At 34.9% G+C, this 144,179-nt stretch overlaps 1 protein-coding gene and 1 long non-coding RNA gene across 2 annotated transcripts; both read left to right on the forward strand.

The window, feature by feature from the left end:
* The first annotated feature begins 1,226 nt into the window (after positions 1–1,226).
* On the forward strand, positions 1,227–4,062 carry LOC140155788 (potassium voltage-gated channel subfamily A member 1-like). The gene is given in 2 exon segments (XM_072178755.1): positions 1,227–2,816; positions 2,819–4,062. Coding segments are annotated over 2 exon segments (1,650 nt in total). The 5' UTR covers positions 1,227–2,080; the 3' UTR covers positions 3,733–4,062.
* An 8,653-nt stretch (positions 4,063–12,715) lies between these two features.
* LOC140155792 (uncharacterized) lies at positions 12,716–82,105 on the forward strand. Its single transcript, XR_011859427.1, has 3 exons — positions 12,716–15,682; positions 72,234–73,445; positions 81,647–82,105. It is a non-coding gene; the product is annotated as an uncharacterized lncRNA (long non-coding RNA).
* Positions 82,106–144,179: the final 62,074 nt, after the last annotated feature.

Raw genomic sequence — 144,179 nt, forward strand, 5'->3', positions numbered from 1 at the left:
TATACGTGAATACGGTAATATTGTCATACGATGCATTTAGGGGGAGGGTTAAGTCAATTTTTTTACAACAAATCCAAATTCTACGCAAAAACTGGTCTGCATTTCCGGAAATTCAAACACCTGGATGCCATTAATTACTGCTGCACACCCAGTAAATTATTTCCCATAATTTGAGGGGCAAAAATAAATTAAATTGCCCACCCAGTAAATTATCCTTATTTACCTCCCTGTGCCTCGTGTAGGCTAACATGTAAGTTATAAAAACGTGGTGAAAATATGCGCAGTGGCGTAGCTAGGGGTTGTGGCGTCCGGGGCCAATGATACCCAAATTCTTAAAACAATTACCCGCGAAAAATTGCACAAATACCACTAAGCAATTTTGGTTATAATGAAGTTCAGTGAATTTCGGTATCAAATTGATCTTTTAAATGATTAAATGAGTACCAGTATTTGTGCTGAAATGATAGCGAAAGCCCGAGTAAAAATTGGGAAGCCAACAAACAGAGGGAAAACTGTGAAAAGATCAGATGAGAAAATCTATCAATTGCACACCGTACACTGAGTTTTATGCTTAATAAATGTATAGCCAGATTATGCAAAATGGGCAAGTGGACCACGGAGAAGTCTATTTGGTATTGAGTCCTCGCCTTACAAGAGGAGTATAATATAAGCAGAAGCAGAATCAGAGTGCTCCCCCCCCAGCGATCCTGCACCCGGGCGCGGCGCCATTCGGATCCATCACTGACCATCCCACCCAAAATATTAAACTTCAGTAGGATATGTACGAGACGCAATTTACGGCTTTTATTTAATGTATTTATATCTGCCAAAACGTCTAAACAAATAAATTACATCAAATATTATAATTCTTCTGAATAGCAACTTTCTCTTTGATTCACTGTCATGTGCAGTCGTGGTCGACGCACTACTTGATCAACGACCTTATCTTCATACGATAGCAGCCTTCGCTCGGAGATGGATAATCAATTATTCAAATTTCACAACAACGTCATAACTTCTTATTTCATCCGGGCACTCGCTTAGTGCTGCCAGATTTAGCATCGCCAGAGCGCCTGACAAGCTAATATATTTTCATATAACCAGAGCTCTATAACGTCCCCACACTGACAGCCCAATTGGGCTTAGAATTACCTCACTATTCTATTTTCCCGCATGCTGATGCATGGGTTGCGAGCTGTGCAGCTCAGCTCACGTCCAATCGTTAGCAGAACGAAGCGGTATTGGTGTTCAGTGAATTCACCTGCAATTTTTTTCTTCGGCTTGTTAACCAATATCGCCATGTTGTGAAGATAATTCCTTCGTCGTCTGTTTTTTGGTCAAGGAACCTCGGCGAAAAAAATCATGCCATCGGTCCTTGGACTTGGAGGGATACCTTGGTACCGTTATAAGAGTGTGGATGTGGTTTGTCTGCATTGGTTTGAGAGTGGAGCCGTCGCGTAAACTGGAGCTGGAGGAAGTGAGTACTTTTTCGGATGCTGAGATTTGTGCGGAGCAAGTAAATGATGTGATTTTACACTACAACAGGGAGAAGGATTTATGTATGTTGCCATACTCATTTACGTGTATGTGTTTTCTTATTTGGCAGTGGATAGGATCAAGGAAAACTACTAGCACAACAGAGCTGTTAGAATAATGTCAAAATGAAGGGGCCCTTGGTGATTAAGGGTCCATGGGTGTTGAAGTGAAAAAATAAAAATTTAAAAAAAACCCAGCAGCAGCGAGTGCGGCAAGCTAGTAGACAACTCACTGACTGAAATATCTGCTTTCTGTAATTGGACAACAGCAGCAGTACTGGATTTGTTAATCTGGGAAGAAGCTGATGTGTTGTTCTGAACTTGGCCATATTTGTTTGCAGTGCTGTCCACCAAATACACAGCATTGTGGATATTTAGACCAACGCCTTGGTGCGGGCGCTGGCAGAGCCACCACCAAAAAGGGTGGTGTATTTTTATTTTAATTTGGTGGCGGCCTTACCAGCACCGTGTCAGGCAAAATAGAGTTCATCGAGCGCTGGGGGTTAAACCCCTTGTGGTCTCGCCCAAGACCGTGGTGGAGAAAAATGGAGCCCTCGTCCCTAATTGGGATGGATGGGAACCCCCACTCATATGCGCCACGAAATTCAGCAGGGGCAGATTGTCGATCATTACCACGTCTACTAGACCACGGAGAGGAAGACAGTGGCGATGAAAGCGATGATGGCCCAGGAGATGAAATTGGAAGTGGACAAGCTTGGGAACGAATCACAATAAATGTTAGTGGGTTACGTTTTGAAACCCAAGCAAAAACCCTCCAACAGTTCCCAAATACACTCCTCGGAAACCCTGAAAAACGACTCCGTTATTTTGATCCCTTAAGAAATGAGTATTTCTTTGACAAGAATCGACCAAGCTTTGATGCCATCCTGTATTATTATCAAAGTGGTGGTCGATTACGGAGACCAGTCAATGTGCCTTTAGATATCTTTACAGAGGAAATCAAATTCTATGATCTAGGTGAAGATGCTATGTTGAAATATCGAGAGGATGAAGGGTTCATACAAGAAGAAGAGAGAATCCTACCTACAAATGCAACTTTTGAAAAAATATGGGTAACTTTTGAATACCCAGAAACTTCTAAAGCAGGCAGAGTAGTAGCCATTATTTCCATGGTAGTCATTCTAGTCTCGATCATAACCTTCTGTATGGAGACTATGCCAGAATTTAAACATGAGGGAGAAGAAGCCATGCCTAAATCTAAAAACCAACAACCCCCTCCTTGTGGAGGACCAACGCCTAGTCCATCACCGCAAGGAAATGGTACGGAGCAGCTGCCGAAAATTCCCTGGCAGAATACTTCCGCCAGCCATTCTTCATTATAGAGACCATATGTATAATCTGGTTCACATTTGAGTTTTCTGTCCGTTTTGTATCTAGTCCCAGCAAGTTTCAGTTTCTCAAGAACATTATGAATGTTATTGATCTTGTAGCTATACTTCCATATTTTATCCAAGTGGGTACCATGGTAGCGCAGTCCACAACAGATCGCAATAGTCAAGCCATGTCGTTAGCCATCCTTCGTGTTATCCGACTGGTACGCGTGTTTAGAATATTTAAATTATCACGACATTCAAAGGGGCTACAGATCTTAGGTCGAACTTTAAAGGCTAGTATGCGGGAACTAGGGCTGCTAATATTTTTCCTCTGTATTGGTGTAGTACTGTACTCCAGTGCAGTCTATTTTGCTGATGCAGATAGCAGAGATGAAAATGGCAATCCAATTTTCAAGAGCATCCCAGATGCTTTTTGGTGGGCTGTAGTCACTATGACAACTGTGGGGTATGGAGATATGAAACCTCAGAGCACTGGTGCTAAAATTGTGGGTTCACTTTGTGCCATAACAGGCGTGCTTACCATCGCTCTACCCGTGCCCGTGATTGTGTCTAACTTCAACTACTTTTATCACAGAGAAGCTGAAAGCGAAGATTCGGGACAGTACTCACATGTGCATAGTTGTCCATATCCTCCATCAGGAGAAAGGAGTGAGGATGACGAGGGCAGTCAAAGCGGGGGAGAGGAGGACCCCTTGAACCCTGATAACTACGTAGAGATGGAAGAAGGAATACTTCCGGGAGGCACAAAACCAAACCAGCATGATACGCTCAGGCCCAACAACGTGCAGGGTAATTGTATCGGTATCAATCTCAATGCTATGAGCATTGAAACAGATGTATGATGGTGGGCAATTGTGGGATATTATAGTTTAACCACTATGACAACAGCTTCATCTTTTGGGCACAAGTCTTGAGACTTGAAGTTTAAAATCTAACTGGATTAACACTAACTCATAAGTCCTTTACTAACACTTGTGATTCTAACTATTACATTGCTCAAGTTAATTCTTTATGTGAAAAGTTTATTTGTGCCAAAAAGATGGTCTGTTTCTTAGTGTGATAACCTCTGACCCTTTTCTTGCAGTCATACTTTTAGTATTATTATATATGCCATTATCTCTTGTCCTGGAACGTCATCAAAGATGATATGTCTGGAAATTTTAGCTACATCATTAATTAATGCATGATTTGTATAAATTGTGCAAAAAAATAATCTTATATTCATATTTATATTAGCATTTTCATGAAAAAAAGAAAATTCATCTTGCCTCTAAAGCAGTATTCCATATCGTAGGCAAAATATTTAAAAAATCAGATTTTTCGTGTTATATAATTACAATTGTATGGTCATTATGAATTATGTATTGCTATGATGATGCTCATTTACAAATATTTTGAATAAAATACCCGGTGTTCTGTAGACCAGACATCCAAAAAAATTAGAAAAAAATTACAAAAAAAAGAAAACCTATTTGACTTCCAACCCATACATGTTTGTTCACAAAATATTTGAATGTTTACAGTAGTATTTTACCCAACCTGTTGTACTTTTAATTAGCTGATATGATATTGATAATAATTAGTTATTTGATTAGATTTGAATTGCAGCTGACTATTCCACTTTTTGTATGGATTTAAAGATTGTTTTCAATGTTTGTTTGTGATGATCAACTGATTTAGTTCTATTTTAGTTAGCCTGTCCTTACCCAAGTCGTAACCCATGTGCATACAAATCAATTAGGCCCATTAGTTGCCTATTAGATCAATTCTGACAGATTTAGATTTTCCAATCATGTTCCCTCTGTGAACTATTTGGTTGCATGCACTAAATAAAGTGGTAGTTGTTTTTTTATCATGGAACATTTCTTGTTTCCTATTCTTATTCGTTTTTTAAAGAAAACTCATTATCTACAACTCGATGAAAATGTGTACTCATGAGATGGAACTTATATATTTGAATTTTACATGACATAAAATAAACATAAAATTATTGTAATAATCGTGAAAATGTATGTAAGTTTGTAAATCATTTGCTAGGTTTAATTAAGACACATGGCCTCTTGGACTAATTTATTGTAAATATACAGTGATCATAAAACACCCAAAGAAGAAAATTAGATAAACTTTGAATTGGTGTTAAAATAAAGAAAGGGAAATAAGATCAAATAATTAAATCTGAGATCTTTTAGAGGATATTAATAACTGTTTAGAAATGGATTCTGAAAGTGATGCGGAAATTGATGATTTGTTTGTCGTAAAGTATTGATATTTTCTGTACATGTAGTTCGGCTCTATGGCAATTCCAAATTTGAAGTCTTATAAAATTTATGCAGCATATTAGAGCCATTACGCTTCTTCAGCCCTCCAAGAGTCAAACTGATCAATATCAAAACTTAAGTGTGACAGCAAATCCAATGTCAACTCTTCTGAGAGTAAGTTTTCAAAATAACTAGTACTTATTATCTATCCATTATTGGAAGACCCATCTTCCGACAACGATCATTTTAGTATCAAATTTACCCTAGCCTATGCTCAATTGATATCAAATTAAAATCAAAGTATGCATAAATAAGAGATTAGTTTATAGCGGAGGAGGCCATAGAATTGTAAAAGAAAGATGAAGATATGCATCCACAGATAGTTGTTGCTATTCCCTACTGACTATTCACTCACACCTTTACAGCCGAGATAGAGATGCATTGTTTTTCCGCAGTATATGAGACAGAGCACAAGATTGCAATTGAAGATGGTAATTTAGATGAGCTACTTGTGCTAGAGTTGGGGCCGTGTGAGAGCTTCATTTGTGGTCTGTTATTTAGGCTGAAATGAATATCAGATTAAAAAATACAAAAATAAGACAACTGCAAGAGAGGTTTTAAATTACTGCAAACAGCAATTAAGAAATAATATATATAATTTTACCTACTAAGTAAAACAGGTTGGATTTTTGTAGGTTGAAATTTGGTAAAAATCAAAATTTGGTGACATAAATTGCAAGCATGTACTCCATGAAAGCAAAGTCAGTTTAGATGATGACTTGGTGCATAATTATGTTGGATTTGAGTGACTTGATTCCAACTTTACCAATATAATATAGACATTATGATGATTATGAAAGTACATGCCTGTACATGCCGATACCTGTGCCCTTCATGCCGGCATCTAATGTTTTATTTCCACCCCTCACATACCTGTCAGCTTTCATAATGTAAATTAATGAGATCAAGATTTTTAGGGAAAAAATGTTGTGGCAGATGAATCACTTTTGACATTTAGCTCATATTATACCAGTATAGCCTAGTGAACATTTTACTCTGACAGTGGTGTAATATCAAAAATCATAATAATAAGTCATTCCTACAATAAATTATATCCATAAAGATGTAAAAAAACATTGCCACTATTTGACAGCTAGTACGAATTGCAGCCTGAAGTAGAAAAAATTGACAGCAGTAAGTTGGTATACTACTATGGTATGGTAGCTATGGATATAATTTATTGATTACAGAGTTATCTGTACAGTAAGCAACATTAATTATACAAATTAGGTATTGGCAATATGTGAACAGTCAATATCAAGAGTGTGACTGACCAAATGCTGTATCAAACCAACCGGCCCAGTAAACATCTGAAAACTAGAGATGAATCCTGGGAAAATTGATGAATTATTATGGAAACAATAGGGACATGCATAATTGTTTAAATGGGATCACTAGTGGCAAAGGGTTGATTAGGTATGCATAGTGTGGTAGTCAGCAGCCTTACCACTTGAGTATTGCATAAATTATTAATTTTGATCTTCCACTTGAGTGCATGCAGCGGCCATCAAACACCAGGCATGCAATAAACCAATGATTTCATCCTCAGGGTACTTAATGCGAACAAATAGGCGGTTAGGATTCCGTGCTACTATTTTCTTTCATTAGTTAACTACGCACAATTTTCCTCGCACAATACCTGTTCGTTTAAGAGATTTGATGGCACGTTTGTGTCACATGACTGATTAACATTGTGAAAATAATTAAAATGTGAATTATTAATATTGAAATACAATAAACCAAATTATTAATATATTCAAAAGTTAAATTTTGTAAACAACTTTTGAGGAATATTCAATTTTTTAAATGTCAAGATATTCATTCACATTGAAAAAAAAAGCCATCTGCTGTGTAGAGAGGAGAAGAGATTGTATTCTAACGTTACAATTTAGAAACCTGTTTTATATTAACTAAAGCACTTAGTCCCTTGAAACCACATCCAGACATGGCAAATGTTGGGTTTAATAATTCAGTTCATGGTGTTTTGTTTCAATACAATCAGCCATGAAACCAGCCAACAAATGTGCGTTCTGTTCATTCCAGCTATAGTTCATTCTCCCTGCCTGCATAACGTCTAGCTGCCTGCCATCGCCATCTGGTCCTGCTATGGGTAGGCTTGCCGGGGTTTTTATATTTTAATACTTCGACGCTTAGCTAATAAAAATATGCTTTCCCCATATGGTTCCCCCACAAATTTGGGTAGTGAGAATTGCACATCCACACTACTTGTACGGATTCCCCTAAAGACCTGTGATATATTGTTGTTATAAAAGCTATCATGACATGACTTGCATTCAAATAAATCATGATGGCATGCGCTGTAGTAACAAATACTACTTTGCTCAAATTAAATAGGAAGAAAATCAAAAGGAAAAATAATGCAGTGAAGAGTGTATTATTTTACTAGAATTAAAGTAATAAAGTCTAAATGTGTTAGCTGGCTCAAATCAGATGGCAATTTTATGTTTTTTACAGCTCCGCTATTGTGAAATAAATATTGATCTTTGTTTCAAAAGTAAAGATAGACAAATAATTAGAGCAAAACACCCTAAAATGACTAATAATATGGCAGAGAAAAGATACTCACAGATCTGACCTCTGTGCCTGATCTTTGATTTAATGAACTACCATTTTTCAGGTATGTTAGCCATATAAATATTTTAAGCACTTCCTAGTGTGTTTGTATTTTCAATTCCACTTTAGTAGCAGTGATGCGTGTTAAGTCTAATGAGGAATAAATTGCATTCATACATGATTAGTTGCATTTAATTGATTTTGGACCATTTTGATGGTATTAATGCTTTTCTACCAAATTTGCATCAAATTTCAAAAGTGATGATTAAAATTTAATATGATTTTTTTTAAAAAAAAAAAAAAAAATAAGACACTCATTTATGACAGTGAGTTTAATTAGTATTTTAGTGTGCAATATTATGCTAGTGAAATCTACCAAAATGAATTCAATTGAAAGTTATTGAATGACCTTTCTTTCTATGCAAGTACTTCTTAGAATAAGACTAAAAATAACGACTATTGTCATGATAACAAACGAAAAGGAAATATTTGCCAATATAAGTATGTGACAAAACTTTTCAAAAAGCTATGCAATTCACTATATTTTGGATTAAAATATTACTGTAAGTACAATGCAGAGGAAAGAAAAGGGACATGTTCATTCATTTTAAAAATATTTTTATAGTACAATGAACGATGGAGTACAAGTATATGAAGAGTTAAGTTCAGATGTAAAAACTGATATATCAATTTTTCTCAATTTGAGACAAAGGCATGAAGTGATGAAATGTAAAAAGATAATAAGGAAAAATTTGCTACTTTTGATCATAGTTTCATAAATCTGCTAGAATTTTTAAAGTAAGTGTCAATTTAAAGCCATTGTATGTTGATGGCCTTAACTTAAAAAGTTTGAAAATTGCACTTATCTGCTTTTACATCCGAGCTCTTCATGTACATGTACAATTTTGAGGTATGAACATTATTATGAAGGACATTTTAAATGAAATGTGTGGACAATGAAAGCCAAGTATGAATTAAAATAGTTTCCAGCCATGTACATGTTTACTTCGGCATGCTCATAAACAAACACATGATAATATCCGTACACCTGTCATGTAAACATAATGTCATCAAATGTTAAGTTCCATCTCTAGTGTTCATATTACTAATCCAAGGACTAAAAATGCATTTTGTTAAACAGGGTAAGTCAGGTTGTTCTTGTTTTTTAAACTGTTTATGTTTAATGTTCTTTTAGTGTCTTAGACATACCATGAACTTGCTTATTATCTAACACCATGTGTGTATGTAGGTTTTTTTTAGCAAATAGGACACCCGAGGCTGATAACTCCTAGTATATAATATGCAATGTATGGGTAGCTTTCTTGCTGACCTAAGGCGAATGAATAGTTTATTTCCAAGTTTTTAAAATTCAATGTTTGCAATTTCATGGCTTGGTATACAGTATCTGTTTTAAAAGCATAAGCTCTTAATTTGGGTAGTATAAAAGTAGTAGTACTGCAAGTTTCTTTATTTCTTCTCTCTATGTTTGTCTTAGTTTTAGTTTTCATTATTTATTATCCCCATCCTTTCCTGTTTATATTATGTGTTTCACCCACCTTCCTCGATTCATACATCTAACAGCCCAAAAATATAATTATTTATTTTGTCCCAAATTTTAATTGCTAAACCAACAAAAGTTTTGCATATTTTGTGAGATACTCCTGCATGCTATTTGGCCGTGTGGCCTGTCGTCGGGAACTGGTCTTGATTCTGTGCCACCCATCTGTATAAAGGGGTTCACCTCTCTTCATTTCCCATGGGCATTGGTGAGAACGACGAATGAGCGCGACTGTTCGACCGTATCGTCATTTTTTTCGCAGAACTTGCAACACATTCAACAGAACCAAAGAGTCACTATCATCGGTAAATATGAAACTTTATGGAAACAAAAAACTCTTATCAAATGGATAATGTTACAATGTTGATTTGACTTTATAATGGCAGCCATCTTGTCAATCGTAGATACTGCAGATTTAAGTCTACCAAACTTTTTTCTGTGACTCTGGTTTCACCTGTTTAAGCGTTTGAATTTATCTCCTCATCACCTTGTGCTACTTGTGATATTTGACTTAATTTCTTCATTTTCTTCAGCATGGTGCTTTCAATTTCTTCCAAGATTCTTCAAGACTTAACATGTGTGGGATTTCTCAAAAGGATTCTTCGTCGTTTATCTCATCATGTGTCCATGCTATTGAAATTTGACAAGCAAAAATCAATAAAATTGCAAATATTTTTTGGACTTACACATCTTGGAACTTTTCACTTAGTTTCTAGACTTTTTATTTTTGGATTTCTTCAAATTTGCATGAAAAACAAATTAAATCTGAAAAAAGAGGGAAATGCGCTTTCTTCGTGGATGATGTACTTTGTAGCTCGTTCATTTTTATCAACGCCACATTTTGATTCGGAGAACTTCGCTTTCTCGATGATGCAACATCAATTTGGTATGTGAGTGGAGACACTTGTAATATTCCCTAATGGAAGATTGATATACGGATGGATACACAGAATATGTTATATGAACTGACCACAGACAGAACAATGAAACTGAACTAACAAATAGAGCAAGTCATCACTAAAATCCAGTTATTTCTAGTGAAAAAAACAACTCAAAACTTGCAGGATTGTACAATGTATGCCAGCAGCTATTGAATGAAAACAATGATAAATGAATTACAGGACACCAAACAAACTACAAGAAATCAAACTTGATCTAGTGTGTTGTGTGATGGAAGCTGAGCATGGAATGGAGCAGAATTTGTGCCTGCCTGGAATTAAGTCTGCTGTGGATTTGCTTACATTGGGGAGTGAAAACAACTTTGAATTGATCAAAAAACAGCCATAATAATCGCGCTAATATTGTGTTTGCCACTCTGCATTTTGGCAGTCCTAGTCTAAAATTCCAATTAAGCCTTTACATTTCTTCCTTTTTCGGCTTTTTCTTTTCATTTTTTTTTCTTTTTTTCCAAACTATAACCAAAAACGTAAGTCTCTTTAAAGAATATCGAATTTCGAGTACACTTAACTTTGTAAGGAGGAAGGGAGGTTTGCATAGGTAATTCAACTTCTATGCTTTTGTAGATTGTATCATAGAAAACATTGAAATCTTCAATTCTTTTTGCTTCAATCCATTTTAAAAGCACCAAATTCAAGGCAAGCATGATTGACGTGGTTGCTGTTTCAAACCCTAATCTGGAATGGGTTGCTGTGTTTATGCATGCTCTCATATAAGCTTGTGTACAAAAATTCACTTTAAAAGGGAAATATATACCATTAAGTTGAAATTATTTTCATAGCCATGTCTTATACGCATAATAATATGCTGCTTGAAATTAATCTTCATTAATGAAAATCTGAGTGGCTTATTTTATTCAGTCACAAGTTCAACTAAATTTTATAAGAATATTAAAAATCGATGTTGTATAATATACAGTAGCAAAAAAAAATCATCTAAGAAAGGTAAAAATGGAATTTATATATGAAAAAGAATAAGAATGTGTACACAACTTATAATGGGCTTGCAGTTTAGTGAACATTATAGAGTGAAAAGAAAGGAAATGCTGGGACAACATACAGGGTGATTCAAATTAGTTCCAAGTCTTGCAAACATACATGAATATCAATCATTTTAATATTTGATGAAATATTTATCAAAGAAAATTTAGAACATTTACAATGTTTTAAAATAACTATGAATTTTAACCAAGATATTGTAACTTTTGAGTCACCCTGTATGTGACACTTTATAATGGGCACACACAAGCGCACATATACACGTCAAATTCACTGCACCACAATCTACTGGTTGTTGTGTACCCTATTGCTTCATTATACTGGCTTGTAGTCATGGCTAAAACTGTAGAATTAGCTGGGTCGTAACTATGCACTATGTAGTGTGTATCGATAAAATAGCTGTAAAATTGCTTTTAGATAACATTTTTATAACAAGAAAAGATGATTAAATAGAGAAAAGGTTAAAAGGTTAAAAATTGCATCCATTACTATGTCCTATGCATTTCATAAATGTAGGCAGGAAAATTGCATGTTATATCCTGCATATTGAAATGATGGGATTAAAAAAATCATAAAAAAACAAGAAACATCCTAGTTGCTATGCATGGCACACAAAGGGTTGACATTGCCAATGAACTGATTAACTCATCATTTATATCTCCACTGGTGTTGAGAACATAAGAGAGGAGAAATTGGCAGGGTGCACCACATTGCTTGCATTCCATCACAAGGCTTTGCTATAATTGCTTTATTTGCAGTAAGCAATCATGTGTATTTTTGTATCTCTTATTTTTTTAATTTCATTGTAATTTCTTTTCTTGATCTGGTGTGATGATTTGAAGTGCTTGAATATTCGTTGTTTTATTTTATCACTCGATGCTGTAGATTGATCAGAATGCTGTGATATTTTTGTGCTTGATACTTTTTAAACCATTATAATTATTTATTAACATTATGATATGTTTATTATACTTAACACACCATTTTTTCACCCATTAAATTAACACTGGAATGCTATTTAATTGAGATGCACAAGGTTTTTTCTTGATACACCACACAATGGATAATCTATCCAGTCTTAAATTTATAATCACATTCTAAAACTACACTTGAATTTTAAACTTTCTTATTCATCACTATTTTTTCTTGGATAGATGATAGCAGTTCAGGGGCGGATTTAGGGGGGGGGCGCAGCCGGCGCACGCCCCCTCTATTTTTTGACTAGCAAAGGGCGCCGGTAACTTAAAAATACAAAATTTGTAAGAAATTTTAAAAAAAGGAACCAATTCGGCCATGAACAGCGAACAATGGGCCAACACCGTTGAGTTTTCGAGGGGGTAACCCCCTTGAACACATTTTTTTTGTCGTCGACCAAAAGGCGCCCCCTTTATCAAAAATTCCTGGATCCGACCCTGCAGTTGATTAAGTGTCTGTCTTGTTACACAGCAGATGTTTCTGATATTAGTGGCCCAGTTATTGATAATGAAAGTCTACAAATGGCTTTAAAAGATATTCATGGTAATATTGGATGAGAAATATTCCAAGCGTACTGGTTGGGTCTGTGAAAGTGATGCACACGATGAAGTAGCTTCAAGTACATGCCAAAAATCTACCAAGATTTGGTATGCAAATTATGAACTAAATTTATGCTAACAATCTATTTTGTGTCAAATTTGATACTTATCACCAAAAGTACTTCATTTATGGTGACACTGAGAAGTATTTCTAGCATTTTAGACATTTCAATGTTTATCTGTCAAAAGTCATAATTTTCCCTTCATGATGTGTGCCATGTTTGAAGCATATAGATCAGATCTACTAGAGCATGTTCAAAAAGCAACAATTCAAATTTGAAGCAGTTATTTCTACTACAATTAAACTGTAATGAATGCAATGACCATTATATTAAGAAAGGCCTTTTACTGATGATGTATGAGGTCAATTATTTTTCCCATTGTCATGTTACATATCAGTGTCTGGCACACATTTTTGTCAATCAATTAAATATATACCACATGTCTGTAATATTTAAGCATCACTTCAAATGCTTTGTCATGTTATTATAACGCTGTAAATTACACAAAAAGATCAGTCATTAATATTTTGTTCAATTTTATTGGCAAAATCAAAATGTTTGATAGACAGATAAAGCTGGGATTCCAGTTTGTATACAACAAATTATTATAATGATTTCAAAATTGTCTCTGTTGATCTTCAAAATTGTATCCATCTTATAAAATAGACAAATCAAGTTGTATATTACAGTGGTGTATAATAATGGAATCTTGACTCGTTAAATGTTATATCCATATTGACATTATATCATGTGTGTTTTTAACAATCCAATATAAAATTAACATGTATGATGTGATTTGTATAGCGTGTAGGAGCATCATGTAACATACTGCTTGCCAAAAAAAAATCATACATTTATGCCTGGCTAATTCATGAAATAACGCAGTACATACAAATATGCAATGTACGTTGAGTCTTTTTGAATCATTCCATCATGGTAATCAAAGTACCAGGGATAGTGGAGTAGAATTATATACAATTATCCCAGATGTATTGAAAATGTACTTAGTAGTTCCAGGCTACCTGTGCCAAAATTGAAATTTGCATTGTTGTACTTAACTTTTCATATTTTTCCTTTTCTTTTTTTTTTTTTTTTTTTTTTTTTGTTAGAATTTTTTTTAATGCTTCGCGTACCCGGAGAACACGAAGGATGGCCGGCTCAGTTTTGGCACAGGTACTTCTCATTTAGAAGACTGCCTCCCTTTCCTTCCTAACAATCTGGTTAATGTCTTTTAGTAACTTTCCAGTTAATATATATATATGAATGAATTATACATATATAAAAACCTTTAAAAAAAATCAACAATGCAATTCTAGCAGTTGTAGGGGCAATTGTGGTAGCCACAATGTCGTGATGATAATTTCTGCGTGTACCTAGTACCTGACGTACGTACATGTGCACGGTATTTTGCAAGTTGATCAAATTGGCACAGAGATATGAATCCATACAATGAGAGGTATAATTAGAAAAATGAGAAGACAAAGAGTTGGTCAATTTCAATAATTATAACATTTATTACTATTACGGAGTTGAACCAACGGTAAACTACTCACTTGATTATTGTCAAGTTTATTGCTAAGTTCAAGTTACTGTTTAACCCCAAACCCCTGTACTAATTAAGTTTCACATTTTACCATCAATAATTTTTTCTCTTTTTTTTCAATATTTTTGTTTATTATTATTTTTTTCATATACTTTTATTTTTTTGATCTGTTGTCGATGCTACTATGGCACTTACTTGGGACTCGTACTAACACTTTTTTACTTTAACAAATGTTGTTGATGAAACGCAAAAATTCATTGATTTACATGGATACAAGCGGACTAGTCTGTACCCCAAGCAACTAAACTTGGGTTCCCAGTATTTCTTGTAACAAATGTGAACCAGCATAAAAGTATAATTTCTAACAGTAAAGTTAACAGTAATTGAGTAATTTACGCAAAATGGTCTGGCCAAATGTTAGGCCAGACTTGTCTTAAGTTTTACTTTGTGTAATACATGTTTGGTGGATATTATAAGAATGGATGGCGGCGAATGTGAGTACCATCTTGAGATATATTACGAGTGTCTCGTAAGAAATGCTATTCTCGTGAGATTCGAAAACCGGTGGATTACTCTTCCAAGTACAAACCTTAGAAACTTTATTTTCACTTTCTTTTGGAATATGACCCCTGACCCCAAACCCTCCCTTGTCTCAAGTCTTCTAGTATGGACACTCATCCAAACTTGAGTTTAAGGAAAAATTATTTTAAATAAATAAATTAATAGGCCAATTGAAAAAAATAGGAGGCTTCTCGTCCGTCATTGACTGGATATTATAATGGGATCAAGTGAAATGATAAAATGAATGAAATTGTGAAAAACAAATACCATGTAACATGTGAACTCTGAAATTGTGTATATCTATGGCGCAGTCATCAAAATGTGAAATTACAACTTAACTTTGGCAAGTGAAGATAACATTTTCGTGCAAACCATTTAACAACAACTCTTTTCATCAACTACTGCGACAAATTGTTACGAACCGCTCTGGGCCATCATCAATCAAGAATTGTGAACTCTGTGAGAACTTCATCGAAAACAAGAAAACCCACCAAGCTCCACTCTCAGTGTTAGTTACTGCAAACATTTCAAACATTTTGCAAACCACCCACACACAGTTGTACCCATAATGCTTCAGCGACTAACTTTTGTCATCAAACATGGACCATTCTGTCAATCACTTCGTCAATTCAAAAAAACAACAAGATATTGACCAAAACAGACAATTTTCCATATCAACAAATGAAGAGGAAACCCATTCCTTCAAGGTAAGCAGTTATTTTCTTTGCCAATTGCTGTTTTCAGTGTCTTGTTCAACTTCTTGGTCAAGTGCTATAAGTACATGTTTATAACAATTTTATTCTCACAATGACATGGTTTATGTACATTTCCTGTGTTTTATTTTCAGGTGTTTAGAACCAAATGTTGCTTTATTATAAAGCAGGATATAGGAATTTTAAAGAAGGGCAATTTAGTTTCTAAACATAGTAGGATAAGTACAAGAAATATGGTGTCTATATGAAGATTTATTGTAAGCACCACTCAGTAGTGTATAAGCTAGTTTTTCAAGATTATGTGTGCGTTTGTAAATGCCGTCTAACAAGGACCTACATATGGATACACACCGTAAAACGAGGACACACCTCCAAACGAGGACGTCCTCGTTTTGAACCTATGCCCAGGATGACGTAAATGATGCAAATATGCATATAAGATAGCATATAAGATAGGTCCCCCATAGCGGGTATAGGACGGGTCTCAGTTGGATAGTAAGTTGCCTGGTGTGTTTGCGTGAGGTCCACGTGTGTCGATTAAAATGGGTGTGTAAGTCCTCGGTTAGATCCTTCTAAAGTCGAGGTCCTCGTTTGAACGTATTTACAAACAGGGGTGCGTGTGTGTGGGGGGGCATATTGCAAATTTACCAACGACCATTTTAACAACAAGATAATGATTTCATTGAGTGAAGTCTAGTGAAGCAAACTGAGCCATCTAAATAACTGAGTGGTTAATGAGCATCTAGGATGTACATAACATTATATACTGACAGTGACAAGTGATAAGGACGTATTTATCATATTAGGAGCCAAGGGGTATTTATGTTATGACTGTATTATCTTAAATCAGACACAAGTGAAAACAAGCAAAGGCCTAAGTTCATCCTCCGATGGCCATTATCAATGTTTGTAGAGCGTATGGAGACTTAGTCGTATGGTGTATAGGCAATAAAGCCTATCTTCTCCCTAGAGTATGATAGTCATGTTTAATGATGAGATTTTATTTTTAACCTTTTTGAGGTTGTCCGAAGAAGAGAACATATGAGTCGGGGTTTAGTGTGTGTCCTGGGGTGGGGTGGAACTTCGGAACTTTCGACCCAGGATGACTGTATAATCTGTATTTGCAAATATTGTCTCCAATAAAGGTGATAGTTTTGCCAACTTCAATTGCAAGTTGAAATATATTGTTTTATATACTGACTAGCCTGATATCCTAAGCCAGTCCTTTAGCTTCGTTTAGAATGATTGTTGTATACAGTAATAGTGCTTTTAATACTCGATTTAACACCTCGTTTTTATAAAAACAGACTATATAACTCAAAGACAAGTGTTCATTTTGTAGGAATGTCTGAGACATAGTGAAAATGGAGCCCCATTCTTGTCACTATGCATGCAGACGACATGCTTGCCTGCAACATGGATGGCCATTAAGATGGGTTTTAACTGTATTTGACTGAACGCTTCTTTAAATTTGACATTTTAATGGGTCTATATGTGAGATGTGTCGTCCCACATGTACCAACTGATGAGATAAAGGGCTGTCAACACAAATTCACCACACTTAGATTAATTTCTTGTAGAGAAAAGTATACTGAAAGCTAAAAGTAAAAACTGTTTTTGTAGCTTTCATGTCCCAGTTGAATTCTATGGGTGTCCAGAAAACAACATATTAAAGTTATGAAGCTGCTTTTATATAAACTGAGCTCAAAAAGAAACTTATAATTTTTACAACTTAGAATCACATAAGGTCATATCTTAAAATACTGTCAATCAAAATGAACCAAAATTACACACAGGATTACCTTAATACTCTACTCAAAACACATGTCAGTAAACAAGCAGTTGTCCAACTGACACAACAGCAAAATGCACTGTCATGGGACAGCTTCCTGGACTTCCTTCACTTTCACAGCCCAACATTTGGCACCCAGGACAAAAAAATCTGTGAGAATGCACATAAGATCCTTGCACAGATGATAAAACGGTGCTGGTTTCTGCTTTTCGTACACTTTTTTCATGAAACAGGGCTGGGCTGTGAATGTGGTCCAGGAAGCTGTCCCATGTCAATGCATTTTGCTGTTGTGTCAGTTGGATAACTGCTTGGTTACTGACATGTGTTAAGAGTAGAGTATTGAAGTAAATCTGTGTGTAATTTTGGTTCAATTTGATGGACAGGATTTCAAGATATGACCTTGTGAAAAATTATAAGTTTTTTTTGGAGCTCAGTTTATATGCCAGTTATGAGTAAAGTCAACTGGCCAGCACTTAAATATATTATTAAAAAAAGTTAATAATTCTCCTCATGTTATTTTCAAAAACAATGTTTAAATTTATGTAATCACATGTAAGTAAAATGCAATTTCAATATAAGCTTTTCATTATAAGACAAGAAACCCAAAGATGGAAATGTAGTACATATTTCTCAAAAAAATACTTGTTTACAAGTGCTATCTACTGAAGATAGTTTTTTTCAGTTATATACTTGCTCATACTAGACATGCCTATGTTAGCATGGTTCACAATAAGATAATAACTCCAGTATTAATCCTGACAAACACAAAGCATTTCACCTAAAACGTTTAGATGTTGGGTTACGTAAAAGATATCTAACGTTTTAATAATGAAAACATTTTTGAAAACTTTATGAAAAGCATTCTAATATAATGTTATTTAATGTTGACAAAATATTTTGCAAAAATGATTGCCAAAATATGATTTGCAGTAACATTTTGACAACATTGTAAAAATGTTATTTAAGTGTTTTTTCATATAAAACATTTAAAAAAAATGCTTTCATGACCTTTATATAATCCGACATTTAAATTTATAACATTTTGTCCGAGACAAAAATGTGTGTATAACATTTGTCAAACATTTTTGTTGTGTTTGCTTGGGTATTACCATGGAATTTATGATTCAAATTTTCTGTAAATTCTTACTTTAACATTATAGTGTAACAAACACACTTCCATTTTGTGGTAATATTCATAGGAGACAACCATCATACCAGCCACAGCAGTGAGTCAAATAACTTCCTTTTCCGCCTATAAATGACTATATTCTATGTTAAGAAACAATCCATTTTCTTCTAAGAAATTGCATTCTCAGTTAAAAACTGAATCATGCTTATATATAAAACAAGAATTTAACAGTGATAATAGTGAATTGATGGAGACAGGGAGGAGTGAATGTTACATAGCATTGTGTGGGGACTATAGCATGATACAAGGTTCTGCTGTAATTAATTCAATGCCAATGTTCGTCTTGGTGTTGCCAGCTCATATTTTAGTCTATAGGGAAGATATGCATTTGAAAAAAATCAATCAGTTAATCATCTATTTATAACAGAACTTGCATTTTTTAGTGTTTTTTACCCTATTGTGAAAATGAATGAAGGGTATTTTCTGATTTTGTTACAGTCAATATTGCCAACCAAAGTATTTAAACTTGAATTATGTTGTCTTATGTTTGCCACTGTACTGTAAAATGAATGTGTGCCCTGGCTGGTGCCTCTAATTTTATTTTCTATAACACCTCATTTGCATTTAATGGGATATGTTTTTTTTTTTTCATTAATGTTGTGCTGCTTACATTATTATGGTGGTATTGATGATGATAACTATGATGATGATGATGTCAGGTGATGCCGATCAAAATAATGAACAATTTGATTGATTAATTTACACTTGGTAAGAAATCCATACAAAGTGTAGTTTATCAGCCACACATGCCAGCCAACAAGGGATAAGGGATGTGTTACCCCCGGACCTGGTTGTACATGGTGGATCCAGGCCTGATTATTTCCAAAAATTAAATCGGGTTTTCTGATTTTTTCTACTAAAAAAAAAAAAAATTACATTTCGGAAGTGGATGATGATATTTCATCATAAAAAGAGCAAGAAAATTTTTGTTAGTGGGGAAATTAAGAAAGTGTTAATTATAAACTTTTTAGGGGTTGCATGCATTAAAAATGAAAAACAATTTTTGTGTTTGCTGGGCTCCCTCTGTTCGCCAACTTAAACCAAAACAGATTTTATTTTTTAGGACCACAGTCAGGCCTGGGTGGATCGAAAGAGAGAATAAGGTGTATGATTTACCTCCTCCTTATGCTACAAGCAAACATGATGGAAGCAGCCTTCTTCACACATTGATCTGCAGTCCATTATAATTTTGCCTAGATATAGCTGTATTACACCTCTAGTACTAGACACTGATAACAAATATGTGTATGTTTTTATAGCATAACCATCAATTAAATCAGCTAAATTATGCATTGCCAGCGACTGGTGTCTAACTACTTGTGGTATATTATATTGAGCTAAATTGCATCATGAATATTTAAGCACTAGTTTATGGATGCCATGGGATGCAGATATACTTTGAAAAAAATATTTGAAATGATATGTTGTAGTACTTTTTTACACATTATGTAATTATCAAATGAAATTGACTAGCAGTTGTTTAATAGGTTGGCCTAGTATTCTAATTATATGAATTGAATGGTGTATCTTTATCCAATTCATATTAGCATACATTTGCATTATTTCCAATATTAAAGTGCCCCCTCCCCACCTGGCATATAGGCTATGTCTTTTAGGTTCTTGTTGAGGCTGAGTTACAAGTACAAACAAGCAAACAAATAACACAAATAAGAAAACTCATAATAAGAATAATTAATTACTCCATGATGTTATACTGGATTTGAATCTATGGGCTTCAAAATTTGCCTTCGTCCACTGTGGAATGTAAAATTGAGACTGCAGGGGAGAACTTATGCAGAAATGAATGGAATAGCCCTACTATAGGACCTTTTGACTGTGGTTATCCCAAAACACCTCCATTATATCTAGAGAATGACTAAATTTAGTGACAACTGCTAAACCCAGTGACCGCTCCCCCAATTTGGGCTGGGGATTTGGGTGAGCGGTAACTGGGTTTTAGCGATTCTCAGAGTATAGCATGTTTAAAAAGCACTATGGTTGGGCTATGAATGGACGACTCAAGAGCTTTGGTCATACCAGGAAAGTTGGTCATAATTAGCAAGTAGCCTGCTGCCGAGAGTGTGAATCAAAATGTTTTCTGCAAGCTATTCGATCACCAAAATATCGCAACAATCATTTGATTCTTGTAAATTTACTGCTGTGTGAAAAAAATCTAGAGAATAAATTTGGATTCATGCTAACCCGTTTATAAGAATCTCTTGAAAGAATCAATTTGCTAATTTGATTAGTACCATTAAGTAATGCTGGATAATAGTGGCCATGTACATACTGGATCATCAACCTCATTTGACCTGAGACATGTGTGTTAACTAGATGTTAAGTAATGGATCAATTCAGTAGCACTGTAGGTCAATTAATTACAGTCATTAGATGAAGATGAATACGAAGAATGTCAATATGGACAGACATTCGTAACACACCATTATGTTTATATTATGCATGTACCACACATGTATAATGCATCCCCCATAAAATGCGTCAACACTGGCAACCGCTGATCAATAGCCAGGATTGTAGTGTGAGGGGCAAAGCCATTATGATACCCGTTCTATTAAGTATTTACTATCCAAGTGTGGACACATATGTTTGAGTTATTCACGTTAATGGATGTGCAAATTGACCCAATACCCGTCAACTGCAATCATTGCTGTAGCGGCTTACAATCTAGAAACACCATCCAGGAATTACAAATGTCCGCAGTTCATGTGTCTGCGCAGTTACGCTGTGATTTTTTGTGTGTCCTCGCTTGCCTTTGTTTACTAAAGCACACACACAAGGGCACCCCTACGGGTGTTTGCCTCCAAACATGGACAAAGTTTAGGACTATGCAAACACGGATGTCTGAACTGCATTTAATCGACATACCGAGGATGTTTTTCGCCATTTTTGTATGTGTGTATAAGAGACAATTTTACCTAGCAACCGCGGATGGTATATTTAATGCACGATAGAGGAATTATCTCGCAAATGTGTTATACCTGCAATTGTGGTTGTTTGCAGACCTCTGAAACTGAGGACAGTCCCCCTTTGCAGAGTGGTCCATGGTTTAAATGTGAAATGTCATGTGTGTGTGTCCTCATTTGTTGGTAAACACATACGCACCCCTACATGCTCACAACTGTATACACATGTAAAGGTATTCCCACATGTATACTGTTACGTAGTAATTAATCTTTATACATTGACTGAGTGAGTGTGAATGTATTAATATGCTACTATGAATTAAGTGGAGCTTAATTCTAGATCTGATTAATTTTCTTGCGACAGTCATAAATACACCGCCCATTATGCCTATCTCTATCATGTAAATTTGAGTCATATAAATCATGGAGTGTAAAATAGAAAATAAAGATAAAGGGGCGTGATCCAATCTTTTCATGTTCTTGTTTCTAACTAAACAATTAGGATTTAGATGTTTCATTTGGCAAAACAGGATAATATTTTTTTAATCCCAAAAAAGTGGTGCTGGGATAGTACACACACTTTCTGTGTGATAATAGGCCTAACACAAGTTTTTGTTTGCACTATATAAAACGAAACATCTTTGGCTAGATCATGTAGATAAGAAAATTATGAGCTTTCTTTCAATACCAAAATCTCAGTTTTGATGAAGAAAAATGGGGAATATGGCTGTCGATTGGGTCACTCCCCTTTAAACTGTAGCCTTGCATTTCAACCTCCAGACATAAAAAGCTTGCTGACTTTATATCATATAGTACTATAGCATTTAGGACTCCATGAGGTTACCAACGGGCATAATAATTTACATACACTAAACCTTCAATAGAATAGCTCCTGTGTTGTGTGTGCGTTTTAAATATTCATATTATTACCATATGTTATGTGATAGGAGGCAATCGTGAAACTGAGAAATTAGGGAGCAAAAAATAATCAAATACATGAAAATTTGGTGTAATAAAAGCGCAAGTACCAAGCTATGTCCGGGATGTAAGGACTTCAACTAGAGTACATGTGATGACTAGGAATGTTGATGATAATGATTGTTTTAACTTCTTTGGATTAGATTGTGCCATGAATGTACTAAGCTGTAAAATGTTTAAAGCATTTCAAAGCAAAATTAGGATAAGAATTTATTTTCATATAAGAGAGATAGGTCATAGTACAAACAAACACAATTAATCTATACTTATAACAAAACAACAGTGTTTCCTTTGGAACATATTGCGGCATATATTTGATTCATTTCAATTTCATACACATAACAAAAATATATACATGTATCAAGTTTTAAATTTCCTAACAAAAAATATATATAGGGGCCTATACACATTGGTAGAAACTGAAATAAATTATAATTGCAGTATCATATAAATAAGGTAAGAAATTTCATTCTTAAAGCACTGTGGGTACTGAATTATGAATATTCAATTTGAAGTTAAGTTGTGGTTTTTACCTGCAAGAAGGTGATATAAATTTCTTGATGATAAATCTACTAAATGTCAACTTGAAATGGGAAAATTATCATTTCATATAGCAAATGTTTAGTAATCTGTCTACAATGCTGCTAATATGACCATAATTTTACATTGTAGTACAACACAAAATATCTATATTGCAGCAATGACATTTAAAAGCATTTTCTGTAAGGTGTCCAATAGTCTAATAAAATTAGCATCTATCAAAATAATACAGACTTAAAGTAAGAATTCATTTTTCAAGTATCGGTAGAGAAGAAAGATAGGTCATATATGACCCAAGGCAGCAATTGAGTGGCAAGCCTCATGCATATGAAGATGCTACTCGGGTTCCAGGAATGCCAGCAATGCACTATGTTGTTACTGCCCAGCACAGGTATTTTGCAGAAAATATACATCCAGTTTAAATAGCTGCCAATTTTGCCTAATTCATTTTTTCCACCACTTTGTGATATTCAATACCTGCGCACACACGCCAGGCAAAGAGGTGAATATTGTTATCCAGTTCTCGCTCTGGAATCTCACCAGGAAGATCCAGGTTCCGTGAAAGATGATATATAGTGTCTGTTGTGATGTTGGTGGGAGAGTCTGTTGGGTACACTTGGAAAATGTCACAGGTCGATGTGGCCCAGGGGTCGTCAAACTTTGCTGTAAATATCGTGGAGTCTTTTCCCCTGAAAATAAAAGGTGTAAAACATAATTGAAAGTCTGATTTCATGAATATTTAAGGTCATCTGCATGCAAATTGACAAAAACATGTAAAGACAATAAATGTACTGCATAATATGGAGATATAAAATGTTTATGGTGCAAAAATGTAATAAATATACAAATAATTATAATTCCAAATATTACTGTTAAATGTCATAATGTTATCACAAATAGTATCTGGTTATTTTTTCATGGCCTCTCTTCTGCCTTCATGTTTAAGCAAATATTTTATTTGAATATGTAGCTTTTCTAATATATTTTCACATTTTACATGTTAATTTCATTTGGAAGATCTTTAATGTGCAGTTTTTATTTCCATGTATCGAAATGTAAACCATGCAATTAGAACTCATGAAAACCAGCCAGATGGGATGTATTATGGTATTTAAACATGTTCAAAATTGCATTAAACATGTTGTACGATATCATAATGATGTGATGCATGGCAACAGCCAGAAGTGCTGTAATTATCTAATAAACCTCTCTACATCTGTGCTCTTTTCCACATAGTGTTGCGTAGCATATTGTGTACTATTCGACTTGATTTTGTATGCGCGGCCGGCCGGCGTGCATGTGGTTGTTTTTTATTGTGTTATGTTATCTCAAGTTAACAGTTATGCAGATGAACATGACCTTGACTTTTTATGGAGTAATAAAAGCTCTATCACATGTGCGATGAATTGAATGCATATAATTTTTTGTTGTTAAAGATATTCGTGACAATTTAATAGTTGCAAATTTGATTTATCAATGCACTCTAAAGAAGTGAATTCCATGTAATATCTTATATCATATCCACATTCATTATTGTTTTTGTAGGAAGTGCTGTATTATTTTGGTCTGTGAAATAACATCTTGACAAATTTAATAACTGTTTGAATTGTGCATACCATAGTGAAAGGTTAACATGACATAGAAGGCTGTTGTATAGGTACATAGTACATGTATACTGTTGGGTGAATGGGTGATAAACAGGTGCATGATAATGGATACTGAATAAGTATTTTTAGTTATGGAAGAATTACATAATAGATAGATGATCAGCACATGTAAATGCATGCTGTCTACAGTAGATAGCAAGCATGCTGTCTACTGTAGATAGTAACATGGATGGTTGCAAGTAGTAACAAATAAATGTTAGGCCTATGACCATTTTCGTGTCATGCTTACATGGAACACAGAGACACACAGGCACAGAGACAAACAAAGACACAGATACTCTGGTACTCCCCCCCCCCCTGACACATCCACATACACATAGCTCCTTTGTAATATAGCTTAATGTGGCTTGCTTTCAAACTGTAGTCAGAAAGTCTAAAGTTAACAGCAATTTAATGTTCATTACTGTCTTAGTGTATTCAGTGATGTCCATTAAGTAATGTTAAGAATTTGAATGTACAGTACTGTCTTCAGTAGATATCAATTTGAATGTACAGTGCTGTTTTCAGTAGATAGCTAGTTGAATGTGCAGTGCTGTCTTCAGTAGATAGCAATTTGAATGTACAGTGCTGTATTCAGTAGATAGCAATTTGAATGTACAGTGATGTCTTCAGTAGATAGTAATTTGAACATACAGTGCTGTCTTCAGTAGATAGCAATATGAATGTGCAGTGCTGTCTTCAGTAGATAGCAGTTTGAATGTGCAGTGCTGTCTTCGGTAGATAACAATTTGAACGTGCAGTGCTGTCTTCAGTAGATATCAATTTGAATCTTCAGTAGATAGCATTTTGAATGTACAGTGCTGTCTTCAGTAGATAGCAATTTGAATGTGCAATGCTACCTTCAGTAGATAGCAATTTGAATGTACGGTGCTGTCTTCAGTAGACAGCAATTTGAATGTGCAGTGCTGTCTTCAGTAGATAGCAATTTGAACATACAGTGCTGTCTTCAGTAGATAGCAATATGGATGTGCAGTGCTGCCTTCAGTAGATAGCAATTTAAATGTGCAGTGCTGTCTTCAGTAGATAACAATTTGAATGTGCAGTGCTGTCTTCAGTAGATATCAATTTGAATGTGTTTGTCTTCAGTAGATAGCATTTTGAATGTACAGTGCTGTCTTCAGTAGATAGCAATTTGAATGTACAGTGCTGTCTTAAGTAGATAACAATTTGAATGCAGTGCTATCACCAGTAAACAACAATTTCAGTGTCAATTAAATTGCTGTATACCATAGATGGTAATGAACATTTAAATATTTATCTATTGAAGACGGCACTTGGACAACAATTAGCTGTTTATTGAATTGAAATATTAAATAAGCCATCTTTTTAGGAAATAGCAATTAAATGGTTTTATATAGTCTTCAGTAGACGGCAATTAAAATAATGTGTATTGCTGTCTGCAGTAGACAGCGGTATGAATGTACCACACTGTCTTCAGTAATGTCTAAATTTGACGTTGCATTCTGGCTTCAGTAGACAACATTCCCCCACCCCACATACCCACTCACCCCCACCCACATGCATATTCAGATTATGTTGCTTGCATAAATATAACTAGGGTCCATCTTAAATTGGTTGCTTGAATGAAGTATTCTAACTGATTTCATTTTTATTCACACAGCCATAATTTCATATTCCTTAAAATGCAATTAAAATAAATCAATGATACATTATAGAGGACCTTGACCCTTGTGTATTGATCTGTATAACCAGTAATCATTGATCATTTTCCAGTCATTGGGTATGCTGTGTTTTACGGTATTCAAGGTCATTGGTAGTCTCTGTCCCAGCTGGCTTGTCCTCCTTCATTTTTAAACAAACCGTCTGGTGACAACTTCTAAGTATGCCTTTGTAATGGGCCTAAACTTCAACCCTGTTCTTAATCGGGTTGATGCGCATGCATACTGTGCCTGATCAGACATTCAAAAGCTAACCAACGGAGTATCTGGATCACATGCGTAGTATTCATACTGAGATTTTGAATTGGGTATATGATTAAATTTTTGTGCACAAATAGTGGATTTGTTTCTGTGTCATCTAAAAAATTATCACAGATTTATGAAGCTTGCATTTTTTATGTTCAAGTTTGAAACTAAAGTGATCATCAGGAGTCTTTGGTACAAATTCCACTCTCAGGTTCTTATTTTGAGCAATTTAAAGCTTTTGTCACATTGTAATATTGTTATTGAATTGGTAATAGCTATTTCTTGCTTAGTGCTGAGAGAGTACAAGACGGCTGTGACGGAGACTAGGTACTGGGTTCCCATGGCATTTACAGTTCAAATTGATTGTATTTAAAAAACCATACTTTAGCCCTGAACACGTGTTTCAAATGCTGGATGCAAATAATGGTAGGACTATTTTTGCTCATGCAAATTGATTAAAAATTATCTGGGACCCCTCAATCAAACTCAGTGCCCCCTCAATCAGTTCTGGTGTCCCACATGGGACAATTCATGCTACATCACTGGTGCCTCTACCATGAATGATTAACCCAAAGCATTATTAAGAAACAACAAATAACTAACAAAAAGAAAACAGAAACATTTTCTCCAATATATAAATGTTTCATTAAATCATGGTGTTTGATCACAAATAAGTTGTTTTTGAGAAAGGAAATATAAATATGTGGAACTGATAATTCAGTCAGCAATTCATGGTATATAGGTATATAGTTAGGGAAATCCCCTTCTGTCCACTTCATAAAGATGCCGGCATTATAAAGTCTTATGTGATACGATCAAGGGACATTATAGTTTAATGTCAAAATGATTAAATTTCCGGTGTTTTTCCATCAGATACTAGCCTTTTCAACAACTCTGTTTTTGGCACCAAGCCACTGAAAATTACATTCTGGTTTGCCAAGTTATAGGTCATTTAAGAGTTGTTAAAAACAATAAGAAACAAAAGAATTTCAACACCTTTTGCCAATAACTCAAAATTAATATTAGTGACTCTAGACTCATTCGTTTTGATCATGTTACATATTCAGTATATTCAATTGAACAGGTTGGGGTACCATACTGCAAATCCACATTTTCCATTTTTGTATAATGAATTATAATTACTAGAGGCTCCGCTAGTTGAGTAGTAGCAAGCTACATGTTATAAGTTTTCAGGTTGAAATTCCTGTTACTCATTTTGCAACTTGCCATATTACTTGTTATTGTAGGCAGATACTGTAGAAGTTTTGGTTTAAAAACATTTTTCTTCCACAAATTTGAAAATCTTACTTTGGTGAGAATTAATTTTTGTAAATTGATTCTGTCCCCATATTTAGGTCTCAACTCTTAACTGCAAAATTGATATCAATTCAATTTTGGATACCAGTCTGAAATTGAAACGGAGTTTCACACATCTAAATGGAAAAATATGATCATACTATTGGGATATTGGGATAGTGGTAAATGATTTTATTATCTAGACCAAGAGAAGATGTATTATAGTGGTAGAGCATCTAGACAGGATGCTTGTGGGTCCAGGGACCAGCGGCCTAGATTGCACTGATGGTATCACACGATGAGCTGCTAAATTGGATTGAGTATTTCTGCCTTGTTAATTTGCATAAGCAGAAGGCAAAATCCATAATGCTAGATTCACTCTCCCTTGGTACCCAGTGTTACTAGGATGAATCTATATACATGGAATGATGAGAAAACATGGGAATAACATTTAATTTATATTTTCTGCATGGACTTGAATGTAAATTATTTGGTTCAAATATGTGAGTGTTTGGGTGCATTGTTAATTCAGAAATACAGTATTATAGAGTTAAGCAACATAAAATTACTTTTTTTTTATCACAACATGGACCCATGTCATAGAGTGTATTGTCAAAATCAGACCCATTTGGGTGGCACATGATATGACCACACATCCCTTTCTACTTCAATATTGAAGTACCCTGCTAAAGTTTGTTTGGCTTATAATAGGTGAAAATAATTTGGTTTTTGTTACTGTCCCAATGTACACTGGTGTAAATTCACATAAGTGTGCGCCAGTTATGCAATACGCAACATGCAACTAGTGTAAGTACTGCATGCATGCCATTCTATATAAATACACAATGTTATGAGTCCCAATTATTTCACCTATTATAAGCCGAACAAACTTTACACCAGGATTTGCTTAAACAAGAAATCTAAAGAAGTCATCAAAATTAGATACTTGTATTTTTATGAGAAGTAATATAGACCACTTGGCATGTGACGTCATTGCCCGGCAGTATGTGCGCGCATTATGACAATTTACATTGTTCTTTGCCCTGCAGTGTGCGTACGCATCGTGCGTACGCATCGTAGTCTGCTAAGGGCATTAAATCGCCCGCCACATTTCATACAATACAAGAAAGCCATTGAACAGGGTAGCGGCTCGTTCGAGCATATCGATAGACGAGTCCCTCGCCTTTGTTGATAAACAGTGATGTCAAGTGGTCTATAGTAACATAATTTCTTTCCTCCGTCAAAGTGGTCCAAAACAAAGTGACATGTCACCTTCTTTTGGACCACTTTGACGGAGGAAAGAAATTATGTCACCAGGTGCTACAAAATACTTCAGCAGGGCAGGGGCAGGCAACACATGGCACACCTATACAGCCAAACCACCTTCTGGCTATTAGGATTCATATTCATAGGCTTATATGGTGTGACCCACCAGGAATATTCACAGGGACAGCAACTTTTCGAAGTCACAAAACTTAATTGTTTGGGTATTTTAACGCCACAACTAAACATAACTAAATACTTGGTGTGGTTGAGGAATTAATCAGCTATCACATACTTTTTGAATTTTGAAATTAACCATACGGTTCTTGAAATATAAGAATTTTACAAAACTCCCTCATTTTCAAGCCTTTCCATGGATTCAAATATCAATCAATGATCTATATAGTTTGATTTAATAATTCGTCTCTAAGCCCCCACACGCATTAGTAAAATCGGCCATTTTTTCATGTTATTCCCGCTGGATCATGAGTAAATTTCATTTTTTTCCGCTGTTTTATTTATTTCCCGATCCACCACACAAAAATCTCATGTCTGATATCATTGTCAGACGTCAACGGTCAACATAGTCAAAAAGCGTAAATCTCAATTTAAATTCTTCATCTTCACCACAGTGCAACCTCCCTGAGAGATGAAAAGGTGGTCTATCCTTGCCACAGATACACAAAATTAGTAACAAATAAAATAAAAAACAAATAATTAAAACCGCATTTCGTATTAAGTTTTTAACTTGGGAAGAGATTTGAGATGAACTAAATTATTAAGATTAAAAATAAAGAAGGCCTAATCACTGCGTATCATCAGCGCATAATGCGTCTGTTGTTATTAATAGATATTGACTCTGTGAAAAGGCATGAAAATGAGGGAGTTTCGTAAAATTCTTTTATTTCAAAAACGGAGCGGTCAATTGTCAAATTTAAAAAAGTATGTGATAGCTGATATGCTCCTCAGCATCATCAGTTATTTAGTTATGTTTGGTTTATGCGCTAAAGTATCCATAAAAAAATCAGTTTCACTTTCCGACGATACAGTTCTTTCATGGGCACCCTGTACTATAGAAAAATTATATAACTAGTGCAAAATGTGATATGATTTAGAACTTACCCAAAAAATGAAATTGGGCAAGTCAAGAAAGAGGCATGCAATTCACACTAGCATTGCCCCAATGTTTTTATAGTAAACTACCCGAACAAACACATGCTGCATAGTTTTTCAAAAGCAGCAGATCAATATTTTTGTTTAAAGCAAAAACATGGCCTGCAGTGTTTTGATTTCTTGAAATTGTATAATTACATAGAGAGTAAAAACCTAGGTGCGCAGTAATAATCATATTCTGACACGACACGTTTTGGAGGGAAGTGTTTGTGTTATCGGCGTTCAATTGAATTGTCCCTACCAAGGTTGTGTTAATTAGTATGCATGGCATACATTTGATTAGTAGGTTTGAAATGAAATGAGTTGCATGGTATATTGGCTCACATGAAGAAAGAACCATATTTACTGCATGCACAGATCTTAGATTATATGCTGAATGCCAACTTCCGTTTTGTGATATTGCTTTGAATGAAAATAATCAGATTGTAAAATTTGCTAATATAGCCATACACCTGTTCTTTTGAAATTCATATTTTATAGCTGGTGTCTTAATTTCATTCTAAAATTAAAATGTGAGATTATAGGGGAAAGAGAAAGAAAAGAAAGGAAGATGATGGATTCGAAGTCATAAATTAATAAACCAAACAATTGGGAATATTTAATGGTTGAAAGAGGTTTGAATGATTAGAAACTGACAAAACAATGAGAAAGGAAGCAGTTCAATCATCAAAGATGCCAGATATGAACATGAATGCGCTAGGGTCAGATGTCTTTTATAATTATGTAATTTTACCAAGGTGAAGGCATTGGGAAAAACAATATTACATTTCACATGAGAAGCATTAAATTGCACTGTATACAGCTTGAGATCGAATAGGAGTGTCATGTTCATTGCTATTTGTAATACCAGTCACATTCAATTCTTTCCCTCCCTGTGCGGTGAATATGTTTTTTGCTACTGCAGGTACTGTATTGTCCTCTTTTTAAAAATTCAAAGCTCATAAAGGGGACATTAAGGGTACATGATGTATTAATGGTCGAAGCAGCCTAAAAATCAATTTTCATTATCAAAATCAATATATTAATGAAAATTAACACTTTAATGTTTTGCAAAAGTTCATTCTACAAATCATATATTTTGAAAACTTGCTTAATTTATTGTTGTTTAAATGAGTTATGTACGTTTTACTAAAGTGTTGTTGTTTCAGTCCTCTTTACAACATAACTCAAGAACCACGGGCCTACAAAAGTATGTCTGTGATATTTGAATTCTTCTACACATTCGCTATGAAATAATCAATGCAATTTTTGCCAAAGCTGACTACCATTCGCAAGATGCTTTGAACTACCAAATCGCAACAGTTTAAAATAGTTGATAACCTTAACATTCCTATAATCTTGCTTTGGTCCAGATTTATTTGACATTTGTCTGCTTTTCCAGGAATTTTACCTTTTGAATATTAAAATTCCTCATTTCAATTAAAAAATTATGCATATATCTTACATATACATTTCTAGCATAATGGCATATTTTATCATGTAAATCAGAAATCTGTTATGAAATAGTGATGGTAGAGCTGTATCTGAGAAATCACAAACTGCTCTCATGTGCAGTGCAGTGATAATTTTGTCAGTTGTAGCTATTAAACCTGTGTCACATTTGCATTATTCATTTAAATGCATATAAATTCAGAGCATTATTTTTTTCTAATCTCAAAATAATGATATATGGTATAATCTGTGTGCATATCAGTTTTCGTCTTACGTCTTGTTTGATCATCCTAGCTGTGTAAAACTACGCCAATATTCATGACAATAATGTGATCAGCGAGCTGATACACGCATAGTTGGCGCTGCAATTTGTTTGGCTCGAAATTAAAAGGGGACAATGCGATCAGTAGCTATCAGTGAAAACTAACATTTTTAGTCTATTCTTTATGCAAATCACACATTACTGCTTTAAGGGATAAGTATCTGTGTCTCATTTGTAAGTAAAAAATATGTATCTAGATACAATAATTATGATAACATTGAAAAGTGCAGCATGGTGTACATTTACATTATATGTGATCGATTCTGGGAAAACCGTGTGGATTTGAATTTACTAAATGGATGAATTGGACTGTGACTGATGGGCAAATGAAATAAAATGCAACATCAAAGACTTGTTTTATTGTTCATGTTTGAAATGGGGAAATGCTATGATTAATAATGCTGTTAAACACTATGGTGTGAGCGTAAATGTCTGTGTGTGTTGGGGTGGGAGGGGAATGGCTGGAGACTGAAAGATTATTCATTCAATAACACTATGACTGTGCATATTGATATCTTGTTACTATTAGCAAGTATAACTAAGTGACATAATATTTTGCACTTAAGGGAACTTTCTTTTGTTATTTACTATTTTGAAAATATAAAGTTGGTTCTAAATAAATCAGTAACATTTCTAAATGAACAAGATTTTTAACCAGACATTTGATGTAAAATTCCAATATGGCTGCCTCTAATACAGACTGCAGGCCTTCTATATTTCCAATTGAAGAGTGCTATGTTAGCCCTAAGTTGCAGCTTATTACTAGTTAACATGTAGGTGTATCGCTATCGTAGGCTCCAATGGGAGTTATGCCAATGCTGGCTGGCATGGCCCACATCATAATACAACCTCCTATCCTGGCTATGCGAGAAAATTATTATGTGCAGTACCTCATCCGAAACTGGAGATGGCTCGTCTATTTATCATAGGGAAGTAACTCTGTTAGGGGGTGAACGAAAGGGTAGGATTCCTTGGTGGACAAAAATTAGATTTGATTCGTTTTGAGAACCCAACTAGAGGCCTCCGAGAGAACAAGTGTGATTTTGATTCAATATGTAGAACAATACCGTGGATGTGAGGACTTCCGACGTGACACGCATGATGACAAACTGAAGAGATATAGATACCAGCGTTGTCATCGATGAATTGCATTACCATGTGGTGTGCAGATCCATTCGCCTGCTATCTTGTATCATTGATAATAATTTTAATCATTTATACAATACATGTTGAGAACAGAATTATGAAACTACATTACACAAGATAGATCAAAATCGGGCGACAGCTGCCAAAAATTATTGGTTAGATTAGAGCTGTAAATTGATTATAAAAAGTCATAGTTATGTTAATTTTATGCATGTGTCGGAAATCGTATGATATATATTCAAATGAAACATTAGTAACCAACACAAATTGCCTGCAAAAATACTCACTTGTGCTATAGAGGGCAAGGAACTTTTGTGACAAAGCAGTACTCACTTGTGCTATAGAGGGCAAGGAACTTTTTGTGACAAAGCTGAAAACAAAAATTGTTTCTGGAGATAGTTTTGTGGTCAGGATGTGTGATATATGCTTGAAATCAGACAATTATATTAATCATATTAATGACCAAGTCGGGAGTAAAAAGAAAAAAATATCTATCCAGTAATGTCGGAAATTATATCATTGTTAGATTAAATTTTCTTCTGGTTTAGTTAATTAATTTTATTAATAATAATTAATTATAATTATGACCCCAAGGGAAAGGTAAAATGGGGGAGGGGGGTATGGCCAGCCAGAAGGGTTCTTTTGCAAGTCAAGGGGACCAATTTTCGGCAAATACTTATAGGGCACCATTTCAATAATACACTTTAAGGGGGTACTACACCCCTCGATAAATTTGTGTCTATTTTTGCATTTTTCTCAAAAACTAATAACACAATGATAACAAAAGTTATGTAGGCCTATATTATAGGGGCAAGGAATCCAATTACTACACTGGAATTTTTAGTGACCCAAGACAAGTGGTTTGTTATTTATGATAAGAAATGAGGTACCGCTAGGATGTACCTCATTTCCTATCATATATACTGAACCGCTTGTCTTGAGTCACTGAAATTTCGTGTAGTAATTGGATTCCTGGCCCCAATAATATACATAACTTTTGTTACCAGTGTGTTACTATTTTTTGAGAAAAATGCAAAAATAGTCACAAATTTATCACAGGGGTGTAGTACCCTCTTAAAGGCTTATAGAAATAAGAGTGGAAATAGTTAAATATTTAGTAAGGGCACATAAATTTCATTAGATTTTCAAGCATTTTTGCATGCAAATAAGCTCAAATAGCCCTTTTTATGGATTTTGCACAAACGTGTGCGGGCGACATGAGACAAAGAATTAATTTTGTTTGGCCTAATGCAAATATAGGGAAATAAAGTACTGTGATGAACTAATAATGGTAATGGTAGTAGCTGCTGTATTGTGGTAATCCTTTGATCCCATGATTTAATCAACCAATCAGATTTGTCGATACAGGCATTCACAATCTAGGCGCTATAATGAGTAGTTATTTTATCTCATTAGGTTTGCTCAAAATGAACATCTGATAGTGAAAACTAATATTATCATTTTATCATTTTGAAGAAAAAAATCCAATTTGCAATTTGTAGGAAATCTTATTGCTATAAATGTGTGAAACTAATTTATTTTAAATTTGAATTTAAATATTTTAGTACATTTCTATTACCTTTGGGTGACATGATTATATGAAATTATGTGATTGAAGTACTAAACTACAACATCTATACGGATGCAACACGGAGCTACGATTCAGCTTCTTCCTAGATTCATTTTCATCCGATAAGGACTCCCTCAAGGACAATAGTCGCCATACTATAGGTAAATAAATCTAGCAGCTCTAAGGTAGAAAATAACATTCTATCTTGTAGAGAGACAAGCTCTAAGTGTTCTAGAAGAATAAACAAACATGGAGTCATATTGCGAGGATGTTGAATAATTTATTCAGTAACAGAGATTTGAAGGTACATTTCATTTCCGGTCTCTGGATGTAATAGGCGTATGTTTGGAAATGTCAAAGCTTTTACCTGAAAACTATATTTTGCAAAATATTAAATGTTAATATTAGTGACAATTAAAGTGAGTATCAGTGATTTCTTGTATCAGATCATTGTTACTTACATTATCTGCTTTACAAATAGATCAATTAGCTCAAACTTGTCGATCAGAATAGATAAAACAACACCAAAAACTCCTGTAAATGTAAATGATTATCAAAGCAATGAACACTCAACTTTATACAGGGGTGTGAGAGTTCCTCTTTTCAGCTGATTTCCTCGTTTTTTGTTGCCAAATTTTACGCTTTTTCTTTTATTATCAGCCCATATTTGGCATATTTACCCTGATTTTACGCTGTTTTTCAGCGTTTTTAGTAAGTTTCCTCGTTTTTGGTTTGTGGCCTCTCACACCCCTGTTTAATGCATGGTTGCCAACTTCAATGACCTTACTCACAAGAATGTGAAAGTCCATCAGACAAAACTAATAACTTGATGTACAATTTTGATTTTTACTTTCATTGTCATTTGAAATGCCTGCATCCAATTTCTATTCATTAATGCCCATTCAGTGATTTGCTCATCCAGATGTTCATAAAAATGATCAAATTTCAGATTTTGGTGCCTATGTCATTGTCATAGATGTGCTAACATAGCCCGCTAGCCGTGTATTTAAGACAAAATAAGGCATTTACATGAATCTAATTTATAATACTGACAGTATATAAATTAGCTACATGTATTTGAATGGGGCTTCAATTTCATTGATACTCTTGTTTTCTTCGTTTTTACCAAATTTTCATTTCAAAAATACCAAATGACAATTTGGCTTATCCTTCACTTTTAAGCAATTTATAAACAATTTTACTTTTTTTACACTTTGCTGGGATCACTGAATGGGATTTAATTTTTAGTGTATTTTGATAAATCGCCGATAGTGACTTAAATTTGATAGAACATGGTGTATTATCATGTAGGTAGGCTCAATCCCATATACTACCACATGACCAAATAACAGTCCCAGCTGTGTACTAAATGCACTCTAAAAACATCATTTTATCTTCATAGGAGCGAGTCAGTTCTTAGCCACAGCTATGATGGTTGAAATCAGCCCTTGGCTGATCTTCCTATCTAGGAAAAACAGTAGGTTGCCCACCATCATTTTCTGTGTCTGGCCCTTAGAGCCTGTGATGTCTGGGACTGCATAATCTCTAAAATCATGCTTGAGTTTGTAGACAAAAAAGAAAAGGGATGCTTAAAATCATTAAGAATTAATTGATATATCACATCTTTAGTGGCTGCTAATCATGATCAATCCAAATTTGAGCAAGAATTATACAAATTTCTGCTCATTTTAATCTGTGAAAGTGTGCTGAGGCTTGAAGATCAACATCTAGGCATTGTGCCTGTGCGTAGCGCACTATAAATCACTGCACTTTAAAAAAATATATGTTTGTAACCATCTTTCTTTAAAAAGACACAACCCAACTAAATACTGATATCACTTCACAAGATTTCTATTTGGTAGTGTGGAATCATCAATCTAACAGCACCACAGTAAAATATATACTAATACTATAGAAATACACACCAAAGATGATTTTTCTTTTAAATTAAAGTGCATGCCCAGATATATTTAATTCTTTTACTCTACTGATATTGACTTGAGAGTAAATTACCACACACCTACGCACACAGACTTTTCTAATAATGTGACAGCCATTTTTGTCACAAATTATTTTCATACTGGTTTGCCAATGGCTATTTGAAAATGCAATCACAGATTTCTGTATGTTTTTAAATAACAAGGCAGTAATGACAGTGCTTTCAAATGGTTCAGAATTCAATCGCTTAGTCAGCACAAAATAAATAAGCCAATACAAACTTGATGAACTAGTTAGGTTAGGTTACCAGGCATGCATGGCTTCATTCCACCATAAAGTAGGGGGCCTAAATTTTTGTCATTGTTTGTTCCGCTATTTTTAGGCATTGCAATTTGCATGAACTAAAACTCCTAACCCTGATCCTATCCCTACCCCTAACCTCTAACCCCTAATTAGCATATGGTGATGTTTCTGTCTTATATGCCACATCTACCCAATTGTTCAGAATAAAAAGGGCCCAATGCTGAGGAACACTTTTGAGAATAAGAGAGTGGCAGTGTTTCTAGTAGCTAGTGCTATATAGCTGATCATGATTTTACCCATAATTTCTTCAAGTCGTGAGAAGGGTAAAGGGGCTCTCATGAGAACAGTAAAATGTCATGGAAAGTAAGTCTGATGATATGAGAGTCCTTATCTTTTTCAAATTAAAACACTTAGCAAACATGATATCTATAAAAATTCAATTTTTGTAGAACATTGATAGCAAGCTCAAGTGCTGTAGTCTGCAAGCGTACGTCTTCATTAATATTAATGATACTGCCGGGTTGATGACGACAACTTAATTCTTTTTACTAAGTCTCCATTTATTTGCAGGAAAGCACTTATACAGTGAAACACATTTGGGATACCATATTTTACTCTACTGAATGTTTAGTTGGCATGCTTGTCACAAATAGACCTCTCCATAATATTAATAATTGAAGAGTGCACAATTGTTTTATTCCCGTAAGAGTTAGCGTTCTCCGATACCCATCCATATTCACATCTAAATCCAAACATGCAGATACCGATGTCACTGAATAAAACATATTTTTTGTTAACATTTAATTAGATTTTTGTGAAGTAATGGGCTATTGCAGTTGAAATCCATACACCCAGCCTTATCGAAGACATGACCTTAATCTTCTACACAGGGAATGTGAATTTCAAATGGGATATACCTGAATGGGTGACTCAATTTTACTTCTATAATGCACGTGTGGGAGATTAAGGTCATTTCTGTATGGGGTGTATGGATTTCAACTGTAATGGTCCAATTTTAGTCGGTGTTATTCAGAGCTGGCACTGGCACTGATGCTATTTTAATAGCATCACATATTCAATTAAGTTTATTCTTAAATGCTTTAAATGAAGTTGTTGTATTATCTTCGGAAGAAATTGAGATTGGATAAAACTGCTTAACTAGTCCGTGAAATTGCAGCAGTCCACCATGAGGTATCAATTTCTTTAAATTGGATTTGTAGATGTACCTAGACATTTCCACGTAGGTGGTTAAGCCAAAACCTACTCGGGCATAATGCGGATATTTGCATGTTGGTCAACGTAGTAAGAGGGAGAAGAAAGACCTCCCCACTTGCCATTTATTTCATTTGTTCTAATGGAATGCACACATATAAAATCCTACTAAATTACAAGCCTCAAGCCTCGATCGGCACTTTTGTCTTCTTTGCACGAATCAGTTGTGACCCCAATCAGGATTTATTAATCCTTAAATATTTTGAGGAAAGTAAATTTTCAAAAGTTTAAAACCTTGTGTTATAAACGTTATCGAAGTATGCATTATCGGTTTTTATCGCATGCAGATTGGAATGTGTGTATTCAAAGGGCTGCACTGGGCAATTAGGAGCTTAGTTGGATTAAAATTATGCAATAATGCACCCATAAATATTTTGCCTGTATGAAAGATACCTGGCGGATCATTGACATTGCAGGAGCTCCGGCATTTTAATCAAGAATCGTGGTGCACAAAAGCGACAATTTCATCTAGCTTGAATAGCTGAAGGAAGTTGAATCTTGACCAGGCATGGTGTTGCTATGGCAACTGAACTGATGATGTCATAATGACCAAGAATGCCTTATCTAGATGAATGAATCGGTTCGTTCGTGCGAGCTGTGGTGAAAATGGCTCATTTAGGTGGACAATGGGTGCTGAATTGAGCAGTAAAAATATGAGAAATTGTTGCTCAAGTAAGCAGTAAACCAGAGTATGTGTTTTCTCTTATGCATTATGCACAGTTTGATTGTTTTATTAAGTGCTTGCAATAACATGCATGAACCATTACACTGTGGTATATATTAAACTAATTACAACCGGCAGTGAGGGAGAAGGTGTGAGCATGCTATTGCAATAAAAAAAATTTGCCATAACAGGTAAAAAGACTTTGGTATAGTGAATTAAAGATTTGAGAGTAGTTACATCATCATATTGCTATGGTTACCTTTCTTATTATCTTCTTGTTGCTAATTAAAATATTTTGTTGACAACAAATTTCCTTTGAGTTGTGATTACTACAGGCTGTATGAAAATGATTGTTACCTATGCAGTGTCTAGTTATTTATGGACAAGACTACCACATCATAATGCAAACACAGATAATCTGGGATGCAAAGCCCCATCCACCCCAGGATCCACCTAATTCATATTACCGTATAAGAGGTTATGAAGGTACAAATGCTGGTCCTTTCAAGAGAACCCAATGCTGCATTGCGAAAAAAGCAGGCTTTTCAATACATATCAACACTGATTGGTAACAATAATTTTGATACAGTTTGTGTCCCAGTGGTTAAGGGGGTTGACTCTAGCGTAAGAGGTCCCCAGTTCAATTCCAGGTGGAGACAAATTTCAAACTTATATCCACTCTCTCCTTACTGCATTTGAATTATGGGACAGATGCAGTGAATGACAAAGACCTTGCAGCCAGTTCCAATCACTGTAATGCCTGTCTGTCTGCACTGAGCATGACAGTGTCTGACATAAAATGATTGACACAGGTTAATTAAAAAATCAAAAATGGTGGGAAAAGTGTTTTATCAATGTTTGCTAGATATAGTAAGGGTACCTGAAGACGATACCTGATGGACAGAACTGTATTAGGCAAAAAAAAAAAGGTTTGTCTCAAAGCTCACGAGTGGTTTGAAAACAAATGTGAAATGCGATTTAAAAAAAAAATTAATTCCCGACTTGGTATTTTTATGGTATTTTGGGGAAAAAATCTGATTTTTGCCCAATTTTTCAGGAAAAAACTAAAAAAAATTGAAATAAAAAAAATGTCCGCATTTCTTTTTTTATCAAATCACACGATTTTACAAATGTGCTCGCAAGCTTTGAGACAAACCTTTTTTTTGCCTTATGTCACTATAAATAGGAAGACATGAAACTAGGATGATTTAAGGAGATGTCTAGCAAATCAGTTTCTAAGAAAATGTTCAGCAAATCAAAATTCCAAAAACATTTAAACAGTATTCCTTTAAATGCATGGAAAAAGGAGGGAAGTAATTGAAAGTAATCCTAAAATTGATTGAAGTATAGGCATGTAAAATATGTTGATTTTGGTTGCCTGCTCCACTCTGCCTAGCAATTTATAAATATGCATACTCTTCTAGGGCCCAGAAACAACACCCAACAAAACATACAAATCTCACCGAATGAACCATTTGAAATTTGTAGATACCCAGCGGTTATGGAACGTTGTATTTGCCACTGTAGGTAGAATTATAAACAAGGAGATTGGCATAAAAGGTTCACTTGGCATTATCAGCAACTTGAATCAAATTAGATTAACCCTCCCTTCTGTTAAAGTACACAGACAATTTGTCACGCTCAAGAATTTGTTCTTCTGCAAAAACAGATGGTAGTTAAAAGCTTAACTGTACCTTATTATTCACTAATCAAGTGTTTAGAAATACATTTGATTTCTTGTTTTAATATTTTATAGAATTGCTTATTTCTACAATATTGTCACCGGTAGATGTAATATTATTTTATTCTGAACTTTAACGTTTGTCAAATCTTATCCATATGCTACTTGCACGTATGCGTTTTGTAAGGGGTTTTTATTCTGTCTTGCATTTTAATATTCCATGATAAAATAGACACTCCATTGCCCATGTTATTAGAAGCGGCACTCGCTCACTCAGCTTTGCTGCTGGGGGCTGGAAGCCCAAACCCGGCATGGCTGTATGACGTCAAAATCTCAACAAATTAGTTGATGTAGGGGTTTAGAGCGAGGACGGTGGACGGAGCACTAATGCAGATCATAGGATGATAATGGCCTCTAATTTGATAACAGAATAAGTGCGAATCTGATTTGCTCCTGAAAGAGGTCAACCACGCAGATCTAAATGCACAGAAATATACAGCCAGTAGAGAGATGTGTGTTATTGTAAAACAGATAAGCTTAATTCAAAATTGCAAAATTGTATAATATATTGGGTTGTGATTATTCCAGGAATAAAAGTTGGAGTGAGCAGTGTTATATAATTAAACTCAGCAAAAAGTTCAAATTCTAAGAAAAGGAAATATATTTATAGCTTGACTATGCTGTTTTTGTTCATTTGCATTTAATATTGATATGTTTGTAAGTTTAATGCTTAAATGGTATTAATCATCGTATAATCAATCTGCCGGTATGGGTTAGTACTGATGCATTACAAAAACGGAGTCAAGTTACTTTTCCAGGTGATGGATGATCTGTAAGATATTGGGCTATTTCAGTTGAAATTCATCCGCCACCTATAAAATGTGACCTTAATCTCCCATAACAGGGGGTTTAGATTGCAATGGACTCTCCCATTCAGGTAACCCATTTGAAATTCAGACTAAGGCTAAATCTTCCATGGGGGTGTATGTATTTCAACTGGAATGGCACATTTGTATATGCAGACCAGCCATGTGACTAATATTGGTGTTATATAGTGCCTCTAAAAGGATCACAATTTGATTATTTACAAGACATACACACCATCCTTAACTTGCATCTGGGCCAATTTGTTATCACAGGACACTTTCTTCTTTTTTAGAAAGCATCTTGCATAATTAGGTTATTTTGTGGTCAATAACTCTTACACTTTGTATCGTTTCTATAAGTAGTTTATCGAATGCATGAAAATTACTTTGAATCATCTTTTTCAATGCAACCTAATGATATTAAGAAGATTTTATTGATTTTAGCAAGAATAAAATATATTCAGTAAGCGGGGTTTTTTTCCTTGTGACCTAGCTGACGGTATTGGCTGACAGTATTGGATAGTCTTAATAAACATGTGTACTTGGACTGTGTAGTGTTTTCATTATTGGAAAAGTGTTGTTCATTAAACTAAGCAATATCATGTATTTATAGCAGCTAGCAAGCATCCAGCTAGCTCTGGCTCCCAGATGGTTAAACCCGAGTAATTGGGGTGATAATGTTTGTGCCAATGACGTACTAAATTCCCAAGTACGTTTTATCCCAAATGTGCCCCAAAAATCAACGCTAGAGCTGAACTGAGAGAAGTTGGAGATAGAGAGAGAGGGGGAGAGAGAGAGTGAGTAGGGGTAGAGAGAGAGAGAGAGCAAGCAAATGCACACATGAGCACTGTTAGCTTCAGGGCTAAGCATCATATATGTTCGCTGCTTACTCATCCTACAGCAGATTTTTCATGCCTTTGTATTTTTCTTTCCAATTTGGTATTTCATACTGCAACATTTATGCGGAAAGATACATTTATGATTCTATTGATATTTGTCTTCTGTTTGTGATGTGATCACGTGTCTTCTAGAATATTGCATAATCAGCATAATTAATGCTGTCTACTGTAGATAGCAAATAATTATCTGCAGTAGAGAGCAAGATTATTGCTATCAAATCTTTAAAAAGTTGCTGTCTGCTGTAGATAGCAAATAATTATCTATAATATCTGAAATAAGGAGCATGATTATTACTGTCAAATCTCCATAAACATTTGCTGTCTACTGTAGATAGCAAGTAATTATGTATAATATCTGAAATAAGGAGCATTATTATTACTGTCAAATCTCCACAAACATTTGCTGTCTACTGTAGATAAATAATCATAGGCCTATATAATATCTGAAGTAAGGAACATAATTATTTCTGTCATTACTGTAGATAGCAAATAATTATAGCATAATATCTGAAGTAGGGCAAGATTATTACTATCAAATCTAAAAAATAAATTGCTGTCCACTATTATAGATCTATATACTTTAATCAGTCCTAAACTGTTAGCATCACAGATGAATATCTGTTTTATTTAGAGAATTTTCTTATGAGGTCTTACCTGAAGTATAAAGAACTATATATTCATGCCGTATGTGTTGTATTCTGTCTGTTTTGCACAAGATATAGAAGACATAGGTCAGCTACATCACTTTAAAGTGGGGCTACTCTTCAGCATAGTACTAAAAGCCTTTACAATTGTCGCCGATTTGATATTGGTCAAAATGTATGGCTAATAATTATGTATAATATCTTAAGTAGAAAGCATAATTATTACTTTCAAATCTTCACAAATGTGTGCTATCTACTGTAGATAGCAAATAATTATGTATAATATCTTGAGTAGAAAGCATAATTATTACTTTCAAATCTTCACAAATGTGTGCTATCTACTGTAGATAGCAAATAATTATGTGTAATATCTTAAGGGCTGGGGTATGAGCGACCTTGAAGTACCGGTATCTGGAGAGGGGAAGCAATGAGTTACCCCAAATCACAGCGGCAGGTAGTGACTGGGCCGCCAAGTGCTAATATATATTTATTTTGGAAGGTTCGTGTTTGTTTTAAATTTTGGGGCGTTTTTCCAAAATTTGATATTTTTGGTGATATTTCAAAAGCGACATGCCAAAGACAACTCTTTGGGCACATAGTTTGTTATTGTTATTGCAGTTCTTTTCCACATACCTACGTTAACATTCGATTGGGTGATTTACTAATATTATATATTTTATGACCGCAATTTGGCGTTTTCAATGCGTTTTACATGTATCATGAAATTAACGCAAATATATAGTCACGCTGCTTTTAGAATTTTTACCTGATCGTCGGCTTTTGCAGGCAACAGAATGCAGATCGGCTCACGATAGATGTCGTATTCCTCTATGTGGTTCACTTATTGGTAAAATGAGTTTGTATTCCTTGTAACAACACACACATTGCCGTCTGGTAACCGGGTCTGGTACTGATTTTGGGACAGCCATAGACTTCAGCGCCGTATCAAATCTCATAAAAACCACACGACTAGCGACTATGTGTTTATGTTTCCCATACGAAAGCTTGTGTCTACATCTATTACTATACTTCTTTGGAAACGTTGACCTTTGACCATTCTTTGTATAACGCCCTGATATGACCTTGATATGTTAAGCTTGATTGGAGTGCGTTATAGCATCCATTTCATTGAGGTATTAGGACTTGGTCAATAGACTATACAGGGATACAATAGTTTAACATGGTGTGTGAGCATGGTGAAAGACTCATTATTGATTAGGCGCGGACATATTAAAGGCACAGGTCCTTTGCGTGTATAGCAGAAAATTATAATAGAATGTGTGAATAGAATGTTTGGAATTTTGCAACTAAAATACTAACTGCATTCTGCATTATGTATTTATTTATTTATTTAGGCCTATGCCTATTTATTTATTTACCGACTTATTTATTTATTTTATTTATTTGGTATATTAGTTAGTAGGCCTAGTTTAATAGTAATATTCCATGATAGGCCTACGTCGGTTTATTATTGATTGTTGAAAACTTGATTAATTGATCGATTGATAGTCATTTCACATTATATTCCTAGTTTATAGGCCAATTTGAATAGCATCGTACATATAAATAGACCTATCAGTATTGATTTATTCTATTCAGCAATATCAAGGATTACTATCAAACTTCTCATAGCTAATTGTCAGTTGGCTCAGTGGTAACGAGTAGGTTTTACAACACGGAGGTCCCGGGTTCGATTTCCACCTCTGCCTATTTTTTGCATTTTTTAGAAAAAAAATGAAATTTCTGGACTGCAAACTTATTTGGCGCGCGATCTGAGCTGGTCCTTTTCTGGTGTCTGTGTCTGTTACAGGCACACTCCCTCTGCATCCAAACCAGGTTCACGCTCATTAGACCTCCCTTAAGTAAAAAATATAATTATTACTTTCAAATCTTCACAAATGTGTGCTATCTACTGTAGATAGCAAATAATTATGTATAATATCTTGAGTAGAAAGCATAATTATTACTTTCAAATCTTCACAAATGTGTGCTATCTACTGTAGATAGCAAATAATTATGTATAATATCTTGAGTAGAAAGCATAATTATTACTTTCAAATCTTCACAAATGTGTGCTATCTACTGTAGATAGCAAATAATTATGTATAATATCTTGAGTAGAAAGCATAATTATTACTTTCAAATCTTCACAAATGTGTGCTATCTACTGTAGATAGCAAATAATTATGTATAATATCTTGAGTAGAAAGCATAATTATTACTTTCAAATCTTCACAAATGTGTGCTATCTACTGTAGATAGCAAATAATTATGTATAATATCTTGAGTAGAAAGCATAATTATTACTTTCAAATCTTCACAAATGTGTGCTATCTACTGTAGATAGCAAATAATTATGTATAATATCTTGAGTAGAAAGCATAATTATTACTTTCAAATCTTCACAAATGTGTCTATCTACTGTAGATAGCAAATAATTATGTATAATATCTTAAGTAGAAAGCATAATTATTACTTTCAAATCTTCACAAATGTGTCTATCTACTGTAGATAGCAAATAATTATGTATAATATCTTGAGTAGCAAGCATAATTATTACTTTCAAATCTTCACAAATGTGTGCTATCTACTGTAGATAGCAAATAATTATGTATAATATATTAAGTGGAAAGCATAATTACTTTCAAATCTTCACAAATGTGTGCTATCTACTGAATAATATGTGTGATATCTTAAGAAGAAAGCATAATTATTACTCTCAAATATCTATGTGTGCTGTCTACTGTAAATATCAAATAAGCATGCACAATATCTAAAGTAGAGAGCATAATTATTAGTCATATCTAATTTATATTTTAGTGTACTTATTTCTGTTTTGAATGATCATTCAATAGTGCATTAACTCTAATAAGTGCCCTTCCAAGCACACCGGGAAAAAATGGGTAATCCGGTAATCTTATTCCCGGGAAATGTGTACTGCTGGCGGGAAATTTTGAGCAAGTGGAACAAAAAAAATTAAAAACATGTATTTAAAAGTTCTTAAAAATCACAGTTTTCTATAAGCTAAAAGGTCAGTTTTTTTCTGTCAAAAGTGTGAAAATATGGCACCAAATGGCGTCAAATTAAGGTCCATTTTTGACAATTCTTCAACTTATGAGACACCCCCATGCCACGCAGCCACCTCTTGCCGGGAAATATTTAACAACACTTTTGTATTCCCCGGAAATTTTGTGTTTTTTTCACTTCTGCTTCCAAGCAAGTGGTTACAATAGCATCTCATTATGTGAAATAATATTAATGCATATGCAAGGTGGCCTTTGGTTATATCCTGTTCAGCAATAGCATCTGTGAAGTCTTAACTGTGAGTAAAAGTCAGCTGGGTTTTGTCAAGTCAAATTGAGTTAGTCATCTCTAAAGGAATGCCAACATAACAATTCATAATTATGAGCAGTAATTCTTAGAATATAACTTATAAAATAATCAACTTATCTTGGCTTCTTTCACACAATAGAGTTCTGTACCACATCTGTCAATTTCGTTTAGAATACTCCTTGTGGTGCCTGTATGTTGGCAAGGAGGCAATTTGAAGCTTCAGTGCCAACTTCATTTTATCCAATTAGGGTTAAGGAGTGTGGTAATTACTTTATATCCACTTTAATCATTAGGTGATAGTGTACTGCTGTCCAAACATTAGGTGGAATAATTTGAAGAATACATCAGCAATATTGATGTGAAGGTTTTGACCCACACTTTGGTTATGGGCGAAGAAGATAAACACAAATTTGGGGTTTACCATTCTTAGTATGTCTTCTGCTAGGTTATACTTTTATTTAGTTGATTTCAGCTAATTACTTTTTATGGTGAATGTTCTTACATGGTTACAAATTGTTAACGGTTTAGGGTCAGGAACTAGTTGAGTGGGACATCTCACTTAAAGCTACAATATGAAATTGTTAAAATATATTTCAAACCTGGTATCATCTAAAGTTGTTGTATTTGAATGTTAACAGAGCAATATTAAAATAATGTGGTAATTACCATATTAATGCTGACATAGAACTCAAAATAAATGGTCAAAATAACCTGTGGGGGTTTCATTCACTTTTTTTTTTTTTTTAGCAGGAAGGGTTTCTTTCTATTTTAAGCCGAAATAAGAAGCAACAAAATAATAATTTGACAGAAATTGTACATTATGGCTTTAAAAGCACTACACATGCAGTATAGCACTCCCAAATGTCTCTTTCATATCATGTGATTAGAGCTGTCAGTTCATCATTCTAAATAAAAAAATTTAAACTGAATTAAAGGGATTTATGTATTTTTATTACAAGCTTATGAATGACTCCCACAAGTGTGATTATAGAAACAAGATCTCATGTATGAGAAGTGTTTTTAGCTTATTTGATTCTAGGTCTATGAATGATAATGTAGTATTATAGTTGGTTCTAACTTCTTGCATGTTAAGGCGAGTTAGAGGGCAGCATGGCCTAGTGCTGTTTGCACTCAAATATTAAGACAAATAAAGCTGATGCACAAGATGAATGGTGTGAGTTCTCTAACCCTAATGCCCCAGAGGCTTTTTGGCAACGGGAAGGGAAAGAAGGAAGGAAATAAAGAAAGAAAAGAAAGAAGTTGTTTGCTCTGGGTGGGATTCGAACCCGAGACCCCTCACATGCCAAGCACTAGGTTGGCGACACTTTGCCACGGGTCTTGGGCTTCGCTGGCCAGCAAAATCGTGCCTATATATCACTTGGGGCGATTGCGTCATCACACCACGTGGGATGCACGCATGAACAGCATATATATATATATATCAAGTAGTATTTTGTAGTACCTGGGCGTGTTAGGGTAAAAGGAGGTTTGATGTGAAGAATGTCATTTCTGCCCTATGTGCATAATTTTTCTTTGGAGGGGGAAATTTCCACAAGATATGTGGAAATATAAATGTGATTATTGGCTTCTTTGACTAATTTTGTGTAACGCCAATGTATTAATAGCAAGAAATACAATGTAGTTTTCTAGTTAAATGGCTAAAACTGGAATGGCGTCTCACAGACGGTCTGTCATGATCACTTTAAATGTATAAGAATATATGTAATACATGTTAGGCTGATACTCTGTTTACCAATGCCCACAGTGGTTACATTGATAAGATTTGAAATTGACTGTGTGTGTAAAGATCAATCATATATACCAACCTCAGCCTACTTTTGATGCACTCCTTGGATTTGTTAATGTCTGACTGAGATATAGAGCTTGATAGGATGAGGTGAATCACTTCAGTCTTGGTGCCAATCCATTAGCACTCCCTCACTCACAAATGGGCTATTGATGCTATTCCAGGTGAATTTCATACACCCTCTATGGAAGACATGACCTTAATCATGGGGTGTAGATTTAAAATGGAATCACCCATTCAGGTAGCCTCATTTAAAAATCATACTCCCTGTGTGGAAGATTATGGTGATGTCTTCCATCGGGGTGTATGGATTTTAACTTGAATAGCCCAATGCTGCTTATTCCATGGATAATATTGCCTTCAACAACAAAAAGTAATAGAAGTCAGAGTAGATAAAGGAAGACTATCAAGTAAGGCCTAAAAATAAAAAAATTGTTTGAATGGTGTAACATAAAAAATAATTTAGGGTAGGCACTAGGTAAGGATTTGCTTACTTTTAAAGCTGTAAATTGCATTTGATAAAGGCCTTGGAACTTTTTTAATTCATTTTTTTATTAAATTAAATTAACTTTTAAAAAAGTCGGTCGTTCCTACTTTTAGGTCGGTCGGGTTACGCCTAATCAGTCTATTCCCCTCAAAAAATTTTTATATGCATGTACTATGTGTAACAAAATGGTATTTGGTCGCCATGCTGTTTTGAATGAAAGTTGTGCTCATATGCTGTATTAAAGGTTGGTATTGTGTTTTCCTTGAAGTGTTCAGAATCCAATTTTATCTGTTAAACCATATATAATAAATCATGGTGCAAGTCTTCAAATATTGGACATATTGATGGCATTACAGTGTCTGCTATAAAGAATTACATGATACTCTGAGTAGATGTGCTAATCTGTGGATAGATGAGGAGGCTATCTCCCTTGGTATGAAACTTACGTAATACATGAGATACATGGCATACAGGCTTGTAAACGCATTAATTGGTTTCAAAGTATATTTTATACAACGTTTTCCCTGCCCTTCTAGTTATTAGGTCCCTAATAATATGTGTTACAGGACAAAAGCATATTGTGAGTAGTGTACGAGTATACGAGGGGGCATCAAAAAGTTTTAGAAATCGCTCAGAAGGGAAAGAGCTATATCAATGAAATTTTGTCAGTGCAATCACTGGTCCTTATGTACACTATGGTGCAAAAATGGTCTCATAAGTATGTTTACTTTTTTTTACAGGAGCTAGATGTCACTACCTGCCTATGTAACCGCATAACCAGTAAAATGGAGAAAATTGTGGCATGCAGCAGCACAAAGTTCCATTTTAAGGGTTACAGTGCCCAGAAAAACTGTGATGAAATAAAAATTCCTTTTCCAAAAAGCGACAGTGACATATCACAATCACCACCGAAGATAACTTTCATTTCATCATCAATTTTCTAGGCACTGCAACCCTTCAAATGCAGGATCTTAATAATAACGCTGCTTGCCTCAATTTTCTCAATCTGGCAGTTTATGCGCAGTAACTGGGGCAGCAGGTTATTGGCATCTAGTGCCACCTGTAAAAAAAGCAAACATACTTATGAGACCATTTTTGGACCATAATGTACATAAGGACCAGTGATTGCACTCTCAAAATTTCATTGATATAGCTCTTTCACTTCTGGGCGATTTCTAAAACTTTTTGATACCCCCTCGTATTAATAAAAAGGACAATTAATTTTTATTTGTTATTCCTGTAAAAGGACATTTACTTTTTGTTATTCCTGTAGATAGCACACAGATGGGCTGTATCAAGTGTGATGGCAGGACTTGCTATTATTGCCCCACTTTTGAGTAATTAGATTTGTTTCCTTTTATGACTTGTTTTGACACAACATGCATTTTAGCCATGCTTTTGATGAACAATGACAGCCCCACATTTTATTGTCACCTGCTAAGCCCCTGATACAAATGTAGGGACATATATAAAGAGACATCAGAATTACTTTAGAAATGCCCAGAGAGAATTGACCCACTACTGTTGAATTTGCTGTCTACTGTAGATAGCAAAAATACAGTAAATGCTATCTACTGTAGATAGCAAGAATGCATTTTGCTATAGGCCTATACTTTAGATAGCAGGAATTCAGTATGTTATCTACTGTAGATATCAGAAATGCAATTATGCTATCTACTTTAGATAGCAAGAAGAATTATGTAGATCTACTGTAGATAAGATAGCAGGAATGCTTTCATGTAGAAGGCACAAATGTTTTAATGTATATTCTCTGCAGTAAACTTGGCATGAACCAATGCTTATATGTTATCTGAATGAGCACTATTTTAATGAAGTTATTTTTAAGTCACAGGCAGTAATTAACAGTCAAGGTGTCCTTGATTTTGCTAACAATATAGCAAGTAATATAGCTAATTAAGGATTCTTCCTCACAGCTTCCAATTTCTACTGTCTTCAATTTGTTTCATGGGGCGAGGCAAAGATAAAGGAAATATACCTAACGCATTAGAATAAAAATGTCATTTGAACAAGTCTGAATTATTCTAGAAATTCTGTAACAGGTTTGACATCATATGTTCATGTTATATTTATTAATTAAATTTCAGCATGGCAATATATGGAGAAAATTAGAAATGAAAATAACATAAAGTCTGTCAAGCTGTCACACACAAGAGCTCACAAGGATCCAACACACATTCAATGTGTTTTTCCCTGAACAACATTAATTTCACATTGTGGCTATTATGTGCTCTTGATTCATTTGATACAGACAATATCAATAATATTTGTATTCATTATCCTCAAATTAAATATATCTTATATTATTATGTTGTTAAAACACCTTGGATACAAGGCCTGTGCCAGAGTCTGAGCCAGCCATGTTGGATGGTCCATACGTCTGTCCATCCGTGGGCTGGTCAGGCAAGGAGATTTGAATTAACATAACTATTTTGTGCATGTTGGTAGGCTCTATAGTAGAGGAATGTAAAACCGTGTTATGAATATCCATGAACATCTGGGGTTTTACTTAGATATGATAGGTAACAAATTGGAGCAACTACCAGGATTTTGTATGAAGCTGTGGCTAATAACTGGTGTGTGATTTGGGAGAGACTGCTTGTTTTCATGCATTTATGATATCAATATATATTGTCAAGATTTTTGACTCCTTAACAAATAAAGTCGCAATATGTCTATCATGAATGTATTTTATTATAGAATAAAGATTTTTTTAGAACCATGGATATGTTATAACCATGCTGGTACAATGTCATTGCAATAATTGGCCAATGCTATTAGGACAGGTGCTTTGAATTATCACATTAGGGTTGACAACTTGACTATGTGATACATTCTTGAAATTACCAACTTGTAATTTGAGGCTAAAACTAGCATGTCAAAATGATTAAGAAAATATTAATGGATACCAACAGTATTTTGTTCCTAATCAAGTACATTCATTATATTGCATTGCGTGTTATTGCCTTACCTTGCCTTGCTTTGCATTGCATTGCATTGCATTGCGTTCTGTTAACATAACATAACAGTACATTGTATTATATTGCATTGCATTGCATTGTGTTATGTTTTCTTACATTACATTGCATTGTCTTGCATTGCATTGCCTTATGTTATGTTACATAACAGTACATTGCATTATATTGCATTGCATTATATTGCATTGCATTATATTGCATTGCATTATATTGCATTGCATTATATTGCATTATATTGCATTGCATGATATTGCATTGTATAGTGTTATGTTTTCTTACATTACATTGCATTGCCGTGCCTTGCATTGCCTTATGTTATGTTACATTACCTCGCATTGCATTGCATGACATGTGATGACATTTTCAACAACTCTTCCTATACCTTTGTACTGGAGCCAAACATTGTTAATCCATGATGAATCCACACTTTTACTGTAGCGTATACGTGAACGCGAGCGAGACTACGCATTACGCGAGAGCGCGTAAAATTCGTCATGCCTGGAACCTTTGTGCGTATGCAAACTTTCAATTTGAATTTAGTATTTTTCAGGTAGCGGCTAAACATTGCCATTTTATTCTGTAGTTTTATTGCTGATATCAACAGAGAAATCATCGAAGTTTTTGTAAGGCTGAGTGGCAATGATTGACGGACATTCCTCGTAAAATAATCGTGAATCATACGATCGTTAGCTTCTTTTCGTTGTTGAAAGGATTCAATCATGTTTCACGAAGCTGCCCTCATGAAGTAAACCACGAGACGCGCGGACGCGAGTTGTTAATCGGTGATGAACAACGGTGAAACATGATTGAATCCCTAAATGTAGGGTTGGGATAAAGGTATTATTGCTTGTTTATTTAGTTTATTCGGTTCATATGTGTAGTGATTGTTTCAGACTTTCTAAATGATATTTTCATGTTTTTTGTTCAATCATAGTAAGAATATTTTCTATGAGGTTGTGTCAATCATGTACAGACTCTCATCAGACTTTAATAATGTCACATGTTGTTCTTTATATCATGCCAATCTCCTGATATACTGCATATAGCCGTGCTGTGTCGACACAGTACCTGTAGGACCATCTACTGTTACTTGTGATGAAAATTACCAATAGGGTATCTGATATCCATCTGCCTGCCTTCCTGCCTTCCTTCCTTCCTCTGCCAGCCAGCCAGCTGATAATGAGAATGACCAAATTGTGGAACAGAGCCAAGTCTCGTTAGGTTTGGCTGGCTGATAAAGTTAGGTACCCATGCCTAGACGTGGTGAGTTTGCAAAGGAAAGTGTACTTGGTACATACATACATGTGCATGCATAATATGATGATGATGGTGATGATAATTACCGTATTTCGTCAAATAAACGCCCCCGGGGTTCGTTACATTTTCCCAAGGGGGGTGTTTATTCAAGGTCAATTTTAGAATGATAATTCCCGTTAAAATCATTAGGTAAACTTAAAATTCACGCTAAAATGACGAACTATGAACTAGAAACACTGACTTCTGGTTCACTTCCGGGTTTCTGAGCCAGATTTTTGCTAATTATTAACGCTATTATTGACCATGTGAGCAACTTGGTAAGCTTACTACACAAGATACCATGGAAATATCGGCATTTTTTAAACATCTTGGTTGAAAAAAAGTGGTGGGGCGTTTATGTGAGGGGGGATGACTATTTGACGAAATACGGTATGATTGTGATGATAATGATGATGATGGTGATCAATGATGACCTATGGTAATGATGAAGATGATTATGATAATTATGATGATGGTAATCGATTATTATGATGAAGCTATGATAATGATGATGATGATATATATGATAATGATGAGGTGGATAATGATAACTAAGGACAATGTTAGCTGTTAGGTGTTTGTCCTTCATTGTTTCTCATTTGAACATGATAGGTATCATTGTTGTGTAATAGAACATATCGTTTGAATTCTAAATTTTCATTTTGAATGGCAACTGGTTCATTTCATTTTGACTGGTCTCATATGAACATGATAAATGGTTGCCAGTATTTAAAATAGCAGCTATGTCATATAAATAAGTTGCAGACATGTAAAAAACAGGAAAGAAAAAGTAAGTAATATGCAGTGAAATATATGAATGTGTCCAGTCACAACAGTTATTCAGTTTCAAGCAGCTGCCAGAGACATCACGCATTGGGAATTATTTTTCACTAGAAATTTATTTCTTCAAAACCTAGAAGGAGAGTGGCCAGATAGTGCAGGCACATAACCTTACTTATTATGTGTGAACTTCAAATGTCAAACATACAAAAAGGAAAAGATTATCCTAGAACGATACAAGCAAATTTATAAGGAAAAAAAGAACGGAAAAAATGTTTGATTTACGGATCAATCCAAGAGGCCTTGATATTCTGAAAATAGTAAATATAACAACTTGTTAGATGAAACAAACAAATGATGAAGCCAACCAAGTATTTTTACGATACATAACATTAAACCTGCAAGGCCTCAGCACACTCCAGACATATGTTGCTGATAGTCTAGAATTGTACAGTTAATGCGTGTTTATACTCCTTTACCATTCCACATGTCACTCAATCCAGATAATGTCTGTCATACCATTATGCCTGATATCAATGGTTACTGCATGCTAAGACTATACAGCAGCCTTAGAGAACAATATTGAGGCTATCTATGTTTTTTCTTAAAATAAATGCCTGTTCCTATCAACCATAATAAAATCAAACATATGCTGCAGGCAGGGTAATGCATCTAAACATTTCTACATCATATACTCAGGCAGTGTATAAGATCCTTCTGTTTTTGATATATTACCGTTTCATCATGTGGGTAAATTTTGGTTCAAGGAAGTAGTGAAGAGAGTTGCATATCAAACTGTGGGCTGGGTATCTGTGTTAGTTTTGTACTTTCATCAAATTTGCCATTTGTTTCTGCTGTCAGGGCATTGGGCTATTATATTTGAAATTCATACACCCCCTATGGAAGTCATTACCTTATCTTCTACACAGGGTGTAAAGATTTTCACTGGAGTCGCCCATTTAGATAACCCCATTTGAAATTCCTGTGTGGGAGAATAATATGTCTTGCAGAGGGGTGATGAATTTCAACTGGAATAGCACACTACAAACACACTTTATATATATAGCACATTCAGTCCAAAGGATCTCAAAGCACTTTACAACAATATATAAAAAAAGTCAAAAGGATAAAAAGCCTACAACCCTCCAAACCCTAAAACAGCAAAACATTCATGTTTGTTGTTGGAGACTTGTAAACAACATTCTACAGCAAATTAATACACAGTCTTATAAATCAAAATAATGTCATATAGGTCACTTGGAGAGATGTTGGTCAGGGAAATTCACAGTGGGCACTAATTAGGGTAGTTGGTACTGATTAGATGGAATGTACTAACTTAGTTAAAAGACAAACCTGTTTTGGCTTTGTCAAATGAAAATACCATTGAAACAAAATTATTATGTGTAAAATAAAAGTGTTAGTAAACCATCTTCTTGAGAGAGTGATAAATGGTATTGTGGAATCTGTATGGTAAGACAACATTATAATAAATGTCACTTGCTGACACACTCACCCCTACACCTATGCTCTCTGACACAAACAGCTTGATGCTAAGAAATATGTAGGAACTTATAGGTTATATATTTGCGCATTTGGTGCCCCTTTATTTTTAAGTGTGGGGCCACCTTCATTACAAACCGCATAATTCTAGTTAAAGTGCCCGATATGAGTTTCATACCTTTTTACTTGTTTTACAAACTTTTAGCCACATACCTTCCTCAATGAATCTGGGCATTTGTCTGTTTTTCTCCTGATATATTTTGTTTGATCATTTTCCCCTTATGTTTTGGATTCTTCCTTAAATTTTCAAACTATATTTTGTATCTTTCTGAATATACCCATCATTGCAGAGCAACAACTACAACATACATCTGTACAGCATTTGTCAACTCACAGAGTAACATCCATGCATGCAGCCATTGAGGAAAGATGCAAGTAATAGAAAATATTCACAACACGCTGAGTGTGACCTCTGATTACCTGCCTAGCATCCTTGCTCGCTCGCCATGCCCGTCCGCTTGCTTCAAATGTATGTACATAGGTACGTACGTAAGCTGTTGTAGTGTCTACGCACGCATGCAGTGATATGGTATAGGCAGATATATTAACCACCCTGGCTCATATAGCCATGTTGTTTGTTCACAAGCCACGGGGCATGGTAGTACAAATTATAATACATATTCCATGGGAAAATGGCTACAAGGCATGTATGGATTAGGTTTTAAGAAGACTGTTTGCTGCTATGTAATATTAACCATGTTTTTGTTTCACTCAATTTGAGTAATGAAATCCTTTGGGTTAACCAGGTTTCAGTGACATTTGATTGAATGTAGATTTATTATGGCATATTTTAGAACTAAGAATGTCATGCTTATTAGTCAGACAGTAAGTCTCAATGCTTCAGCTCTTTGCCACATCGTTTAAGGGATGGGGTATGAACGTTTGGACAGTATTTATTGTGGGACATTAGAGCACATCAGACATATAGAATTGCATTCTGAATACGAAGGATGTCCTTCTGATATCTAATAATTTTGATTTTTGAAATTCACAATGTAATACACATTTTATGGCAAATGATTAAAAATTGATATTTTTGATATTTAACAGTACTCGAAGTAAACTTTATAAATCTGATGATTTATACTTAAAGTGTATGTAGGTGGGATGAAAAGCCGACGATCAAATGAAAATTTTGACCTTTTGTATTGAAGATATGGATTTTTTTCCCCAAAACACCAAAAAAATGTAGGTCTTTTTGGGAAAAAATCCATATCTTCAGTATGAAAAGTCAAAATTTTCAATTGATCGTCGGCTTTTCCTCTCAGCTACATACACTTTAAGAGTATATCATTAGATTTATAAAATTTACTTCGAGGACTGTTATATATCAAAAATGTGAAAAATATCAAATTTTAATAATTTGTCATGAAATTTGTATTATATCGTGAATTTCAAAAAATACAAATTATTTGATATCAGAAAGACATTCTTCGTATTCAGAATGCAATTCGATATGTCTGATGTGCTCTCATGTCCCACAAAAAATACTGTTGAAACGCTCAAAACGCTCATTCCAGATCCCTTAAGGGTTACAGTAATAGGGCCCTGTGCAGCAGCATAACCAGGACTTTTTCAAAGGGAAGGGAGGCATGGCAACTTTCAAGGCCTAAAAATCTTAAATATCAGGACAGGCAGCAACCCACAGGGTGGCAAGGGGGGGGGGGGGGGACTTCTCACAGCGGCCAGCTTCACCCTTGACTATACATCACTGTCTCTGTGTGAAAGGATGCCATAAAATGAACCTACCCTATTAAAAATTGTTCAAGTAATTAGTGATTATTTGAAAATAATGATGGAGTAATAGCTGCCCCAAGACAAGAAATCAGGGTAAATAGTAGGTCATAGCATTAAGCCATTTTGATATTGAGGTTAGGATTAGGGTAAGAATTAAGGGGGTGACCTTTATGTGATGGGTGATTCACACTTCTTTTACAATCCAAATACCGTATTTCATCAAATAGTCGCCCCCCTCAAATAAACACCCCCACCACTTTTTTCAACCAAGATGTTTCAAAAATGCCAATATTTCCATGCTATCTTGTGTAGTAAGCTTACCAAGTTGTCCACATGGTCGTAAATTGCGTCAATTGGCAAAAAACTGGATTGGAAACCCGGAAGTGAACCAGAAGTCAGTGTTTCTAGTTAATAGTTCGTCATTTTAGCGTGAGTTTTAAGTTTTCCTAATGATTTTAATGGGAATTATCGTTCTAAAATTGACCTTGAATAAATGCCCCCCCCCCCCTTGGGAAAATGTAACACCCCGGGGGCGTTTATTTGACGAAATACGGTATAAAATTGTGATGTGAAAATGTATCCCAACTGCATTCAGCAAGAATCAAAAAATTGATTCTGATATTGTTTCTCCTTAACTTGGTTTTCAAGAATTAAAAATTGATTCTCCTATTCTACACTCCAGTTTATAACTTGATTCTCCCAAGATGAGTTTGTGAGAGTCAATTTTAATTGATAAAATGTTTGATGAAATTGCACCATTGTATCTACTAATTACACATCTTTAAAATGCTCAGCACTTTCAGTAAAAATAATGTAAAAGAAGCAATTCACCAAAGGATCAACTGCCATGCTCAGTCGATCTAAGCCTATCACATCTTCTATGCAAGCATTAACCCTAACATGACAACACACAGGTGTGAAGGACATGATATACACTCTGTTGAAATGTCAAATAAAAATACTGTTAAATATTTAATGAGTGTATAAATGTAGTTCTAACTGGAGCAAACCTTTATTATCACACTTTGATGCCCGTGGGCTTGAACATACCCTAAACAACTGAAGAACTAGGAATGAGATAAACGAGACATGGAGGCTGCTAAAATAATGTATTTTTCTAATGTTGTATCTATGAGGTTGTAGATGCTTTCACATATTTTTTTAAATATTGATGTTCAGTGTAATAGCATTTTTGTTTCAAATAATAATGTGGGTTTACACTCTCATGCCACAGCCCACAAGACAAGTTGCTCGCTATACTGTCTGAGTATAGAAAGAGGTTGCCAGTTTGATATGCTTCCAGAATGCCATGTTTGAGTGTACGAATATTGATTGTTCTGAGCAAGATTTTTTTTTTATCAGATGAGAATCTGTATGTGTACAATAGCTTGATCGAGACTTCATTGCCATATATAGGCCTACATAATTCAGCTCTTCAATTCCCAAAACATGGCTATGAATGATTTGTTCGGAAAGTCAAGGTACACAATTTGGAGCAATTCATCTTCAGGATTGTCTGGCCAAACTGTGGAAATCCAAAGTTTCTATACCTCCACAATATCACAGATTTAATTTCTCATGTGTGTGCCCTTATTTGCTGGGTGTTTACAAGAGCACCCCCACACCCCACACACACTAACTTGGCATTTTATAAAACTATTGGCCTCTTTGTATCATTTGTGTTTGTAATGCACAAGACCTTGAGAATGTTATCTTCAGTAGATAGCACAATATACCTTCTCTAGTGATAAGAATGCTTAAAAGTGCATGCACACCCTGTACACCCCATCTACATATTGCTGCTGTCAAACATGGACATTAAGTAAAAACCTTTATGCTGAGGGTGTAATTCACTCTATGACCATGGATACACTTGGTCAAATTGCAGGTATACACAGTGTCAAATGCATTTTTTTGCCATCAGCAATCCATTGCCACTATAAAAGTGAGGATAGATCCCCATTGCAGGTGCAGCCTTTCACACACACCCCCACACACCCTGCAAATTTTCACATGGCATTTGATTTTCCCCGGTATGCTTTGTTTCTATTAGTAAACAAAACACTTGACAGTGTTAATGTATGACATGAGCTACACATGCAAAAAAAAAAGCTGTATGTGCAACACAAGTGTTATTGTTTGAGAAGGATACAACTTGTAGACATCAGTAGTTTCAGTGCACAATATTCACTAATGGTGCCATGCATCAAGTGTAGGAGCCTGGAAAACAAACAAGAAGTGACATACACTAGGTACAATAATTAAAACACTGAGTTCACACAAATTATAAGCATTAAAATTCATGTAGTATGATGCTGACAAGCCACTTGAAAGCAAGCAAAGCAAGTCAGTAGGGGTGTCTACATGATGATTGGGAATTCAACTTCATCTCAGCTGATGGAAAAAAAATGATACAAATTCACTTACACATGATATGTAATGCAAATGTGTGTGAATATTTAGTGTGTATATATCATGCCTGAGGTGACCATCAATATATAAATGATACATGTGTGCAAAAAGTGGTGTTTTGGGGGAAGTAGAAGGTAAAGTTTATTTGGTTGTTTTCAAGAAAATGGAATCCCCAGGGGTTCTTTGTACAATGATGTGCCATACAGACTTTAGGATGCTGACTTTCTCTATACCTACTTTTTGATGATTTTGCAACATATCAGTACATCACTTTTTCACAGAAAGCACCCAAAAAGCACCAAAAGTGACCCAAATTGGTTGCTTTTAAGGGCACTTTTGCACAAATGTGCCCATGTGGGCCCATTGGTCTCCACTGAAAACCCACCTATCGATATACCAAAATCACTGAAAAGGTACCCCAAAACCATGGCACATCCCTGTATACCATCAACCAGGAAGAACCCCCTGGGACCCAATTTATAACCCCCCCTTTGCGATTATCCACAACAGATAACAAGTGTGAAAGTTGAAAAAAATCTTGTCAAAAAAAAATGCAAACATTGATTGATCGTTAACATTATGTCATCGTGACTTATATATATTATGATTGGTAGAGATGCACGTTCCCCTTGAACTTTCATATTTAAATAGTCACCATCTTGTAAAATCATTAGGCCAAGTAGGAGTTCATGTGAGTTATAATTACACCAAGGTGGTGTGTTAATAGCGCACTGACATTCTCTTGTATATTGGACTGATGGTTGCTCACATAAACACCTTGCATCATCAACCAACCAACCAACCAGCCAGCTATCAATTGGATTTCATATTGCCAGTGCTTAATCAATGCGGTAGTGGTGAAAGCCACCATATCCGCTCAAATCAAAAGGTGGGGACGATCTTTGACACTATGTGATGAAAATGGTTTACATCATATATTAAAATTTGTTTTTCAAAGGCTATTTTAATTTAAAGGTTTGTCTCAAAGCTCTGATGTTCGAAATCTAATGCGGAAATATTTAATTTAATTTTTATTTATGATTTAATTGATATACCATTGAGGAGAACCTGTTTTGTTGGTGTAATATTGCACATTATGTTGCAAAAAATAAATCACAGATACACAATTTCTTTATTTTATTGTCTACATGGACAGGACATACAAATCCCCTGTCAACATATCACATGCAGCCTTACATGTCTCACTGGTAAAAAAGTTCAGAAAATAATGAAAAATAAAATTGTTTTTTGACAATTCAGGCAAGCTTTGACACTTGACTTACTTGACTTAACTGCACAGGCCGGTGTGGCCCCTTGCACTCTGCTGAGTAAGCCTCCTCCATCCAGTTCTGTCTGTTGCTTGTGTCTTTGCTTCATTTGGGGTCATTCCCAAGTCCCTCTGAATTTGGTCCTTCCATCTGGTTGGTGGACGGCCTGGTGGTCTTTTCTTGCTGAAGTCATTAATGTAGGCTTGGTAGGGAAGCCGATGTAGAGGCATCCTGAATATATGCCCAGCCCATTTCAGACGTCTCCGGCAGATAACATCATTGATGGAGCTAGTGATGTTGAGACTCTGTCTGATGGAATTGTTGCGGATTTTGTCAAGTAGTGAAACTCCAAGCATTGCCCTAAGGCATCGCATTTCAAAAACATCCAGTCTGTGTCGATCGGATTCACGTAACACCCAGGATTCTGACCCATAGGTGGCAATAGGGAGGATGAGCGACTGGTAGGTCCTTACTTTCAGCGATCTGGTGATGTCATGGTTAGACCAGATGGTATTTTTCAATCTACCAAATGCCCAGGCTGCCAACTTTGTGCGACGTTTAATATCCTCTTCTACTGAGGGCACACTACTACCCAGAAAGACAAAGTTATTTACTTTGTCAATGGGCATTTGGTTCAGCATGATATCTCTTGGATCGTCAGACATGATCTTGCATTTTGTGGGGTTAATTTTCATTCCCCAGCTGCCGCATGCTTTTTCCAATTCATTAGTGGAGATGTGCAGGTTCTCAAAGTCCATATCCATGAGTGTGGTGTCATCTGCATATCGGATGTTGTTAATGCACATGTCACCCATCTGCACACCTGAGCCTAGATTTTGGATGTCCTTCATGACAAACTCCAGATATAGATTGAAGAGGCATGGTGAGAGAAGACATCCCTGTCTAACACCAACTAGGACTTCAAACCAATCGGTGATCTTTCCATTTACCACGACTGAGCATTTGGTTTGCTCATACATTTTTGCAATGAGGCTCACCAGTTTGGCGTCTACTCCTACTGATCGCAGACATTTCCAAAGGGCCTCCCTCCATATGGTGTCAAATGCTGCTTTGAAGTCTACAAAGTTCCAGTGTATTGGAATGCGTCTTTCTTTAGCCTTTTCGAAGATTTGGCGTACTGTAAATACCGCATCTGAGGTGCCTCTGGAACTCCTGAACCCACAGTTTTCCTCTCTCAGATGGTTATCTAGTCTGTTGAATTCGGTTAAGAACCATCCTACAGAATACTTTCCCCGGGATTGACAGGAGGGTAATAGCTCTGTAGTTGGCTGGGTCCAGTTTGTCGCCCTTTTTGTACACAGGGGTTATTAGACCTTTACTCCAGTCTTCAGGGATTTTCCTTCAGCCCAGGCAGTGTTGATGATCTTCAACAACATTTGTTTCAACATGGGTCCTCCTGCTTTCAACACTTCTGCTGAGATCTTATCCCAACCACACGCTTTGTTGTTTTTCAGCTTCTTGATGGCCTCTTCAACTTCATCTATTGAAAAGGGCAAACTTTTGACAAGCTTTGACAAGCTTTGACACAAACATTTAAATTAATGTGGCCTAATACGGCGTGGAATGAAATGTATCTTATATTATTTTTCATAAAAAGCAGCACAAAATTTTTCATGGCCAGTAAATTTTCTTGTAATAATCGTAACGAGAATGTGCCTAATATTACATATGCAAATGAATAGGGGATGGATGACCCTTTGACTCTTAACTATTATAATTATGCAATAGGCACATTCTCGTTACAATTATTATATGATACTTATACAAACTGTGGCACTCTTTTTTTATTTTAAAAACAACAACTGAATTCCAGGAAGTTATATTTTTATCTATAACATATTAGAAAAACAAGAACAAAAAACAATCATTTACACTTATTGAAAATCTATCGCTAGTTTTCCTAGAAGTGTGATGTTTGATATAAAACCTGCTGATTTGACCATGAATATTAATTGCAATCCTGCAACATACAGAAAATTATTACCAATAAACACATCTCACATCCGTGTTTTTGGTATGCTCACAAACAAACAAACAAATATTTTACCTCACAACAGAGTACGTTTTTTTTTCAATCTTTTCCTTCTGCGCTTAGTATTTTATATACATCATAGAAATGCAGAATACAGAAAAGATTATTGAACTTTTGTGGAAGTAAGTAAATGTTTCATTTGATTACATTTGATAGCCACAAAATAAACTGACAAGGAAGATATTTTGAATTGTATATATAATCTTATTGCAAACCCCAGGGTCTTTTTCTCTCTCTGTATTTGTTGACTCTCTGCATGGAGAGCTAAATCATATATATCTTTAGCAGTACGAAGAATTTAGGTAGGCGTATGGCTGTAAATATATAGAATTATTTTTCCAGTAAATCAGATTATAGAGGTTGCGCAACATAATTTACTTAATTTGCCTTTTTAGTAGGTCAGGGCAAAACAGTGTTGATGTGGACCTTTAGATTGGACGTTTTCTATGGTTACAAAAGTAGGAAATGCCTTTTTACTGGGTCACAGCAAAACAGTGGTGATGTAGACCTTTTCTATTGTTAACATGATTAAGGGATCCAAAATGAGCGTTTATTGCGTTTCGACAGTATTTTTTGTGGGTCATGAGAGCACCTCAGACCTATCGAATTGCATTCTGAATACGAAGCGTGTCTTTCTGATATCAAATAATTTTCATTTTTTGAAATCACAATATAATACAAATTTTATGACAAATTATAAAAATTTGATATTTGTCAAATTTTTGATATATAACAGTCCTCGAAGTAAATTATATAAATCGAATGATATATTCTTAAAGTGTATGTAGCAGGGAGGAAAAGCCTACGGTCAATTGAAAATTTTGACCTTTCATATTGAAGATATGGATTTTTTTCCCAAAAAGACCTAATTTGTTTTGGTGTTTTGGGAAAAAAATCCATATCTTCAATCTGTAAAGGTCAATATTTTCAATTGATCGCCGACTTTTCATCCCACCTACATACACTTTAAGTATAAATCATCAGATTTATAAAGTTTACTTCAAGTACTGTTAAATATCAAAATATCAATTTTAATGATTTCCCATAAAATGTGTATTAAATTGCGAATTTCAAAAAATCAAAATTATTTGATATCAGAATGACATTCTTCGCATTCAGAATGCAATTCGATATGTCTGATGTGCTCTAATGTCCCAAAATAAATACTGTCCAAACGTTCATACCCCAGCCCTTAATGCTAGTTGAAATACATGATTTAGCAGCAATAGCAGCTAGCAAAAGATGATATCTAACTGTCACATTTGATCCACCTGACACATTTTGATCCAGCTAGTGGATTAGTTTGTGTGTCTCAAATGTGATTTTCATTTGTTAAAGTTATCATAAATTTCTGGTATAATTAAATGAAAGCATAATATTAGTTGAGCTACCTATACCACATGGAAAATTGTACATGTGTGCATCAGCCGTTTATGGGAAGTAATCAAAGGAATTTATGATTGTCAGTATGTGTTGATTACAATATTGCATCATAGACAGTACTCCAAATGAAAAGAACAAAATAAATGACAGCAGCAGATTGTCAAGTTAGTGATAAGTTTGCCAAAAATTTATTGTTTTAGAAATGGTGTTAACTGTTTAGTGAAAAGATGACAAACCTATTATGCATACATTAACTTTTTAGAAATTTACTTAGGCATGGCCATTACTGCATAGGTAACGCATAAATATGTGCACATAAATGCTTGAAATAAATACTCCAGTTGTGGAAGGTAATAGGTGATGCAATTATACAGGGGGAGTATGGGTTTCAAAATAATTAATCCTAGATTTGCGCCGATGCGTTGACAAATGTGAAATGTACGTATCAAATATCAGCTGTTTTTGGTTCGTCTGCCTCATGAATATTCAAATGTGCCTGAATGTAAGTTTATCATCACAAGCAATTATCAAGTAAACCATTGAAAAGGAAAAGTCATCACCATAGCCACCTGTAGCTGCCCCCACTGTTGAAAACTGCAACCTGTCTCTTTCTTGGTTTGTGAATGTTAAGAATTCCAATCACATGTCTTGATGTTATTTTTGTTCATCCTGCATACATATGGACTCTGCATACACATTTGAGAATACCCAGTAGAGTAAAGGCTGCATGATTTTGAATCAATCGGTAATGTTTGGCTACGGCATGCAGTGCTACTTATTACTAAATGATGTAGTGGGAAAATTGTCCATGTATATGAGGCCATAAGGGAAACCCACCAACGCAGTGTGTATATCAGTTTAACTGTGTTCTAGGGAATTATTGGGTTAAGAAACAAAATCCATAATGCAGCAGTGTTGTAAACATTACCAGAAAAGAAACGTGCCTTGCATTTGAATTGAATGGAAAGGCCCACTGGAGCACTGTATTTACAGTAGCAGTTGTGGTGACCGTTTACCCTTTATGAGCAACTTGGAAAATGGTATCAGTATGTTCGTCTTCATGGGCCAGCATAAAAATAACTGATAACAGTTTTATTTTAATTAAAGTTTAAATTAGAGAGCTGAAAAATCCCAATGTGTGATGATTGTCTAAAACTGTGTAGAAACGATACAACTTAAAACAGTGATATATTAGTTTGACACTTTATGTAGGTTTGACATAACAGTTGATGGTGATGAATAGCCCTAGAATAGCAGCGTTGTGTAAATAGATTCAGTCACGGCAAGACAGCAGTGAAATTTGCATGTACGTAGGCCAGACTTTGTTTTTAGTCCATGCTATTTTGTACACCAGGCTTTATGTTATTCAGTATTCTGAATTTTGAAATGTTGTACAGTACTCAAAAAAATAATTTCTCTTTCTTCTGGTTTTATGGGCGTGGTGAATTTTTACTAACCAGGTGTGGTCTCACCCTATACCAGCAACTGAGGTCATGTAGACCTAATCAAGCTTATTTTATTTCATTTCATACATATTTAAAGAAGGTAGACAAAAGCAGTAGATACTCAGTAGCTGTAGTGCCTACACATTCAAAAGCTACCAAACAGGCAACCTCCTCCTCCCTGCAGGCAGTTACTCGATCATCTATGAATTATATAAATCCAAGGTGAACAAACTATCTGAAAGAAAGATACCACACATTCTGAGGGTCCATGATTTAGTAAGTCTATGAATCCAGTACAGCATGCAGACATTTTCTCGTATTCAAATGAGCAAACCTCTGGGTGTGACGAATAGCATGTATTCCAAATTTATGGAGAACTTACTTCATTTTGATACTTTCTCTAAGTTTACCGGGATTTTTTCACAGTATTTTGTATGTTACAAGATTTTGGACTTGTCATAACCTCCTTCCCAATCATTGGGTTGCTGTTCGTGGTCATTTCATTTTGTTTTGTCTTTCTGATAGGAAAATGAAAAATATAGTAGTTCAACTTCAGATAACTTGTGATGTTTTGCTTTGCCCATTACAATTTGTACATGTGTAGTTGAGTTGATGCATGTAGAGTGTATTGAGCTATCTTCTGAAGATAGCATTCTGTAAAGCTCTCATGCCTGCTGCAAATATACATAATAGTTTTGATATAACAAAATGTTTGTGTGCATATGTGAGGGTGTACATGGCCCTTTCCTACCTTTTGGCAAAATTACCCATTTTTTAATGTTTTCAGCCACTTTTTGACATTTCAGGCTGACTGCCCCCCCCCTCCCCTATTTCAAGCCGGATTGGTGCTAATGACAGCGGCTAGTGGGTTTGGGACAAACATTTGTAGATGTGTCATAAACAAATAAGTTGCTTTGCTAAAAATGTCAGGAAACAGCCCATTATCTGACTGATATCACAAAACTAGACTTGAATTCATTTTCCTTTTATAATGATAACTTCATGGTCTTTATTCTACATAATAAATTAAAAATGTGCTACTAACCATTCTATATACAGTAATAAAATGCCTCATAAACAAATCATGATAATTTGTTTACATTGTATCAAGTAGCAACGAGTTTTGCCTGGGATTATCATGGTTTTCTCTAAAACATTCCCACATTTCTAAGCACTTGCTAAACTGTCTTTGCATGACATCATTAAAGCAGCAAGTGCATTTGAAGTGGTCCTATATCACATATCACCCACTTTACACTATCAGTCTATATTTGCTGATAATTAATCTACTAACAAGAATACCATCGCACCGATAAAACCACCACTTGATGATGACAGCGTTAGACTGGTTAACTCAAGTTGAAAAAAAATCCTCTTACACAGCACACAGAATCAGGAAAACATGGCGGTTTATTGCACGTTCCCAGGGGGGAAACGCATGTCTGCGATGAGCAGAATGAAGGCTGCTGTTCCGTGTTCCTGTCCTTTTCAATTATTTTGAATATTGCATATGGCTGGGGCCCCTCAGATTTGGGAAAGGTAGAGCACTTGCTTGTTTATTGTCAATGTGCTGGTTAAATCTACAAAGAAGTGAAGGTTTAGTTTAAATATTTTGATTTCAAATCTATACATGTATAAACATGCATGATGACTTCCAGGAATTGATACCTTTTAATAGCCCAGAATGATGGCAGAAAATATTTGACATGACCAAAGAAAATGAGAAGTAGCTGGAGATGTAATGAAACCAAAGTAATTGGCCAATATAATTTGTATTGTTTTCTGTAGCATGAGAATAAAGATTTCTCAAGACAGTCACACAATTCATTGCAAATTTTAATGCTGATTTGGTTTAAAGCCTCATCATGTCACATGTTGAGATAAGGCAGTAAATTCACAAACACAATGCATTCATGTTTTTTAAATGGTTGGTATATTTTGAGCAATGCATACATAGATTTATGTTATGCTATCTACTGAAGATAGCATTCTTGAAAGGTATCATGCTTACTTGAATTATGCATATATTTTTAATAGCAAATGAATCATATAGGGGTGCATTTGTTATGCATGTCTGTCATATATTCCAAAGATCAATTGGGAATGGGTTGGATAATTAAGTAGCCTTGTGCTTTCTACTGAAGATAGCATTCCCTACCGGTCTCTTGCATACCACAAATATACAAAATAATTTGGATAAACAAGATGCAATGTACATATGAGTGTGGGGGTGTGTGTGTCGGGTGCCTTGCTGTTGCATTTCTGGATTTTTTCAACCAGTTATCTACAGTAGATAGCACATTATTTCTTGACATTGATTGAAGTACATGTTATGGTATGTTTGTATTTGGGTGGGTTCTATGTGTGTATGCAATGTATATGTGAAAGTTGAGATGGGATGTGCTTGTGTACAGCTTTGAACTTTTAACTGTACATGTGAAATATGATCATACATAATATGTATATCCATGTGTGAACATGTATACAGTCTTTGATGGATGTTTAGTGTCTAGTCAGTCATGTATATTGTAAACAAGTAGCTAGCATGACATTCTTTTCCCGAAGTATACACAACTTATCTGGGAACTTATCAAATGTTGGCAAAGCATGTAATGATAATGCTCAAGAAGTACAATACATTAATAGCTATCGAGAGTGTCCTACAATATTATATATAACATTTTCTTAAGTCAAATATTGATAGTAGGCTTGTATGTAGGCCTAATATCCAAATTCTTAAAAAGATTAGTTTACTTTTTATGTAAACATGTGTCTGTTTTTAAGTTTGTGGCATGATATGGTTGATTTTGATTCTGAAAAGATCAGAGAGTCATTTAAAGAACTTTGTGACAAGTGACATTCTAAGGTTTACCGGTATAAGTTTTGAAAAACAGTTTTTGAATGTCACATCTCTTGTAAGCTGTAATTTGGCAAAAGTATTGTTTGTGAAAACCGCTGATTGCCATAATTACTACAATCATAGTTAGTTGACTTGTGACGAAATGCACATATCAACAAATTTCAACTAAAATTGCTTTAAGGGTGCACATAGGATCATTTTGGCGAGAAATTTTGAAAGTTTATTTACACAATAACTTTTTGAAGTAATAAAGTATACATTTCTGGTAAATAAAATGATGAAAGGAATGCAACAGTATCTTCAAAATAAAGAATTAAATAAAACAATTTATTAAAAGGTCAGAAAAAATTCTCAACTTATTTTCAAAATATGGAAAATTATATGGAAATTATAACAGTGGCCTATGGATGTAGCAGTGCCATACACAATCATGTAGGCCTCATGTAAGACTCGCAAACGCAAAATCGGAATCAACTGACATTTTGGGAATGAGCTTTTTTCGTGGATATCTACTGAAAAATGTCATAAAAATCCTTCTTTAATAATATTTACTACCAGTATTTATTATTTGAAAATGTAAGCGGAACTAATATGGTCACCTGAAAACTTTGGGTTGAAAAATCATAATTAATTTTTTTTCAAATTTTGAGCATATATGTGACTTTCTTTTATCATGAAAATTATATTAAGATTTATATGAAAATATTATGAATATTATCTGAATATATATCATGAAAAGTATGCGACAGTGTACATAATGTACACTTTTATATACTCGTCTTTGTTACTTTAAAAGATTAAATATTTCCTGCCAAACTTGATCCTGCATGCATCCTTAAGTGTAACCTACATGTATGAATGGTATGCAAGAAAGAGGCCAGCGTTGCAAGAAGATTGGGCAGGGAATGAGTCCAGTAAAGGGCAATAGTTACTGCTACAGGGCATGCAGTGCTAGCTGCAGTAGTTCCTATCAATGCTGTTTACACAAACCTCACTCTGATTACATTCAATGTAATGCATTCTAGCTCACTCACACAAAATCTGCCTGCAGAACATTCTTAGCCCATGCAACTGGATTCTGTATTATGCATATGGCCGCACAATTTTCTTGATTAAACTTGACAAATACATCATATTTTATATGGTTGGTTTAATTTGAAGAAACTACAATAGTAAAGCAATATTGTAACATTTGCTCAATTGTTTTCAAAATTATCGTAATTTTTTACACATTGTAAATGAACTAACATACCCTTCAAAAACATTTAACTTAGCAAAGCCTTGTTAAATGGAACAGTCCATATTTCCCCTTATGAAAAAATATTCTTATCAGTGTACTCATTAACAATCCATACATGATTTGTTCAGATCCTCAACAGAACATTGAAAATTATTTTCAAGTAGTATTTTCTGATGTGCAGTTCATTATTTCACAAATTAATACTGGTATGATTTGCTCATGTATAAGCCATATTGTACGGTTGGTTGGTTAATTGCATGCTTGGGCAGCAGTGCTTGTCAGCGGCAATGACCATTTGCACCATGCCAGATTGTTACGAAGCTTGGATAAATTGATGTACGGAATTGAGAGAGTAAAAAAAAGATAGATGAGAACCTGTGGGGATTGAACCAGCACACCCATGATTTCTGGCTTAGAACCTGTGGGAATTGAACCAGCCTACCCATGATTTCTGGCTTAGAACCTGTGGGAATTGAACTAGCATACCCATGATTTCTGGTTTAGAACCTGTGGGAATTGAACCAGCATACCCATGATTTCTGGCTTAGAACCTGTGGGAATTGAACCAGCATACCCATGATTTCTGGCTTAGAACCTGTGGGAATTGAACCAGCATATCCGTGTTTTCTGGCTTAGAACCTGTGGGAATTGAACCAGCATGCCTATGATTTCCAGTTGAGAACCTTATATCAACAGTGGATTGCGGGTGAATCCTGAAGTCATGATTGGCTGCATCCTCTCACAAGTGTCTACGCAGACAGATTAATAAAAAGAGCAACAAAAACCAAATGATCTGTTCCAGGATTTTACTTTTTTTTTTATTTTGTAACTTAATTTCCAAATCAATAAGGTAGAGGACAATTTGGAGTGAACTACTTGGTAAAACTTGATTTGAGTTAAACTTGACAGCCTATAAATGAGATAACCCTAAAATTGTTATACAAACCCCTTTGAAACTTTTCCTATTTTAATAGGTAGAAATAGTACTTGTTGATTTTATATCTAGGCTAATTGGTTACAGAGATGCATCAAAGCTATGCAATGTACTGTATTTAGGTTGACATCAAATTAACTGTGATTTACTGCCATATCATTATTATATTGATATGTTGGGTTCCTTTCATGATTATTGTTGAATTCAAATGTCCCAACCAAAGTGTGCTATTTGCAGAGAAAAATTTATTTATGCCATCTCGCAACTAGAGTGATATGATTAAACTTGATTTTATGTCGGTTATTGCCATTTGCAAAATTATAGCATGCAAAATTTACTTGATATCAACAGTTTATGAATCACACCGTGCATCAATTTGTTGATGAGAATTTCCACACCGAATCACACACTTGGGTTTTGGTAACAGTTTGTTGTGCTCGTTTACTCTCACATATCTGTGTGTTTCATTATGTCTATGACATACAAGTGAAAGTGTAGCAATAACTGGTTCATCGTCTTGGGATTCAATGGTAATGGTTATATTCAAGAAGGTAATCAAGTTTTATAAATCTCCTGTGTGTGGTGAATCAGTGAATGGACAGGATTTGTTATACAAGTTTTAAGATTTTTTTTTCAGTTTAGAGCTAAAATTGGTCAAGTATTCTTTGCATGAAAAAAACTTAATATCACAATTCTGCCATTAGGCTGTTCCAGTTGAAATCTACACCCCTATGGAAGACATGACCTTAATCGCCCATAGAGGGGTGTAGATTTTAAATGGAGTCACCCCGGGGAGCCAACCATCCATGTACCCCATTTGACACTCTTGTGTATGGAAGATTAAGGCCATGTCTTTTATCGGGGGTGTATGGATTTCAACTGGAATAGCCCAATTTGTGACAGGACCAAGCAAAATGAGGATAACATTTACAATTCAAATATTATGCACTGTTTAAATTCCTAACGTTTTCAAGTGTAACTTTGTCTTATGTCACAAATTGATGGCATTTACGTCAAAATTGATACTGATTTATAAGTCCTTCACAATGATGCAAATTAAATCGGAAAAATGTCCTCATTTTGCTTGATGGGGTCACATGATAATGTTATGTAAGATTAAAACATCAGGGGTCTGTCTATTTCTCTAAACTTTACGAAGATTTGTAAGTCGTAAAATCCATTTTACTAATAATGACTTACGATCTGTACCTTTTGTAAGTAATAGGCTTTACTGCAAGGGCCCTTTGTGAATTTACATTTAGGTAAAAGGGGGTATTCATAACTTACGGATGGTTACTCCCGTTACGAAGGGTTAAAAGTTTAGTGAAAGGGTGAAAATTTCAGACCCCGGCATGCACTTAAACATTTTACACTTTATTTTCATTTATTTTGGCAAACATGAGTGACTATTGTGGTTTTTTTCAAGAATATAAGCATTCTTACAAAGTGTTTTTCTCTTCTTTTCTTTCAGATGTTGCAGCAAGTTAACAGATCAACTCATTCCTGTCAAGCATATGATGAAGAACAGAAGAAAATCTACCTGTAGATAAAACAAGAAACTATGAACCAATCTTGTGCGATAAGATCCTGTCCTGTGACTGCAACTTTGAAAAACCTTCTTCATTCTCCTAAGACAGCAACTTAGATGAAGCCTTCTCTTCAGAATCCATGAGCAAAGTCTGAATTTATAAACTATGTGTCCCTATCAAGTTGGACTACAACTATGTTCTCAATGCCTATGTACCTGCAGCAAATAGAGTACTATTGAGGATCATTGATTGAAGGCTGGATTACAAATGTTGGAACTCAATTAAAACCTACACATCTTTGAGAACTGAATATAATATGAACTGAACATGAAATGTCCCCATCAAGGCTCCAACTTGCATCTCCTAAGTTCAACGAAGATACAAGTTTTTATAAGAGTGAGATCAGAACTCAGAATGATATAAGCCCCTTCATAATATTGGAATAATTATTAAGAGTGATCAGAGCCCCCATGAAAAAGTCAACTGTTTTGCAGTACCAACTTGCATTATTACACAGAGAGAAAGAGTCTTCCTGAAGAGAGAAACCATTTGTGAGTGATCTTCCAGAAGATTTCAATTGAATAGCAGCATATTGACTGATGCCATTCAATCTTGGATCAAGTTTTCATCAAGAAGACACAATTGTTTTGACTGTCCTCATTGAAACCCGTGACGCGAATTGCTTCTCTGTATACCCAAACTTTGATCCAAGTTTACTTGTTGAGACTATAGCAACATTGTTTCACACAGTTATTACACACCTGGATAATCTTACTGCAAAGTTATCAACACTGACCAGAAAATGATTTGGTGGTAAAGGACAACCTTGCTTCACCCTTCATATAACAAGTATGATATTGATGTAGTATAATGCTGTGTGGGATATGCTATACTAACAAGTTGACAACTTAACCCATGGACGTACCTACGTACATCGATGGTCCTTCCATCTATGTCCTATCAATTCACCTTGGTACTATCTTGTCACTAATCACTCTGTGTTAATATAACTCTCACAATGTGTCATATGCAATGTATTGTCTTACTAAAGAAAAATTTTATTCAAGGTCCTACGTCTCAGATTTTGCTATTTGATACCAAACATCAAATACCAGCTGTAAAAGATGATGATGATATTGAAGGGAGCAACATAGGTGAGAACATTGGCTCATCAGTTTACTCTTTTCTCTTTGCATTTGCATTGCTGTACACCCATCTGTAATTTCTACTTTTACCTAGATGCATCTTCTTCAGTTTTGCTGGCTATTATAATGCTTCATTTGAAAAAAAACACTTTTGAAATCATCCCCATTTTCTTGGTAAACATCCATGACAAACAACTTCAGCATGTCAACCAAAAAACTAATTTCCAAGCATGTGATATTCCAAAATACAGCTGATATGATTTACTTGCTCTTTTCTTTTTAGTTAACATTATATACCAGCTATAATATCTTGTGATATTTATTCAGTGACTATAAAGACTTAACCCATCTATCTCATGATATCTTTAGAATGGATGGATTGACACTTGTTGCCCAAATTACTTATGTGTATGTATTCAATGAAAAATGGAGCCGCCCCTTGATCGTCATGTCTTATGCATCATACCAGGGTAACATACTCAAACACGATGGTGCGTAAACACTCGATACAAGCGAGACACTGTCTGCATAGCAACCGTTTCTATAGCAATTCATCAAGGAACTTTCAAAGTATAGAACAAGACCCTCGATTTTGGACTTTATCCTGTGATATGAGTCTGCAGCAGACGACACTTGATTTGCAAGCATGGTTGTAAAGAAAGCCACGGCATCTGATTATGGACAAAATGTTATTATGTACTGTTGATCTAGTCTCTTGTTACGCGTGTTCATCATATAGCCGCGTCTGCTTGATAAACTTAGTCTGGGCACATCTAGGAGATAAACCTTAAAGCACAGTATAGGATATAAAATGTTTGGGGCCCAGTCTGCCGGAAATGAAAACTGTCAGATAGTGCGCAATACATCTCCTGTTTTCTCGCATAGTTCAACCATTTAGATGCAAATTTTAACCAGTCTGGGCAATCATCAGACTTATGGATATGACTGAGAATAGAATACAGATTCACAATAGTTGCAATAAGAGACATGACTTGTCACTTTCTGTTGATGTTATCATCCATTTTATATGGCACAAGGCAAACTCAAAAAAAGCTATTGTCATTCAATCCACAAATCCTGCATGGGACTTTTCTATTATTATGAAAAATACAATTCAGTGCTTGGTGTGTTTGCATTATCTGATTTCATTCATGGTTAAAAATAAGCATAAGCTGTCACATTTCAGATAGAAATAATTAAAACGGACCTCATTGGTTAAATAGATAAGATGAACTTTTTAAAAACAACTCACATCTCTACCAACTCGTATTTGACCTAGATAACTCTTTCAAATTTCTATTTCAAGTGTAACTATAGTAAGAAACCCTTGTTAATTATATTGAGAGGATCACACCACCCAAATAATAAAAGCAGAAGAAAAAATGAATAGTGATTGATGAAGCGCAGTATACCTGTCTATCCTGGGGGATAGGCTTCTGACGTAGTTTGGTGTGCATCAAGGCATTTAAGTGTATGCATTGCTAGACTGTCTATTCCTGACATGCAAGGCTCCCAATAGGGTCTTAAATTGAAAAGAAAATGCTGGCAAGGTGTTTAGAAATGCTTGTACCATGTCACAGCTTGAATAAATAGGCAGGCTTGTCCATCCAGACTTCTATCCATCTTGTGTAGTGTGAAGATTTTAACAAGTTGCTGTCTATTTTTCGGAATGAACCCGGGGAATCAAACAAAAATATAAATGTCAAAATATTTTACCTTGTTTCTTCTGTGTTTTCAAAATAGAAATACAAGATATACCTTTTTATTTAGTCGATTTTAAATTTGATTAACCTTAGCCAAAGATTGCAAAGACCAATCTACATTTTAGATCTCTTTTATTATATAATATATAATGTGAAGTATTCTATCCAGCTCAGATAGAAACAAAACGGATCACACATGGTATGTTTTAGTACGTCATTCATGTTGCACACCACACAGGCACTGACTTAGTATTCTTTTGAATCACATAGAGGTAATATAAATTAACAGCTTGAAGTAATCAGAATTAAAGGGATGTATTTATAGTTAATGAGAAATACTTTCAAATTACTATGGGTAGACACAAAGTCAATATATCTCACTGTGTTGCAACTATACTGAATTCTTATTCTTTTAAGAATGGTTGTGGCTGCTAAATGAACAAATTCTCACATGTTCAAGAATTGCGGACAGTGTTGGAAACATCTTTTGGATGGCATTTGACCCCATCAGGGGCACCATTTTATGACAGTATCAAATCTTTAAGCTACACCAAACATTGTTTGCCTCTTCAAAATGAGAGACTCGTCTTTAAACAGAATTGAACCTGCAACCTATGGAGTGGATCTTCAGGAATGAATTCAGCGACTGCCTGACTGACTTCCCACTTGATGCTAAGTACCTTACATGTTGCTGGTTGGTGGTTGGTGATGATGAAGCATTTGTGGATAAAAGCCAGAGCAAGTTTCAGTATTTTGACACAATTTGTTTTGAACTTAGACCTCTGCTGAAGTGTATGCTGTTAACGCTGTGCATGAACTTTTCTACTAATACTACTCCGCACCATGCGCTTCTCATTGTGTTGCTGCACATTAACAAGGTGGTTCGGAAAAATAGGTGTGGCCCAATCGAGCCAAAATAAATCATTAGTGGTGACATGAGCAAGAAGTTAGTAGCCAATATTTTCAATCAAGTAATTTCATGATTAGATCAGTCAAATCTAAGAAAAGAAAACAGTTTTGAAGTTCATTTGTGTAGTTAGTGCATTTAGAGTGGTCTTTAACAATTTTCATCATATGTTTGTTTTTTCATCTATTTCAAAACGGAAGGAATGTTCTGATTGTAAGAACTGTGACTAACATAGTTTGTCTATCTCTGTATGCCTGTGTGTAAACCAATATTGGTATATTTGGCTCCATTCGGTCACCTTATTTCTATTCTTTTTAATTTTTTTTTCATTTTATTTAATTCTTAAAAGCATGTTTCTAACATTTGTAGAAATCTTTTGTTATTTAAAGTCACTCATCACTATTTGGTTCAGTAGCAACAGAGGGAATGCATTTAGTATATTATCACTTCTACTAAAACTTGTGGGATCCCAACATTGCATCAAAGGTTGCATTAAAAGCTATACTTATTCCATCAAGTCAATAGGACAAGGAAACAGATTTGGCCATGCACAGTCATATGATTTTTGGCATCATTCAAAACAATATTCTTTTGCACTTTCAAAATTTTCAAAGTTTTCTGCTTTTCTTCATTGGGTTATTCAGTTAAAATCCATACACCCCCTATGGAAGACATGACCTTTATCTCCTAAACAGGGGGTGTAGATTTCAAATGGAGTCACCCATTTAACCCCATTTGAAATTCACACTAACTGTGTGGAAGATTAAGGTCATGCCTTCCATAGGGGGTGTATGGATTTCAACTGGAATAGCCCGTTGCACCAGAACACCTTGCACAATAAGCTCATGTTTTGTGCCTGAAACATCCCATTTTGAGCCATTTCCCCCAAATTTACTGGTTCTCCACAAAGAACTTTCCAGCAGAAAGTTTGGCAACAGTTCTGCACACCTTAATTCATTTTTTGTTGAAATGTTTTGTTAGAAAAATGTTTATCACAGTTTGACAAAAAAAGATTTTTATTTTTTTGTGTAGAAACAGATGTTTCAGTTGCACACAAGGATAAGGTATTATGAGGTTACAGGAAGAAGCAAAAAAAAATATAAAAAACCCAACCAAACCAAAACAAAAAACCCAGTTATTCCCGGTACATTCTTATGATAAACCAGCAACCTTTAATATCATATGATACCACAATTATGCAACTATGACTCACCACATGAGACCCTCACATATTATGCATTTAAATCCTGCAGCCCAATTTAAGGCAACTCCCATGTATTTCAATGACTTAATAGGGACAATTTTATATTTTGGCGTTTTCATCTTACAAAGCCAAAATTATTTTAACACTGACCTGATAGGGATGGAGCTGTGTTACCACCAGAGGATGATGGGATACCAATTACTCTGAAGACATGGATTGACATACAAAACTGCCGGTCAGTGTTAAAATAATTTTGGTTTTGTAAGATGAAAACTTCAAAATATAATTATCTACAAACCTGAAGAATCTCTTCACTGACAATTTTATACAAGAAAAAAGTTGGAAGCAAAATTGAGTTGACAAGGCTAGACAGTTTTGGATAAATATCATCCGATTCCTTTTGAGGCAAAAAATTGTCTTTATTCACTGAAATATGGAAACACAATGGTCAAATTTTGAATGAAGTTGATGAAACTGCAGCAAACTTTCTCAAAAATGTTACCTTGCATGCCTGGGACAAGGTCAAGGTCAGTGATTGGAAGATGACATGTACATATATAGGATTCAAGTTGGACAACTATAGTATTATCTGTTTTTGTTGTTGTTTCTGTAGTTGTTGCTGTTGTTGTTGTTTTTAAAATTTGATTTGAACCAAATAGTGTGATTCAGTGACATTTTAAACCTAGCAAAAGATTTTGTATGCATTGCTGGATTCTGAAGAACATTTTGAATTGTCCGCAATTTGGTTAGCAATATTATATTTAATTCTAGATATATGCAACAAGAACTATACTGTGTAGGGCTCTTTCACGACGTTGATTAGCCCCTCCACACCCCTTCAGGCCTAGCGCAAAGATTACCAGGACTTCTTAGACCTGTTACAGATAAAGCAGCATTACAAAGACAACCCAGATAAAGTCCACAAATTATTTTTTGAGTCAAATAGTTAATGGGTTAATTATCCTGAGTCCGAGTCAAATAGTTAATGGGTTAATTATCCTGAGTCTGAGTCAAATAGTTAATGGGTTAATTATCCTGAGTCCGAGTCAAATAGTTAATGGGTTAATTATCCTGAGTCCGAGTCAAATAGTTAATGGGTTAATTATCCTGAGTCTGAGTCAAATAGTTAATGGGTTAATTATCCTGAGTCCGAGTCAAATAGTTAATGGGTTAATTATCCTGAGTCCGAGTCAAATAGTTAATGGGTTAATTATCCTGAGTCTGAGTCAAATAGTTAATGGGCTAGTTTGGAGTCATAATTATTGCAAAATTTTACTCACAAAAGTTTTACATATGTCAGTTAGTAGGTACTCAATATTATATCCAGATACTAGATACATACCAGATCTTAATTATCCCAAGCAGCATTTGGTGTCGATATCCTGTGAGGCACTCAGGAACAACACAGGTTTCTGTAGACTCTTCATTTTGGAAATGTTGAAACCAGTAGCACATTTTATTTAGTATGGACAAATAGGGATGCATTTAAATATAGAGTTTGAAGTACTAATGCTGCAACTGAGAACCTTGAGGATTTTAATCATGATATTGACCTTCATGTAAATGCTGCTATCTACTGAAGATAGCTCATTACATGTAAATGCTATTATCTACACATCCGGTAAATGTCGGTTCATGAGGAATGTCTGTATACCAACTTCACCTTAGTAGAGCAGTCAAGATTCAACTATCACTTATGTGGGACAGGATAATGAAGGATATATTCCTCACTAATTGACATCTGCTAGGAGAGACTGGGACTCAAGGTCAATAGCATCCCAACCCTTCTGAAGGCTGACATTTTCAGCTGTGACATGTCCCAGATATCCAGATTAAAGTCAAATGAGCTCAGTCATTCTAAATCCCTGAACTCAAAGTGCTTTGGTGGTATGAACTAATTCTTTAGGACACTGCAGTTAATTATCTGGGTTTATGAAAACACACTAAAAACATTGTCTAGTCACTTATTATCTCAGGATGAATCACCTTAAGAAAAAGGGATTCCACCATAATTGAATCTAGAGCCTAGCCCCTGATTCTGATCATATATCTGGTATCATCCCAACCCTGATCCTAGTCCAAACCTAAATCCTCTAACCAACCTTCAACACTATCCAAAACTGAATCTAAAGACTTAAACTGAACCTATATCAACCCTTATTTGGAGTCTTGACATATAGCTATTGTTGTAACTTTCACAAAATGTTGAAATTTAAAGTTAATAGTCCCGGTGTTTCCAATATTTTCTGATAGAAATGGGTTGAAGCTACCACCAGTCCGATGCCTGATATGAAGTCCAAACATATGAAACACAATGTAGTGAAGTGAGTTGCAAAAATCTCCTATCCTACAGAACCTTTGGGAAACTTGTCTATAGAAAATTGAAAGAGCTTTGACCTTGGAATAAGATTTTAAAATGTTCTTGGATCCAGTGTGTATTTTCATTTACATCTTTCTGCTGGTATACATCTTTTTATTATGAAAAATAAAAAGGGAACATGGTCACGTTATCAGGAAATATTCAATAAGTTCAAACAAAATATTTAGTAAGCGTCGAATAACCATTTCAAGTGACTGTTTATTTCTGCTATCAAATTAAAACAAATTTATTTGAAATTTATACTGGAAATGCTAATAACATGAAATTGACAAACAAACAAAACTGAATTATAATGTAATACTTTCTTAATGTAAAAGAGTGAAAAACTCATTCTCCAAAGAGTGAGGAGTGTGAAAACCACTGCCAATAGGAGTGAAGATGACTCCTAAAAAGTGAAATTCACTCCTGAAAGAATGAATATCACTCCTAAAAGAGTGAAAACCACTTTTTAAAGAGTAAAAACCACTCTTTCAAGGTATGACAGAAGGGACAGTTCTCAAAAAAAGTAATGTCCCTTATATCATACCTTAAAAGAGTTCTTTTGTGCATAATTATAGAGGGCCAGGGGATTCACTCTATCATTTAAAAAATTATTTGAAGAAGTTAAAGAGCCCTAAAAATAAAAAACTGTAGTGTAATTCACGCCAGACACAATTTCTTTATATGACAAAAATTAATTTTTGTAATCGATCAAAATACAAACGTTTTATATCAATTTTAAATTTAGCCTGAATCGGTAAATATGGTACCTCTCGCCCTTTTTTAGGTCAAGGCTGTTTTTACCATTATGCAGCGAACCATTGTTGAAGCTATTTCACATACATGTACAAAACATTCTGGAGAAAGAATGAGACCATATACTGTTTAAATATCTTTTATTGATTTCAAATGATAATGTCATGAAGTCGTAAATTTTAAGGTCACATTCCTAAAACCAAAACAAAACATTGCGACGCAGAATATTTCCCAACTTACATAATTTCATCATCACATCAGTGTCTTTATTATTTGTTTGAAACCTTTCCCAAAGCGTTCGTGCTCTTTATGCATAAAGCGGCTAATCTATCTTTACAAAAGCGCGTCTTTTTTAGTAAACAAAAGGCTAAAGATGGCATTATGAGATTTATCATTTATCATTACACTCCTCCACTCAACTGCCACCGTGGACGAGCGGTAGAGCACTAGACGCGTAATCAAAGGAAGTTCGAATCGCTGGTTCGAATCCCATGAAGCCTGTGGAAACTATTTTTTCTTCAAAATTCATGATCGCATTCGAAATGAGTCACTTGTCGGTAAATCATGTATCAGTATCCTTAAGAGTGATTTCACCGTGTTCTCACTCTTTGGATATTGAGTTTTTTAATCTTTCACATTAAGAGATATAAGGATCTGAATTTTGCATATGGTTGAAAGGTATCTAATTATTTATTCTAAGCCTAACAAGTGTTCCCTTGTTATTTTCAATAGTGTCGGATGCTGATATGGTTGCAGTATTTGGAATGAATGGCGTGGTACTGGATAGTAGTTGTCTTTTCTCACTTGCCATGCATAAAGGCTAAAGCTGCATATGCTAGCCTGGGCTGAGCTTACTCAATGCCACTTTCTTTTGAGCTGTACTTTAATCAATTCAGTTTCTTTCTTATATATTGTATTATCATATGTTAAGATATAATTTCACACACGGCTTTGAAATAATTTAAATTCAAAATATAATTTATTATGTTTATTATAACTTTTGCACGATTTGACTAAAACGATAATTTAATACATTAATTTTGAGAAACTTAATTTTGCTGTTTCTTTGAGTGATGATTAACATAACAATATTTATTTAATATTCAAGGGCATCATTTATGTTTAAAAAAAAGACAAGCATGCCATGGCGATTTTTAATTTTGATCATTCTAATCTTAGCCATGGGTTTGTTCTCAAATTTTTATTTCAAGTTTTTTGCGCCTGCCAATTTGCCCGTGTGCATTAATTTTGCTTTGCCGTGTGCGCTAATTTGCATTTCAGCATTTGCAGTTTTCATTGATACCATCGCTGGCCGAGGGTCATCAGTGTGTTGGTTGGTTGGTGAAGATTTGTGGCTGGTTGCTGCACTCATCGCTATCCCAGAATGCTGTGGTGTTACCCATAATTCATCCCATCATCTTGCCATGTTTTCTGTCAAGCTGTACAGCATATAAGTCGTCATGGATTCATCGCACTTGGAATTACCAAAACCAGGATCAAGATTATACCTGTCCATTGCATTGCTGCCTGCCTGCCAAATTTTGGAACATACTACAGCAAGAGTAACCTATTCAACTCATTATAAACAACTCTCAGATTTATACACAACTCCATATTGGAAACTTACGGTGCTTGAATTAAAGTGACATAAGTCTACATACTCATGAATTAGTTGTAATAACATCAAAGGAAATGAGATCATCGTAGAATTGTACTATCATCATGACATAAACATGATGTGATGGATCCCATGTTATGATGATATTGGAAGTATGTTTGTACCCATATGTTGTGTTGGATTGAACCAGAACAAGAACCAACTCTTATCATTATAAAAGCAAAAACATCCTGTTTGCTGCAGTGGCTGCATAAATGGTTTGAATGTTACAACAGGTAGCGTTGGTTTGCACACCCTAGAGGATGGATACCTATGGATTGGATGATGTCATCTGGAGCAGGATGAATGGATGGATGGAGTCAGGAAACTGGAAAACATGGTAAGAATAATTATAACAAGTTTATTGTATTGTACTGTACTGTATTGTATTGTATTGTATTGTATTGTCAGAGAAATTTGTATGGAATTTCAACGTGTCAACCATCACATTGAAAATATGGCAATTGTTGGAACCCTTCATTTAAGATTATGAATATTTTTATGAAAAAAAAGTTTGATATTTGTCATACATTAATAAAATTGCTATTTTATATCCAAAGCTGCTCTAAATTATTTGTGTAAGTAATGCAAAAAGTTGATAATTGATGACAGCTGCCATGTTTGAATGTGATGAATCACATATTAAAAGAATGCTAACTGAAATTTAAATTTGCTAAACAACCAATCATTTTGCTTGAACACATCTCATACATGTAGCTATAATAGGAATTCTGCATGATAAGCAGTTGAAATCATTCAGTATGTCAAAGTGTACCAACCAACATGATATTGGGTGCATACTTGACTATATCTGAAGAATAGCAAGATATATTGAATTAATAGCATTCAGTAATGGATTTCCATGAAGTCAGCCAGGGTTGCAACTATTCAGTGCAATAAGAGTGAACTAGCCATGTAGAGTTAAATGCTAGCATGTCAGGTAATTTATCATGTCATAAGAGCTGGCCCGGCACATAGAAGAAGATTTCTTGATTTGCTTTAATCAGTCACTTGTCTATGTGATTGATGTATTGAATTAGGTAATCAGAGATAGATAGAATCACTTAAGGGGCGTGAATAGCTATCAGTCTCATACCACCCTGTTGAAATCACATTCTTATGTGTGTACATATGGGGACATTTAACGGGCATTTAACGCAACATTTTAGTGATTCCAGCCTTGAAATAAATCTTTTTTTATATAATTTTGAGGGGAATGTTATCAGTGTGTTACATGAATCGTAACTGTTATTTTGAACCCATCAGGCTTCTTTATAAGCATACCCTTTGTTGAGATTTACAAATAATAATATATTTACAGAAAAATAGACCAAATCTTGGCGCTGACACAGATTAACATATCGGCTTGTATAAAAAATATTATCAGATGTAGATTGTGCCTACCAAACTTAGTAGATGTTCAGCATATCAATATGAAAATATAACATGATTCACCCTTCCAGTTACTTTGAAAATCTGGGCATGCCACTTTAAAACGTATGTTCCAGCACAGTGTCTCATAAGAGCGGATACAAATCTCGCCTGATGTATGAAGGGAATTCATTCCCTGCTATATAGTGTGATGAATTCAACATGTAGTCTAGCATACAGTAATTGTTGGAACTGAAAGTACATCCATTTGAATAAGTACATTTGCAGTCATAATAAAAGATAGAAAACTAGAGCCGGGTGTGGCGGCTAGTGATCTGCATTAATGTTTTTAAGGATGTGAACAGTCTTCAAAGCGTTAGGATGATCAAGCCCAGGTTATGCTACATCCTGTTGTCAATTAACTCGGTCTACTGCAACCACCCCTGACTTGGGCTGGGCAGACGATATATACAAAATAATAGCTGCTTTATGCTCTTTTACCCAAATTTCACATATATAAATAAGAGTAATTGTAGGCCTATCATGGTTCAGTTTTTTAAAAAAAAGCGCAGTGATTTTTCGTTCGCTATGCACAGGCACAACGCATAGACGTTGATCCACAAGCCTCAGCACACTTTACAGTTACCCTTGAGATATACCATTGGATGAGCAACCCTGACACATTCACAGAGCTAGTCACATGCTGGAAAGCATGGGAGTCTGTGGCAAAATTAGAAACAAATGGCAGCTATACATGTTTCGTGCATCTTGCATTAAAATGACTGTCATGGGCAGTAGCATAGCTAGCGGGGAGGGGGGGCAGGCGGCAGAATGCCACCCCTGACAAAAAAATGAAAGAGAAAATCTGGAAAGGCAAAGGAAAAGAAAAGGGGCAAATAGCCTGTTTTCTACCAAAATTCATCCTGTTCATGGATCAAAATATTGTAAATATGAAATTTTTGCACGCTATGTGCACTTATTGTCACAATAAAGCCCCTTTTGCCCGATCATGGGCCAAAATTGTGTAAAATACAAGATTTTGCCATTGTCCCAATAAAGCCTTTTTCGGAAGCTCGACATGTTTTTACCGCTAATACCAGGTCAAAATAATGCAACAAGATTGTTTATTCCCCCTATCAAAAAAGCTAGCTATGCCCCTGGTCATGGAGCATGGTATTTAATTCACATTGCAGGACAAATGGAGTATGTAAACCAAAATAGGCTATGGGTAATTTTGGGAATCAATAGTTAGGAGTTAGTTATATACCTGTATCATGATTGATGAGACAGTCAGTGTGGGGTTGGTATTTCTTGCAAACTGGTGTCATGTTATAATAGCAAGGAAAATAGTATTGATGGATCATTTCATTAATGGAAATTAGGTTTGTCTTTGACAGCTTTAGATTTGAACCAATGTTTTCTTTTTGATGTGCTCTGGCCACATTTAGGCAATTTGATAATAGTGAATTCAAATTTTATGGTTGAAGTTTCTCAAATTGGATAATATTTGCATATCAATATAGAGCATATCGAATAGTCCCGGCAAATAGTATTTGGGTTTAGTTTTTCTTTTGTAAAAGAAAAAAACTAGAGCGGTTCTCGGGTTGCGCGGTTTTCGGCATATACGGTTGGTGTGTAAGGTTGTTGGGTGATGGTATGGTAGTGGTTGTTTTAGATAATGAAAATTGATTTTATTTTACTGCTTCGACCAAACCCTTAAAGACAGCTCAAGGCTACATCAACTTTCAAGTTTTGCTGAAAATACGTTGAAATCCCTCTTTGATTGCAATCTTTTTGAACCGGGCATGTTTGAACCTTCCAAAAGGAAATGTAAGATTTTAAAATGCACATAATATAGGCCTATAGTGTAAGTTCACTGGGTTGGCATGATAATTTGAAAGTTCCGTAATTTGTTGTGTTAAAACAAAGAAATTAGAGCTCTTCAAACAGGGGAATGTCATGAGGTAATTAGTATGCATTATAATTGGTCACGGAGCATTACGCGCACTGGTTGTTATGCATATTTACTTTCACACAGAGCAGCGTTTGAGCATGCTCACGACTGACTGTCTAGTCCTTCATTAGCATACATATTATATACCTTGCAACTGTCAATCTACACAGTGACTAGACAACCCGTCAAACATGCAAACAAAAGTTGCAATAGTAAACTAAAGTATGGCGTAATTTCTTGAAATTGACAATACATGCAAAACATACAGAACTAAGGTAGCTTTACCATATGCAGGATTTCCAGTCAGTAATCTTTGTGAAAATCAATTCACATTTTACTGGCTTTAGCTGATGAAATGACTATAAATTATACAAAAAGAGTAAGAGTTACCATATGTTTGATCTGCAGGTATAATGGATCTCATGTAGCCTACATGTAATTAAATGAGTTTTCAAATTTGGCAGATGATAAATACATTCATAAAACTAAGGCCATTTTACCTTTTGCAGGATTTGCAGTAAGGATTTTGTTCAAATAAATTCAAATTTGGATTTAGCTCTTGGAATGAGTAAGATATGCATGTATATATCTCTATGGTAGTTTAACCTGTGCAAGATTTCCAATCAATTAAGGGATCCAAAATGGCGTTTATTATTGCGTTTCGACAGTATTTTTTGTGGGACATGAGAGCACCTCAGACCTATCGAATTGCATTCTGAATCTGAAGCATGTCTTTCTGATATCAAATAATTTTCATTTTTTAAAAATCACAATATAATACAAATTTTATGACAAATTATAAAAATTTGATATTTTTCAAATTTTGATATATAACAGTCCTCGAAGTAAATTATATAAATCTAATGATATATTCTTAAAGTGTATGTAGCAGGGAGGAAAAGCCGACGGTCAATTGAAAATTTTGACCTTTCATATTGAAGATAGATTTTTTCCCAAAAGACCTAATTTTTTTTGTGTTTTGGAAAAAAAATCCATATCTTCAATACGAAAGGTCAAAATTTTCAATTGATCGTCGGCTTTTCATCCCACCTACATACACTTTAAGTATAAATCATCAGATTTATAAAGTTTACTTCAAGTACTGTTAAATATCAAAAATATTAATTTTTAATGATTTGCCATAAAATGTGTATTACATTGCGAATTTCAAAAAATCAAAATTATTTGATATCAGAAGGACATTCTTCGTATTCAGAATACAATTCGATATGTCTGATGTGCTCTAATGTCCCAAAATAAATACTGTCCAAACGTTCATACCCCAGCCCTTAAAGCTTTTGTAAATATGAACACTAATGTAGTTTTACCAAACACAGGATCTCAAGCAATGAATACTCTTTCTGTGTAAATGAATACAAATTAAAAGTGCCAAAGTTTTGCTCTTGATGATGCTGTGAAAACTAGTATTGAGTGTTGAATTCATCACCTTGGATTATGATGTTGATGGCAAAATAAATAGGAAACAAAATACAGATAGTGTAATTGATGATATGTATACGAGCTTACAAGTGGCAAAAAAGGTAATTATGCAAGAGGTTATGAAAGCAAAATTTGATAGAAGATGGTATTTCATACGAAACAAAAGAGCTGAATTGACCTGACCGAGTTTGCTTTTTAGCAGGCATCTAGCAGGCAAACTCCAAAGAAACAGTGGTTCAGGGTTTGTGCGTGTAAGGCTTCAGTATTGGATCCATCGCATTACAGTGCCCACAGGCACTGACCTCATATTCAGGAGTAAGCACTGCAACCCAAGAAACCTGGACCTGTTCTTGAAGCCCATATTGCATCACAGAGTGGGTTCAGAAATGGTACTGATATTCCAGTACTAAGGGCATCCAGCAAGTACAGTCAACAGATACAAACAGGAAGATGAACAAAGATGAGTATGTCATCTGATATATCATAGTATTTAGAAGGAAATCCTTTCTTTATATGCTAAGGTTTTCCAGGGTAATGACCTTTGTACCTTTGGCAGTCTATCTTATATTATTTTGTTCCAGTTGATGAATAACTTGTCATTTTCAGGTGTGTTGCTGTCATTGCCATTTATCTGTACTACTTCTTGATTAAGGAATAAGTGTATAGTGTCACTAACTCTCTGTTTATACATGTAAAATGATCAAATGTAAAAGATCAAATGTGAATTGTGCTGTCACATCAGATCAGATTGCATGATGGGAATGCGTATCTCCCTCCTGTGGATGAAACATTTTTGTGATATGCATGTACTTATAAACTAGATAAGACAAATGCACATGTGTGCCAAGGGGTGGCTGCGGGGGCTATGCCAAAAACATATCGATTATGGGAACATTTAAACCGCTGAGCCCCCTGTAATGTATGACATGAACAAGACATTGTAGATATAATATTTTGGCCTAAATTTACAAAAATTGAAATTTGTTGGTGCCACCCATTTGTAAAATCAAGAATTTTTTGACATGTGAGACAAAATGCATCTGTATACAGAGACCTTTTTGTAATACTGATGGCGATACATGTACACAAGTGCTCAGACTGACAATCCAAGTCTTCTTTTTCCAGCTCATTTCTTGCATACACACAAATTGCAGTATGGATGTCACACTGTGTTTTTGTATTCATATTTGATACTTGCGCATATACAAATATTGTAACAGGATCGTAGTGTGAGCGATGTTAGCTTCCAGGGATGCGAGCGGAGTGCGGGCTGGCTGGGGAAAATTGTATGGAACAACCTTACAGATGACTGCAAGAAAAAATTGTATCAGGTGAAAGTTTGATATCATCAAATGCTGCCTTCTGTTGAACATTTACCTGAATTATTATTGTAGCTTGTAGGATATATGCAGTTTGATAAGTTTGACTACCACCAGTTTGACTATCACCCATGAGCAATTCTGTACATTAAGGGAAAGATGTTGGATTAAAACTGAGAAATATTAATTCTTACAAATGTTATAAAGGAGATATATTGTCATATTTCAGAATGATTTCAAACATAATTTCAAATCGATAATATTCTTGGAATAGAATGAGGTAGTGATGTGGAAGGCATACCATATGCCATCAAAATATGTGTAAAAATAGCATAAATACAGTCATGATATCTTGGTTAAGTCATATAGTTATTCTCATATGGCAGCTATTGCAGCTTGTCAGACTCAGCAATGCCATTTATGAATAGAGTGTTGGTAGAGTTCTTGTTTTTCGCCACTATCAAACTACGAATGCGAAGCCTAGCAGTGCTAATTATACACAGGCTTGCTCGCATGCCGGCTGGCAGGCCAGATATATCCAGGGTAGGCAGCTTGTCATCTTCCTAGCTAGCTATGCATGCAGTCGTTTTATAATTAAACTTACCTTCTATTCAAACCAAAGTTGTGTGAGCAGGCAAAATATTTCTTATTAAACATTGTGGCCCAGATTTGTGTGCCCTGAGCAGCGGTATTATGATGGGTTTTTCATAACAAACACTCTCAAAGCCACTGGGGTAGCCATTCTCAGCAATCCAAGAGGGGATTTGGAGTGGAGTGTGTTTTTTAACTGAAAAACAATCTGCATTTTAAGATTGAACATGAATTGTTATGGAGTGGGAGTAAAATGTCTTAGCGTAAACTGATATAGCATTATGTAGTAATAAACATATATATTGAAAGGTACTGAATGCTAAGCATGTGAATCAATTTGGCAGGCACTGTGTAAGTATTCAGGAGGACCATATTCTATGTAACTAGCAGAAGACTTACTACAGTATGTTGTAGCATAATCCCATTATCCCTGTACGTATGGGTCAGGTTTCTATACTACCAACATAGCCTACAAACTATAGAAACTCAACCTTAGCTTGTTTGGTGAGCTGTAGGGGTTTGCTTATTAAGTTAATATTAAATAATTTGGGTCAGTAAATTATGCTTCTGATATGGTTTAAGGATATACTCTAAAAGATAAATATAGCATTGAATACATTCTTGCCTTCACTTTGTAAAAAAAAGCATGTTTAGAAGCTAAACACTACGCATCAAATTCCTAGGCATCAATGTTCAATGGCTAAACATTATCCATCAATACTCTAAACATGTTTAGCATTTAAACAATTTCACAAAGTGAAAGATAGAATGTGTTTAGAAAAGTGTTTAAATATTAAACACTGTTTTTGCAGTGTATATTAATGAACAGTCAGGGTTGGTATGCATGATCATGGAAATGTCACAATTGATCGGTTTCTGTCATTGTTTGTCTGGTTATCACGGATAGACCATGCCCATGGCCGGGGGTTCAAGGGGCTCAATCAAATGTATACTTCCAAGGTAATAAGGCAAAAAGAAAGAAAAGGGGAATTCTATCAGGGAAATATGGAAGAGAATCAATATGGAAGAAGCAAACCGGAGCCACTAATTAATACAACTTGTTTTTGCACTCACTCAATAATTGCCCTTTTTGAAGATCAAGTAAAGAAAGTACCCCTTTTCAGTTCCCTGTTGGAGAGGGGCTATTATAGGTGTCCGTGTGTGTGTCCATCCCTCCATTTGTGTGTCCGATAATGTGATAATGTATCTTTTGATATACACACTTAAAACTACGGGGTCAAAAAATGACCCAAACGGGGTCATTTTTGACCCCAGCATAGTTATCAACTAAACACCATACCACTAACGGGTCATTTTGACCCCATTGGTCGGGTCATTGCAATGACTATTATTTGGGTCAAATAGTAACCCCATTGGGGTCAAAATATTACCACATTTCGGGGTCAAATGAAATGACCCCTTCAAAAGGGTTGCCTTATTGGGTTACTTAATGACCTCATTTCGGGGTCAAATGAAATGACCCATTTGAAAGGGTTGTTTTATAGGGTTACTCAATAACCACATTTAGGGGTTGTTTGGATTTTTTAGTAGGCCTATGGTCATGCTGGTCCCACCAGGACATAAGTGTGTTTCTGCACAGAGAAAGCATTACATAAACAGCAAACTGCAAAATGCATCTGTGTATCACACTCACACACAGTCAGTCATCGCCTATGACAGTTCACGTATTATAAGCTTACATGATATAAGCTTATAACAACTGCAGCCAAGACACCAGCCACGACAGCATGAAATTGGAATGAATCTGCGTGCAAAGACAAGGGTCTATGCATCCTTGCAGTCTCACTTTTCAACTAACTTTTCATATTCCATCATGCAGACAAGCACACACGACAATCCGCTGAGCTGCACAATCAGAACAAATATGGCGCTGATGTGACCACGTGAGCCAATGCACACCGTGTGTGCAAATAGTTCAAATGCAAGTCATTATAAAGTTGACAAATTGGGTAACATCGGTCAAAAAATTAGTTTTATTTATTAATCAACAAACATTAATTGCAGCTCATGTTTAAACTCATTTATGAATTGAGATTTTCAAAGCGGAAGATTCAAACTGATATCAATGCGCGACGGTATTGGCAAAATGACCACTAAGTTTTTGACCACGTTCGTCGTGGCTAAAATGACCTCGTGAATGTGGTCAAATTAAAACAGTACAACCCCCTTGAAGGGTCAAAACAACCCCAAACGTGGTCAATTCAAAATGACCACAGAAAATATAACCCCGTAGTTTTTAGTGTGTAAGCAAGTATGGGTGTCCATCTTTGTAGCATAGATGTATTTCAAGTAGGCGATGGTTGAGTTTGGGGGTGGGTCATGCGTCAAGGTTCAAAGGCCAAATAGGGTTAAATTGATATAAACTGCTTGATAACATATCTTTTGAAACTTCAGTGACAACTGGAATTTGGTTTGTTGCAACTATGATGTCAAAAGAACAAGAAAATTGACTATTGGTTTAGTTTCTTTGTAAGTGGCTTCAAGATGGCTGCCTCTATCCAGCTTTAAAACATGTTTGAGGTTTCGCAGTTGCAAGCCACGTAAGAGAAATAGAGAGCAAGAGAAATAGAGAGCAAGAGAGAGAGAGAGAGAGAGAGAGGGAAGAAAGATAAATTGCTCAACCATTTGTTTCCTTATATTTATCTCTACTGTAGTTGGTTGTAGGGCAGACACTGCAGCAGTGATTGTTCAGATAACACACAATCAAGTAGCCACCATTCTTGCAATTTTCTTCGGCAGGGACCTGCCGGCGACATAAAACTTGATTATAATGATGTGTGCCTCGGCTTGGCTGCATCTTTCTTTTTGGGTAGATGGTTGCTTATTTCTCCCTGATTAGCGACATGATAGTGATCTGATAATGAACTCTGATAGCTAATTCATGATGTAGTGTAAAAGAACCAGTTTAGTCTACTCTCAACTTATCAGATTATACACACATAAGCAAATTGAAGGCAGATTTTTTCACAGTACTTTGGAATTCTTTTACAGCAAGGAATAGATCTAAAGGCAATGGCAATAAAAATTTTTAAAAGCTTTCAATACAAAATATGAATACATTTTTGTTCATCTTTTCATTACTTGGTATCGTGATTGAATATCTATCAATTTTATGACAATGGCAGCCTTGATTGTGTGTCTATTCCATCACAATTATTGTTATTTATTCTCTGCTTATTCTCCTATTACACACTTAGGTAGTTTGCTTAACAATAAGGAGGCATGTAACCATGACAACGATGAAAATTATAGTGTGTGACTTCATCAATGCCAACGACTTGTTTACTGCAACGATTTACAATTTTTCTGAATAAAAGCAATATAAAAGATTGGTAAATATGCATGAAGGTGAACATCCCTGAAAATGAATAAATCATGAGGGACTAAAACTTGACAGGTTGTTGTAAGGGTGTTTTGCCTTAGAATTGCGTGACACTCACTAGGATCCACAACATGCTCATCTATCAGGACAAAGTTCTTTAACCCCAGTACATTTGTACATTCATTGAATGCCCTTTAAAAATTTGGGTACAAAAACTCATACTCTGCAACTTGAGATCAAATTTTGCACTATGATTGTTTAATTGAGGTTGTTGAACTATGCCATTGGGATGAGGCTATTGTGGTCCATAGTGACTTGTGAAAAATAGAAAATGGATCTACAAAAAAGGTGGCATGGTGTAGTGAAAGGTGGAGAGGAGGAGGGGCCAAGGTACTCCACAAAGATAAATTTGGTTGAAAAGATGATAATTTCTGATAATTAATCCCTTTGCTCAACCAAATTCACTTTGATAAGTTTTCCCTGGAAATGGGATTCTGTCCCATTGGACCTATCAGGATAGTAATATGGAGTATAATGCTGACCAAATAAACACCACACAAAGGAAGTGCACACATTGAAGGGTCACTCATAACAGTTTGATGCCTCACTTGTTTCAAAAGAATTCAAAATCTTCCAGAATTTACTGATTTTATAAAAGTTTGTGTGATTTGAAAAGTTGAACATCTGTTACTGTGTTAATGGGTATCGGCTATGCACAAAGCTCTACAATTTGAAAAGACTGCAGTCGGTGTGAAATTTTAACAATTGAGGCTTCGGAATTTTGCATGCATAATCTTTTTGAATTACCGCAATTTTTGTAAAACTGGTAAAAATCAAGACAATTTTAAATTCTTTTGGCACAAGTGAAGTATCAATGTGTACCTTAGCAGGTTCCTACTAATTTTACTGTATTTAATTGGGGTGGGGTCTTTCTGGTTGATGGTATTGTACCTTCTCAACGATTTTGGTATATTAATGGGTGGGTTTTTAGTGGAGACCAATGCATCCATTTGGGCAAAAGTGCTCTTAAAAGCACCCAATTAGGGCAAATTTGGATGCTTCTTGGGTGCTCTTTGTGAAAATTGGTATACTGATAGATTGCAAAAACAGCAAAAGTAGGTATAGAAAAAGTCAGCATCGGAAAGTCAGCATGGCACATACCTGGACAAAGTTTTTGAAGACCCCCCTGGATTTAACATCATACCAAAAATGATGACCCCTCAAAGAAGTGTGGACTTGATTTTTGTGCTGTGTGTATAACAAGCATGACTTGTGACCTATATGAGTGGACAGATGTAATCAACTTTCTTGATTGCAAATGTAGAATTATACCCACTACTGAAATTAATTTATGCTAATTTATTCCTGTGAGGCAATCCAGAACCAAGGTGAATTCAATTATGACTCACTGGTGTAAATGATACAGGATAAACTTTGAGCTAAATCCTATTTATAGTGGTAACTTGAATTTTTAAATTTTAAATAAAGTGCATCTGTGTAGACGAAGTCAATTAACATAAACCTGTGAACTAGTTTAAGCTTCACCCAGTAACATCTGCACTCTATGAAAGGGGAAGGAAGAAGCAACATCTATTATAATTGAATGGAATTATGTTTATCAGGCCTTTGCCCTACTTTAAATAGCAGGATGTTTTAATGCATAGTCTCTATATCGGTATTAGTAAACTCATTTGTGTTAAATGAACATATGACACCTGTATCATATAATTATGTGCCTCAGACACATATTATGTTACATGTGCTTTTAATAGCCAGCACTTCACTGAATTCCCGGGACTGAATGACATCACCTGCATCAGAAGCTATCAGATTCTCGACAGAACAAAAAATTGTTTGTGACGAAAGTCAAAGAGTCCTTGTTAGAAAGAAGGGTTCACTCTTTGTTTCTTTCCTCTTACCTCTCCTCTCCTCTCCTCTCCTCTCCTCTCCTCTCCTCTCCTCTCCTCTCCTCTCCTCTCCTCTCCTCTCTCTCCTCTCCTCTTCTCTCCCCTCCTTTCCCCATCCTCTCCCCCTTCCCTCCCCTCACCTTACCTCAACTCACCTCCAGCTCCAATCAATTCAATTCAAGGCACACTGACACTCCACAGCCACATCCCCCAACTATGCCATCAGAACCCCAGGACTATTATTATGTTAATATGCATAACCTGTCTCACAGATTGTACCATTTGACGTTCTGTCTGAAATTCCATCACAGTGGCCTTTGGGTTGCTACTGTAATACATGCAATAATACGTAACTTGCTAATTTAATGTCCAAATCAACTGAAATTTGGGAAATAAGCTTTTTTTCATGGATATCTATTGAACCATATCATAAAAAAGATAATGCTGATATCACGAAATACCCCTTAAACTTTGATGAACAAAACAAAAAGTTATGAAGAAAAGTAAAAGTAACAAGCAACGAAACAAAAATTAACATCTATTCTGGAAACGTTTTGCCCTCTTTTATTTTTTCTACCTTTTTACCGGGCCTTTTGGTGTCTTTGTGAAAGGAGTTGATATTAAGTGGGACACACTTACTATGTTTCAACTGTTATGTCATTTTGTTTTATTTATTTATCATATTTCTTGTTCAGGTGATATCCTAGTGTAGATATATACTCATAAAATTTTTAGGGGCAATATAAAGTTGGGAATGTTTAAGTTCTAAGAATTTGCAAACAGCGGAGTGCATTATACTCTGTACAAAAAACAATCACACTGCTAAATGAAAAGTGACAGAGTCGCCCGAAAGACAAATGAATTTCATCATCCCTCAACAGAAGAGAAACTTAGCAAGCTAGCACTGCCATGATCTATGGTAGAATAATTCTCCCATTAAGATGGTTAGAGTTTTACCAGGATGCTTTTAGCGCCGTCTGCCATTTTGATATGTAACAACATATCATCTACTAAGTGCAATGAAAAGGTCATAGGGGCAATTGCTGCCATCTACATTCAAATTTATCTTGTGTTTTTTACACATCATATTTTTTCAAAATCTGATAATTTAATCGAAATCTTGATTAATTTCAATGAATCTGCATTAAATTTGTGCATACATTATTTTGCTCATTTTAATGTGTGCATTTTTAATGAATCTTGAAAGTGCAAGTTTCATTGTGTCTGTGATACCCATGTATTGCAGCACTGATATTATGCATGTAAAGACTGTACAAAATGTAAATCAGCCATTATAAATACACCTATAGCTTCAGAATTATTAATTGTATTCACAATATTTTAACATAGAAAGAAAGGTGGCATATGTACGCTCATTTTGATATCCCATTCGCCAAATCTTGAATTTCTAAAGGCTGTGTTACTTTTTGTGAAGTCTATATTTTCATGTTTACTGCACTATGTTAAATTTGCGAAAATACTACCAAATGTTGCAAGAATTCTTGGGTGCTCTTTGTGAAAATTGGTATACTGATAGATTGCAAAAACAGCAAAAGTAGGTATAGAAAAAGTCAGCATCGGAAAGTCAGCATGGCACATACCTGGACAAAGTTTTTGAAGACCCCCCTGGATTTAACATCATACCAAAAATGACCCCTCAAAGAAGTGTGGACTTGATTTTTGTGTTGTGTGTATAACAATCATGACTTGTGACCTATATGAGTGGACAGATGTAATCAACTTTCTTGATTGCAAATGTAGAATTATACCCACTCCTGAAATTAATTTATGCTAATTTATTCCTCTGAGGCAATCCAGAACCAAGGTGAATTCAATTATGACTCACTGGTGTAAATGATACAGGATAAACTTTGAGCTAAATCCTATTTAAAGTGGTAACTTGAATTTTTAAATTTTAAATAAAGTGCATCTGTGTAGACAAAGTCAATTAACATAAACCTGTGAACTAGTTTAAGCTTCACCCAGTAACATCTGCACTCTATGAAAGGGGAAGGAAGAAGCAACATCTATTATAATTGAATGGAATTATGTTTATCAGGCCTTTGCCCTACTTTAAATAGCAGGATGTTTTAATGCATAGTCTCTATATCGGTATTAGTAAACTCGTTTGTGTTAAATGAACATATGACACCTGTATCATATAATTATGTGCCTCAGACACATATTATGTTACATGTGCTTTTAATAGCCAACACTTCACTGAATTCCCGGGACTGAATGACATCACCTGCATCAGATTATCGACAGAACACAAAATTGTTTGTGATGAAAGTCAAAGAGTCCTTGTTAGAAAGAAGGGTTCACTCTTTGTTTCTTTCCTCTTTCCTCTCCTCTCCTCTCCTCTCTCCTCTCCTCTCCTCTCCTCTCCTCTCCTCTCTCTCTCCTCTCCTCTCCTCTCCTCTCCTCTCCTCTCCTCTCCTCGCCTCTTCTCTCCCCCTCCTTTCCCCATCCTCTCCCCCTTCCCCTCCCCTCACCTTACCTCAACTCACCTCCAGCTCCAATCAATTCAATTCAAGGCACACTGACACTCCACAGCCACATCCCCCAACTATGCCATCAGAACCCCAGGACTATTATTATGTTAATATGCATAAGCTGTCTCATAGATTGTGCCGTTTGACGTTCTGTCTGAACTTACATCACAGTGGCCTTTGGGTTGCTACTGTAATACATGCAATAATGCGTAACTTGCTAATTTAATGTCCAAATCAACTGAAATTTGGGAAATAAGCTTTTTTTCATGGATATCTATTGAACCATATCCTAAAAAGAGAATGCTGATATCACGAAATGCCCTTAAACTTTGATGAACAAAACAAAAAGTGATGAAGATAAGTAAAAGTAACAATCAATGAAACAAAAATTAACATCTATTCTGGAAATGTTTTGCCCTCTTTTATTTTTTCTACCTTTTTACCAGGCCTTTTGGTGTCTTTGTGAAAGGAGCTGATATTAAGTGGGACACACTTACCATGTTTCAACTGTTATGTCATTTTGTTTTATTTATTTATCATATTTCTTGTTCAGGTGATATCCTAGTGTAGATATACTCATAAAATTTTTAGGGGCAATATAAAGTTGGGAATGTTTAAGTTCTAAGAATTTGCAAACAGTGGAGTGCATTATACTCTGTACAAAAAACAATCACACTGCTAAATGAAAAGTGACAGAGTCGCCCGAAAGACAAATGAATTTCATCATCCCTCAACAGAAGAGAAACTTAGCAAGCTAGCACTGCCATGATCTATGGTAGAATAATTCTCCCATTAAGATGGTTAGAGTTTTACCAGGATGCTTTTAGCGCCGTCTGCCATTTTGATATGTAACAACATATCATCTACTAAGTGCATTGAAAAGGTCATAGGGGCAATTGCTGCCATCTACATTCAAATTTATCTTGTGTTTTTTACACATCATATTTTTTTCAAAATCTGATAATTAAATCGAAATCTTGGTTAATTTCAATGAATCCACATTAAGTTTGTGCATACGTTATTTTGCTCATTTTAATGTGTGCATTTTTTAATGAAACTTGAAAGTGCAAGTTTCATTGTGTCTGTGATACCCATGTATTGCAGCACTGATATTATGTGTGTAAAGACTTCACAAAATGCAAATCAGCCATTAGAAATCATAATAGCTTCAGAATTGTATTCACAATATTTTAACATAGAAAATATTTTAACATAGAAAGAAAAGTGGCATATGTACACTCATTTTGATTTATCCGCCAAATTTCGAATTTGTAATGGCTGTGTTACTTTTTGTGAAGTCTATATTTTCATGTTTACTGCACTAGTATGTTAAATTTGCGAAAATACTACCAAATGATGCAAGAATAACGGTATATATAATCATAAACCAAAAGCCTCTTCCAGACCTGTATACAGGTTTAAAAGAAAACAAGGAGGAAATAATGAAATGAATTTCACATATTTCTCTTTCTCATCTAATTGGTTTCTGTTCCTTTTTTGTTACTCAAAGAACCAACTGCCTGACTTGCCTCAATGTAGCTACCTCATTTATGATGTCAACCACTGTTGATGTCACCTAGCTCACATTAGAAAAAGATTTTTATAGCTCTGGTGTAGTCACTAACCCGGCTGTTCTATATACACTTAAAATATGCATGGGGCAGCTGTTGAATCAGTAACACATACAAATGAGTAGGAAAGTGCCTAATGACATTTTTGTATCTGTATGTGTTATCTGTGTCCTGTGTCACCAAAGGGTCTACAAAGTGACGTAAAGACAACCTTCTCTAATGGAAATGAATCTCTGGGCAATTAATTTTTCCATCAACAGTAAAGTTAATATAAGATAGAGCAGCCATAGCATCAGTAGTGAAGATAACTATCTAGCACTGTGACATCTCTTGGCAATTTTATTCCAACATTGGCCTGTAAAGCTATAGCTGCTTGCAATATATGGATCATCATAGCCCTGGAGCAGCTATTGTGTTAGCATGGTGTACCTGTATGACATCAATCTCTGACATATGGCATCACTCATTGTGATATAGAACTGTAAACCTTTAGGTCTTTGCAGGTACAAGCTCATAGAAAATGTGCATGTAATATTATGGAGCAGACATTGTTGTTAAAATTCATTCTGTGCCTCCTTCAGCAAGAGTTCACCCGTGTCATTTGTTGTGACAATGGTCTGGTTATATATGGTTTACAAATCATAAAACAGTCATTTATCAAATACCTTGAATTGATGAACAAAAAGATTTGCACTTGCAAAAACCAAACTAAATTGAATAAACAATTTGAACCAGCCCAAAGTATCAAAGTCAACTTTATAGCTGCCTGAACCATATGTGTCAACTAAACACAGGGCAGCTATTGTGTTAGTAAGTGGGAGCATATAGTAAGTGACATTTATCTGTGACATACCTCAGCAGAGTTCATCTGGCATCATTTATTATGGCATTGATGAGATCGCGTCAATCAGGGACATACTGTAAAGCAGCAAATTTTCATGTCATGAAAATTTTAAGAATTTTGCAAGTGACTAGGAGTCACCAATTTTTCATGCTTACAAATATTTATACTTGGAACCAATCCTATTATTGGTACCTTTTTTACCGTTGATGGACTGAACATCGATATCATGTTTTATAGGGTAGCGAAGGTGCTTTCAAGAAGGGTATCATATGATTATTACTTTATTTTCTAATCACATGAAAACCTTTCTTGGTTTTTGTTGTTTTATATGTTCACCCATCAATGTCAGGAAGGTGCCAATTACAGGAATGGTATAAGCCTTTAAAATAATGAAATTTACATGCCACAAAAATGTTGGTGTAATCATGTGTCACAAAAATATTATGCTTTACAGTACAGTAATAGATACTACATGTTTGCATTCCAGAAACATGCTTTGACTGATCAGATAATCCCTGGGGTTGTAACCTCCTTCCTCCCAAGGGGGGAGGACACCCTAATTCCTGAGGTGAGGAGGAGCTCAGGAGGAGGGGTGGTTGCATCAATTAAAATTATGAAAATGGAGCTAGCAGTCATTTGTAACAGAGGTGATAAATTTGACTTTCTGTTTTCTTTAAAGGTATCCAAAGTTGTGTTGTTTCCCAGGAGGTGCTCTAGGTTTGGGTAGGGGTGTGATTCATAATCTGAAAGTTAACTCATTTCACATTATATTTTATTCTATGTATTTTTATTATGTTGGTTGTTTTTAAGTTGTGTATACAATTGATACTTACTGTATCTTTTATAAAACTCTTGTTGTTGTTATATTTATACCAATTTCCTAAGAAAATTTGATTTACATTTAACACAATTTTGTGACATTCTGCAAATGAAATTTGGGCTCCAATTAATAAGGTGAATTATTGCGCTAGTGCCAGTTATGATACAAGAAATAAAATCATGTTTTACAGCGGTACATGGAATAAGATCAGTGTTAACCACCATAGGGGATGAGGCCCCGGATGAGGCTATCACTTTTATACTCCGCTTTAAGTTAGCTAAGCCATGGTTAAGCTAGAGCTTAGCAGGCAAAGTGTAAATGCAACTGATGATATTTCTCCATGCAGTCTTCATGCCTGGTTGTAGTGAAACTGTGGGAGGAGGTTCATCAGATAATGCCCTTTTAAGACTCCAAGATAATACATCTAGAAGTGTGATTACATCAATATTAATGGTTATCATCCTTTTAATGAATGCATCATTGATAATGGCAGTCAACGTCATTAGGCTGACTTTACGTGTATAATAGCAAACTATAGTCACAGCTAGTCTATAACAAAGGTATATAAAACTATAGATGTACAACTTCATAACGTAAGAACCTTTTTAGGTCAACTTTAAGGGATCGGATATGAACGTTTGCACAGTATTTTTTATGAGACATGAGTGAACATCAGACATATCGAATTGCATTCTGAATACACGGAATGTCCTTCTGACATCAAATAATTTTGATTTTTTTAAATTGGCAATATAAAACACATTTTATGAAAAAATTATTAAAAACTGATCTTTTTTTTAATTTTTCATATTTAACAGTCCTCGAAGTAAAATTTATAAATCTTCTGACAATGTCTGATATGTAGGCCTACTTAAAGCAGGGCCGGATTTACCTTTTGGGGACCCTGGGCCAGGCAAAAATTCGGAGGCCCAGAAAGGCATGTGAACTTGAGTGGCCAAGTTTTGGTTTACAAATAGGAACCTACTATAAAAATCGAATTGACAATTTTATTTGTGCGCAAAGTGCGGGAAAACAAATACACTTTCAGACAACTTTATCCAAAAATGAAGGCAAATTTTGCAATGCAAAGGGCCAAAAGCGTGCAAAATTGTGCAGTTTTAGCATATTTTGGTCCAAACCATCATGTTTTCAGGCTAAAAAGAAACATGCACATGGCCACATTGGGGGCCCCCAAATTTTTGGGTCCCTGGGCCTGGCCCATCTGGCTCAATGGTAAATCCGGCCCTGATAAGCCGACGATCATTTGAAACTTTTGACCTTTTGTATTGAAGATACATATTTTTTTTCCCAAAAGGACCTAAATTTTTTTGGTTGCAACCATCATTGTACAAAACAACAATAGCACATTCGTGTCCCAGGTGTGAGAAATGTGAGAGCCCAAAGACTGTGTAGCTCAAAATTGGCATGCCAAAAATTACTATGTTGAGAAATTAGCCAGGGGGTAATGGGTTCATACACAAGAATGTGGGGGGGTAAATAAATAATGATTATAAAAGGAGTTTTAATCAGTTTTAAGCACAATTGTATTTCATTATTAAGAAATTATAAACAATTTGCAGCATTTAAGTAATCATGTTGTAATAATCACTCCATCAATAAAAAAACAAATGTAGTGTGATTTGATGCGGTAGTCCTTGATTAGTAATAATAATGTGATACATGCATCTGTAACTAGTACCAATTATAATGATATATATGCAATGATGTTCCATTACCATGTGACAGAAACCATTATCATCATTATCATTATCATCATCATCATACTATATCTGGAAACAAAAAAATGTGTCCATATGAATAAACAAACTTTGTGTGAGTGACCCTGTCTGACCATAGCTAAAATGTGTTGCTGGTTTTATTCAAAACCTTTGAGCGGCATACTAAAAATCTCTATTTTGACTGTATAACAACTCTTGCAGATTATTGTTCAGTCAATTCTAACAGATTCCTCAAAATGTTGAAAAATTATAAACTATAATATGCTATTTCCTTGCTGGAAGCACAGCCATTACAAGTAAGCGGTGAAAGTTTATCCAAATAGTAAAATTCAAGTCATATCATCATCTTTTTCCCACTTCAGTCAAAGCATATTCTCATTTTGATTACTAGCAACAATCTCAATTCAAAGAACTGACGCCATATTAGACTTGAGACATGGAATGAAATCATAAGGATGATAATGCTACTTTGTTGGTGGCTGATATTAGACTTGAGACATGGAATGAAATCATTGGGATGATAATGATACTTTGTTGTTGGCTGATATTCCATCAATACCTTCAAGGGTAATATATTTGTGATCATTTCCTTGATACAGTAGCAGATAATTCAGATAATGCTTTTCAATGTAGATCCACCACTCCCTGGACTGTTAAGATTCAGCCAAGCTCCAGGTCAGGTAAAATATAATGCAAGCATGTGCGCTAGCTAGTAAATGCACACAGTGGCCTTGATGCCTCACTCATATTGACACATCATAACAAGATATAGAAGGAAACTCATTTCACATTATATTTTATTCTATGTATTTTTATTATGTTGGTTGTTTTTAAGTTGTGTATACAATTGATACTTACTGTATCTTTTATAAAACTCTTGTTGTTGTTATATTTATACCAATTTCCTAAGAAAATTTGATTTACATTTAACACAATTTTGTGACATTCTGCAAATGAAATTTGGGCTCCAATTAATTAGGTGAATTATTGCGCTAGTGCCAGTTATGACACAAGAAATAAAATCATGTTTTACAGCGGTACATGGAATAAGATCAGTGTTAACCACCATAGGGGATGAGGCCCCGGACTTGAGACATGGAATGAAATCATTGGGATGATAATGATACTTTGTTGTTGGCTGATATTCCATCAATACCTTCAAGGGTAATATATTTGTGATCATTTCCTTGATACAGTAGCAGATAATTCAGATAATGCTTTTCAATGTAGATCCACCACTCCCTGGACTGTTAAGATTCAGCCAAGCTCCAGGTCAGGTAAAATATAATGCAAGCATGTGCGCTAGCTAGTAAATGCACACAGTGGCCTTGATGCCTCACTCATATTGACACATCATAACAAGATATAGAAGGAAACTTGCAAATCTTTATTTGTGTGTTTTAGCTTGAACCATAATCTTTCGATCATAAGGTTTAAAATGATATACCTCGCCAGGGGTGCTCCCTCACTTTGTCTTTAAAAGTCAGTATTTCAATGAAGAATTCTGTTGTTTTCTATTGTTTTCTGACATGTACAATGAACCATATCTCCTTTCCTTCCCTAGTGACTTTCCATTCATTTTGTGAGAATAGGTCTCATATGATTTACATGAATCCTGATTAATCCAATTGCAAACACATTATGTGCAGGTAGCCGTAGTAAAATTGATGCCCTCACACTGCCTCAAGTAAGTTGCAAATAAAATCTGCTCCAACCAATCTTCATATATGCAGATGTGTTCACAAGGTGGCTATAGCTTTAGATATTAGAAATCCTAAGTTTTTGAATGAATGAGATCTAAAGAGGTCAGTTTTGTGAGGCACAGGTCCATGTGTTATCCCTGGTTAAAGCCACTGTAACTTTGCTTTTGCAATTATTCACTAATTATATAATGAGATTATAATTATTGGACCTTTGGACAGTTTTCAGTCAGACATTCTGTTCCGTCTTGGCGCAATAAGAAAAAAGTGATTTTTGTAAAGAATGGTATTGGTAGCACTGTTTGGGAATGTGTAAAATAAATTTGTCATAAATGGTGATCATGTCCCAAAGGTCATGTTCAATATCTGTAGATACATCACTCAAGATTGAGTCCTGGGAGGTCTTCTATTTTTAGAGGCTCCTAAAAAGACTTAAGAGAGTAGCACAGAAGTTAGCATTATACCAATTTGCATGCATTAATATGTGCACACTTCTGCTATCTACTGAAGATGGCAGATTATACCAATTATTAAGGATCAACATGTACACACTTCTGCTATCTACTCACTTCTGCTATCTACTGAAGATAGCAGATTATACCAATTAGTAAGCATTAACATGTACACACTTTTGCTATCTACTGAAGATAGCAGATTATACCAATTATTAAGCATTAACATGTACACACTTTTGCTATCTACTGAAGATAGCAGATTATACAATTGTTAAGTATTAAATGTACACATTTATGCTATCTACTGAAGATAGCAGATTATACAAATTACTAAGCATTAACATGTACACACTTTTGCTATCTACTGAAGATAGCAGATTATACCAATTATTAAGCATTAACATGTACACACTTTTGCTATCTACTGAAGATAGCAGATTATACAATTGTTAAGTATTAAATGTACAGATTTATGCTATCTACTGAAGATAGCAGATTATACAAATTATTAAGGATCAACATGTACACACTTCTGCTATCTACTGAAGATAGCAGATTATACCAATTATTAAGCATTTACATGTACACACTTTTGCTATACAAATTGCTAAGTATTAAATGTACACACTTATGCTATCTACTGAAGAAAGCAGATTATACCAAGTGTTAAGCACTAACATGTGCACACTTTTGCTATCTACTGAAGATAACAGATTGTTAAGTATTAAATGTACACACTTCTGCTATCTACTGAAGATAGCAGATTATACCAATTTGTGTGCATTAAGGGATCTAAAATGAGCGTTTCGACAGTATTTTTGTAGGACATGAGAGCACCTCAGACCTATCGAATTGCATTCTGAATACTGAAGCATGTCTTTCTGATATCAAATAATTTTCATTTTTGAAAATCACAATATAATACAAATTTTATGACAAATTATAAAAATTTGATATTTTTCAAATTTTGATATATAGCAGTCCTCGAAGTAAATTATATAAATCTAATGATATATTTTAAAGTGTATGTAGCAGGGAGGAAAAGCCGACGGTCAATTGAAAATTTTGACCATTCATATTGAAGATATGGATTTTTCCCCCAAAAGACCTATTTTGTTTTGGTGTTTTAGGAAAAAAATCTATATCTTCAATACGTAAAGGTCAAAATTTTCAATTGATCGTCGGCTTTTCATCCCACCTACATACACTTTAAGTATAAATCATCAGATTTATAAAGTTTACTTCAAGTACTGTTAAATATCAAAAATATCAATTTTTAATGATTTGTCATAAAATGTGTATTAAATTGCGAATTTCAAAAATCAAAATTATTTGATATCAGAATGACATTCTTCGTATTCAGAATGCAATTCGATATGTCTGATGTGCTCTGATGTCCCAAAATAAATACTGTCCAAACGTTCATACCCCAGCCCTTAACATGTACACATTTCTGCTATCTAGGGGAGAGTGGGCAGTGTTCGCTCTATATTTTTCTGACCAGCTTAGCGATGTCAATTTTAAGGTTAGGGATGACCTGATTAGCCCATGTGAAAGCACTATGTCTTAGCTATATACGGCCACAATCCCAGAACTATAGGCCTTACAATAGCAACAGGATAGAGCAAACAAAAAAGTTTGGTTCGCCCATATGATGGGGTAAGTTCACCCTAATCACAAAAAAAGGTTTAAACATTCCATAACAATAACATATCAAATTCAAACATTTAGCAACAGTATACAGGGCATTCATTCTCTTCTGGGGAGTCACTAAATTTGTTGCAGGGGTCGGGTCAGGGTAAAATATAGGGGTCCAAAGTGATCTTAAACGTATCATGTTTACAACTTCGGGGAGATTATGGATTAGGACATAAACGGTGGTATGAGTAATACTGATACCACATAACTTTAAAAAACATGCTTTTCAGTAGTTTTACCTTGTTTAATGGTATCATTATGAATATTTTGCATAATACGCTGATGGGGAGGTCCGCCCTCCAGTTTGGGGGTAAGTCCGCTAGGGAAGATATAGGCTAACATGCCCCATCCTCAAAAAGGTCGAACGTGCCCCTTGTGCACATTTTTGTATTTTCTTCAGGGTATGCAAAATACAAATCGAATAAGGAGTTTATAACTGCATTAAATCTTTGACAAATCCCATATGTTCCGAATACAGATTTCCATTAAAACCATCTGTATTTATGTATTAATGATAATACAACATTATTAACTGAAGATACTGAAGATAGCAGATTATACATATTGTTAAGCATTAACATGTACACACTTAGCAGATTATACCAATTTGTATGCATTAACATGTACACACTTCTGCTATCTACTGAAGATAGCAGATTATACAAACTGTTAAGCATTAACATGTACACACTTCTGCTATCTACTGAAGATAGCAGATTATACCAATTTGTGTGCATTAAGGGATCTAAAATGAGCGTTTCGACAGTATTTTTGTAGGACATGAGAGCACCTCAGACCTATCGAATTGCATTCTGAATACGAAGCATGTCTTTCTGATATCAAATAATTTTCATTTTTTGAAAATCACAATATAATACAAATTTTATGACAAATTATAAAAATTTGATATTTTTCAAATTTTTGATATATAGCAGTCCTCGAAGTAAATTATATAAATCTAATGATATATTCTTAAAGTGTATGTAGCAGGGAGGAAAAGCCGACGGTCAATTGAAAATTTTGACCATTCATATTGAAGATATGGATTTTTTCCCCCAAAAGACCTATTTTGTTTTGGTGTTTTAGGAAAAAAAATCTATATCTTCAATACGAAAGGTCAAAATTTTCAATTGATCGTCGGCTTTTCATCCCACCTACATACACTTTAAGTATAAATCATCAGATTTATAAAGTTTACTTCAAGTACTGTTAAATATCAAAAATATCAATTTTTAATGATTTGTCATAAAATGTGTATTAAATTGCGAATTTCAAAAATCAAAATTATTTGATATCAGAATGACATTCTTCGTATTCAGAATGCAATTCGATATGTCTGATGTGCTCTGATGTCCCAAAATAAATACTGTCCAAACGTTCATACCCCAGCCCTTAACATGTACACATTTCTGCTATCTAGGGGAGAGTGGGCAGTGTTCGCTCTATATTTTTCTGACCAGCTTAGCGATGTCAATTTTAAGGTTAGGGATGACCTGATTAGCCCATGTGAAAGCACTATGTCTTAGCTATATACGGCCACAATCCCAGAACTATAGGCCTTACAATAGCAACAGGATAGAGCAAACAAAAAAGTTTGGTTCGCCCATATGATGGGGTAAGTTCACCCTAATCACAAAAAAGGTTTAAACATTCCATAACAATAACATATCAAATTCAAACATTTAGCAACAGTATACAGGGCATTCATTCTCTTCTGGGGAGTCACTAAATTTGTTGCAGGGGTCGGGTCAGGGTAAAATATAGGGGTCCAAAGTGATCTTAAACGTATCATGTTTACAACTTCGGGAGATTATGGATTAGGACATAAACGGTGGTATGAGTAATACTGATACCACATAACTTTAAAAAACATGCTTTTCAGTAGTTTTACCTTGTTTAATGGTATCATTATGAATATTTTGCATAATACGCTGATGGGGGAGGTCCGCCCTCCAGTTTGGGGTAAGTCCGCCAGGGGAAGATATAGGGCGAACATGCCCCATCCTCAAAAGGTCGAACGTGCCCCTTGTGCACATTTTTGTATTTTCTTCAGGGTATGCAAAATACAAATCGAATAAGGAGTTTATAACTGCATTAAATATTTGAAAAATCCCATATGTTTTTAATAAAGATTTCTATTAAAATCATCTGTATTTATGTATTAATGATAATACAACATTATTAACTGAAGATACTGAAGATAGCAGATTATACATATTGTTAAGCATTAACATGTACACACTTAGCAGATTATACCAATTTGTATGCATTAACATGTACACACTTCTGCTATCTACTGAAGATAGCAGATTATACAAACTGTTAAGCATTAACATGTACACACTTCTGCTATCTACTGAAGATAGCAGATTATACCAATTTGTATGCATTATCATGTACACACTTTTGCTATCTACTGAAGATAGCATATTATACCAATTGTTAAGCATTAACATGTACACACTTCTGCTATCGACTGAAGATAGCAGATTATACCTATTATTAAGCATTAACATGTACACACTTTTGCTATCTACTGAAGATAGCAGATTATACCAATTGTTAAGCATTGACATGTACACACTTCTGCTATCTACTGAAGATAGCAGATTATACCAATTATTAAGCATTAACATGTACACACTTTTGCTATCTACTGAAGATAGCAGATTATACCAATTTGTATGAATTAACAAGTATACACTTCTGCTATCTACTGTAGATAGCAGATTATACCTATTATTAAGCATTAACATACACCTTCTGCTATCTTCTGAAGATAGCAGATTATACCAATTTGTATGCATTAACATATGCACACTTTTGCTATCTACTGAAGAAAGCAGATTATTTACTTATTATTCATCTTTTATTATATTCACTATTTTGGTTTGCCATATTGAAATTGTCACTTTTTAATTTTTATAAGACACTCAGCAAAATACCAAGAACTCCTCTGGTCGTGAGTGCGATTATTAGAACTTTGATTATAATATTAATAGTGAGTAAAATCTTGAAGATTGTGTAACCGTGTGAACAGGGCTGATAAGGTGCTCTTAGAAACTCATGACATATTTTACTTACATGACAATATTTGCTGCTATGCTGATGTAATGGACTTCTTTTTGTCAACCCTTTCTTAATTCATTCAACCAATACTGCATCAGCAAGATACATGACACTTATTTCATCTCATATTTCAATGAGGTGTGACGTCACATCAGTTTGCCCACACTCTCAATTTGACATTTTGGCTTAAGTCCTGGAGGTAACATTATTACTTTTCTTGTGACCAGCACTGATTCTAATTTATACCCACATTCCTTCAAGGTATATAGTACAAAGTAGGAAACATTGAATGCCATGTTTCTAGTCACAGAGATATCAAGTTATAATTGAGTAAAATCAGACAATTGAATAATATTGTTAGCAATGATTTTGAAATGTTTGTTATAGTATTCATAGCATGCATGACCTATATGATACACTAACATTGTATTTTTAGATTGATTTTGATATCCATATTTAAAAAACACAAATGTTTAACTCTCTTCACGCGGGTGTCGACTGCAGACGACAAGTTTCAAATTTTTTTTTAAGTCAAAAATTTCAGAAATGTGAATTTTCATGACCATATTTGGAATCAGCATGAAAAATGCATTAAAATGAGTACAAACAAGCCTAGTATTGGTTCAGTGGTTTTTGAGATAGCTCTTGATATTTTGAGAAAATATCTCAAAACTTGGGAGTTCTTATGTTGAAGCCTATGGCTAGCATGCAGAGCATTAAGCAATAGTGAATTACTATTATACCATCATGAAGCCAAGAGCACAAAATGCAGATGACGTCATCCTCCTGCCTGTTTATCTTCAAAAATTCAGAATTGCAGCGGCTGCTGATGTGCTCTTGTTAGTAGTCTTTAATCCCGCCGCTGAACAGGCCACAAACAGAATTGTGGGAAACATCATAGCTATTGAAAATAATCCCATCATGCATTTCTTTCTGTCCTTTTTATCCTAGATGTCATTGATTTTTGGATGGCTCGTATATTTGCATCTAGTTTTTATATCATTTCTGGTCCTAACTTGGCATAGCAGTGACCGCTAGAAAACTGGGGATAACAATAATTGCAAGTAATCTGGGAGTCCATGGCTGCTGGTGTTCCTTCTCATCAGTGTTCAATCACCCATTGATTTGTCTGGCCCTCATAATGGCTACGACCCTAAGTTTTACAGAGCATCATTGTTGTTTGTATCTTACTATAGGGTAACCCACCCAACATGTCAACATATGTGGCTTGAGTTTCAATTTGATGGGACACGTACGTAGAATTCATATTATGCCTGAGTTAACCTTAGTGAATAGCCAAGGTGATATTCACAGTCCTCAAGTTATATCGATTTAACAAGGCAGTAACCTCATCTCAAAGTTGGCGATACCATCAAAAGAGGTTAACGGAAGCATCAGAATACCTGCGATGAATTTCTATTCATTGTGGGGTTTTAAAGGAAGATGTGATACAGTATAGACAAAAAGTGCAGTAATACTCAGTATGAGGAAATTCCTTTTAATTGAGTGTTACTGCATTATGCACATGTCAGTTGAAAACAAATCAGATAAAACTCAAAGAAGCTCAAAGAGTTCAAACTCATTGCCCCATATATAATGCTATGGTTAATCTCATACTTGCCATTTTCCTGTTTTACCCAGGATTGTCTGGTTTTCTGTGTCCCAAAACACTGAAAAAACAGCATTGTCCTGTTTTCCTTTTTTCAACCATTTTTTAGCAGCATTTCTCGGTTTCCAACCTTGAATAAGACATAATTTAGGTCCTATATGTGACACGATCTGGTCCATGGGGACCAAAGGAGGCATTTTTGTAAATTGTGTTACTGTAATTATTTCATTATACATACATTAGGCTATCATTTACTGAAAACACCAAAGGTTTAGCATACTTGGTTCTAAAGTTATGAAGCTTTTTGATGTCTATTTTCTTATGTATTTTCTTGGGTTTTTTTACTCCATATTTTAACCTTTATCGCAGTTTCAAATTTGAGGAAAAAGAGGGACAGTGTCACCGTTTGCTTCTACACCTTAGTAGGTGTTGTTGTAGCCACATCATGTATAATTAAACATTATAATTATACCATTTTTCACCATTTGATAAAGATGAATCATAAAATAAATGGCCGCGAATCATAAAATAAATGGGCGGGCAATACACAGAATTGTACAAAATAGCCCTACTTGCCCACAAAAAGGAAGCCTTATATGAGCTGGATATTGTTTGATTGGGTGAATCTTCCTTGTTTTAGGAGTTTCCTGTTTCCATGTATAATCAGCTTGTGATGCAAGCATCCATGTATAATTATTACTCACTGAATGGATTAAATCCAATGAATTGAAGCTTCTCATGCTCAGGTGTTGCATAACCTTTAGAGCATTTCCATGATATTCTTTTTAATCAGAATGCACCGTGGGATTTCTATATAGTGTGTTCGTCCCAGGGTAGAAGCTATCTCCATGATAACATTGATCTTTTATATTAGACGACATTGAAAGTCTGTGACCTTTGTGGCTTGATAAATGTGGGTCAGTTGGAATTAAAATGCCAAAATGTCAAGGTCACGGCCATATAAGAAACTAGGGAGGAACTATTGATCAGATCACATCTTTTTTTTCTTCTATTTTTTTAATTTATTATTTTTTATTCTATTAGTATTATATATTTGTGTTATGAGGGCACCTGATTATATTTGATATGAAAAGTGACTTACTCCTCATCAATGCTGATTGTATGATTAAGTAAGGGCAGGCAATAATTGGGGCAAGTCAGAAGGGATGGGGTTAAGTCATTTGGGGAACATTTTAGGCAGTGGCTGTGATTTAGCTTTAACCATTGAATTTCATTGGTTTATTGATGTTTTCTATGACATGGTAGATGATAGGGTCCATGTTATAAACGTAGTGCCTAAATATGGATGGCAGTACATGAAACTGAATTTGTAAACAAGTTTCATCATTTTAGAATAAGGAGAGTTTCATGACAGTAACTTTGGCTGTGATTTAGCTTTAACCATTGAATTTCATTGGTTTATTGATGTTGTCTATGACATGGTAGATGATAGGGTCCATGTTATAAATGTAGTGCCTAAATATGGATGGCAGTACATGAAACTGAATTTGTAAACAAGTTTCATCACTTTAGAATAAGGAGAGTTTCATGGTGGTAACTTAATTTTTTCCTTTTTCCTTTTTTCCATTGGACCTGTCCATTGTGGCGGATAGTAAAAACAAAAATTCATATTGTTCATTCTCTTTTAGTATTTTAGTATGACCTTTTAATTTAATACAATAAACAAAGCATTCAAATGTGTGCATTGGGTCATCAACCATACTACCTGCATCAAATTGTTTTTTTTATAACCTTGGTTCCATCTTTGATTGTAACATGACATTCATTGATCATATGTGACGTGTCATGTCAAAAGGAGACACTTTTGGGCAGGCTATCAATTTTGAGGTTTTTACATATCTTAAATATAGAGATATTTTGCCAGACAACGCCGTTTTCTCCAATGAAATCGGACATTCCTAAGCGAAGATATTGAGTTCGTAAGTTATATTATTATAAAATTGGAAATTGAGATATCGGCCTTTAAAAATATTATTGACAATGTTGAGAGTAGGAATACCTTGAAAAATGTCTCAAAAAATGCAAGATGCCAGTTATATTCCAGTCTGAAACTATCAGACAATATTTTTAACACTAATAACATCACAAATTCGCAACAAACCCAAATTGTGAAAAAAATCACCTCTGGGTAGATTTTTGGCTATTTCTCCATTTAGGATCCTGCCCAAAAGTGTCTCCTTTTGACATGACACGTCACATATATCCTCTATCTCTACATATTCACAACATGAGTATTATATGGAAATGAACCCAGGATGCTACTGAGACTGTAATCCAGGCATTAGTCCATCCGTGCCTGGATATGAGAAATTCACTTTTGTTTAACTTGCTAAAGACACTGGTGGTAAAGAAACTCACACAGATTCAAAATATAGCTGGAAGAATTATTACATGCATAAAGCAAAAGGGCACATATTATAACTCCTCCATAAGGCGACGAAAAAAGAAAACCCTGTTCTGCGGGCCCGAATGACCCAGATTTTGAACAAATTGGGAAAAAATTTTCCTTTACAAATGAATGCCGACCCAAATTTCGGGACATTTCAGGAACAACTTTTTTTGTATTTTCTCAAATTGCAAATTATTTCAAAAAACAAAAAAGGCAGACCGACCGACCCTACTTGAAAGGTCCGCCTCGCCCATAGAACAGGGTTTTGTTTTTTCGTCAGCCTAATGGCTACCCATGGAGGATAGGATTATTTATCAAATTCTCATATTTGTTTATCGGCCAACCCAAGAAACTGTACCATCAAGTTTTTCAGATTTACTTGTTCAACAAACACCTCTTCAATTTTTGAATTCCAAAAAAGGAAAGGTACTGCTCATTTGAATTAAATATCAACATTGAGATTATTTCAACATGTACTGCTCCAAGAGCTTTACAGAATAAATGCCATGAATAGTACTACTTTGAGGTTAGTAAACAAGTGATGCTCCAGGAGCACTTCATGTGGAAGGAATCTCAAATATTAAAATCTCAACTGCAAGCCTCTCATGAGTAAAGAGGAATTGATAAACAATACGTCATTTGAATAATTATGTTGTAGCAATTGCAAGCAATTAACTTGAATAACTTGGTAACATAACTACGTATATCCTACTCAAGGTCATGTATGATGTACATCTCAGTCCCATCAATAAGAAAATCAATCCTAATTAAGTAATAGTATAATGACATCAACTAAACAGACAAAATAAATATTCCTACAACTTCATTTTAATTATATAACACAATGTTCATAACCCTCAAAAGACATTGAAAGGTATTTATATTGTTGTTAAACGTTTGGCATATAAGTGTCATTTATTCTTGTTATTATATTTGCTGGACATGATGTTTTTATCATATATTTTCTTAAACTGTATTATAATATGTAATGATTTTAATATGTAATTTATGAGTGTGTTCTTATATGCTTTTTATGTAGTTTAATATTTTAGCTATGTTCTTCTGTTTCTTATTTTTTCATATGTAAGCGCCTTGGGGTTGTGTTTTCAATGTAAGGCGTGTTTTATAAATCCCACTTATTATTATTATAATATTAACGGTGTCTTCAAAATGAAATTAAGATTTGCTTTTTTCTTAGCAATAGTAGATCTGACACAGTTCCATTGGAATTGTGAATATTAATTTTCCACCCCCCCCCCCTTGTGAAAATTTTGTTCTACAAATGATGGACTGAGACTAGTGATTCTCATGATACTCCTCCAGCAGGCCCCGTTACACAAGGGTGCTTGCAAAAGTATAAAACAGTGCCAAAAATCATAATTTGCAAGCCTAACTAGCAAAAAAATCATGCTTTTCATGATTTTTTGGTCAAAAATATCAACATTTTGGGAAGAAAGTCCATTTTTCACAATATTCCGCCCCTTGGAAAAAAGATCTATCTTTTCAAAATCAGGACCCTCCCAAGAAATCGGGCCTCTGGCTCTTTCATATGTAGAAATGTTTCTGTAGCTCAGCATATTTGATTGTGTAATGTTCAAGAATTTAGTTAAAGACATTTGCAAACCAAATTACTGGTGCCTTTGTTTAAATCTCTGTCAAGTTTCAGAAATTTTGTGATGATGGTGATGATAACAATGTCAACCATGACAACAACAACACAATTCTTGTCAAGTTTCATACTAGACATGAAAAGGCCTCAAGGTGCAAAATCTGCTGAATTACGGATATGAAGGATGTATGAAACAGGTTTTTACTAACTTATTTGCACAAGGAAAGTTGCAACATCAAAAGCAAAGACTCCATGTGATTGAGATTCATGGCTGTGGCGCTTGATTTCCCATGTCGGTAAAACTGTCAAATGAAGAACTAGTTCATCAGCATGTAATCTTGTGACTAGTTCAGTTAACACTTTTTGTGTTATCTTTCCCTTTTGAATGTACATCAAGAATTACCACCCCTTCTATCCAGAGTGTTCCTGTATGCACACCAGATGAGCTGATCCATTTTGAGTCTTGGGGGTGTATGTCATTAGAGTCCACCTGTTCCTTTGTTCTTGATTCCTGACCCCCCCCCCTCCTTCAATCGGTGTCATAAACAAACTCAATGACAATGTACACAAATTATGAAAGTATTTAACATGGACATTTGATAAATTTTTCTAGATTCCTCAAATTAAAATTCAATGATACTAAAAAAAATAACCTTGTTTAAAAGTACACCTGAGTTTATGAAGCAATGATATAGGATTATTTTACCTTGCTAAGTGTCAAAACCTAGGCCTCCTATATGGCAACTCAATGAAGGTTTGAAATGGAAATAATCAATAGATTAACTGACAGTTAGGTTCATCTTCATGGTCATCATGTTTATTTGCATTGGATGTGAAGCACATTGCTGTTGCAGTATGTTAACAAGTGACTCTATCTACTTAATACTTGATAACACTCTAGATGGCACGTTTCCATGGCAACTGTCTCAGACACTGTCTCTGTCAATATTTGTCAAAGTTGGTAACAGATCAAAATAAGAACATAATGATGGAAAAAAATAAGTGACTTTATTGAAATAGGACAAAAACTCAAAATGGCAAGATCATTATTGTCTATGTGCGCAGTAAACAAAAAAACTACAATACTGGAGCTTTTTTTGGTTTATTATTGCTGGAGCTTATTTTGATCTTGAAGTTTTGCAGTTTTGCAACTCATCTTACTATAAATAATTAATTAATATAAATAAATAAGTAAATAAATGAATAAGTAAGTAATAAATAAATAAATATAAATAAATGGATATGGATAAATAAATACACAACTAAATATAAAATATACTATATCTTCAGTATATAGCACATATTAAAAATAGCCAATATGCTGCACATTGCTATCTTCAGTAGATAGCACCTATATATGTAAATTGCAGCCAATATGCTGTAGATGCTATCGCTAGTAGATAGCACGCATAGCACAAATATATTTGTCAAAAGCAGCCAATATGCTGCACATTGTTATCTTCAGTAGATAGCACATGTGTGACGTGTCATGTCAAAAGGAGACACAATTTGGGTTTGTTGCGAATTTGTGATGTTATTAATGTTTAAAATATTATCTGATAGTTTCAGATCGGAATATAACTGGCATCTTGTATTTTTTTGAGACATTTTTCAAGGTAATTCCTACTCTCAACATTGTCAACAATATTTTTAAAGGCCGATATCTCAATTTCCAATTTTATAATACCATAACTCAATATCTTTACTTAGGAATGTCCGATTTCATTGGGGAAAACGGTGTTGTGGAGCAAAATATCTATATATTTAAGATATGTAAAAACCTCAAAAAAGCAGCCAATGTACTACACATTGCTATCCTCAGTAGGTAGCAAAGATGTGTGTAAAAATAAAAATGCTGCACATTGCTATCTTCAGTAGATAGCACCTATATTTGTAAAAATTATCCAATACTGCACATTGCTATCTTCAGTAGATAGCACCTATATTTGTAAAAATTATCCAATACTGCACATTGCTATCTTCAGTAGATAGCACCTATATTTGTAAAAATTATCCAATACTGCACATTGCTATCTTCAGTAGATAGCTCATATATTTGTAAAGAGCAGCCAATATGCTGCACAATGCTATCTTCAGTAGATAGCACATATAGTAGTATAGATCAAATCTATATTTTTAAAAAGCAGCCAATATACTACACATTGCTATATGCAGTAGATATCAAATATGTGTGTTAAAAGCAGCCAATATGCTGCACATTGCTATCTTCAGTAGATAGCACATATATGTTTAATCAGCAGCCAATATGCTGCACATTGCTATCATTAGTATAGATAAAACCTATATTTTTAAACAGCAGACAATATGCTACAAATTGCTATCTTCAGTAGATAGCAGTAGCACCTATATTTTTAAGAAGCAGCCAATATACGAGTACTACGCATTTCTATCTTCAGTAGATAGCAAATATATCGCTCATTCTACAAAATCCGGTGCCAATCCACTGTAAAAATTGAAAAAAATAAAGTTGTTCAAAAAGACCTGCTTTTTGTGTTTTTAAGAGCAAATGTATCACTACTTTCACATGTAAAAGATTGTCAACACCACTTGTATATTTTTCTTTCAGGAAGTCATGATGTTTTTTAACACTAAAACTCAATGTAATGTGAGCTACGTTACCGGCTACAAAATGGGCTGGTTTTACTTAATCCAAGGTCATAAAAAGCAAACGAAAGATCACTTGAGTGAAATGTAACACCGATTTCACCATTTCATAGAAGTTTTAAAGATGCATAAATGAGTGCGTAACGTAGCTCACAGTAACGTAGTTCACGGGTTTTTAATGTTTTTGATGTGATTTGCGAACGTTAGAATGTTATGTCGGTTAATTCTAATATAAATGGGGTTCGATCACTGGTACCTATCACATATTATTAGGAAGTACTTGTTATACAAGGCATACTATGGAATTCTGGTAACGTAGCTCACCAGTCTTAACATGGTCGGTCAAAATTTCAATGTTCACAAAATTTCTATGCCAAAAATGCTACAGCGTCACGATTTTTACTGTTATTTTAAAAAACCCATGAGTGTTTCCTTTCAAAAACCGCAAACTACGTTGATACCTCTGTTTTACGTCTTTCCAATAACGTGTGTTAAAAAGGGGTAACGTAGCTCACAGCGTTTTGGTGGAAAGTGCAATTTATTTTAGAATTACACAAAGACGTTTTAATCACTAAAAAATAATGTTGATATGCAATATGATGGCGCCTTATCTAATTAAAAAACAATAAATATGTAAAGATATCGCATTTATTCAAAGAAAATATTAAGGGTCAGATTTGACACTTGAGCAGTGGAAACGCAATTTTAGCGATTTGCGAGCCTTTGCAAGGGTTAATCAGGCTGAAGAAAGCATTTAAAGTATGGAAAACTATATATGTCCGAGTAGATCTTGTTTAGTTCTACCAGAAAAACAACATATTTGACGCCCTAAATGCTCGACAAAGTATTTGTGGACCAAAGAATGGAAAAAGGGCTATTGGCACCGGATTTTGTAGAATGAGCGATATGTGTAAAAGGCAGGCAATATGCTACACATTGCTATCTTTAGTAGATAGCAAATATATGTGTAAAAAGCAGCCAATATGCTGCACATTGCTATCTTCAGTATATAGCACCTATAATATTGTAAAGTATACAATTTTGCATATTGCTATCTTCAGTAGATAGCACATATATTTGTATTTGTAAAAAGTAGCTAATATGTTGCACATTGCTATCTTCAGTAGATACCACCTATATGAAAAGCTTTGTTTCAAACCCCTTACATCCACTTGCCCAATTTTAAGAACACATCAAAAATCATAAAAAAATCACTGATATATGGGGGTCTGCAACAAAAGCAGTTTTTGGCAGGATGCTCATCCTACCCAAGCATCCCGCCAAAAACTGCTTTTGTTGCAAACCCCATATAGGCCTATCAGTGATTTTTTGATGACTTTTTGACGTGTTCTCAAAAATGGGCAAGTGGATGTAAGGGGTTTTGAAACAAAGCTCTTCATATATGTAAATAGCAGCTAATATGCCGCATATTGCCATCTTCCGTGGATGGCACATTTAAGCAGCCAATATGCTGCACATTGCCATCTTCCATAAATAGCACCCATATTTGTAAAATGCAGCCAATATGCTGCACATTGATATCTTCAGTAGATGGTACATGTAAATTATGTTTAAATAAGCAGCCAATATGCAGTACATTACTATCTTCAGTAGGTCGCACATATATGTTTCACCCATATCTTGGCCAAATTAGTGTAAAATACAAACTTTTTGGAAGCTCAGACTTAACATGTACATTCTCTGTACAAAACTATATGACAGGGATGTGAGAGTTCCTCTTTTCAGCTGATTTCCTCTTTTTTTGTTGCCAAAATTTACACATTTTTCTTTTATTTTCAGCACATATTTGGCGTTTTTACCCTTATTTTACGCTGTTTTTAGTGATTTTCCTCGTTTTTGATCTGTGGCCTCTCACACCCCTGATATGAATATCATTCATTTCTAAAGCTTATCTACAAGTAGGTACTGTATTATTATTTATTATATGTCCCAAGATCTGACTGTTGTGTTGAATCCAAATTCCAATTTACTAGACAGCCTTCGCAATACAAATAGTGAACACACACTAATTTACATATGACCTCATAATAAGGACTTTTCATGCCTTAGTGTACTCGGAACGGATAATCGTTTTGTATAGAACATGGTCAAGTTTTGTCATTTTGACAGTAACAGCATCAAAAACAGTGTGATAACAAGTGAATAATTTGTTAAGTTCAGTCACTCTGTAAGTAAGTGTCGGATATACAAGGCCTGCCTAGAAGAAGTCAACTCTCTTGTTGGCTAACGGAAAGTGATGCATTCTATTATTGATGCGTCCTTTGCTACGTGTTGTTATAAATAATCAAATGGCTTTTCAAAGTTCAGCATGCATGTTAAATGCTTTATACAAGTTGCGATCAGGCAGGATGGGCTTTACATGCAAGTGCATGTCTTATACGTGTCATTTTATCCCACAGTTATACACAAGTGTATAGGAGTAACAAATTAAGGAAAATTGTTTGCACAATTGCTTCTATTAGACTTGGCGTATGATAGAGTTGATCCAACATTTCAGTGTTGCCTTTTTTATGCAGAGGTTAATGTCTGCACTTCAGTTGTTTTGAGGGTTTAGTGAAAATTCTAAACATTTTGCTTTGGCTCTAAGAAATATATCTAAGGGTGTCACACGTTTTGAGGGATATACTAAGGTCCAAACAAAATGTTTAGATTTTTTTTTACAATATCCAAAAGAAAAATGATGAAAGTCATTAACCTCATTCATAACTGTCACATTTTAATTTGATGGTTATAGCTGTATCATTTGTTTTTCTTTTAAAATTGAAACAGTTGCAGTTTTGCAGCATCTTTATCTTTCATTTTCCATGTAAAAATTGACTAGCTGATGACGGCGAAGGACTTACCATTAGTAACCAATTGCAATAGCTGATATCACTCATTGTGATGTCCAAATATGGCACCAAGCTTGTGTGTAAATTGTCTTAGCGCATAACACGTCACACATTGAGGTCATGATGAAACTTGTTGATGTTCTACGTCACACAATGCAGTCATTATAAAAAAGATTTCAACAACATGTTTGTGTGTTTACAAAATAATAACATTTGATTGAATCACACACCATGTTTATTCTTGAGGTTATTAATAAGCATTAATGGCCTTCAGAGATTCTATTCATATGGTGCTGTTTATGATAAAGAGACATGAGCTCATTTTAATTTGACGGTTATATTTGTTTGAGGGTCTAACACGTCACACATTGAGGTCATGATCAAACTTGTTGATGTTCTACGTTACACAATGCAGTCATTATAACAAAGATATCAACAACGTGTTTATGTGTTTACAAATAATAATGTTTGATTGGATCACACACATCCTGTTTATTCGTGAGATTATGAATAAGCATATGAGTGCATATTTTGAAGAAAAAAAGGGCAAAAACTTGTTTTTCATAGTTCTTCATGATGAAATTACATGTGGATGCATCGTTGGTTTGTCCTGAAATCACATTTCTTGATGTGTCTCAAGCATCTTTATGTCCAAGGCCTGCAGTTATTTTGTCATTTGCATTTGTCACCTAAGTTAGTGAGGCTCAAATGTTCCAACCCACCTCCCAGTTAAGCTTTGGTATTTCTTTCAGTTTCATATAGGATTAAGCAGTTAGCTCTGTCAATAAGGCATTTGACTATATGGTACAAGAGGTTGTGGGTTTGGACCCTGGCAGTGGTACGCTCTCGATAAAAAATTTAGTTGGCTTAAAATTCCTCTGAATAAGGAACTTGCTACTAATTATCCCATACGAAACTTGAGGAGCTGATTCTTTCTGCGATGGCCAAACGCGCTTCTAAGCAGCAGAGTTGTTGTTTAATGGTTTATGGAATGATACAGGCTTGTGGATCAATGTCTTACAAGAAATGTGATAGATAAATCAGCTTGCATTTGTGTTATAGAAATCAGCTTGCGTTTGTGTTATAGAAATCAGCTTGCTTATCATGCTTATGCTGGCCTTTTGTCCATACCCATTCTTTGTTAATTATTAACACATTAATTGCTTGTTTCTGCCTTTCTTTTGTCTGTGGTATTATATAATGCAACAAATTATTGACAAAATTCCATGAGTAAGGCATTAAGGCGATATAATACCCTGATTTTCATCAGTACCCATCTTCTTTTTTTGTTGCAAATTTATGAAGTATATAAATATGTTCATCATCTCATGTCCTGAACTTATAAAATATCTCTACATACAAAGTGGTTTTAAACCATTTTAGAAAATCATTTTAGCCCTATATATTTTTTTGTTTACTGTATCCTGGTAACTGAGACGTGTATTTCATAACAAACCATAATTTATTCTATTGAACATGTCCAAGTAGAATACATGAATAGAATACATTAAATCCTTTGTTATACTATCTATAGAAATGTACTCACTGATTAATAACACTGAATAAATTAAATAGGCCTAATCTCTTCCACATGGCCAATTTAATACTACACCATGTATGTATCTTCAATAATGTGTTGTTAGGAAAAGAGATTAAAAAAGGCTATAAGGTCATCAACGGTCAGGTTATAGGTCAATTGGTTCAGGTCAAATTCAGGCATCAATTTTGAATACATGCATGTGATATAGTCTGTGATATCATACATGTCATAATGAGGCATCAATTTTGATATTTTGTCTGTTACTGGATATATAATGGAAATGTGTGAGGTGGATATACTAAAATACCTTGGGATGTAAATGGTGAGTACAATTTAGATTGCCTAGTTGAGTTGGATTGGGCAAATAAATATAAAATAGTTACCAAAATCACAAAAATGAAGCTTACGGAAAACTACCTAATATGGTGGTATAGGTGACAAAAATACAATCTTTTTCAACATTGCTGTAGTGTGGTTGTGGTAACCTGTTACCTATGGCTTAATTAAGTTTCAGTGACATAGTGTCGCAAGTTCAAAATACAAAATGTAGCTCGACATTGAAAATAGAAGCATTTTAACCGGTTCGTTTTTTGATAGTTGTGGAGCACCAAGTTCATGAAGTCATAAAAGAAATCAGTGACCACTTATTCCCATTTTACATATCAACATTATTTCCCTAATGTGTTAGCAACACATATCCAAAATTTTAACGAAATCCGTTGATAGTAAGCTTTCCAAACTGAAGTGAATTTAAATCATCAGTGATGTACCTCCTTTTGGCTTCTATCTTCAAAAGCATGTAAGCTACATTGATACCGATGCCACCAATAAAGCAAGAAGATTTGCCCCTTCATTTTGCATACCACTTTGTCCAATTTTTTTTGTAATTTCTTCACAAAATGCAAAAAATGCAAAAAAAAAATCAATGGGTGTAGTACCCCCTTACACATTTTAGACATGTGACCAACTTGGTAGTTGGAAGGAAATTGCGTCTAACAAGGCCTGATTTAGCAATTGAATACCTAAGTGGAAGAATGGTCCAACTCCACCATTTTACACAAATGAGTTAGACCTAGCATTATATTGCTAGCAGACAGTTCTTCCTTGTGTGTGAAAGAAGGACTCAAATCCACTCTCTAAAATAGTCTTCCAAGTACACTTAATCATGATTTCCATGGAAGAAAGGTCCAACTCCATGGAGTTGGGCCTGCCTTCCACAAATATTGGGTATATTATGGGAGTAAGACCCAACTCCAGCTCATTAAAACCTGTACCCTTGCCATGGAAACATCATTTCACATGTATGTTCATATATCAAAAGTCCCCTGAAGATGAAATATACTTTTCATTATATTATTGGAAGAAAGGGCCCAACTCAGGCTCGTATTAAGACTTGTTTAGTTGCCATGGACACATCATATATCATTTCACATGTATGTAATAATGTATGTTCATGAAGATGAAAACATTCTGGCTCTAAAAGCTTTTCCAAAGATTTAGTTTTCTTCTTAATATCTCAAAAACAGTTTTGATGGGCCCTTCTTCCTCTAAGGTATTCAATTTTAAATGATTTTTCAGAGCTGCCCCCCCTTCATGAGAAATCTTGGTTTTCCTTCACAACTCAAGATAATAACCCTATGTGGTGTCATTGTTTTAGTCAAGTTGTTTGTTTTGAATACATAAAATCTCAAATTGTCAGAAGACTTCAAATTTCTTGGTTACAGGAAATATTGTAATCCTGTGTACAGGTTTATGTCTGAAGTTCGATTTTTTCGTGTAATTCTATAGATTTAAGAGGCCTACAAGCGCCTTTAACAGGTGATATTACAGCCAAAGGATCTTTATGTAAGTGACAGTATGACTCAAACTGATAATAGTCCTCATTGAGTATTCCGTCCCCATGTCTCTCGTAGCTCATAATGTTTATGTGCGTTTTGTAATGTGTCTATAAAATATATTTTATGGGAGGGTCGATGTATACAACATGTTGTGCACACATGCTGAACCAAGCCTATTAATATAAGCAAGCAGTATGACAATTTATTTGCCAGCAGGTACAGAATGACTTTGGTGTGACGTCACATTGATGCATGTAGGAGGCTTCACAAGGGAACTATTTGCTTAGGATTGGGTGTCTTTGCTCAGAAAAAGGGAAAAAATGTTAGAGAATTGCATATATGTTGCATTATGGCAAACAATGCAGTTCTAACTTAAAACTAACTTTCCTAGAAATGTTCATTTTAAGATTTTAATCTTACAAATATACTTTTGTAAGGAAAGTAACTTTATAAGTGGTCCCATGTTTATCACATACAATCAAGGAACTACACTTCCCTGCTAAATGCTAAATTCCTTCAGAAATTGCGCTACTGTTACAATCGTGTACAGCATAATGCTTTGTGCATGTGACGATAATGGTGATATGATGATGGTGGCAGTTGAAGTGCATTATTTTTGTCACAAGTGTAAGAGATGTTCTTTTCTGTTCACAAAATTCATACAATTTTAATGAAATAAATACCAACAGGCATGTCCCTCAATGACTTCAGCTAGCATATAAAAAGTGTTAAAAAATGCATCCGCCTGTCAACGTCAAATTTTGTCCTGAATTATTTATTTACATAGGCCATAAAGAAGTTGATGGATTCATAAAAAACATAGCATTCTGACTTGTGAGAATATTTATGGGTTAACATTAAAATTGATAGTACCTGTTCATGAACGTGAATATGTTTGAGTAGGTAAAACATATGCGTGACATTTAAACAGGCTGAGATGGGTTATGCTTTAAACGAGGATATGACTACAGACGAGGACAGACAGTGCTATTATTTATGTAAGAAAAGTAAACGCAATCTTGAGGGGTGTTTCGGGTGGTTTGGTTTGCGCTAGCTGCACACAATTTTGTATGTACGCCTGACAAAATAAACACACTGAAAGGTGAAGTTTGAAAAATTTGCAATAAAATTTAATTTAGGTTCATCTCTATGTAGATATAGGTCTGTGTTGTCTATATGGGGGCTTTTATATTGAATGAATATTCTGAATTCTTAGTTTTGCTTAGTGGATAATGCAGCTGATGAAATATTATAACATTAATGTATTACGTAACAATACTCATATAGGGTAAAGGTTCCTAGACTAAGTAAGGGCTGATTCGACATCAAATTTTTATGTTAAACAAGTATTCATATCCAATATGTTTCAATTTCCTTGTTGACAAAAAATCAATCATATGACATCGAATATATATTAAAAGTTAAACATGACTGGAAATAGAATAGAAAGAAATTGAACAACAAAATACTTAAATGTTACATCGAATATTCAAAATCGAATAAGAAGTTTATCCGGGCCTTACACATCTTTTAGTAAACTTGCCTAGTTGAAGAGGCTCAATGATATAATACAATTCACAAATTTATAAATGACTTTGTTGCTGATCGAGTTTGTTAGTTTGTTGCCCTGAAAAGCTGATGTCAGTACATTCGTATAGGATAATAGGAAAGCCTTCACTGTATACTGCAATCCAGCAGCTTAGTGGGATTTTGACCTACAGCCATGCTCCAGGATCAGAAGAAATTGAATCTCCATAATGCTCTGAGTGCTAGCCATATCTGTCAACATGAAGAAGTCCCTAGTTTTGAGATTTTCTCAAAATATCAACAGCTATCGTAAGAATCACTGAACCAATACTGGGCTTGTTTGTACTCATTTCAATGCATTATTCATAGTGATTCCAAATATGGTTAAGAAAATTTACAATTCTGATATTTTTGCATTTTTAAACAAAATTTGATACTTGGCCTGTGCAGTTGACACCCACGTGGAAAGGGTTAGCAGTGCTTTCTATATCAGGCTTTATTCCTTTACTGTATTGTTTTAGTACTATTAGAAAAACACTGTGTAGACCTATGGGTATTATCTATAGTCCCTGAGTGGGTGGTTCAAGTCTCAGTGGGATTTTCTGTTTTTATTTATTTTCTAAGATACACAGAATTAATGGAGGAAAGCAAATTGAAGAATATCAGCTAATATCATTCACAAATTGAAGTCGCCTTTGCAATTATAATAATGAATAGCTCCCTTACGAGATATGTCTGCTAGTTATGGTCCAGGAGCATTGTTGTAGGTCAAAATATCACACGTGTAGCTTAAACTCTCCATCTAAAGGGTAATAATGCCTAGCATTAATTATATGCAAGGTTTATTTTTCCTCTCTTACATATCATCAGAATAATTTTACGCCAACAGTGGCATAATTGTGGTATTGTCATCTAGGGCAAATTCATAACATTTATACCTCTACCTTGCCATAAAACAATTAGAGTTGTACCAGATGATCAAATAACAATTCCTTCCTTGATTTTGTTTTACTTGCTTAAATGCTCTATATCAAGTATAAGAACATAGTTGTATATAAGCTTACATTTTGTTGATGCATAAAGCCCATAGGGTTCAGTACATCCTTCAACATGAGCTTCCTAACCCTTACAATTTCACAGATGAAAATCAGATAACATGTCTTAGTTTGTACTTGCATGAGGTGAGTGATTAGTTGTTTTATTAAACGTGCAAGTTTGCATGCAATTTCAACATTTATTGTACAGTACTCACCAATTTTGCCTCCTGGGAATATATCTATGATTTAAATAACATGGGAAAAACACACTCGCAATGTTTTATGTCTTGCGTGTTGACATAATATATATTGTCATGTGTGGAATTAATGGGATTGCGGTTTTACTTCTTACGATAGAAAAAAAGGCTACGAGAAAAACGGGAGGAAAAAGCCCCATGCATCGCACAGTACCATATCTTCTTGGAGTTTACTTTCATAATATGATGATCAATAAACGAAGTGTGCAGTGTTTGCTGAAGATATTCAAAATGCAAATGACTACTTATCAAAATACACACGTGCCCCTGAAGTATACGACAAGAGCCGTGCTTTAATACCAGTGACGCATTGTGGGATGGATGGCACGAGTATTTTGCACAAATGCAGTCGTTGAAGCATATATTCATAGGTCACTGCAAGATAGTTAGATGCTCCACAACAACAACAAAAGAGACAAAAGTACATTAGAATCAATGGACATTACGCCCATTGAGCAGTGTTGTGGTCCTGTAAATTAATTTTCTCATTTCAATAAGAGCCGCTACCAATACGCTACTTTTAAGATCGTCTGTAAACACTATAGGGAAAATTATATTGCTGCTGGCTCTTTTACATACACTTGCCATATCTGCCTACCAGGGATACATAGGTAGATTTGTGTACTACTATACCAATGGAAGAGGATGCTTCATCTATATGGTAGTAACCAATTTAATTTCAGATTAAGGGATCGGATAGCAATGTTTGCACAGTATATTTTGTGGGACATAAAAGCACATCAAATTGCATTCTGAATACAAGGAATTTCCTTCTGATATCAAATAATTTTGATTTTTTGAAATTTGCGGTATAAGTGGAATTTTATTTTTTTATTCTAAATCAATTTTATGAATCTAAGGATATTTACTGAAAGTGTATGTAGTTGAGAGGAAAAACTGTCTGTCATTTGAAAATTTTGACTTTCTTAAATTTTGACTTTTTGTATTGATGATGTACACTTTTCCCCAGAAGGCACATACTATTAGATTTATAAAGTTTACTTTGAGGGCTGTTAAATATCAAAAATGTTAATTTTTAATAATTTACCATAACATTTGTATTATATCGCGAATTTCAAATTTAAAAAAATTATTTGATATCAGAAAGACATTCCTCGTATTCAGAATGCAATTTGGTGTGTCTGATGTGCTCTCAGATCCCACAAAAAATACTGTGCAAATGATGCTATCCGATTTCTTAAGTCTTCTTAGCTGAGAAAAATAGGAGAAATAATTTCCCAATCATAAAGCATGCCTGTTTGGATGACCATTGACTAGCTATAGTGATTTTTTAACCAAACATTTCACTCAGACTTGCAATTGCCATAGTTACCATATAATCAAGGCATGCATGTAATTTATTTTGTTCTTTCATCATACCTGTGCATGTTTCAATAACATTTGCTAATAATAACACCATTTTAGCTATGTTAGTTTTTTCAATTAATCAATTTCACAAGCAATCAATACTTGCATGTAAGGTAGCAATTATGCATCACAAGTGACCTTGTGGATGGATACAAAGTAAGAGGCCGGTCGAGTGCAGATCCGTCGGAACACGCTCCCTAACCCTAACTAGCCCCTAACCCTAACCTAAATAACCTCATTGTGACATCATCCAAGCAGCAAAGTTCATTTCCCATTGAAAAGCGTTATCCGACGGATCTGCATTCGACCATTCTGGTAATGATAATATCCACTGGGTCATCATTTGGGTCTTGTTAACATCTTCAATAGTAATAGTATGCACTGGAATAAACAGAAGAATGTGTTGCATAATTTTTGAACAGTTACAAAAATATTTTTACTGTGCACAAGACAATCAAAAATTGATTGAAATGGTGACAGTGAGAAAAACAAATGAAGGAATGAGACAATATATTGATTGATCTTGTAACCATACATGATCAATCAATTATGATGTTGGTTAATGGCATCATCTTTATTGTTAAACAGGTCAGTCAAGGTCCATTAATTGATCATCATATGTGATGCGGTCAAGAAAATCAGTCGGAACTCGGAAATATTAAATTTTCAGTTTCTTATAGGATAGTAAAAAGCATTCACAAAGCTGGATTTTGCAGAAAACTCCATTGAAATTGAACAACCAGTTTCAAAGATATGACCGATTTAAGAGTTTCCAAAACAACAGGAAACAAAAGGAAATATTTTCTTTGTTTGGCTGTATCTCAAAATCAATATTTCCAAGTTCCGACTGATTTTTCTTGATCGCATCACATATGATGTATATACTTCTAAAAAAGAAACAAATCTTGTGTCATGAGCTAGCCATTATGGCAACCTAATAAAGAATTCTTCCATCATGCAGCATTAAGATTTCAATTTGAATACCTGACTAAAGAAATGGCTGAAGTCCATATTTTGGTTAGGCATCAGAAAATGTTGTTTTCAAACAAGGTTATCATGTGAATCAACACTCACCCAAGTGATCATGCAAAATACTGTTTTACCTTTGTATTTTCTCATATATTTTGTCCCAAATAGCAAAAATTCATCAAACAAAAAATACAAATTATATCGGTTTTTTCTCTCAAAAACATGTCTCATAGTAAAGCATAGACTTTGGTCATTTGTTTCCTGCAGGGCACTGATGTTTTATTTTTGAGAACAAGTTCAGTGCATTCAGTAATTTCATTTGAAAAATCTATAAAAAGTAATCATGATAAACACAGATTTTAAGCAGTTCTCTCAACAAATATTTGACTTACTTGATATTTCATCCCACATCCACGGGATTTCATCAGAAAGTGAGATGGAGCAGTAAAACACCTAGTCATGTGACCCATGGGGCAACATGCAGTCACATGACTTGATGATCAGCTGGTAGATGCCAGATAGCGCCAAAAAAGTAATCATGTTTTTTTTGATCTGATATTTTGTAAATCAGATGCAGCCTTGAAACAAAATCTGTCAAAGTAAATAGAAATTCATCATGAAGATTGTAGAAAATGGTTATAAATTCACCTTTGCGGTAAATCCCATAACCCTTTGCGAGTACACCGGAGAACTCGTCATTTGACGTCACGCCGACTTGTAATGCGCAGTAACGATGTTCGATAAGCGATGTGCGCATCGTAGCGACGCAGTATGGCGAGTTCTCAGGTGTACTCGCAAAGGGTTATGGGATTTACCGAAAAGGTGAATTGTGGAAGTAATATAAAATTGATCACGGCAGTAACAATAATAATTGTACACTATTGTGAGAATGGTATGTGATACATGTAGGGATTCCAAATTTTTCCAACCTCTCGCTGATAAGGTGAACTCATTCATGCAGTTTTAAAAATTATCCTCAGGAAGTCATGATATTGTAATGTCAAGATTTATAACAATTCATGACTCGTCAGATAACATTAGCTGTCAACATGTAACATGATTAAATGTTAATGATGTACCAAAATGATCACGATCACAAATCATGTCATCAGAACGCTGAGGAATCAATATGCATTTTCAATTTGGATATATATATCAAGAAGTAAAAATAAAATGCGTAATCATGATGGGGTCATTAAACTACACATCACCTCTGTGTAACCTTTTGTTTTGAGCTGTAAATATATAGGCTACAACTGACAGATTGTCATCCCTTCATTCCCTTGTATGTTAATTTGCCAATGCAAGCATCAGTTCCAAGAACAGAAACTTGTGAGTAGTTGGAGCCGTAGGACTGCATTATGTGAGTGGGGGTGTGTGTGGGAGGGTTATTGCAAGTGACATCTCAAACCAATCTCTCAGTAGGATAATGTGGTTATTCCAATTGTAGATTTCAAATGGGAGTTACCCATTTAGGTAACCCCATTTAAAATTCACACTCCCTGTGTAGAAGATGAAGGTCATGTCTTCCATAGGGGGTGTATGCATTTCAATTTGAATAGCCCATTATGATGGATTTTCTATGAAAAGCTGATGTTTTTGTTTTATCCATTTCGTGAGATGTAGGTGAAAAGAAGGATAAGTAATTATGTAATCTCTCAGCAAAGGGATTTACCCCATACAAGTCCTAGCTGACAGCAATAAGATGTAATACAATCACATGCAATGCGGGAAGTATACAAAGATGCATGTATCTGCTCAACTTATAGGGAAGTATTCTTCCCCAAGATTTCATGAAAATAATAATTGCATTGGCCACATGTGTCTAAAAATGACAGAGGGTGTTGACATTGGTTTGATGCTTTTACCTCCATAGTATGTGTATTTGAGCATTGATAACAGTCCCATAGTTAGGATTGTTTGGTGATGGTATGGATTTTCGCAGACTTTCTGGCCAAAAGTAGACCTTTAACCCTCTACACTTGATTTTGGGACCCTATATTTTAGACAAATTTCGCAGAAAGTCCATGATATAAATGTATCTAAAATTGTGTAATTTTTGGCCCAATTTTGCTATTTTTTACAGACAAAGCAGACCTTTTGCCAATTTATGGCAGGGGGGGGGGGTGCAGCTTGATTGATACACTATATGTATGCAAGCAGTGTGTGCTAATTAATAGCATTTGTCGGAAATCAATGTTTTAATGTTGTTCATTTTGCGTTTATTTGTATTGATTTTTTTTTATTTGACCATGTTTAAAAATGATTATCAAAGTATTACAGAGGGAAATTATTTATCACCTTTTATGCCCAATAACCAAACCTGCTGGGAAGTTTTGCCTGTATTATAATGATATCACCTTTAAGTTTTAATATAATATGAGTAGCAATCTAGCTACAGCGATGCTGTGATCACCCATGTGTGGTATACATACACATCCTTACAATATTAAACCAGGATCGGGATCACTTTTAATAACATCTCTGATTATACTGTTATATCCTAATTCATGTCAACACTGAGGCTGAAAATGTACGGTGTTGGAAATCACAATTTCATTCAAGATTTTTGAGAGTGGAGACACATCCAGATGTATCTCTAAAAGATTTGGTGGTTTTGCTGAAACTCCAGAGTTTTGATGAAGTAATGCTGGGGTTTAGTGCCGTGCAGACATCATGTTTGTACTAGTTTTCAGCATAGCTAATATTGTGACACCTTCTAACCTTTGTTCTCAGCACCAGGGACAGAATCAGCATAAATATAATCAAAGACCAAATTAAAAAGATAAGATTGCATCTAACAACAGGGAAAAGGTGCAGCGTAATTGGTTGCTGACCTGCGCAGTACATCATTTTCGTTCTGGAATTATATTTAGTTTTAACTAAATTAATAATATTGAAGTAAAATCAAGGACTGTTCTGGAAGTGTGACTATGACTTTTGGTAATTGTGGTTTCGGTGGCCAAACCTGTTGTATGAACTTTAGACAAGTTTAGTGCTTGAATGCCAAAGCTTTTTGTCAATCTGATCACAGTTCAAATGGGCTAATCACATCGAGACTTACATCCATACAAATTATTGAACAGACAATATTAATGCTCTGCGTGCTAGCCGTAAGTTTCAACATAAAAAGTCCAAGTTTTGAGATATTTTGTCGAAATATCAAGAGCTATCTTAAGAACCACTGAACCAATACTAGGCTTGTTTGTACTCGTTTTAATGCATTTTTCATGCTGATTCCAAATATGGTCATGAAAATTTACATTTCTGAAATTTTTGAATTTTAAAAAAAATGTTGGAAACTTGTCGTCTGCAGTCGACACCCGCGTGGAAAGAGTTAAAATATATATTTTACTATTAGCATAAAACTCACATCATGTGAAGATGCCATGAGCCTGCAGTTACCAAACTGGTATACTTGCGATTTCTGTATGTTAACACATAACAGTGATGGTTGATCAAGTATGTGCAGCAGCTCTTGTTTCACTCTTAACAAGGACTGGAACTGGTTTATGACATCATTAAAGATTCTGTATCCCATAAGTCTTTGCCTTTTAATATAGGTTTCATTGTCATTGGTTGTTGATGTTTAAGTGCAATAATCTTATGTAATAGCAGATATAAACAGTGACTTTTTTTATGTTGTTGATATTGTTGTTTTGCTTTGTGGCCTGATTGCACTTGATATTTCATAGACAGACATGCATTTTCAGTATGTTTGATAGAGTGGTGATTGTATTAAAGCTAAATTGAATATAGTTTGAGGTCAAGTCTGAGGTCAAAAGTTCATGACCTGATGATACAAATATCACAGACTTGCTCCAAAAGATGGAAAACCATCTGAAAAATCTGAGGTAGGAATATATTCTGAAGCTTGGATATAAAGCTTGACTTGATTAATATATAGCAACAACAAGGCCTCAAATTTTAATTTGTTTGGGCACCCACTTTCAAGGCCATTGGGCGAAGGGAAAGAAGGTCACCAAGGCCAACAAATGATGAAGAATGACTGTGAAGTTGACAAAAGATCTGGAGCACTAAAGCAAAAACTGAAAAAGTATAGGATAGCTTCCCTGAAATATGAGCCCTGGTGACAATATCATGGATACCCTGAAGGATGACATTGTTTCACATTTTAATTTTTAACATTACATTAATTTGCATATTTGGCTAATTATTGAAACCTTGCTCTCAAATATAGTACTCCGAATTTTAAAAAACTTACATGCAGAACCCAGCAGTGATCTATAAGATGAATTGATAGACTTGATTATGTATCAGTCTACTGATCTGAACTCTACTGATCAATTTACAGCAGTAAACTTAAATGCAGACTATTCAGTTGTCCCGTATATCCCCTAGGTCAAGCTGATGAGATGTGACAGCAGCCATATTGCTCACATAGTATTATGGGATAGTTTCATGTACACTTCTACCATCTTTACACCCACCCAACTGGGCAATTGACAAATCCAATTGAGGCGCATGAAATAGGATTATTTTGCACTAAGTCTACTTACAGAAAGGAAATCCAAGCCTGTAGTCCTTATGCAATGGCTACTGTGTGTTGCCAACACTTCAGTAGCTGAGCAGTTGGGCTATACTAGAATATCAGGTGATGCAACTTGGAATATTAAATAAATTTGGGCTAATTTCACATGAGCCAGTGCACTGCTTTTTTAACATTATGAAAATAAAGGTGATTATCCTTTTTCTCTGCAATTTTTATTAATTTTTTATTTAATCTTATTTTTTCCGGAATTTTTATTACCATGGGTCTTATTGACAATTCAGTGATCAAACATATGTTCAACCAAGTGTTCTTTTTCCCAATTCAGTAATTAGTTTTTAATTTGGGAAAATCTGTGAAATTTAAAGAGGAAACTGCCTTGCTGGACCTGGACCACTTTGGTATGTAAATCTTATTTGCTGCATCTTGATACTTGTGAGATTAGGCAACACTGGTGCTGCTAAAGTTAACACTTCTCACAACTTGCTACACTTATCCTTCATTCCCCACATCAAGATAATTTAACTGTGCGGAATCAAACATTTAATAATGTTAATATTTTATTTCTGATGGTGGATATTGTTTTGGGATTGTGGTTTTAAAAATATCATAAGAATATTAAACATTTCTTGGATTAATCTGATGGAAATCTATTACATGTTCCCACTGCTGCTATCTACTGAAGATAGCAGATTATTTCAATTGTTATCACTTATATACTGACCTCCTATCTACTGAAGATAACCAAATGTGGTATCCATTAACATGTATGTGCTTCTGCTATCTACTGAAGATAGTAGAATATTCTAAGTGCTATCTATAAATATTGTACACACTTCTACTATCTACTGAAGATAGTGGATTATTCAATTGTTATCCATTAACATGAACACACTTCTGAACATCTACTGGAGTGCACAGATTATACCAATTGCTAAGAATTAACATGTGCACACTTCTACTATCTACTGAAGATAGCAGATTATACCAATTATTAAACATTAACATGTACACACTTCTGCTATCTACTGAAGATAGCAGATTATACCAATTATTAACATGTACACACTTCTGCTATCTACTGAAGATAGCAGATTATACCAATTATTAAGCATTAACATAACATGTACACACAACTGCTATCTACTGAAGATAACAGATTATACCAATTGCTAAGCATCTACTGAAGATAACAGATTATACCAATTTGTATGCATAAACATGTACACACTTCAGCTATCTACTGAAGATTGCAGCTTATACCAATTATTAAGCATTAACATAACATGTACACACAACTGCTATCTACTGAAGATAGCGGATTATACCAATTGTTAAGCATTAAATGTACACACTTCTGCTATCTACTGAAGATAGCAGATTATACCAATTGTTCAGCATTAAATGTACACATTTCTGCTATCTACTGAAGATAGCGGATTATACCAATTGCTAAGCATTAACATGTACACACTTCTGCTATCTACTGAAGATAGCAGATTATAGGCCTACCAATTGTTAAGCATTAAATGTACACACTTCTGCTATCTACTGAAGATAGCAGATTATACCAATTGCTAAGCATTAACATGTACACACTTTTGCTATCTACTGAAGATAGCAGATTATACCAATTGTTAAGCATTAAATGTACACATTTCTGCTATCTACTGAAGATAGCAGATTATACCAATTGCTAAGCATTAACATGTACACACTTCTGCTATCTACTGAAGATAGCAGATTATACCAATTGTTAAGCATTAAATGTACACACTTCTGCTATCTACTGAAGATAGTGGATTATACCAATTGTTAAGCATTAACATGTACACACTTTTGCTATCTATTAAAGATAGCGGATTATACCAATTGCTAAGCATTAACATGTACACACTTCTGCTATCTACTGAAGTTACCGTGTTATACCAATTTGTATGTATTAGCATGAACACACTTCTGCTCTCTACTAAAGAGCGCATATTGTACCAATTTGTGTGCTATAACATGTATACACTTTTGCTATCTACTGAAGATAGCGGATTATATCAATTATTAAGCATTAACATGTACACACTATTGCTATCTACTGAAGATAGCAGATTATACCAATTGTAAAGCGTTAAAATATACACACTTCAGCTATCTACTGAAAATAGTGGATTATACCAATTTGTATGTATCAACATGTAGGCTAAAGCCAAGAATTCTCCGCGTTGCGGAAATTCCGCGAAAATCACGGAATTCGGAGGTAAAGCGGAAAACACATTTCTGAGAAAAAATATAAAAAAATAAGCAAAAATGACATAGAAAAAGAAAAAAATACAATTGAAAAAAAAAAAAACTAAATGAAATGGGTCTTCAAAATTTATCAAAATAAAGTAAAATCCGTCATAGATTTACCGTACAACGCCTGTCCTACCTCCCATTGCAGCCATGATACCCAATCACCCATTCCAACTTTGCAACATCGCAATGATCGTCATATTGGCCTGGCTTTTTAATCAGTTTATTCTTGGATTGTTTGCAAATAATTTCAAAATATTATTATGTCAGAAATGTGCTAAAATTACAAAGCGGAGAAAAGTGGAATTTAGCATTTGTAAAGCAGAAAATTCTTGGCTTTAATGTAGGCCTACACACTTATGCTGTTTCCTGAAGATAGCAGATTATTCAATTTGCTATGCATTTTAACATGTACACACTTCTGCTATCTACTGAAGATAGCAGATTATTCAAATTGTTAAGTATTAACATGTGCACACTTCTGTTATCTACTGAAGATAGCAGATTATTCAAATTGGTATCCATTAACATCTATACACTTCTGCTATCTACTGAAGATTATTCTTTGGGGAGGGCGGGTTAGTGTAGTGGTCTTCTCACTCGCTTCTCACCACTGTGGCCGGGGTTCAATTCCCTGTGGTGCCACATGTGAGTTTGGTTGCCAATCCATGCTCGCCCTCGCAGGTTTTTCTCCGGGTGCTCCGTTTTTCCTCCTGCATCTAAAATCGGACCTCTTTCCATATCCCTGTCCCGTCATATCCGGATGGCATCCCTTGAATTTAGTTGCCTCTGAGCACTATTGGGTTTAGCCTGGCTTCGGCCGAATGTTATAAATAAATAAATAAATAGTCTTAATTATCTGCATGTGTCATTAAAATTGTGTATGTACTTTTCAGCCTTTTATAAGGAAAAAACTTAAAATGTTTGTTATTTTCCTTTTCAGATTGCTAAAATTGTGGAATGAATTAGTAAGTGTTTTCTATTAAAGATAGCACACAGTATTGCAGACAATATAGGAATCACTAACATTAATGTCTTTATTTTCTGTTTCATGTTCATCTTTGACTTTATCTTGGCCTTTCTGGACTCCTCTCAGGTAAGTGAACATATTATTTGTGTACTCATGAACAGGGCTCATCTGTTATCAGGCCGGGAGACAAGGTGAGGGGGTGTGCAGGACTACCCCATCCAAAATAAAATTGGTTTGCATATTGAAAATATATCAAATATTTCAATGTGTACTTTGTGGGTATGTTTAGAACATTTTTCACATTTATTGTTGTGAAGTATATATACTTTCGGGGCATATTATAGTATATCCTCCAAAAAGGCGGACATTTTGGTGTTTTTTAGATAGGGGATGCGTTGTATCCTTTGTATTCCTTGGCTACGGGCCTGTTTGCAGTATTAATTGATTTCAGAATGGTAAAAATATTAGAGGTAGGTAATTGGTTGAATCTAAATCAGGGGCTCCTATTATTTAGTACATTGTAATCCAAAAAGGTGGCCAGCTCAAAACTTGGGGGTTGCTGTAGACTACACATAATTCAGATGACAGAATTGTGACATGGGCTCACAATTGGTTCAAGTTAAACTTTTATAAAAAGGGTTGTGCAGTGTTAGCCAGTTATCTAAATCATATAAGCAACACGTAATTGCTGATGTAGATGAAAATTTTGAGGATGAGGTTTTGAAAAATGGGCACAAAGGCAATGTTTTGTGGTTATTTTGACAGTCTTTAAACTGCAGCTGTGTCTACAATGTTTTTGTTGTTGTAATGTGCATCTGTTACAAGCTAGTCTATTTTAGTATGGCTGTAGATAGAGTCTAGGCATTCTGTTTTATCTGTTGGAAAATAATTTTTTTAGAACCTGCATTTGATGCAGTCTGGTTGACTTAGTAGTGAATTAAACAAAGTTGTCTGCTTATGTTAGCCTAAAGTAATTGGTAACCAATGCATTTACATGTATGTATCATTTTACATCGTTTATATGAGAAAATCAAATGCTATTAGCTATCATAAGACATAGTTGAACCATAATTTGTTCATTCTAGTTCACGAAGACTAGGTTTGTATCTGGTTGAATATCAAATTGTATGTTCTCAAAATTGGTTATGTGTCAAATTTTGATTTTGATTGGCAAGTGTGTGCAAAACTAATATTCAAGATCAAGATTGAAGATATGATGTAGAAACATTATTGCTAAAATGAACTAAACCAACCTCTCCTGATATTGATTTCCAAGGTCTTTTGACGCCAAACAGCATGTGATGATGATAATAATATATTTATAAATATAACAGTAATTTTGATTCAGATTGAGCTTCGTATCAATATTCACATCAAAACTAAAAACAAGACCACATTTTGTGCGTTAAGGCTAATGTTATGTATAATATTTAAGTTCAAATTACATAGAGGAAGAAGTGTTTTTTTATGTTGATTTTGCAAATTGAAACTTGATATTTGCCAGTGCTTGAATGAATGGAAGACATTTTCACACAATATATTTTTTGTGCTTTGCCAATTTTGAACCATTTCACTTCTTTTTATAATTTGCAATTCTAAGCTTCTTTCATTGACACAAAAGCCGCATGGAATATGACAAGAATAAATATGAAAAATGTTCACTTTTAGAGCAGTTTTATAACTCTGCATGATTTCTGACATACACTGACAAAATATAATACACTGACATTGATTGTGCATAGGTGTATTGTCACATGATGAATGAAAACCATTCATCATTGTCGTCATAATAAATGGCTCTGAAATTGGCTACATTATTCAAAGGCTTTGTTATGTTGTTACTGCAAGGGGCTACCGGTATATAAATATTTAATACTATCAGTATAGGGATGGTTACAGAGGTACTGGTCACCTGTTCAGCCCTTCCTTGCACTGCTTTGTAAATTGTTTTATAATCCACTATATTTTTATCTTTATTTATTTTAAACTTAATCTGTGCAATATTTAGAGAATAAAGATATTGTTTTTAGCTGCTGGAGTGCATCTATCATCTCATATAACATGGGCAACATCATTATTTTAAGTAAAGCACCGAGACGAAGTCGAGTCGTTTTACGCCAAAAATAATAATAATTATAATAATGTTGCGTGTTATATGAGATGACAGATGCATGACAGCGGCTAAAACAATACCTTTATTCTCATTCTTAAACACTTCAATTCAAATAAATATATTAATCATGAGTATACAAAATTTTAATCAATTCAAATCCTACATTTTACAAGGAATTAATTACCTAGAGCTTAGAATCAACCAGTCCCGTTGATGCTATCAGGGGTGTGAAATTTCAGCTTTTAAGCCGATTTCAGCTTTTTTTATTGCTAACATTTACAAGTTTTCTTTTATTTTCAGCCCATATTTGACGTTTTTACCCTGCTTTTACGCTGTTTTTCAGCTTTTTTTAGTAATTCTCAGCTTTTTTGGCCTCTCACACCCTATTGGTTCAAATAGCATGTACGAGTATCGCGTTGACACACACACACGCTAAAGTGTGTGATATCGTGTCTAAGACTATAAGACTATATTTCTATATTCTTGGCATTCTTGTAATGAAGCAGTTCCCAAACTATGGGTCCCTTTAATTGTTTTACGTCCATGTAAATGTTGTTGAATTTGGTCAAAATGTTATGCAAGTTTATTTGTGAGCAGATATTTTTCTGTTAAACGTTCATAAAATGAGCTGCTTGCACTATCTGTTCCATTGACCATACTTTAATTTGTTTATAATGCATTTTAGGCACAGAGTTCAAGTACCTTAAGGTTTTAGTCAGATATTTATCTCTCAATAAGCATCATTGTCGACTCCTTGCTGTTAACTACTGAAAAAGATGAAATTGTAGAATCCTTAGTGCATTGTCAGCAAATACATAGTAACAATACATAAATGCTATTGAAAATATCTGTTGAAAACTACTAAAAAAATGTGTGGTGTCCATCAATTCAACTTGGTTTATCCATGGTTAGATTAGATGCTTACTAATCACATGACTTGTAAACACTAGACTTGTGCTGCCTCATGTCCATTTAATATGTTAATTTGTTCATTTCAAATTTGTGCTAGAGAACATCATTTGCATAATTGGTGAAAAAGATATTTTAGGGACAAAGTTGTTATGTTCTTAAAATACATCCATGTTAGTTTGATGTAACACAATGCAGTTTTAACTGTTCACAGTTACGTTTTAGCAGTTTAATTCTTAGCAAGTATTATTTTGAAGAAATAATCATACCTGGTAGCATATGCTTATTTGCTGAAAACATTTGTAAACAACTTATGCAGTGTAAATATATGGAAAACGTTAACTGCTGTTTAAAAGGTAGCTGTTTCAATTTTAACAACAAAATGTTGCTGGAAATATATTGATTGTATTATATATGGTCCATTGACTAATGGCAGAATAATTGTGTACAGTGATAGTGCATTCCACTCATGATTCTATCATTCCAGCCAGCCACCAAGTCAAATAAATATTTACATATTAGTTGGTGATTTAGGTGTTAATTAAACATGTCATGTTCACAGCCTTGTAATTTAATGGTTTCATTTTCTCTCTTACAATTCAGGGCTATATCAGAGTCCATATCATTGCACACAAGGTACCTGCAATTTGGTAGCTCAAATGGGTGACTTTTGAAGAGATCATTTGAATCTTGGATGTTTAATTTACAGCTCCATTGGGTAAAGTGGGATGAGTTCAAAGGCGATACCATGTCCGGCAGATGCAAATAAATTAGGGTGCAATAACCGAGCTCCAAAAATGACACATCCAAATGCTGATGGTGCAGTGCACTATATATATAGAGGAATGTAACAGCTTACAGGATGTTGTTGCCATGACAGAGGTGGGGACACAGGCTGCATCTGTCTGATGGCTGGTATTGCAGACTGGTGGATGGAAGAATGCAGTATTGATGGATGGATGTGAAGAATGGCTTTTGGTGGTAATCTGCCATGATTTAAACCTGTTTGTTGGCCCATAGAACAAAATTGGATGACTTTTTGACATTGGCTTCTATGATTTTCAGTAATTTCCAGTCCTATAGAAATCAATGGTTAAGAGAGAAATTGGGCAACTGTTTGGTGATTTGATCATGATTCAGCTGGAACATTTGTTGACAACCCTGATATACACATGCTAGAATCAATCTTGATTCATTGTAAAGGAATCACAAAGTATCTAATGTGTAAACTCACTCTTAAGAAAAAGGTACTAAGTAGAAGTGCTTGAGCTTCCATAAATGGTTCTACTAAAGGGTTATAGAAAGGCTAGAAAGAACCATTTTAAATATAGAAAGGCAGATGGAAAGGCCAGAATGAACCATTTTGGGAACTTCAAGAACTTCTCTTGAGGTCTTACATACAAGAGAGTCAAGAACTTTTTTTTCAAGAGTGCTTAAAACAATCAAGTTTGATTCACAGAACTCTTTTACAAGAATCTTTGTTTGTGAGAATCAATTTCTGAGTTCAAACTGAAATTCTAACCTGGTAGATGTACTTTGAACTATCAAATGTAGCATCAGATTTGTGAGATGTGTACCAAGTCAAAGTTGATTGAAATGAGATGATACAGACCACTTTCCATGAGAATATGTAGAGCAGCAGCAAAAACTTCCTACTTTCTCAGTAAATTTGAAGGAATTTTGGAATTGACTGAAGATTAATAACATTTTAGGAATTAAAACATTGGGTATATATATGAGGTTGCAATGAGTTTCAAAGATCAAATGTGAGCTACTAGGCAGTTTTCCATTAGGCCTACAACCTTATTACAACAAGTTGACAATTGGATAATTATGGATGACATACACAGTAGATGATAAAATTACCCTGTGATACCTTGCAGTCATTCTCTATGCCACACGCTTGCCTTAGATGCCTGCTTGCCGTATCTCTTTTGCCTGTGAGCGAAATTGACTTGGAATTCAGTCAAGTGTTTAAATTTGTCCGTTTCACCTTTTTCTAACACATTGATTATGGGCTGTCCATCTGTTACATTTAGATTCAATTCTTTTGAGAATATTGAGATGCATGAACCAGGTATGCTGTAACAGCCATGTAAAGTGGTCATTAGAAGAACAAGGGTCTTCTTCTGCCCCGGATTGAGCAGGTTGGTTAGTACCCAATGGTTATGCACCTGCATGACACATATCAACGTGGATGTGAATTAATCTGGATTGCAAGCTTCATGTGAATAACCTGATTGTTTACAGAGAAACACATTTGGTTATGGATGAAGAGATGCTCAACTGTGGTTCAGATGATTGCTGATGTGTTCTATACTTGATTCACCTTAAGTTTGGTAGTGACATAGGTGTGTATTTCGTTTGTTGCACTATCAACCTGCGCATGCTAATCTTATTCCACGAAGGGTATACACGCGTGCTACGGCATTTTGTCAGCACACTTGCGGCTCAACTGCGTAAAAGCACTGGCATCACTACTGAACTTGAGGGGATATAAATTATATGTGTACATTCCACTATGACCCTACCTAGAGATATTGACAGTGACACAGGCTACCATGTGGTGTATACCTCTGCAAGTTAATGAGCATTTTAGCTTTCTTTATCTCCTCCCCCCCCCCCCTTCATTTTGCTCTTCAGATTTAAGCAATTTTTACATCAGAAAGTAAGTTTTGAAAATGGAAACAATATGAGAATTTCTTGAGGGACAATCCTTGTTAAAGGCACTGTTGAGACAAGCCTAAATTGTCACATTCTCTCTTAATGTAAAAGAGTGAACCAAAAGAGTGAGTGTTTATGCACTCCAAAAAAAGTAAAAAATCACTCCTAAAGAGTCAAATTTTACTTCCATAAGAGTCAAATTTTACTTTTTCAAGGAGTAATATAAATGACCATGCCAAAGAGAGTTATCCCTTATGGCTCCTTAAATAGTGAATATTTCACTCTTTTGGAGTGAAATTCATTCTTTCTGAGTGAATCACTCTTTTTAAGTACTCTTTTGGTTGACTCTTTTACATTAAGAGCATACATGATCATACCAAGAGTATAAACTCATTGCAAAAATCCTTGTTATTATATGGGTTGTTATTTACAGAAAAATGTAAAAAATTTATAGGCATTCACAGACATATTCTTACAACTTTCATAATATGAGTGACTCCAGGGAAAAGGCATTATGCAAAAGGCAGTAAATAATTCAAATCCATATGAATATATTTCCGCATTTTTGTAGGCACCACTGAGTTCCAATAAATGTTTTAAGAAGGCTGTATAGTAACCATCAGTACATGTCTTCTTGCTATACTTGTTCATGCAGGTGTGTGATGTAGATTTCACAGAAAGTGTGATAGGAGTGAGTCATAGTAAGGTGTTACAGGATATCATATGAGCAACGGTCTCATCCCTAATGACGGTTCATTTACCTGCACTTAACAATCATAGCTCTAACTGTGATCTCAATTTTGGGAGTATGACTTTATGTTACCAACCATTCCATTCAAAGGCAGTGCTTATAAATGTACCGGGAAATAGAGGTTAAGGAACTGTGTTGTGATAGATGAGTATATGTGGTCCTGTGTCATAAACTGGGGTACCTTTGTGTTACATTGTAAAAAAGTGAAATGTTTCAAACACTTGAAGTGGTTCATCCTCCTGAGCATTTTGACACCTTTTTTTAATGAAAAAACGGTTAAGATATGAGAGAGTGCAGGCATAAACAATCACAAAGTAGGAGGAGGGTATTTAACCCCCTCTTTTTTTCGCATTTACAATCATTCTGAACAAGTATTAGTCTTTTAAATGACCTTCTGTTTTTATTTACTTGGATGTCTGGGAGTTCATTTAGACATTTTTTTACTAGATTCAAATTTTTAATGGGGGTTTTAGATCAAATTTACAATATGAGTCCCTACCCCTAATCCACCTCCCCCTAATCCACAACCACCCTTGGCACATTTCATGTCAACTATCATAAAAAAAAAACTTACAGATTATTTCAAAACAGGATATTACATGAGTAATATAGAATAAATTAGCCTCAATGTAAGACTTAATTGAATCTTCTAAGTGAGTACTCAAGAGAAAGTGTTTTGAAATCCATGCTGCACATCAAAATGTAACAAAACCACCTTTCTGGGTACCCCAGTATATGACGCAGGACCATGTATATGAATGAGTCCCTTTTTTTTCAATAGCATACATTTCTGCACAAGCTGTAACATAAAAAGTTTTGAGATATTTCATCAAAGACGTATATCAAGAACCACTGAACCATTACTGGGTTTGTTTGTACTCATTCTAATGTATTTGTCATGGTGATTCCAAATATGGTTATGCAAATGTATAATTCTGACATTTTTGAATTTGTAAAGAAAATTTGGAACTTGTTGTCTGTAATTGACACACATGTGGAGAAGGTTAAAATCCTCATATGGTATTTCTAGAGTTTATCATGATTGTCAACATGAATTGAAGCTTTTTAATATTTAAGGTTTACAACAAAGTTTCTGTCAGCGCAAAAGGATTTTAAAAACATTAAGAATATACACCCCACACACCAACCACCCCACCCCCGCCCACACACCCACACAAAACAGGGATACGTTGTTTTTTCTTTTCTTTGAACAAGGGATACATTGTATTGCGATTTGAGAATTATATTTAAGATGCAGGAGCACCCGTTAGATTGAAGTGGGGGAGAAATATGATTGGTAAATGTAATAATATTCTAAAACACTTGACCCCTTGCAGCCAATGTGTGAACAGCTGCCGACACCAGAAGTAGAGAAATGTGGGAAAAATCAATGATGAAATCATGAACATTTATATTGGTCATTGCTGTCTTAGTATTTGGCTATTCCTGTTGAAATCCACATACCCTGCATTGAAGATGTGACCTTAATCTTCCACACAGGGAGTGTGAATTGCAAATGGGGTTACCTGAATGGATGACTCCATTGTAAATCTACACCCCCAGAGTAGCTCAGAGTGGGAGATTACGGTCATGTCTTCCATAAGGGGTGTATAGATTTCAACTAGAATAGCTTATTGCATATATGCAGAAGGATGGGAGGCTTTTAGATTGTAGATTTAGATTGTAGTATTTGCTCAGGGCACTGGGTCAAAAATAAGTGCATATTGTGGCTAGTGGCCAGCTTGCCTACCTTCTTGTCTCTTTCTGCCTTCAATTAATTATGTTATGGTCAGTCTGGGTATGTCTTGGCTCTATTCCATTCGCATGCTATTTCAGGAACACGTTATTATGATTTGGTGATTGTTTTTTCAGTCATTCCTCCCACATACCACAAACAATCTTAAGAAAGGTAATGTATTGCATGCCCCTAACTGACTGAGGTGGCAAAGGGAAAGAAATAAAAAGATCAGCTAGAAAGGGCATATATTTGTTTGTTT

This window comes from Amphiura filiformis, chromosome 6 (assembly GCF_039555335.1).
Source record: "Amphiura filiformis chromosome 6, Afil_fr2py, whole genome shotgun sequence".
NCBI classification, from domain to species: Eukaryota; Metazoa; Echinodermata; class Ophiuroidea; order Amphilepidida; family Amphiuridae; genus Amphiura; species Amphiura filiformis.